This window comes from Vulpes vulpes, chromosome 13, assembly GCF_048418805.1.
Source record: "Vulpes vulpes isolate BD-2025 chromosome 13, VulVul3, whole genome shotgun sequence".
NCBI classification, from domain to species: domain Eukaryota; kingdom Metazoa; phylum Chordata; class Mammalia; order Carnivora; family Canidae; genus Vulpes; species Vulpes vulpes.
This window is the reverse complement of record NC_132792.1, coordinates 32923965-33050525: the sequence shown is the minus strand read 5'-3', so window position 1 is coordinate 33050525 and position 126561 is coordinate 32923965. Positions and strand designations below refer to the sequence as shown.

At 44.9% G+C, this 126561-nt stretch overlaps 2 protein-coding genes and 1 long non-coding RNA gene across 3 annotated transcripts; 1 reads left to right on the top strand and 2 right to left on the bottom strand.

Annotated features, from left to right (window-relative positions):
* Nucleotides 1–5069: 5069 nt before the first annotated feature.
* ODF1 (outer dense fiber of sperm tails 1) lies at nucleotides 5070–13943 on the top strand. Its single transcript, XM_025995020.1, has 2 exons — nucleotides 5070–5386; nucleotides 13511–13943. The coding sequence occupies exons 1-2, from the start codon at nucleotides 5070–5072 to the stop codon at nucleotides 13941–13943; spliced, it is 750 nt and encodes a 249-aa protein (XP_025850805.1).
* A 28396-nt stretch (nucleotides 13944–42339) lies between these two features.
* Nucleotides 42340–46159, bottom strand: LOC112917140 (uncharacterized). The gene is made up of 3 exons (XR_003234417.2): nucleotides 46026–46159; nucleotides 44751–44937; nucleotides 42340–43957 (listed from the first exon to the last, which is right to left on the bottom strand). It is a non-coding gene; the product is annotated as an uncharacterized lncRNA (long non-coding RNA).
* A 37713-nt stretch (nucleotides 46160–83872) lies between these two features.
* Nucleotides 83873–90780, bottom strand: KLF10 (KLF transcription factor 10). Its single transcript, XM_025994791.2, has 4 exons — nucleotides 90597–90780; nucleotides 87240–87473; nucleotides 86184–87096; nucleotides 83873–85473 (listed from the first exon to the last, which is right to left on the bottom strand). The coding sequence occupies exons 1-4, from the start codon at nucleotides 90765–90767 to the stop codon at nucleotides 85214–85216; spliced, it is 1578 nt and encodes a 525-aa protein (XP_025850576.1). The 5' UTR covers nucleotides 90768–90780; the 3' UTR covers nucleotides 83873–85213.
* Between the last annotated feature and the right edge of the window lie 35781 nt (nucleotides 90781–126561).

Here is a 126561-nt window from a genome sequence, read left to right as displayed (position 1 = left end):
TTGTTAAAGACCCCGTAGGACTGGTGTGGGGAGGTTGGGGGGATGAGTATGAGGAAGAGGGATAAAATTATATGAGCTAATATGGTTGGTCATAGGAGTCCTGGTCATCTTAAACCATAAGGGGACACCTCATTCCATAAAGAACCCCCAGTTCTTCCACGCTTATCTGCCTAAGGTGCTCAAGCAGAGATTCCTGCCTGAGGAGGAAACAGGTCTGGATGACTCCAGTTTCCCAAAGCTGAAGTTCTAAGGTTCTGATGTCAGTGATGTCTCTCATGCCCCAGGGACAGTGTCAATGGATGGGATTTCCTGGGTGTTTCTAGACATTTCCTTAGTGTGAATCACCACTACTGGTACATTTGCTCATATCTTCCCTAAATTCCAACTGTGGGTCATGCAAACAGCAGATTCTGGGAGCCTTCCATGCTCACTCTGCTCCTTAGCTTCTTCCCTCCCAGGTGAGAGAGAGAGAGAGAGAGAGAGAGAGAGAGAGAGAGAATTGGTTTTTATGAGTCAACATTTCTTAGCAGTATCAGGTTTTGATTTGTCAGTGGTCTAAAATGCTATGTGCACTTACTGATGGTCTTTAATAATGGTGGCTACCTTGATACAGCTAGTTCTGGATTAAGAGGAAGGGGCCTGGCTAGCATAGGACAAGGTCCACTGGAGCAACAGTTGACCTACAAGTTAAGCTTGCAGTGATCCCCATTGGGTCCATGGGGGCAAGTTGTCATATCAGTTGTGTTCTTTAGTTATAAGTAACTGACACTAAAAGAATAACTTAAAAAAATTTTTTTGAAAGAATAATGTAAGAGAAACAGGAATTTATTGGAAGAATATGAAGAGCTCACAGACTCAAAGGAAAGCTAAAGAACACTTTGAAAACAACAGAATAGGGCAGTTAACTAAAGTATTATTTCTTCAGAGTCTATTGTCAGCTCTAGCTATCACTAGTCTCCCTGTGAAAGATCAAATTCCCAGAAGAGATGGGATGAGTTGGATGGTTGGTTATATACCTGCCCCTTGACTGGGCAACTTTACTGGTAGTACCTAATGGCAGAGGGCAGGGTAGGAGGGAAGATAGTTATTTTACCAAAAGAAGGTACCCTAGATGATGTGCAGGCCAAACATTGGATATCTATTATAGGAAGACCTCCTGGATACCAAACCACAGAGGGTGGTCCTGAAACCCACTTGGATGTTAGAGGCAGAGGCTAGAAATGGGCTTAGCTACTCAGTGCAAAGCTGATCATGTGACAGACAGTACACTCTCAAAAAGTTTCATTATAAAATTGGCAATAACCTCATTGAAGACACTTAAAAATCGGGATCCCTGGGTGGCGCAGCGGTTTGGCGCCTGCCTTTGGCCCAGGGCACGATCCTGGAGACCCGGGATCGAGTCCCACGTCGGGCTCCCGGTGCGTGGAGCCTGCTTCTCCCTCTGCCTGTGTCTCTGCCTCTCTCTCTCTCTCTCTCTGTGACTGTCATAAATAAATAAAAATTAAAAAAAATAAATAAAAGACACTTAAAAATCACAAAAAGTCTAGAAAAGAGAATTTATTTTTTTTAAAGATTTTATGTACTTATTTGAGAGAGAGTATGAGTAGGGGGAGGAGTAGAGGGAGAGGGAGGAGCAGACTCCTTATTGAGCAGAGAGCCTGATGAGGGACTCAATCCCAGGACCCTGGGATCATGACCTGAGGCAAAGATAGATGCTTAACCGACTGAGCCACTCAGGTGCCCATAGAAAAGAGAATTTAAAAACTCATCTATAATTCCACTACCCAGAGATAACCACAGTTCATTTCTGAGGGGGTTCCTCCCCTTCTATGGATTCTTGTTAACATAGTCAAGAATACATTATGTATAGGATTTTGCTTTCAATGTGTAAGTACCACATATGGATCTAGTGCTTGGTAGAGGAGTATCTTTGTAGCTTAGGCCCATTAAATGGACTTGACCCATAGCTGTACACCTAGTAGAATAGGTAGAAGGACATTCTTTGGCTTATAGTTCCACCAACATTAAGGAGCAAGCACCTACTCTTTGCCCAGAGGGAAATTGCCAAGGCCTGCCTTCCATTCCAGAGGGGGTTCTATCTGGACGAGCCAGGGGGGATGGATGGGAGCCTCCACAGACATAGTCCTATGTAAGAAAGGGCCCCTACTTCTGTGTTAGAGCCCATGGAAGCTCCTTGTGTTTATGCTTTAGGGGACTGTGACTGCAGATCATTCCTGTGGGTTTCTGTAGAATCTGGTGAATTTCTACCTCTCCTTCTGACATGGATAGATCACATTCCCATCTGATCTTTAAAAGAAATACCACCTTTGTTAAGTCACTTGAAATGATGTCAAGGATATACTTTATGGTGAAGAGTAAAATCACTGTGAGGATAGGATCATGGAAGAACCTAGCTACAATAAAGCTGTAACCATCTTTGTAATGTGCCACGGATATACAGAAGTGTGTACTTAAATTCCTGAACCTGTGTATTTAAGAATCTAAAACCAAAAGCTTGCTTGTTTTAACCTTTGCTGACATTTGCTAAAGGGTTAGAATTCATCGTGATATAAGAGTTCAGAAGTCTATCACTTTGGAGCTAAAGAGATCTGTATAATTCCTGCAGTGAACTCTCAGGAAAGAGTGGGCCATATTCCTATTAACAGAGCTCACGCTTCAGAATTGGGCAGATCACTCTTAAAAGACGTAAGCATTTGTCTATAGAGGAGAATGATTCATTTCTGCTTTAACATATCCCATGTGAGTCAGTGGCCAGCCTCCCATTCTAATACCTCCTGAGAAACTTATTTTCTTTACTAAGGCACCTCATCTGCCCAGAAAGAGGCCCTCCTGGGTCACAGCTGGGGAGTGCTGGGGAATACTAGGCATGGTCTAGTCATACACAAGAGAATTCAGTGTAGGAGGCGCTCACCTCTGATTACTCCTTCTATGAGTGATCGTGAGCCCCTTCACTTCCTCCATATCTTGTTGTTCCCTGGGTTCTACCCAAGTCCTCTTCTTTTCTCAGTATATTTCTTTTCCTGAATGAGAAGAACCCTGAACCTACTCCAGGGTTCCTCAGTCAATGGCAGCCATTCTGCCAAGCCGGAAACCAAGGGGGTCATTACTGTTTCTTCCCACACTTCACCATCATTCTGTTCACAAGTTCTGTTGAATTCACTCATTTATTCACTATGTTAAGCCCCTATTACACACTAGGCATTGCATTAGGTATTGATGGTGAACAAAAATAAACAAGGTGCCTGCCTGCATAGAGCTTATAGTCTAATTGGGGAAGCAGACAAATGATGTGATAAAAGGAATATGCAGAGTTATACTTGGCCGAGGGACCAGGAAGGCTTCTCTGAGGAAGGGATATTTAAGAGGAGATCTAAAGAATGTCTCAGGAGTTGACTACTAGATCGAGGGATTGGGGTGGGAGCTCAATTTCTAAGCAGAGAGAACAGTGTGCAGACAAGTCTTGAATGAGGTGAAATGAGTAAGACTTTGAGAAAGGCCATTGTGGCTAAAAAATAATGAACTACAGGAATAATGATGGGGGAGGAGAGAGAGAGAGGGAGACAGAGGCCCTATTGTTCAGCACCTTATAAGGATTTGGGCCCTTTTTCTAAGAGGACAGAGAAGGGTGGGTGGTATTAGGTGGGGGATAACAGATTTATATATATGAAAATCACTCTGGCTGAGAGGTGGAGAATAGATAGGATGGGTCTGAGTGGATGTGAGAGGAAGGGGACACCATTGGGTTTCTTCTCGCCATCCCTACAGTCATCTAATCTAGACTTGGCTGCCCCTGCTTTTCAAAAGGCACCTCTCTTGTTGTCCCCTTTACCATGCTGGGGGATGTATACAGCTATCAGACTTACCTTTCAACTTCTCTCAGCAGAAAAGAAAATGAGTCATCCTTCATTATGCTAAAAATAAAGGTCAGCCTGCTTAGATGGCCCACAAGTCCCTTCAAAACCAGTCCTGTCTCCTTCTCCAGTGCTACATCCAACTATTTGCCCTCAAGTACCCTATGCTGTCCTCCATAAAAAGGGGACTTGAGAGCTGGGTAGCAGGTTGAAGGGACTGGCCCAAGGAATAGAAGTACCCAAACCAAGGCTGAGGTTGAGCCCATGGCCCAGCATACTGACTGATCCAGCTGGGAGCACAGAAAACTGGCCCAAGTGAGGTTTTTGGGTAGTTGGCTTTAAGCCACTTCAGACAGTTGGCTGTCCCAGTACTAAGGGGTAACACCTGAGAAGCACTTGGAGACAGGGCATCTAGAGGCTTGGATGAAAGACTGGAGGAGAAATCGCTGGGAGGTGGTGACCGACAGGAGCCTGAGTCCTGGGGAGCAGGACTCCAGGGACTGGAGCTTCAGGATAGCAGGGTGCCAGATAGCAGAGAATGGGCAGGACTCAGAGACTCAGGGCCACAAGGCCAAGGACCAGGACCAAGGCTGCCTTGAGAATGACGTGGTCAGAAGAACCACAGGAAAGCTCTGTAAAGCAAGCAAACTTTCCATATACAGATGAGGTGCCAGCATGACTCCTAGAGTATGAGGGGGTGAAGCTAAGTGTCAAGTGAAGGCTGGAGGTGCAAGGGCACAGAGAAAGGAGCCAGAGCCTCTACCATCCCCTACACTGAGATCTTAGTGGCTGTAACCAGGCGCAAGCATGCGCACGCGCGCGCACACACACACACACACACACTCAAGCCAAGGACATGGACAGTGATAGCCATGAGCCCCAGAGAGCTGGGATTGCTCGAGGGCCCCACCCCATGTCAAGGAGAATGAAATCTCAACATTAGTATGGTTCTGGGAGTACCTCTCTAACTCTAGGGAGGGTCTCTGGAGAGCACGGCTGTGCATAGTTCACATGGTAACCAGAAGACTATGACATACTTAGAGGGTGGTGAGGTCACAGAACTCAAGCTTTAAAGTAACTGAATCATGCGTGCCTCATTTATTTTTAAAAGAAACTTCTGAGAAGAGCTTAGAACAATTTTTTCCCCCCGAGTGCCATTTCCCAAAGGTACTCACAAAACAATAAGGTGTGACTGTAATGGCTGCACTGAGTTGTCTTCTGGACAGTGTTAGAAGGGACATAAAGAAGGTGGACCGAGAACTGAGGCAGTTGAGATGCATTGACGAATGCACACGGTGTCTGTGCGACCTGTACATGCACCCATACTGCTGCTGCGACCTGCACCCCTACCCCTACTGCCTGTGCTACTCGAAGAGAGCGCGCTCCTGCGGCCTGTGTGATCTCTACCCGTGCTGCCTGTGCGACGTCAAGCTCTACTGTCTGCGACCATCTCTCAGAAGTTTGGAGAGGAAAGCCATTAGAGCCATAGAAGATGAAAAGAGAGAGCTTGCCAAGTAAAAGGACTTTTTAAGATTTTTATAAGTCGGTGTATTAAACCTTGGGAGTTGAAGGCGGGGGAGGGGAGGTAACAGCTGATACTTGAACAATGATGATGACAAGGGTTCAAAAGAATGACTCTGGTGACTTAGCAAAGATGTAAGAAAAGAAGAGTAGACGGGTCCATGATGGGAATTGTGAGATTCTCAAAAGACAATATAATGATGTCGATTGGCAAGGTTGTTGTGGGTTTATAGCAGGAGTGCCAACATGATAGATAATGTGGCTTTAATGAGGGAAAGAAATAGGAGGTGTCATTAAAAAGCTATTGAAAGAAGCAAACTAAACATTTTTTCTGGTTATGAGTAAAGTGATTTGAGGATATTTGGGCTTACAGAAACGACTACAGGAGAAGCAATAACAATTGATCAAATCCTTAATGTTCGCCAGAGGCTTTAAGAGCAGGGGAGCAAATTGAACAACAGAGGCGTTCCCTCAGTTTTGTAGGAAAACCCTTCTCCCATTCCCCAACTCCAGGCAGCCTTAAAATCCACCTGGAGTAGGGCCGGTCCTGTTGACTGCCTCCTCCAGCAGTGGCAAAGGTTGTACGTATGAACTATAGAACCGAGGACTTTCAGAACAGAGTTGAGAGGGTTTTAACTGAATTGGGTAATTTTCAAAGCTACTTTTTACTATTTTGTTTGATTACATTTCCTTTTATGGCCTAGAGAAAGCTTTCTATTTCTAACTTTCCACTGTATGCCATCTAGTCTGGTATAATTGATAAAAACAATTCCTGAAAGCACTGTACTCTAGTTAAATAAATTTATTATAATAAATACACTGGGATACTAGGTAGATGTAATGCAGAATGATGAAGCATTTTATGTGTTGCTGTATTGAATGAAAGAGGCAAGAAAACCTACTTAATATGCTACTACTTTTAAAAAGATGGGGGCACAAGTGGATGATAGATCTTTTGATCCAAACATACTTGACATATAACACTGTAATTTAAGGTGTATAGTTTGTTTGATACATCTATATATTATGATGATGCCATTGAAGCAATAATTAGCACCTCTATCATGTTCCATAATTATCATCCCTTACCAAGTCTGATGATCATAATATAATATTGTTGTCTATATTCACTATACTGTGCATTAGATCTCTGGGACTTATTTACTACTCATTGCAAGTTTCTATCCTTAACATCCTTCCTTCCTATTCTCATGGTAGATTAATAGATTATAGAGGTAGGTAAGTAGGTAAGTGGATGGATGGGTGAGAGGATGGGTAGATGGGTAGGTGGGTGGGTGGATGGATGGGTGGGTGGGTGGGTGGGTAGATGTGTAGGTAGGTGAATGGGTGGATGGATGGATGGGTGGATGGGTGGGTGGGTGGATGGGAGATACAGACACTTGATAACAGTGACTGGGATATTCCACCAGAAAGGGCAATAGAGCAACTGTTGTCCAAGTCATCAGTCACCAAAGGTCAGGAACAAACCCCTCTCAATAGTTTGGAATGGGGCTATAGCCTATAAACTCATCTACACTCAATTTTAAAGTTTTTATTTTTACTCCTTAGAGGATCGAGTTACATAAGTTTTGCACACTGTGAGTCAGGGATTTTTAAATTGGTCTACAGGAAGGGTTACTTGTGAGCAGGCCTGTCTCCACCATCCCTGTGCCTCTGAATCCTTGAAAACACTTGATCCAATCCCTTCCAGCCTTTGTCTCCTGCCTGTCCCTTCTCTCCAGACTCTCCAGAAAGAGTGCCTCTCTGTTTCTCACCCTGTGGGCACCCTCCACCAGCTCTAAGAGTCCCTATTTCTTGGCATGCAGTGGACACAACCTCAAGCTTAATTCTCAGCAGTGTGGTTTATATAAGACAGAATGCTTTCTATGGGTTGTGATATTTTTCCCAACAATGCCTGGATTTTTGCTGATTTTTTTTCTGTGCCTGAGGCAGTATATAAAGTTGGTGATGTCTTTACATGAATTCTCCAGTCTCTGAACTGATAACTGAGTCCTTCTAGATATGATTTCAGGCTTACCGTCCTGTGTCTCCTTCCAGCCACTTTCTTCCCATTCATACTACCTTGTGAAACCCTCCTCTGCTCTATTTCTGACAGTCTGACGTTTGACTATCCAAAAGGGCTTAGTGTCACCTGCAAACCTAAATATTCAACTTTCCTGACCATGGATGAAAACATTAAATCCTGATCTAGCCCCAGTCTCAGAGGACTCCTACTGTTAATATTTTTTCTTCCAATGAAATGCTGCTTCTTCCTTATCTCTCACCTAGCTCCCAAGCCCTGACTAAATAGATCCAGAAATATCATGTTGATTCAATTTTTTAAGACAATCTTTGGTGTGAAAACTTGCTCAAGGCTTTGTGAGTTTAGAAATCATATTCACATGACCTTCTACCCCTTTAAATAATGCTAACAGTTTGGTTAGGTATGACATGTTCTTTCAGATGCCAGGCTGTGTTGTCCTGAGGTTCTTTGTCCCTGGTCTATAGTTGTCACAGCCCCACTGGAATTGTTTTTCTGTGTGAGAGTCAATCTGCTTTTAATCACTGGTAAGAATCCTTGGATGACATTTCTCCCCTACATTTCTTGAGCATTTCTGAGTGTATGTTTCTTGACTGATGTAAATGTGGTTTTGTTTGTTTGTTTGTTTGTAAATGTGTTTTTAGACTAGGTATAGGTCCAGTCCATTTCCATCTTTTACCTAGCAGCTGCTTCCAAAGACACCTTGGCAGTACCTTCCTTAATAGAAACTCAAGTAAATACTTCTATTTTTTTTAGCTTCTTTGAGATTCTCTTTTCCTCCTCAAACTCCCCTTTGCACCACAAGCACTAGTGGTTCCCTTGACTTCTTCCTCTTCTGGATTTAGAGGGACTGCAGTACTGGCTTCCTTTGTAAGAAGCCATGCCACTAGCCTGCCATAAGTTTGCACTGGATTCACTGTCAGCTTTGTGGGATTCTCCGTCCTCTGGACCGAAGGGGCACAAACAAAAACCATCCCTCCCCTGCCCTGCATTTAGGAGTTGATTATCTAATGAATGCAAGCACCTTTTTGGCTCTGACCCCTGCCAATGGTGGCGCTAGTCCTTGTAGACAAATACTTGGTTTGCAGCTGTGTTGTAGAGGTGCTTTGGGCTCAGGTTCACATCCTTTACTAATTAACACCTAGAAACTCAGACTGAGACTGTGCTTCCATTCATTCACCCAACTATCTATGGTTGATCTGAATCTCAGTGAGAAATTCCCCTGAAAATCTCCACATGAGGGGCACCATCTTCTGCAAACTTCAAAAACAAAAAAACAAAAAACCCCAAACCTCCTCCTTTCTTTCCTTGTTTACCCCTTCGCGCTCAGTGATTAAAGTGTTCACTGAGTCCCTCTTACTTGGTGTGGTCGATGACTGTCAGCCTCACGGGGGTCTAGCAGTACCTCCCAGGTCTCAGCCCTCGTAAAAATCTCTCCACCCATTCAAGCTCTGACCCACAGCACGGGGCATAGCACCCTCTTCCTCAGCATCCCTGTAAGCCTGGGAAGCGAGTGTGGCCCCTTGTTCCTTTCTCCTCATGATCCTTTCTGCCCACAGGTCTCAAAGCCTAGTCACCTCAGTGGGGGCAGGGGTAGGAATAGCTGCCCATCTAGGCCAAAAGCATGTATATTATTTGGTTTGACCTTATTGTTTAAGATACAGGACTTGGAGCTTGGTCACTTAGAGCCTTGGGCTCCAGGGAAGTCTGAGTAAGGTGGAGCCTGGAATAGCTTAATAAAGAGACTTACCCTTTATTGAGTGAAAATTAGGTGCCACATTCCATCTTCATTTGATCCTTGTAACATCTTGGCTTGTTTTATAGATGACGAAACAGATTTGGGAGCAATGTTTTTGACCACTAGGAGTTAGGTGAGCCAGGACTTGAAGCCACATTTGCCTGAGTCTGGAATCCATGTGCTTAACCACCTGGTCAGTGATTCTCAAAGAGTGGGCTCTGGACCAGCATCACCTGGAACTTGTTAGAAATGCATATTTTTAGCTCCTTCCTTGACCCACTGAATTGCAAACTCTGGGGGTGGGGCCCGGCCACCTGTGTTCTAACAAGCACTGCTGGGGCCTCTGATGCACCTGCATTTGCTCCTCTGCTCCTGTGAGGTGGTGTTCTTCAGTATCAAAAGTCAGAAAAGAGACAAGGCAGGAAAGGGAAGAGGGAGAAAAAAGAAGTGAAAGATGACTTGGAAAGGAGGAATGGAGTTTAGTAGGTTTTTGGAAAGGGTCTACAATTAGGAGAAAAAGCAAAGTACTCAGGGATGGCTACTGGAGGGTCTACTTCCCTTTGCTCCTGGGTAGAGATAGGCCTTTTTTGACATCTTCATTATTTTATTTAGCACCGGTTGAACCTCATTCACATCTTTGTGAAAATGGCACAAAGATATGAATTTTTGTTTCACGTTCAGGAGCTTGGTCATACATTCAGATGAACTTCAGCTTCAGCAGGGAGAAGAGGTGGCATCCCAGAGCGGCAGACATAGCGTTGGTCCACTCGCTTTCCCTCATCTTCTCTGGGAGGCTTCTGCAATGAACCAAGCTCCACCTTCACGATAACAATTAGAGGAGGCACTCTACTCTCCCTTTGCCCAGAATGTCACAGAGCCATGGAAGTTCCCTTGTGGGGTGAGAGGTACATTGCCACACAGGAGTCAAGTTGCAAGTTCAGAGTTATATCTGAGGAGTGGAATGTGGCTGCTGCAATTTCTTCTACACCCACACATCCCCACTGATAACCCCTGACCAGGAGACAAAAGGAAGAAGACACCTAACCCAGCCAAGACTTTTTAGGCAATTTCCTGAAGACTCAAATTTGGGAGACCTCTGTGCAGCTGTTCCGGGGGCAGAGGGGCCAGAGTGACAGAGCCAGAGGAAGAGGGGGCACCTAAGCAAAAACAACAACAGCAACACATGTAATTGCACTCTGAGACTTAGATTGCTAACAGGAGGAGAAGGATCTGGAAGCCGGCTTTGGCTTGTAGAACTGGATCCCAGATCCATTTCCTGTGAAGGGCAGGAGGCCTCTGGCAGAATGAGTATGGCAGTAGTAAGGGATCCTAGCTGTCCCCCTGGGGGCCCTCCGGCCCTGTTTTGTGAGGCCCAACCCCCTCTATGGCAGGGTTTGATGTTTTCATCTCCAATGGGAAGGTCTGAGCTGAACAGAAGAACTTTCATTCTCAGCCCATGTCCACACCATGGGCGGTTCTTGAGAGATCCATGCGCACCCATTCTGCTCTCTGTTCTGCTCTCAGTTTTGGCTCTTTGGGCTTCCCGGCCCTGGTGCCGGGAAGAGAGGGCACGGGGCATCTTTGTGAGCTATTCTTTCTCCATCCAGGAGGATAGAGTTTTCTCCTGTTTGATTTGTTTTGTTCTGTTCTACAGAGATAAAGATTTTTTTTTGAGTCCAGTTCTCTTTCTTTCTCCTTAGTATGGCCTGTGGGTATCCTGGCATACCCTGGGCGTGAGAGACTACTGTGCCCCATGTACCCCACGTTCCTTGGTGCTGGAGGTGAAAATGAAGCTGAATGACTGTCACAGTCCTCTGGGTGCCTTGCACAAGTTGTTTCTGTTGGCCTTGGTGTCTTCTAGGAGATGATTCCATTTAATCATTTGTAATTAGCCTCTAAGGGCCTTGCTTTGTAACATTCAGTATAAGGGCTCACACTTGTTAAACCAATCATATTAGGCACTATCAAGTGAAAAATACAGATACAAAGCAGTATGTATAGCATGAGCATGATTTCATAAGAACACACAAAAGAATCTAAATAAGTGTGTGGAAATACACATACACACAAAAGAAAATCTAACACCAAAATGTTAAGTGCTGCATAGGATTACAGGTATTTTACAAAATAGTCCGTCTTTTTCCTTATCTGTATATTTTCTAAGGTTTTCTAAGTTTTTCTACAATGAACTTGTATAACTTTTTTAAAAAATTTATTTATTTATTTATTTTCTTATTTATTTATTTATTTATTTATTTATTTATTTATTTATGATAGACATAGAGAGAGAGAGAGAGAGAGGCAGAGACACAAGAGGAGGGAGAAGCAGGCTCCATGCTGGGAGCTGACATGGGACTGGATCCTGGGACTCCAGGATCGTGCCCTGGACCAAAGGCAGGCGCTAAACCGCTGAGCCACCCAGGGATCCCCTCTGTAACTTATATAACGAAGTAAGAGTATAAACAAAATTCAGCATAAAAAGAGAGAATTAAAGAGGTATCTTAAACCAATCATCCAATTGCAAAGTTTAGATTTGTCAAACTTGAAGAGGTTCTAGAAATCACACACTCCACAACCTTCCTTTGGAGGCCAACAGATGCAAGAAGATTTGCCAAGAGTGTCTCTTAGAACACAGATTTTTTTCCTGTTAAGGCATAAAGGTTGTCTTTGTATGGATCAGCAAATAGAAAAAATATGGACCCTAAAGAAGGCCAAAGCATGCAGGGCTAATGCCAGGATGCCCAATCTGTGTGTCAAGCACTACTATAAATACTTTTCAGTCATTAATTTAAACTTCACAACAGCCCTAGATACAAGTAAGCTACTATTATTGTTCCCGTTTTACAGATAAGGAAATTGAGGCACAGAGAAGCTAAGTAACTTATCCACATGGCAGAGCCAACATTTGAACCCAAATACTCTGGCTTTGGAATCTATGCTCTTAGGCACTTGGGTTTACTACTTCTTGATACACCACAAGTGTTCAATCAGCGGAAGCTGCAACTGTTATTCTTTTACTATGAAGGATTCACACAGGACTGCAAGGCAGCTCTGTAGAATCATGGGGACCTGTGTTTGCTGCTCCAGGGGCTGCAGACAGAGGTATTTAGCAACTAGCAATGTGGGGGTGGTGAGATAGGAGGAGGAAAAAAGCCCTGATTTGTAGTGTTTTCCAATTTCTGTAGTGTAAATATCCCACCATGATAGATTGCAAGCTATAAAGAAGTTAGTGGATGGGAGGTGGTTAGTGATGAGCAAATCAGCCCTTGCACAACTGTCCCTGTCCCATAGGACAGGGATCTAGCTCACAACCCCTCCAAGCTGACTGTCCTTGCTGGTGCCAGACATCTGGAGTCTGGAGCAGCCTCTCAGCAGCAGAAAGAAGCAGGCCTTGTCATTTGTTGATGGAGCTGGCTGGGGCTGTGTGATGGCCCATTGGTGACACCAATCTGGTGGATAGCAGAGCTGGGTTCTGAGGCTGATGGACATCCTTAAAATGCAGATTTAAAATGGTATACTGGGAAAAATAAAAAATTTTTTTAAAATGCTATACTGGTTGGGATCCCCTTTTAAAAAGTCCTAACGATCTACATTTAATAGTGGTGATAATAATGATCACAATAATAATTAAGCAAGATTTATAATGTGTCAAAGGTGGCATTAAGCAAAACTCATAATCTCATCTATTCTTCCAAATCCCTATGATGTAGGTACTGTTACTATTTCCATTTTGCAGATAAGGAAACTGAGGCAAGTTTTCACAATAAGAGGAGGACCTGGGACTCAAATGCAAGAGAAAGATCTGGAAAGCCAAGCAGCTGTCTATTGTTAACAGAGGTTACGTGAGGGAGAGTGCGATTTACATGGGAGAACTCTCATTTTTTACTTTATACACTTCTGTAAAGTTTGACTTTTCAGAATGACTATCTAAAAAAAAAAAGAAAAAATAGGGCAGCCCGGAGGGCTCAGTGGTTTAGCGCCGCCTGCAGCCCAGGGTGTGATCCTGGAGACCCTGGGATCGAGTCCCACGTGGGGCTCCCGGCATGCAGCCTGCTTCCCGCTCTGCCTGTGTCTCTGCCTCTCTGTCTTTCATGAATAAATAAATAAAATATTTTTTAAAAATTTTTAAAAGAAAAAATAGAGATCTGGCGCCTGGCTGGCTCAGTCGGTAGAGCATGTGACTCTTGATCTGGGGTCGTGAGTTCAAGCCCCAAGTTGGGCCCAGCCTTTACTTCAAAAATAATAGTAATAAAACAATAGAGATCAAAATACTGCTTCTCGAGCTGTGTCTGAGATCTGAGCTTCTTCCTCCCACCCTTTCTTTTCTCTCCACTCCAGACTGAGAAGAACAACAAATAGAATTCTGGCCTCCTCTTGCTGTAGCAGTAACATTTTAGGATCAGTCAACGTGTGCGGCTTTGAGCCTGATCAAGTCAAAGTCCGGGTGAAGGACGGCAAGGTGTGCGTGTCGGCCGAGCGGGAGAACAGATACGACTGCCTCGGGTCGAAAAAGTACAGCTACATGAACATCTGCAAAGAGTTCAGCCTGCCGCCGTGCGTGGACGAGAAAGACGTGACTTACTCCTATGGGCTGGGGAGTTGCGTCAAGATTGAGTCTCCATGCTACCCCTGCACGTCTCCCTGCAACCCCTGCAACCCCTGCAGTCCTTGTAGCCCCTGCAGCCCCTGCAACCCCTGCAACCCCTGTGACCCTTGCAGCCCATGCTATCCCTGCGGGAGCCGATTTTCCTGTAGAAAGATGATTTTGTAAACCGTAGGAGCCCATGACTTAGTGGAAATCCGTACTCCAGCCAGGCAGCTCTTCCAGTGTTTCTCTCCCCCTTCCCACGGCCCGTGGTACTCAAGTCCCTAGGAAACTGAATACATAACCGCAACCCACCGCCGCTGTGTCTCAGTCTTTGGGTTCAACCGGCCGTGGGAGCGCCGCGGCTAGTGGGCATCGCTGGAACCCGCGCGACGGGAACAGAGGAGCGGGGCGGTCTGCCCGCCTCTGGGTCCTCCCGTACCAGCGACCACCAGCTCCCAGGGAAAGATGCTCCCTGGGTGGCCATCCCCAGACGCTGTTTTTCCAAACGATCCAGTGAGATGGTCTAGCTCAGACACCAAACTGGTAGAGCAGACTGGAGACTAGTTAGGGTGAGGCAAGCACTTTGCAAAGCTACCGCAGTGGGGAGCACTGGAGAGCCGAGCTCCGGCCGGGAAATGGGCACAGATCAGAGTGTGAAAGCCCAGGACTGGGGGGAAGCATGTTCAGGGATTTAGGGTCCACACACAGCTTTTCCTTTCTCAACATGCCTATGATTCCGGGAAATGGCCAGCTCTGGGGCAAGCTGGTTTGCAACCTCCTTGTGATTGATTTCAACGATCTGCTCTCATCTCAGGTCCTGAAACTTCTTGTAGCACAGAGTTTCAGTTCAAAGTTCATGAGGGAGAAAGTACAGCTTTCACAATGTACTAGCGTATCACAAAATGCTAACCTATTTCACTTGAGTGAGGATCCTCGTGGATGTGCCTGTGAGCCAAGACAGAAATAAGTGTCGAGGAAAAAGGATCTGTTGGGAGGGATCAGAACGAGACACTGGCAGGTTTCAGAGCTGACTCTTGCAAGGAACATAAAACCCTTAGGTTTGGGCAGTGAATCTTTCAGTGGTCTCAGCTACATGTGGATTAAAGCAGTGGTTCTCAGCCTTCGCTGCAGATGGGAATCCCTTGGAGGAGCTTCAAAACTATGGATGCCAAACCAAAGAGGAAAAATATTAGAAAAAAAAAAAAAAGAAAGAAAGAACGATTACTGATGCTTGGGTCCCTCTCCAGAGTTTCTAATGCCTGGGCATCAAGACTTTTCAAAGTCTCCCAAGGTAATTCAAACCTGCAGCTAAAGTTGAGAAACTCTGCATGGGATCTTAAAGCTCTCCCAGTCTTTTTTCTTTAAAAGCTTCAAGTTCAAGGTTAAAGAATATTGATGGTGATGGCAGACACAGTTTGCTTTCAATTGAGGGAAGTAATGGCCCTCTAATACAGGTGGTGAATAAAAAACGAACATCTTAAAAATTTATTAACTAGGAACTAAATATAAAGAAGTATGTTTGTGTGTACCAAATTGTAGTTACAATTACTAGTGTCTTGCCATGATTTGATTTAGAAATATTCTAGTTTCTAAGTTACGAATTTTTAAAATGATTTTGAGAAAATTTCACCCTGTGGAGTCAAATGAAATCCCACATGGGTCTTAAACTGGAATCTCCGTCCTCTGGAAGGCACCACTCCAGGGGGCTCCTGGCTGCTGTTTATTCCTTCATTCCCCCCACTCACCCACTCGCCCTTCTGTTAGTCCAGCAATCCATTCATTCATCCAATGAGTCTTTATGATTTTTATTTTTTTTAAGAGGATGGGGGAGAGTAGTATGAATTGGGTTATGAGGCCCCCTGGGAAGGGGACCTCACCTCAGCCATTGAGCCCATTTTGCTGGCAATGAGTCTGTTCCAAACTTTAGCTAAGGAGGCATCAGCCAGGCCTCTCCCCAGGGGCAGGGTCCACAGCATCTCCTGCCCAGTCTGCCCTCCCAAGCAGAGCCCAGAAGACTTTATGATTTTAAATGCCAGATACTGTGCTCTGTAGCAGGGATGGAGAGAAGAAAATATCTCTTTCACAAATGCCTCAAATTAAATTCAAGAAGGGATAGCGTGGAGGGATTGGGGAAGAAGGGAATGCCAAAGAAACTGAATTTACAAGGCCTAGGAGAAGCCAGAGGGGCCTTCCAGAGCTTGGGCATGTCCCTGGAATGCATTGTTGACATCACTGCCTTGTAGGATGCTTCAGGGGAAGCCAGAGGCCACCCTTCACTCAGAGCCTGGCCTGCAGTGGGTTAGTTGCCTGAGTAGGCTCACCACTATCCTAGGGAAAGACTTAATATAAAGGCAAATGTTTATCTATTGAGTGCCTGCTGTCAGCAAAGCACAGTGCCAGGCGCTATTACCAAGGAGCAGTACCTCTCCAAGAGCTTCTCTTGGCCAAGGCAAGACTAATACCTGGGATATAATTGTCAAGACACTTGACAGTGTGGAATCAAGAACTAAATTGTATAGTGTAGACATGAAGTGCCTTCCTTTTGTAGAGGAGGGTGTGGGAGGTGACACAGGCCAGAGGCAGAGCTTGGGTGTGGGTCTTGTCTGCTTCCTGGAGGGAAGGCAGAAAGCAGGGTTCATTCCATGAACTAATCAGGTTCCTGAGAAGGAGGAGAAAGTGGATATGAGGGAGAAGAAGAATCATTTGCTGTTCTCAAAATTGTCTTTAACTGGTCGGATGGACCCCTGGGGCTTGGACAGCTCTGCTGTGGCCTTTGGTACACTGGCAGCCCCGAATCCAACTGAATCACCCTCCTTCATCCACCAGGGCAGGAGATAGAAACGGGGGAGACTCTAGAGTGGGCAGATGTAAGACACTGGCAGTTGAAAAATGAGAGAGCCTCTGGAGCTACTCCATTGTCCAGCATGTTACAATGAATGGACCTATTAATATGCTACCTTCTAATACACGTGTTGGGTAAATATTATAGAACTAAAGTTGGAGATGAGGTAGTTATACTTCTTAGTGAACACAGGGTACATTCTGGAGCCAAAGAGCTGCTTAATAGCATTATACTTACACAGTTTCTTAGGTTACAGGATTGAGGGGAATCCATCCCCACTGACTACCATGTATTATTTGAGTGCTTTCTTTTAAAACTCAGGCAGCATTCCATAAAATGACATCAAAGATCCTCAGTTGACTGTCCTTCTGTCATACAATAACTTTATTTACAAATTGTTCGTGTCCCCAGAACTGGTGGAATAAGTCGTTTTAAATGATCTCAACTTCTCTTCCGTACACAAAGAGTCCTCCTTCTCTCTCTCTCTCCCATATAAACCCATGAGTGTCATGGAATGGAAAAGGTTGTCACACCCTGATTTAGCTTTTTGGCCAAGGACATTACACTGAAAGTTAAGATAAAATTCATACTGAAACCAGAAGAAACTGTGGGTTTGTAAGCAGAAGGAGGGAGGGAGGGTCTTGCTGGGTGACCTAGATGAATTCAAGCAAAGTTGGTAGGGTTGTTGGCATGTATCATAGCAAATTATCAACAGACTCTTGGATGAGTCACATTATTTGTCATCACGGATGGATGATCAACTCAGAAGTTACCCGCAGGGAGCAACTGCTTTCCATGCTGACCCAGAAGCACTTCTTTCCAGTCTGGAGCTGTACAGTAAGTAATTGGCTCCTGTCTCTAATATTATAAAACAAAAATTAAAGACATCACTGCTCAGGTCTCTGGATCCTGATGCAGTCTCAAAACTTGACAATTAGAGTTACATACTCTTCTCCCTAGCCACTCTCAAGTTCTGGTACCAGTATTAGTCACACAAAAGTTAATAAACTTGGCAGATGTAGCACTACACCTTGAAGGCTCATAAACCTGGCTTTTGACACGTGATAAAGCCCATGATTCCAGGGCCTTGGGTGTGCTTCAGAAAATGTGTCAGTAACAGAGTCATAGAACCAGGATGCCAGAAAAGGTGTTTGAAATCCAGCATTCACTGTTCCTGAAGCAAATGGTCCACCAGTTAGAACTTCTTCTGGTAGGTTATCTTTCTCTTTGCACAATAGAGAGCTCCCCCAGAGTAGAGAACATAACCCTGCATGGCTGGAATAACTTCTGCTCTTAGTAGAATGGTGCCAATGCCACTAAGCATTGGCATGCCTGGAATTACCAGTCTGGAAGGTTCTGGAGGAAGATACCCCTTCTCTTCAACTCAAACTTCAGTGATAACTGCATTTTCACACACTAAGGGAAATGGTCTGAAAAGAGTTTTCCCCTGGTTTGTCTATTTTTTATACCCATGAATTCATAGTAAGAAATTCAGATAGGGCATGACTGGTATCTTCTGGAGGCTTCTTCACTATCTGGCACCTGGGCTGGGATGACTCCAAGACTGGGCTTAGCTGACATGGTCATCTAGTCAGTGATTTTGGAAGAAAAAAGTCTTACAAGGGTATAGAAAATGTCATCATTATACATGTAAACAACTGCTTTTATTGAAAACAATACAGCAATATCAAAAGGTCATAATAGTCAGCATTAAAAATATTTTAACTCATGGAACATTTGAAATTAGTACTGAATTAGAAAATTATAGGAGGGGATCCCTGGGTGGCTCAGCGGTTCAGCGCCTGCCTTTGGCCCAGGGCGTGATCCTGGATTCCCAGGATCGAGTCCCCCGTCGGGCTCCAGGCATGGAGCCTGCTCCTCCCTCTGCCTGTGTCTCTGTTTCTCTGTCTCTCTGTCTATCATGAATAAATAAATAAAATCTTAAAAAAAAAAGGAAAAAGAAAATTATAGGAATATGGTCACCATGCCTGTGAAAATAACTACCATCAAACACAAATAAGTTTTGCTTGCTAGTTTTTTTCCCCATATGTTTGTGGTTATTAAAACCATTTGAATTGAAAATGGATCAAGGCTTAGTGTTGCATCTATAAATATAATGAGTATATATCCCAGATTTTCCAGGACAGCCCAGATTCCAAATGGCCATGTTCTGGTTTGGGGATGGAAGGATATGGACCATACGTGTTGCCTGTCTGTGGTCAGCGTCTCCTGACTGAGGTGTTAGCGGTTGGGACAGATCGTTACAGCAGGTAACAGCAACAGAATGAAAGGGCACAACAGCAAAGAAAGGTATTTGAGCCAAACTGGCAGCCTTTGAAGAAGCTTTCAAAGGTGGCAGGAATGCCTGAAACCAGCATGTGCCTGGGCAAAACAACTTGATGATAGATTAGGCAACTGTCTTGAAGAGGAAGTTGGTTTCCCTGAGTCAGCAGCTTACTCACCTTCCAGTATTATCAGGGTCAAATATTTTTAGCCTTCAGGGCCTGGCCATGGGCTTCTGAGGTGGATCCACCTCCTAGGAAGAGGTGGGCTCTAGAAGAGTGATAGGATCCATCTGTGGGAGCAGCCTTCATTCCTTCTTCATGTGAACCCACACAACAACACTCTCTGTACCCAGCAGGCCGAGAGAAGCAAGGCAGGATACAGAAATGGTCCACACCCAAGTCTTTGCCTTTTAATTTTCAATCCAGCGTGGAAGACACACAAGGTGGTAAGTTATAATTACACCTTATCAAGGATTCCTACTGAGAAGGAACTAAGCACTGAGAACCAAATGACAGAGCCACTAGCTGTAGGGTCACTGGGTTACTCAGGCAGGCCATTGGGTGGTAGGTCTCACACAATCACTTTCTAAGTCCTCTTGCCCTTGGTGGAAGAATGAAGAATAAGAATGACTCCTCCTGGGTTTGTGTGAGCTCTTCTGAGGAGCCCCCTCATCTTTCCAATCTCCTTTTGCTCCTTTCCCTAGTTCCTGTCTTTTAGGGACCTGTCAGAGTCCAGGCAGGAAACTGAGCTGACAGTTGGCTGGAATTTTTTTAAAAGACTTAAATAATAAGGGATGTTGAGGTTGATAGTAACTACCCACGGAGGGAAGCTGTTCTTAACCTGACCTGCAGAGGCAGGGAAGAAATGGAATCATTGGTCCAGATGACATCTGAGGCTCTGACTGGGGAGGGGGGTGGGGTGGGGGAAGGGGAGGCAGATGCAACTGCTGCTAGAAGAACTGCCCAGCAGACCTCCCTGTTCTCCCAACTTCTGGTTCCCTAAGAGCACATCCCATTGGCCAATCACGGTGGGAGACCAGAAGGTAAGGGAGGCCTGGTGATGTGGTGCAATGAGGTTAGCCACTCAGGGCTTACAACAAAACAGAGACTACCTTAACATGAAACTTTAGAGTTAATGGAAATTAACCAACACTTTTCTTTTTCTTTCCTCCTTACCTGGTTTCCTGCTTGCCCACAGGGCATCAGGCCAGGCATTGAAGAATCAGAGAGCAACAGCCAGACCTGGCTCTCCATATTATGGAGTTTATAGTCCAGGAGGGAGACAAATATGGAGCATTACAGATAAAGGGATACAGGAATGGGATAGATGAGCTCAGGGAAACAACCTTGGGGTCTAGTTTTGATTCTCCAAAGTTGGTCACATAGATCCTTGCTCCTAGAACTATGGTGTCTGAAGAGACCCCATGAAAATTCTGACTGAGAGCTGATCCTAGAAAGCCCACATGATGGACCACTCGGAATTCGGAGGCAAAATGTTTCTCAGGCCCAATAATCACTATCCCCCATGTCTTCTGTTATTCTTCCGCATTTCTACCACTTTTGCTTAAACCTACATACTCTTACTTAATATGTAACAGAAAAGAAATTCAAGAAGATGTTTTTTAACCTTGGGATGGTGGAAAACAATCAGAGCAAGATAGGTTTCCCAGGACACAGTGAAAGAAACTATCAACAAAGCAACAAGGCAACCTATTGGATGAGAGAAGATATTTGCAAATGATATATCCAATAAGGAATTAATACCCAAAATATATAAAGAGCTTATACAACTCAACACCAAACAACCCAGACAATCTCATTAAAAACTGGGCAGAGGGTCTGAATGGACATTTTTCCAAAGAAAACATACATATGTCCAACAGAGAGTGAAAAGATGCTCAACATCACTGATCATCAGGGAAATGCAAATCAAAACCACAATGAGATATCACCTCACACCTATCAGGATTGTTACTGTCAAAAAGTTAAATAAACATTGACAAGGATGTGAATTAAAGGGAATCCTTGTGCACTGTTGGTGGGAATGCTATTGGTGCAGCCACTGTGAGAAACAGTATGGAGGTTCCTCAAAAGATTAAAAACAACTACAGGGACACCTACCTGGTTCAGTTAGAGGAGTGTGCAACTCTTGATATCAGAGTTGTGGGTTTAAGCTCCATGCTGGGCATAGAAATTACTAAAACCATATAAATAAACTTAAAAAAATAAAAAATAAAAATATAATATGATTTAGCAATTCCACTTCTGGATATTTACTCAAAGAAAATGAAGACACTAGTTTGAAAAGATATGTCCACCCCTGTGTTTATTGCAGCATTATCTACAATAGCCAAGATAAGGAAGCAGCCCAAATGCCCATTGGTAGATGAATGGATAAAGAATATATGGTGCATATTTACAATGGAGTATTACTTGGCCCTAAAAAGAATGAAATCTTGCCATTTGCAACAGCATGGATGGACCTAGAGAGTATTGTGCTAAGTGAAATAAGTCAGAGAAAGGCAAAGACCATATGATTTCACTTATATGTAGACTCTAGGAAACAAATGAAGAAACAAAACAGAACAGAAACAGACTTGTAAATACAGAGAACAAACTAGTACTTTGCCAGAAGTGGGGGTGGAGGGAATGGGCAAAATAGGTGAAAGGGATTGAGAGCTACAGATTTCCCAGTTATAAAATAAGTAAGTCATGGTGATGGGAAGTACTGCATAGAGGATATAGTCGGTAGTAATGTAATAACTTGATAAGGTGACAAATGATGACTACACTTAGGGTGAACATTTCATGATGCATAAAAATGTCAACTCACCATGTTGTAACCTGAAGCTAATATGTATGTCAAATGTACTTCATTTTTTAAAAGTGTAATCATAATTACACTTCATGAGAGACAGAATGTGTATGTGAGAGAGAGAGAGAGAGAGAGAGAGAGAGGCAGAGGGAGAAGCAGGCTCCATGCAGGGAGGCCAATGTGGGACTCGATCCTGGGTCTCCAGGATCAGGCCCTGGGCCAAAGGCAGGCGCTGAACCACTGAGCGACCCAGGGATCCCCTATACATATATTTTTTAAAGTATCAAGTCACAGGGATTCCTGGGTGGCTTAGTCAATTAAGCATCCAACTCTTGATCTCAGCTCAGGTAGATCTCAGGGTCATGAGTTTAAGCCCCATGTTGGGCTTCATGCTGGGCATGGAGCCTACTTTAAAAAAAAAGAGTATCGAGTCACAAAAAGATGACAAAAAATACAGATTGTTCAATGAAGAAGCCAATTTTAAAAGGCTACATACTGTTATGATTCTTGTGATATAAGATCTGGTAAAGCCAAACTAGACAGACAGTAAGAAGAGTGATTGCCAGGGGGTTGGTAAGAGGGGATAGAGGCTTGGATAGATGAAGACAGACTTTTTAAGGTGGTGAGACTATTCTGTATTGTATTGTGACTATAGATACAGGACACTATACATTTATCAAAATGCATAGAACTTTAAAACACAAAGAGGAACTAGTACCCACAAATTAAAAAAAAAATCAATTAGGCAGTCAAGGGATACCAGGATAGAATATAGACTGTCACAAAATAATCTGTATTAAAAATGCATTAAAATGTCTTACTGAAGTAGAATGGGGGAAGAGGTGGTGACCTAAGTAGCTTTGAAAATGAGTGGAATTGTAAAACTAAAGGCAAAAAGAATTGCACAGAAAACTGTACTCTTGTTGATGAAGTTGTTTCCCATCAGGGCACAGGGTTAACATACTGTTATACCTGTATGCTGGAAATGAACAGTTAAATAAATATTGGTGGATGGTGGAAGCTAGTCTTCTCACTGTTGGAGTGGCCATTTATAAATAAGCAAGGGGGAGGAGACTAGAATGATCCCGGTGGTTGTGGACTAGAGTTGCAGGCATGGAAATGAACTCCTGTTCATATAGGATGATGTATAGATAGGTATATATACCCTGGTTTGTATGGCACACATATATTTCCTTGCTTTGTCAGCTGAGAGGACTTAGAAGCAGCAACACCCAACTAGCAATGAGCATATCTTATGCTCTGACCTTGGTTTCCAATACGATTCTCTAATAAAGAAACCAAGACACCTTGGAGAAGTAGTTGCTTTTAAGACAAGGGTAAGGAACATATAAGAGGAACCTGAAGGATCTTGTGGTGCTAGAAAGTAAGGCAGTACTCAGGGCACCTGAGTAGCTCAGTCAGTCGGGCATCTGACTTTGGCTTAGGTCATGATCTCAGGGTCCTGGGATGGAGGCCCACACTAGCTCCACATTCAGCAGGGAGTCTGCTTCTCCTCTGCCCCACACCCCTCGTGCTCCTGCACATGCACATGTACACACACTCTCTCCCTCTCTCCCTCTCTCAAATAAATAAAATCTTGGGGCACCTGGGTGGCTCAGTCTGCTAAATGTCTGCTTTTGGCTTAAGCATGGTCCTGGGGTCCTGGGATCAAGCCCCACATCAGGTTCTCTGCTCAGTGGGGAGTCTGCTTCTCCTTCTTCCCCTGCTTGTGCTCTCTCTCTCTCTCAAATAAATAAATAAAATATTTATAAAAATAAAATCTTAAAGAAAAGAAAGCAAGTACACATAAAAACAAAAAACCAAAAATATCATATTGATGGAGTATGTCAAAGGGACATGGAAGCCAGTTGAAAGAGATCCCAATGGTCAAAGCTGAAGCAATATGAAAACCAAAAATAAATAAAGTAGTATTGGATTAAACCCAAAGTATAAGGTAAATATCCACACATCTATATGGATATAAATGAATGATTAAATAATTAAATGAGGGAGAGGAGACAAATCTCTCATGCAGAAGAATTACAAATAATTTACAAAGACTCCACCCTCAAGGAGGTGGAACATAACTCCCAGCCCCTTAGGTGTGGGCTATTCTTAGTGACTTCCTTCCAAAGAGTACAGTATGGAGAAGAGGAGATGGAGAGTAACTTTGTAGTGGAGAAATCTAACAAATACAACCTTAGCCAGATGATCAAGGTCAATAACAAAAGTGATAAATCATGTTGATGATAATGTGTTCTAACGCCCATCTGGTCATGAGAAAAATCTCAGGACAGGGACATTCTAAAAAAATGCCTGGCTAGTACTCCTCAAGGTACTGTGAGGTCACTATGATGACCTGTGAAAGTCATCAAAAACAAGGAAAATCTGAGAAGCTGTCAAAGCCAACGGGAACCTAAGAAGATGAAACAACTAACTGTGAAGTGATGTCCTGGATGATATCCTAAAACAGAAAAAGGACATTAGGTAAAAACCAAGGAAATCTGGATAAAGTGTAAACTTTAATAAAAATGTATCAGTATTAGTTCATTCTTTGTAACAAATGTACCATAGTAATGTAAGATGTTATTAATAGGGGAAACTGGGTTTGGGCTATATGGAAATTCTCTGTATCAATTTCACAATTTTCCTGTAAATCTAAAACTGTTCTTACAGTGCTTTATAAAATAATACGATAAAATACAAAAATTAAAATGATAGGCAAGAATACAAACAGGCAATTTGTAGAAGAGAAATTGCAAGTAGTCAATAAATGTGGAAAAAACACCCCGACCTCTGTGGTCTTCATGGTAATGTGGATCAAAACAACAATGGCATACTTTTTTTTCACACAACAAATTAGCATAAACTATAGAGAGCAATGTGAACACAGGAACCATTGCAGAGCTGGGCATCTGAGGCTGTCGGTCAGTTGCACTCCCTGCAGGTGAATTTGAGTGATGCACTCTCATGGCCACCACTGGCATTCTCAGTTTTGTCCACAAATGTCTGTGAACTAAGCCTAATGTTTATGTTTGGACTATGCTAATGACGTCATTCATGGAGTTGTGGCACCTCTTATTTAGCAAGGAGAGTAACTAACAGGAGGAATTTAAAATTTTCCTAGGACTTGCCTGAAACTTTTTTTTTTTTTTTTTTGCTATGACAAGATCAAGGACTGTGGGAGGCAGAGGACAAAGACATATAATAATGCCAAGAAACTTGCTCGATGCCAGGCCCTGGACTGGCTGTTTGATATGTACTTGCTTCTTGTCCTCATGGTTGCCCCAGGAGATTGATGTACTGAAATATTCATGTGTGTTTCTTCCTGAATTTCAGACTCCTTGGACATCTATGTTGTTGGATCAGAAAGCAGGAGCCACCTGTATCTAACTGGCCTTTCTGGCTATTGTGTCTCAGAAGTAGAGTTGCTCCAGGGGAAAGATAGTAGGGGAAAAAGACGGGGTCCTGGGCAGTAGAAAGGGATGAGGTGAGATTCCTGAGGCTGGTAGCTTTCTAAGTAGTTAATGGACCTGGTCCTATTCTTCCAACTGTCCAGAGAATATAGCAGGGCTGCAGAGGACCTTGCGTGCTCCTTTTAAGAATGTCAGCACTGATCATCCTGAATCAAAGATGATAGGTGTTGCCTTGTTGGAACACCATGTTGGCCTATGCAATGTTAGGGGGAGGGTTAGAGTACCAGTAATGTCTGGAATTGACCTTCCACCAATTTGGCAGGGTAGAGGCTTGGAAACTAAATTTGATTTAAACAAAGTAAAAATGTGCAATGTTTCTGGCACACCCATATTTATGGAGTATGAGTCACTGCACTTTCATACTCTTTTTCCATATGGGTGGTAGAAAGTCCATTTCCAGTCATTTTGAGGGCACCCTCCTCTTAGGGTTGTAATAGGGTTACAGGCATAGAGGGTTGAAAAGTTTTTTGGCCTGCAGCCTCTGTTGCACAATTCTGCTCTTCCCCAGCCCACATCTGGCTATGGAGACATCTGAGTGGGTCACCTGTGTCCAGTGTCCTGCCATGTGATGGGCTATCCCACTGAGAGCATCTGTTCCCTCCATGTCTACTCACCAGTATTCCATGCTGCTTCTCAGTTCTCAAAACTATCATGCCAGGATCAGTTAGAGTAATGTGACAATCAAATTCCAACTTTTCAGTAACTTGTAAAATGAGTTTATTTCTTAGTCACATAAAAATCCAGGACAGGTGTTCTCTGGTTGACAGATGGCTTTCAGGAACCAGGTGCCTTTCATCTTGTGGCTCCTCTCTCCTAAAGCCTTACATGTAGTTCTCTATACCCACTCAACAGCTTATGCAAATATATGAGAGAGAAAATGGAGAAATGTGTAACTTCCTTAGCCGGGAAATGCCACAAACTGCTTCTACTTATAGTCAATTGGCAACTAGTCATGTGCCCCCATCTAGCTGTAGGGGAGTCTGGGATATGTAGTTCCTGGCTGGCTAACACTAGAATAATGGAAGGGGAATGTGAGGGAGCATGAGTCTTTGCTGTATGAGTAGCCAAGATTGTCACATCTTCCATAGTCCCACTTCTAGCTGATGACCACACCTTCTACTTCTCTGGAAAATAGAACCCTTCAGATGTTTCCTTATCTTCCTACCACCAAATCCACTGGGATATGTATCTACACTCTCTGACTTCTCTCTTGTCACTGGAGTAACAGGATGTTACACGGCCCTTTCCTTGCTGTCTACAATTCGAAGACAAAGACATAAAGCAATGTCATAGGTGCTAAGGACTCCTCAATCCTAAAGTGGAGTACTAGTCTACAGTGCAAGGCAACCCCTAACATAGCTCCTCACAATCCTCATCTCCTGGTACTCCTGCATTTGTGTAGTTGCCTCCTCTTAAGTGTGGGCTAGACCTAGTGATTCACTCCTAATAAACAGAATATTGTACAAGTGACAGGTGTCACTATGAGGTTAGGTTATTGAAAGACTAGCTTCTATTGAGCTCCCTTATTCTTCTGAGTTAATCCAGCTGCCATGTTGTGAACTGCCCTATGAAGGGGCCTACCTGGCAAAGAACTGACATCTCTGGCCAACAGTCAGTGAGGACCAGGGGCCTGCCAAGAGCCATGAAAGTGAGCTTGGAAGTGGATCCTCCCCAGTCAAGTCTTGAAATGACCGCAGCCTGAAACGACATCTTGATTGCAGCCTTGGGAGAGAGCCTAAGCCTAAGGCACCCAGCTAAGCTGTGCTTTGCTGACTCACAGTATATCAGTTTGCCAGGCCACCATAACAAAGTCCTACAGACTGGGTGGCTTAAACAACAGGCATTTATTTTCTCATAGTCTAGATGCTGGAAGTCTAAGACCAAAGTGTTGGCAGGTTTGATTTCTTCTGTCCTGGGCTTGCAGACAGCACCTTCCCTTTGTGTCCTCACATGGCCTTTCCTCTGTATGCAACAACCCCTGGTACCTATCCCACTTATTTTTTTAAACATTATTTATTTATTTTTTAAGGATTTTATTTATTCCTGAGAGACATAGAGAGAGAGAGAGAAGCAGAGACACAGGCAGAGGGAGAAGCAGGCTCCATGCAGGGAGCCCAATAGGGGACTCGATCCTGGGACTCCAGGATCACACCCTGGGCCAAAGGCAAGCGCTAAACCACTGAGCCACACAGGGATCCCCCCTTTCCCACTTCTTATAAGGATTCCAGTCATATTGGATCATGGCCCATCTCATGACCTCATTTAGTCTTAACTACCTCTTTAAAGGCACTATCTTCAAATCCAGTCACATTCTAAAGTACTGGAAAGGTTAGGGTTTCAACATATATATTTTGGAGGGACCCAGCTCAATCCTCACACAGAAACTGTGAGATAATAAATGTTTATTGATTTAAGTGCTAAAATTTGGGGTAATTTGGTACACAGCAATGGATAACAAATACAAACACCTAGGTGAGACATTCTAAGAGACTGGGGAACTGTCTTTGCTTATGACCCCCCTCCAAGCCCCCCTACAAGAAGGTTGGGGGTTCACTGGGCATGGAAGCAGATGGTAGGGAGGGTTTCCATAAAGAGAGATATGTCAGCGTGCTGAGCTGTGCACCCCCTTAGTTCCCATCACGGAAAAGAAGGAATACATCTACTTCACCTCAACTAGTGTGGGAAGTGATGGGGTTCAGAAATGCTACCCCAAAATATGGCACCTTGCCATTGTTAAGAAGAAAACCACAGGTCCAAAATGGAGTCACTTGTGCTAGGGCCACATCACCAAACCACAGCTTAATGATTAACCTAATTGCAGTCTCAACCTTTCCCAGGAATGTAATCTTAACCAGTCAGTCTGGAATTTCCTGGCAGTACCAATGAGGTGATCTACCTGATAAGAAACCCGCCTCCCATCATCTAGTACACTCTGCTAAAGGGAGATGCCCTTGCCCCAAATAATCTTTTTTGTTGTTGTTTATGGCTTCTTTGTCCCACTTCCCCTCTGCCTTAAAAAAAACCTCCCATTTAGTACAGCTCCTTGCAGTGCTTTTCTATTTGCTAGGTGGGATGTTGCCCAATTCATAAATCGTAGAATAAAGCCAATTAGATCTTCAGATTTACTCAGTTGAATTTTTTTTTGTTTTGGGTGGCTCTTTTGGTGAAAATTAGTAAAAGGAAATCTCATTTAGAATGAAGCCAGGAGGCCAGCAGGGGGAGCCCTCACACCCTAAACACTGCTCACTGTCCATCACAGACCCAACAGAAAGCCTAGTCCATGCACCTGGATACTCCTTTACTCTTCTAGCAAAAGGAAGAAAGGCTTTTCTCCTCCTCAGCAACAGCCCAGCCAATGAGACATTGTCCCATCTAAAAGCCACTGTATACCAAACTCCCAGTTTACTCAATAAATAATGGTACTAGTCAATGGACTTTTTGTTCATAGCAGCCTGTCCAGTTTCTCCTTTCCTCCAAAAAAGAGCATTCCTCACCTTTGTTTTCTGCACTTGCCAATGGTTTTGCCTTAGCTTGTCCTGGATTGCAGACCTCTGCGAGTTCCAACTAAACTCATTTTTTGCTGGTAAAATAACAGGCATGTTTATTCTTAAGGTTAACTTTTAAAAATAGCATATTGGCTATTTTAAGTGGGAGGTGTATGAGAAAACAGCAGAAGCAGAAAGTTCACTGTGACCTTCCCCTGCCCTTCTCTGAATAGGTCTGAAAGTCCTCCTGCGAGAGGTGCCCTCCCTTCACCTGGAGGAAAGGAGCATCCTAGTATCTGAAGACAATGGGACACTGTAGTGGCTGCAAAGTTTTCCCTTCTTCCCTACTCCATTCTTTGGCTGGCCTAATAATTAAATTGTCATAATCAGGTTAACAGGAGGAGAACTAACAAAAGCTTAATAACATGTATACCTTCTGTATCCATGGGAGAGATCCAGGAAAATAAAGGAAGTCTCTGACATGATAGGAGCCATTGCTTTAAGTACCATCTCAAGCTAAAGACAAAGATGTCAGGGCCGGGAATCAGTTCTGGGAGATTCCCAGGAAAAGCACAATAAACAAGGTAAGGTTGCTCTGCAGATTTAAGCTATCACCTCCTTCATTCCATAAGAGTTTCTAAACATTTAGTCATCCTTCTCTTCATCTTACAAACAGGGAGGCATCCTTACTTAATGGAGATTCCTCTTATAAATCTAAATGTCTCTTATGAAAAGGAAACATCTTAGTTTTCAAAGCTTCTTCTGTGTCTGCAGTTTCTTAAAAATAACAGCTTAAAATAATCAATATGCCAAAGAAGCATATCTTGGGGTGGCAAAATCTGCTCCCCTTCAACACCAACAAGAACCTTAATAAACAGGCCTCCCCTCAGTTCACTATGCTTACTTCATACCCCTCAATCTATCGTATTTCTACACAGCTTCATCTATACCACTCTTCAGCTATGGCATAAAAATACCCAGGTCTTCATTTCCTATGAAGGCTCCCATGTCACATAAAACTCACAGCAAGTAAACCTGTGTTTTTCTGCTGTTCATGTCTTTGTCAGTTTAATTTTTAGACCTCGCTGGTACCCTAAGACCCTCGCTGGTTTCCTCAAGGAAAACTTTTTCCTTCCGTACAAAAGCTTTGAGAGAACACTTGGAGAATCTAAAATGTGTTCCCTGGATTTGGGAGGAAGAGTGGTTAGTATCTGACCCCACTTGAGGAATTCTAAAAGAAAGCCATTCTGCTTTAAGGATCACTCTACCAGGTGGCAGATATGAGAGAGTAAGAGGCGAGCATGTGAAGAGTAGCAGACTATGCCACCCCCAATATGCCACTTTGGTATAAGGATTATTTTGAGCTAAAGGGACTTGAGAAGAAGCAGATACAAGAATAGCTCCCTGACCTCCCGCTATTTGCCTAAAAGCAGGACATTTGTAAAGCGGTTCCCCCTGCCCTCTCTACCAGGAAGGACAGAAGTTAATCACCGGAGATAACTCTAGACTCTTACAAGCACCAATGGGGTCTACCTAACAAACCTTGCTAAAGGTGACACTCATTTCCCCATATATTTGCTTTCCCTGGGAGCTCAAAGTTCTTTTCCTTTGTCTTGTCACTTCTCTAAGACTTTCTTGTTCTTTTGTCATGCTTTATAAGCCCAAGCTCTAACCACTCCTTTGAGTTACTCATGGCTGAATGCTCCTCATGCAAATGTACATGTTACTAAACTTCTATTTGTTTTCTCTTACTATTCTGGTTTTTTTTTTTTTTTCAGTCTAATTTATAGGGCCCTAGGCAAAGCACCTAAGATGGGCAGAGGAAAGATTTTTCCCCCTCTCCCACACATGTTTCCCAGGGGCCAGGTGCAGGTGGGCAGAAGGGGGCTGGACTTAGGGGGAGCCTAAAAACGAACACTGGTGAAGGATCTTTCTGCAGGTGCAAGGTGACCCAGCAAAGAGGGATGCTGCTGGAAGTTGGGGAGGGTGTGGGGAGTTGTAAGCCAGAGCCCCTTAAACTCAACTGCTTACCATGTCACCTGGGCCTCTTGTTAACATGTAGATTCTTATTCAACAGATGAGGTGAGCCTAAGTTCTCCATTTCTGAACAGGTGACACCTGTGCTGCTCGCCCACGGCCCACACTGACTTGGAAGATGATAAGCAGAAAACAGGAGGAGGGGGCGCCTGGGGCACCTGAGTGGCTCAGTGGTTGAGTGTCTTCCTTTGGCTCAGGTTGTGATCCCCAGGTCTTGGGATCAAGTCCCACATCAGGCTCCTCACAGGGAGCCCACTTCTCGCTCTGCCTATGTCTCTGCCTCTCTGTGTGTGTCTCTCATGAATACATTTTTTAAAAAAGAAAACAGGAGGAGGCACCTCTCAGTGGGTAAGAAACCTGTAGGGACAGAGAAAGAATAAGTGGTCTGTACCCTCCTGAGTCTAGCTGGTGCCATAAGCTGGGAGCAGGCCGGATGAAGTGGCCCCTGCCACTGTGAGACCTTCCCAGGCACCTCAGTTCTGACCACTCTCTCTGACTCCCAAGGCTGCCACCCCAAACCTGCCCTCCTTCTCAGGTAATATCTGTTCCTCTATCCCTGTTAGAGCCTCTCCAGGCATACACCAACACACGGCTCTTCTTCTGTAACAAAGCAAACCACACCCTTTCTCTACCCTAAACCCCTTCATCCACAGATCCTAGTAAAATTTCTCCTCAGAACATCCACATTTTCTCCATTTCCTTGGCATACATTCGCTTTAAAAAAAAACACACACATTTAAATTGGGAAATATGTATACAAAGGAAGGTAAAAAAAAAAAAGGTTTTTGTTCTTTGGATCAGTAACTAGTTTCTCTGAGGCTTCTTTTTCATACTATAGCAAAGAGACAGCCTTGCTGTGTTTTGAGAGCACTAAATAAAATAACTCTGCCAAGTATCAGAGGCACAAAGTAGGTCCTCAATAAACCACCTTAGTCCTGAAGGTGGCTGAAGGTAAGAAGCCTGCACGGCTCCAGGTAGAGCAGGGCTGGCATTGGCTGAAATGTGCCCAGGCAAGTGCAGGCACGTCGCTGGATTTCTCCCTGCCTCCCTGCCCCCACCCACTCTCATGTCATGGCCTCCATTCTCCGTGGACTGAGCTGGAGCTGAGGACTGCAAAATGGAATCAGCACGGAAAGGGTAGGAAAGAGAGGCCAGCAGACCATGTATGTATTCCACCCAGCAGCCCCCAGCAAGCTCAATAAAGCACAGTCTATCCCTCGGCTCCCAGGGGTCTGGTAATTTCTTGCTTTGCCTCATGCTAAATAATAAAAATTCAACTGAGTAAATTTTAAAGATAATAATTGGCTTTACTGAATGATTCATGAATCGGGCAGCATCCCATATAGCAAATCGAAAGAAGCTCCAAAGGGCTACATATAGGGAAAGGTTTTTAAAGGCAAGACAAGGACATGATTTAAAAAAAAAAAAAAAGGATTATTTTGGGCAAAATCACCTCTCTTTAGGGGACAAGAAGGGTTTCCTTATGAGGTGAATTCTCTTACCTGTGCTGACCAGGCAATTCCAGACTGACCAGTTAAGATTACACTCCTGGGAAGGGTTGAAAATTGCAATCAGGTTAGGTATTAAGTCCCAGTTTGGGGATGTGGGTCTAGCACAAGGGACTCCATTTTGGTCCTGCGGATTCTTTTTATCACCTCCTTATTCTGTGTATTCCATATCTTCTTCCTTCTTCACGGGCACTGAGGGCCTAGGACGGGCCAGCTGCGGGCCCAGGTGCCAGATGGCTTCAGAGACTCTGACCTAACAGGTTTCTTGTCCTCCAGAAGTTCATCAGAGGAGAGAACAAAGCAATCCGGTTTCAAATCTGGACTTCGTGGGGGAACTGCTGTGCAGCCTTGGCTGAGACACTCCCGGGGACCCTTCCCATTTCTTCATCGGCAAAATGGGGAGAGTAATACGTACCTTTCAGTGCTGTTTTGAAAATGACATGGTGCCATCTAGGTCTGAGGAATCACCTGGAAAGAAATTTTCTGTGCTGTGTTGCCTGTGGGAGAAAAAAAAAAGGAACAGCTTCATAAGGAGTGTAACTTAGTGCTCTCTAAAGATACGCAAACACGCTGGAGATGAAAAAACACAGCACACGGCGACACAGGGGCTAATCCAGAAGGCAGAAGCGCAGTTTGGGAAGTTTCTCAGTTCTCTCAGCAATGACACCCCGGCTCGCCGGGGAGGGAAGGCCTAGCCGGCCGCCAGGCGGCGGGGTCCTCTCCGGGGGACGCCACGTCAGTGTGCGTGGAAGCTGGACGGGCCTGACGGCAAAGTGCGCTCCCCGCGGAAGGCGGGGACGGAGCACGGCGAACGGTCCAGAGCTCCGCTGAGGCACGTATTGAATTTTCATCTCATTTCTAGATTTAGTTCTGAAGCCATGTGACAGCTATAATAAGAGCGACTGCAGAATGCCGAGGGAGCGAGAGGCCTGAGGAGACCGCTGTCAGGGAACACGTGGCCGTCCACGGCGAGGCCGCGGCCGCGGAGGGCCCGTTGGAGGAATCCACCGACAACGGCCCGGGAAGCGGTGGGCGCGAGACACCTTGCTTCGGGACTTTCTGATTTGACTCCCTGAGGGATTCCTTCAGAGTCACATCGACCGGGAGATTCACGCACAACATGAAAATGTATCCTGCATTCATGTCTCTCGAACGTTCTCTGTTGCACCGTCGCCTCCGCGGGGCTGGGAGCCCTGAGCACCCTGGGAGCTGCCCTCCTCCCCCACCTTCCTCAGGATAGACGGTTTCCGCTCCCCCTGGCGGCCGGCTCCGGACGCCCGGCCAGGCTGAGAGCCTGAGGAGGTCACAGGCCGTGCCGGTCAGGGTCAGTCCTCCCCACAGGGTGCCAGGCCCCGCCCCACCCCCACGCCCCGGCAGGAAGACAGGCCTGCTTGCCGGCAGCCGCAGGAGCAGGAGCGCCGCACTCGGGCCACGCCCGGGAGGCCCTGCCCCGGGGATGGCAGCAAGGCCCACGCGGGCAAGGGGAGCCCGTGTACAGGCCACTGCCGCCTCGGGGGTCTGTACTGCGAGGCCACTGGGGCCTCAGGGCTCCCGGCTGCACCGCCGGTGGGCGTGTCAGGAGAGCCGAGAGTCCTGTGTGGTGCCCTGTGCCCCGTGTACGGGGGGGGGGGGGGGGGGGGGGCCGGCGGGGTTGCTGGCGGGCCCTCCGTTATGAGGCGGCAGCTATGAGGCTGCAGCTGCTGCCGGTCCTGGTGGAGGAAGGGAGGATTAGAGAGATTGGGGGGGGGGTGCTTGCTTTCTCAGGGAAACAGCCAGTCCTCTGCGACTCTGTGGTGCGTTGGACGCCACCTCCAACTCTCAGGCTTTCCCGCCTCTTTGAGGTTCTAAGTAACTTAAATGTAAATGCCCACCTGCGGCTGTTGGCTACAGCATCAGACAGTGCAGTTCTAGGCAGTGTGAGAGGGAGACCTGTACAACCCCAGCACTGAGGAGTCACAGGATTGGATTCATGATGAACTGTGCAAGTTTTGAGGTGAAGGTAGGCAACAGACAGATGCAATCAGATGCAGGCACCCATCCACCAAACATCTTCCACCCGACCTTATGAACAGTGTTCAAATATGATTTAGTGCCTCCCTCACTGTAGTCAGACAGCGGGAGGGCTGACACTCTGCCCTGCTCATCCTATTCATTTTAGTTTCCCACACCGAACACAGTGCCTGACATGTAGTAGAATCTCAAAAATTGTTTGCCCTGAAGGAATGGGGCCGTGCTAGGCCCTTGGAGAGATGCCCAGACCAATCAGACATGGAGCCTCCCCTCAGTGATTTTATGGCCCAATCATACATACTTAACACACTAGGTGAGAAGACTCATGGAAAAGCACTGGCATTGAGCCTGGCACAAAGTAGGCTCACAATAACTGTTTCCTCTCCTGTCTTGTGTTCCCTCCAGAGCCCATCCTCCAAAGATTTCTGAATGGGGTAAAGTCAAGGTTTTAGAAGAGGCGAAGATTAATTTTGTCTGGGACACTCAATGAAGGCTTCCTGGAGGAGGAGGCATTTGATCTGGCTGATCCAGAACCGTAAGCAGCATGAACAAAGACACAGAGATGTGTGGGAGAGTAAAGACGCGTGTGGGGAAATGCAGGAAAGGTCAGTCTTGTTAGTGGAAGTATATGAAGCGAAGACGTAGAAAACAGGGTAGGAGAGTCCCTCGGTTACCAGGTTAGGTGTGAAGAACCTGGATTTCATTACCAGAGAGACCAGATAGCCCTGCACCTGGCCAGCTTCTGTCTAACCACAGCCTATGTGATAGCTCTGGGCTAGCTGTCTAACTTCCTCTGAGCCTTACTTTCTTCACTGCAAAATGAGGGTGATACTACTTACTCTTTCAAAACATGAATGAGAGTGCACTGCAAATGCACGCTACCCTGTGCTAATCTTTTTCCACTTTGGAAAAGTCTGCATCTTATCACATATAGGGTTAACCCTGCACTCACTTATATGCCATTATCATATTCTAATTAACAACTTTTCTATTTATGGATAGTTAGGTTGCTGCCAATCTTTAAGTAATTTATATCCAAGTATCTACAAGATAAATTTATAAAGTAGCATTGCTAAATCAAAGTGTATATGAAATTTAAATGTCGACAGAATTACCAAATTAGTCTCCATGAAAGCAAATCGGTTTCCACTTCAATCGGCAATATAGATAAAGGTCTGTTTCCTTACACCTTCACTAACAGCGTTACCAATTTTTTTGATCTTTGCCAATCTGAAAGGTTTAAGCTGGTATCTAATTGTAGTTTTAATTTACATTTATATTATTATGAGGGAAGTTGGGCATCTTTTCGACTTTTTAAAAGACATTTGTATTTCTTCTCTGGGAAATGTTTATAGCCTTTGTCCGTTTCTATTAAGGAAATTAGGTCTTCTGGATATGGTCACAAATGTTGTTCACAGTTTGCCATCTCTCTTTCACTACATCTATTTTTTTCCCCCTGGCAGATATATATTTTATCTTTCTATAGTCAGATTGACCATTGCTTTCCTTCATTTTTCTGGGGTTTGAATCATGCTCAGAAAGGCATCCACTCCAAGATAGTAAGAGGAATCTTGGATTTATTTAGGGGTGAGGAAAGAGGCAGGTAATTCTGCTTTTCTTTTTTCCAGACGGCAGTCACCCTAACACCATTTCTCTGGATTCCTTTAAGCAGCAAGAGCCATTCAAGAACTAGTCAAGGGGCCCTGCTTAGAAGAAGAACATGCATTGATGTAAATGTTCTAAATGTCGGTTCATCTTCCCAACAACCACGTGAGGTATGAGCATCCTTGTTTGTCAAATGAGGGGACCAAGGTTCAGAGAGTAAATCATCCATAATGGCACAGCCAGGAAGTGACAGAGCTAGGATTCAAACACAGATCTGATTACAATGTCTGTGCTCATTCCACCGTGAGAACTATGATCCAGAAGGGGAAGCACAGTGGATACACAGGGCTTTGTGGAGGGATCGGAAGATGGCTTCTCAGTCTCATCCTGTTCATTCCTTCCCCATGAGGGCCTCCTCAACGTTTCAGCCAGAGTTCCCTGCAGCCCGCAGACACGGTGTCTATCCCGGAAAAGCTGCCCCCATTCAGGAATACAGGCCAGGAATTGTCACAGGAGCAAGAAATAAACCTTTGTCATGTTCACTGAAAATGTTGCAGTTGATGTTTAGCAGCAGCTAGCATGAACCTTAGTATTACAGCTGCTCTCTCACGGTGGATCCTCGAAGGGACCCCAATTAGGGCAGTTCATTTCTGAAGCTATTCCCTTCTTTCTGCTTGGAGGCAGTGGGGGGTCCTTCTCACTTGCCCTGATTTCAAAAGCATCAGCCAACCCATCACTTCCTCTGCCTCTGTTTCCCTCTCCTTTCCCACGACCGTCTAAACCGTTCTGAGAGCTGAGCAGCTCTCTTGCAAGCTTGCAGGACTCACACTCGGGGCAAAGGCTGTGCACAATCCTTGTTTCTATTTCGGAGTGGGCTAGAGCAGAGAGCCGGAGGGAAATTCATGGTTGTGCCCCGAGGCAAACCTTGCCACACAGCCAGGGCCTGCCACGGGTTCTACAAAACTAATCGGCCACCAGTCTCTCCAAGCAGGACACAGGTTCAGTGGGGAGTGTCTTGGCCTGGTTATAATATCTAGCTTTTATTACCATTCTTTCTCTATCTTATCAATGGGGAAAAGGGCAAGGGCCTTAGGCATGTGTCCAAAGATACACGCCAGGCTCACAGCAGCTCTCTGTGGCCCAGTTCATGTGAGTTGTGCTCTGAGAGGTCTAATTTAGCAAAAGGGAGCTTTGACTGTCTTACAGATGGTGGTGGTGGTGGTAGCAAGGGCAGTGAGAAAGGTAATAATAGGGAGGGTATCAGAGAGGCAGAGATTCCAAGTGGAGGTGGTCTCTCAGTAGGAATTTTAAAATGCTTCATGGGAAAAGTTAAGGGCTGACTACCCTAGAAATCAGATTTTTTTTTCTGTTAATAATAGTGTCTCCTGCAATAATTTCTTTGACATCAGCCATAGAAACATTTTTCTAGGTATGTCTCCTCAGGCAAGGGAAACCAAAGCAAAAATAAATTATTGGGACTGCATTAAAATAGAAAGCTTTTGCACAGCAAAAGAAATCATCAACAAAACAACAAGGCCACCTACTGAATGGGAGAAGATATTTGTGAATGGCATATCCAATAAGGGGTTAGTATCCAAAATATATAAAGAACCCATACAACTCAACACTAAAAAAATAAATAATCCAATTTTAAAAATGGGCAAGGAGTTGAGTAGACACTTCTCCAAAGACATCCAGATGGCCAACAAACACACGAAAAGATGCTCAACATCACTAACCATTAGGGAAATGCAAATCAAAACCACAATGAGATATTACCTCACACCTGTTAGGATGGCTAGAATCAAAAAGATAAGATGCAACAAGTACTGGCAAGGATGTGGAGAAAGAGCAACCCTCGTGCACTGTTGGTGGGAACACAAATTGGTGTAGCCACTGTGGAAAACTGTATGGAGTTTCCTCAAAAAGTTAAAAATAGAGTTATCATATGATCCAGCAGTTCTACTACCAGGTATCTCCACAAGAAAATAAAAACACTAATTTGAAAGTACACATGCACCCCTATGTTTAATGCAGCATTATTTATAATAGCCAAGATATGGAAGCAGCCCAAGAGTCCACTGATAGGTGAATGGGTAAAGAAAAAGTGATATACATATACACTGGAATATTTCTCAACCATAAATAAAACGAGATCTTGCCATTTGCAACAACATGGATAGCTAGAGGGCATTATGCTAAATGAAGTAAGACTAAGACAAATACCGTATGATTTCACTTATATGTGGAATTTAAGAAGAAAAGCAAATGAACAAAGAGAAAAGAAGCAAAAAACCCCCAGACTTTTGTTTTTTAAAGGTTTTTATTTATTTGGTAGAGAGACCATGAGCTGGGGGCTGGCACAGGGGAAGGGAGAAGCAGATTCCCCACTGAGCATCGAGCCTGATTCTGGGCTCAATTCCAGAATGCTGGGATCATGACCTGAGTTGAAGGCAGATGCTTAACTGACTGAGCCACCCAGGAGCCCCCCCAAAACTAGGCAGAGAACAAACCGGTAGTTGCCAGAAAGGTGGGTGGGGGTGGGTGAAATAGATTAGGGGATTAAGAGTACACTTATCATGGTGAGCACTGAGTAATGTATAGAACTGTTGAATTATTATACTGTATACCTGAAGCTAATATAACACTGTATGTTAATTAAAGGGAAAAAAATAGTGTCTCTTTTGTCCTCCCAGATGTTGAAGAACATCACAATGGAGGACACGATCTACTTGGTGCTAACCACTCACTGGCCTTGTTGAATAACTATTAGAAAGTCTTTAGGCCTTGAATTCCTTGGATTTTTAAAAAGTTTTTATTTATTTATTCATGAGAGACACAGAGAGAGGCAGAGACACAGGCAGAGGGAGAAGCAGGGTCCCTGCAGGGAGCCTGACATGGGACTGGATTCCGGGGCTCCAAGATCACACCCCAGGCTGAAGTAGGCGCTAAACCACTGAACCACCCGGGCTGCCCGAATTCCTTGGATTTTAAAACTGATCATGCTCATGCCCTAAGCACTGTCCAGTGCACTGCAAGGATGGAAGGCCTCCTCCTCCTTCAGGCTACCTTGTTTTTTCCACTACAACTCAGCTTGAATACTCTCTCTTCCTGGAGAACATCTCCAAGCCCAGGACTGGTCTAAACGCCCATCTCTGTGCTTTCAGCTCTCCATACCTACTTTTAACATATCCCCATCAACTGTTCCTATCTGGCCCTCTCATCAGTTGGTAATGCCTTTAAAGCTGGGATTGCTCCTTGCCTGACTATGTCCAATTCATCCCAGTGCCTGGCAGGAAGCAAGTGTGTCTGAAAGAATTCAACCTTCTTAGCCAAAGCAGAATATTTTTCCAGCAGATGGTTTTAGAAAAACACACATTAGATTATATGAAATTGAATTTTAGGACTTTGACACTGGATGGACCTCAACCTTCAGAAGGGTGAAGTAAGGCCCGGAAGATGAAATGGTTTGCCCAGAGCAGAGCCACATGTCAGCAGCCAGGCTGCCATGTGAGCACCTTTACTGGGAGAGCAAAGCTTGTTAGTGACATCAGAAACCATCCCTGGGCTGAGGTTTGTTCGGATAAGACAACCTGAAACACACTTGTTAGCTGGTATGGTCTTTCACCCCAAAGTCTACAAAATGCTTTGGCCTTTGTATTTTCTTTTTCGTTTCTACTAGATTTTTTTTTTCTTTTTAAATTTTTACGTTGGGCAGTTGGGTGGCTCAGCGGTTAAGCTGCCTTTGGCTCAGGGTATGATCCCAGGGTCCTGGGGTTGAGTCCCACATTGGGCTTCCTGCAGGGAGCCTACTTCCCCCTCTGCTGATGTCTCTGTCTCTCCCTGGGTCTCTCATTAATAAAGAAATAAAATCTTTTAAAAAAATGTTTTTACCTTTTATTAATCCTGATTATAAAAGTTTACATGGTTATTATAGAGATTCTGGAATATGCCAAAAAGTAAGAGAGAGAAAATGAAAAATGATCTGAATTCCACCAGCCAGAGGCAGCCTGCATTATTATGGTATATTGCCACAGATCAATTTGTAGTTTGAATTTTATGTTTTTCCTTTTTTCAATTATTGTTCGATTATGAGTAAAGTCCTTAAAAATCAGGCCTTCCTTTGTAGTATTTGTGCCCTGAAACTTTTTAGTCAGCACACTTTGTACTGAGTTAATTTATAAATAAATAAATCCTTGTCAATATTGGCAAGGAGCCAATAATGAAAATAAAAAGGAAAAATGCTACAGAATCTGTTATTTGTAGTAGCTCTACTTTAATCTGTAGGAATAGATTATCTTTTCCTAATATCCAGGTGGCTTGCAATTTTTCCTTGTAATAAATGAAAACTATGTTTATTACATCATCTCACTGTGATGAAACATCTCTTTATGAAATCTCTACCTGCATTCTTCATTATTGCTTTCTGAGTCACATGTTATGTCCTTGACTTTGAAGGAAAGATTTTTAAAAGGTGAATTATTTCAAAATTTAGGATCAGCTCCAAAGATAATGCTGTTTTTCAAGTTGCCTGAAGAGGACTGATTCTGTTTCAATCAGAAAAATGTAAGATAATTTAATACACAGTGAAAAAATTTAACAGAGTGAAGTGGTGTTAAGTTTTGCCTGTAACATAAGAGACTGGCTCTTCATATTTGAGGGGAGGATTGATGTCTCTTTTTACCTACAGCTGTAAATTGCATGTTAATTGCCATTACCCAGTGTAAGGGAGAGGAGCTGCTTTTTGAACTATATTTTCCAATTGGTATAAAAGTTAAATTATTTGAGTTACAGTAGATACAGTAACTAGAAAGACTACCTGGTTCTTAGAATATGGAGACCAGCTATAGGATTTAAGTTTGTGGCCATAGAAAATACCCAAGTAACATAAAGCTATCTCCCTAATCTGCTCACAGAAGAGACTTCCATCTTAAGCCTCACAATATAAATTTTAAATATCTACAGCATCGTAAAAAATATATATTTTAGGGGCACCTGGGTGACTCAGTCAGTTGTGCAGTTAAGCATCTGGCTTCAGCTCAGGTCATGATCCTGGGTGCCTGGGATCAAACCCTGAGTCTGGCTCCCTGCTGGCGGGGGGGGGGGGGGGTCTGCTTCTCCCTCTCCCTCTGTTGCTCCCTCTGCTTATGTCCTCTCTCTGTCAAATAAATAATTACTTAAAATCTTTAAAAAATATATTTTGAACCAGGTAAAAGCTAAAATAAAATTCAAGTTTGACAGACTAAGAATGAAAGATCTATAAAAACAGACCTCTAGGGACGCCTGGATGGCTCAGCAGTTGAGTGTCTGCCTTCGGCTCAGGGCATGATCCCAAGGTCCTGGGATCAGGTCCTGCATCGAGTTCCCCGTGGGGAGCCTGCTTCTCCCTCTACCTGTCTCTGACTCTTGCTGTGTCTCTCATGAATAAATAAATAAAATCTTAAAAAAAAAAGATCTCTAAATGTTTCTGTTTTATGTTCTAAGTGCATTTGTGTTGTGGAAATTACATAGATACTAGCTTATGGGGATTATACTTGCATTTCACAAACCTATAAATGTATTTTATTATATTAATATGGTCCAACTATCAAATCCTTGCTTATTATGAAATAAACAATAAAAATAATTATAAAAAGGCAACACTACGTCTCACAACAGTTTTCAGCGTGGTGCACATTTTCCAACTTGCCTTGCATCATTTTTTTCTTTTTTAATCACTAGAGGAAACTGCTGAAAAACAGGTTTTTCTTTTTTTACAAAGCAATTTTGAGCCCGCAGGAGACTACGCCACTGCCACCGCTGAGACTCTTCAAAACAAAGACTCATGGGGGCTCCTGGGTGGCTCAGACATTAAGCATCTGCCTTCTGCTCAGGTCATGATCTCAGGGTCCTGGGATTGAGGCCCACATCGGGCTCTCTCTGCTGCTCAGGGACCCTGATTCTCCCTCTCCCTCTGCCTCCTGCTTGTGCTCTCTCTCTCTCTCTGTGTCAAAGAAACAAATAAAATCTTCAAAAACAAACAAAAAAACAGACTCGTGTTTCAGAGGAGAGCCTGCCAGTGAAGATGGGGTATGAGGCCATAACCCGGTTGAGCCTTCCATACAAATCTCTCACAGATTTCCAGGAAGGAAGACATAAGACCCACATTTACTGATGTATTACCATGTCCCAGGGCACTTTGCACACATCATTCCATCTAACGCCCCCCCACCCCACCCCGTGCAGCTCCACCAAGTAAATGCCATTATGATCCCCATTTTACAGAAAGGAAAGCTCATGTCCAAGAGAGGTCTGCTGTCTCTCCCATGAGTCAAATGGGTAGGGGGTGTCTGGGACTCAGTCCAGGGTCTGTTGTGATGTCCTTTTAACTTCTCATCCCTCATGCTGCCCCACTAGGCACGTTTTAACATGAAGAAAGAAAAAAACAGTAGAAATCAATGTAGGAAAGAGGGTGGAGGCCCCCCAAATTGGATTTCTTTCTTTCTTTTTTTTTTTTTTTTTTAGAAAAACGATTTTATTTATTTATTCATGAGAAACACAGAGAGAGGCAGAGACACAGGCAGAGGGAGAAGCAGGCTCCCTTCAAGGAACCTGATGCAGGATTCGATCCCAGGACCCCAGGATCATGACCTGAGCCGAAGGCAGATGCTCAACCACTGAGCCTCCCAGGCAACCCCTCCTGTCACCCTTTGATTTCAGGTTAAATCCTTTGCCCTCAAAGGCCTGAAGGAGGGGGGCTAGTGGTGACCTCATAGATCTCTTTGGGCCTAAAATCCTATGAAATTGATTTGAAGAAGAAAAGATAGACTAGAAAAAAGGCATGTCTCCTACTCCCCCCCAAAAAACAGATACTTTTGGCCTTGGGCTATTTAAAACCTAGCCTGAAATATTGAGGTATAGTACCTAGAGTTTTAAAAACCAACATTCTTTAAAAAAAATCATTTATAGAACAAAATTCAGCCCAGTTGAGTTGATAAAGTTCTGCAAGGACTGTCACAGATAAACCTTCAGATAACTTGGCCTTATGGTTGTCTTTGCCCCCCACCTCTACTTCAGTACGCAGAGCAGAACTGCTCGTGGATCCTCTTCATCACAGAATGGTAGCATTGGTAAAGCCTCTAAAGCCTGAAATTCCCCTCCATGATCAGAATCTCCTACCCTCCCAAATCTATCCTGCCACCTCATCCAACCATGAATTCTTCCACTCCTGCCATTTCAGCCCGCTAGAGAAAGTGAGTCACTTGTGTCCTTGGGATCCATTTCCCCTTTGTCGCATCCCTGCCATTCCTCCCACACAATCACTATGGCGTAAGGGGGTAGTGATGGGGACTAATGACTCAGGCCTGGTCAACAGATCTGTTCAACAAGTACTTACATGGTGCTTACGCTGAGTAGGCATCTTCTAAGTACTTTTTTTAAAAAAGACTCTAGGGATCCCTGGGTGGCTCAGTGGTTTAGCGCCTGCCTTTGGCCCAGGGCACGATCCTGGAGTCCCGGGATCGAGTCCCACGTCAGGCTCCTGGCATGGAGCCTGCTTCTCCCTCCTCCTGTGTCTCTGCCTCTCTCTCTATGTCTATCATAAATAAATAATCTTTTAAAAATTTTTTTAAAAATTTAAAAAAGACTCCATTTATTTGAGAAAGAGAGAGTGAGTGACAGAGCATAAGTGGGTTGAGAGGCAGTGGGAGAAGGAGACTCCCTGCTAAGCAGCGAGCCTGATGCAGGACTCGATCCCAGGACTCCAGGACTATGACCTGAGCTAAAGGCAGACACTTGTTTACTGACTGAGCCATGAAGGTGGCCCTTCTAAGTACTTTTTAAGTGTTAACTTATTTAAGCCTCATAACAACCATATCAGATAAGTACTGTTATTCCCATTCTATTAATGAGAAAACTAAGAAATTGGGAAGTTACTTGTCTAAGGTGCACAGCTAATAAGTTTTATTTTCCTCTGATTGGTATGATTGGTTCAGCATTATGACCAAATAAGAGCCCATATGATGCAATTGCTGGGGCCTCTCCCGAAGAGACTTTTGTTCTTCCCTGCACTTGAAGTGGGGTAGAGGTGAGGAGCGGCACAGCCATCTGGTGACCACAGGGAGGAAGCGTCTTTATGAATGGAGCCATCATAGGCCTAAGGGAAAGAAAGAGAGAACCTGAATCTCAATAACAAAATGGGAGCCCCTGATCAAACCATGCCTGAAGCTAGCCCTACTCACGACTTTTTCAGTTTGGTGAGCTAGGGAATTATTTTTCTGTTTAAAAATGTTTGGTTTGAGTTACCTTTCACTTGCAAAAAAACCCAAAAAACAAAAAACAAACATTCCCAGCAAGTATTGCTCAGTTCATCAACTTTGTAATTCAGCCTACCTAGCTTTTTTACTATTATAAAGTCAGCTCATGAGAAAAATGAGCATTCTTTGGTGAATATAAACACTTAAATATTATAAAGTTTTGTTTTGGCAGCATATTATACCACAGAAGTCATGATTCATACAGATCAGTACCAGCATACACACTTGTATAATTTCAGGAGCACAAGCATGCATGGCCCTGATTTTTTTTTTTTTTTAATCAAAAAGCCAATGCAGAACTAAAAATGTCCAAATGAGGGGCACCTGGGTGGCTCAGTGGTTGAGTATCTGCCTTTGGCTCAGGTCACCATCCTGGGGTACTGGGATCGAGTCCCGCAGCAGGCTTCCTGTGGGGAGCCTGCTTCTCCCTCTGCCTATGTCTCTGCCTCTCTGTCTGTGTTTCTCATGAATGAATAAATAAAATCTTTTAAAAAAATAAAAATAAAAATGTCCAAACGAGTGACACATTTACAAAAAGTCTGTACGGAGATGGCCAAAATGTTATTCGTACCTCCCTCCTGGCGTAGCTCCTATGCCTAACCCAAGCCCCTGTCAATCTGCTGAACTACTCACCAAATCTGTCTCTTGGTCCTTGTTTTTGTAGACTTTCCTGCTGCATTTCACCCTATTTGCTCTCTGCTTCTTTATTCCCTTCCTCTGGATTCTCTAAGAAGTTTCCTTCTTTGGTTTTACACTTCTCTGTTTTGTAGTCACTTCCCCCTTGTGTCTCACAAGTGTTGGCATCTCTCAGTTTCATTCCCTATGGAATAAAAACTCAGTGGTATGCAGGATTGGGCTGTAACAAAAAGCCGCCCTCTCGGCCCTTGCCCCCAGAGTAAGCCCCAACAGCAGCCCCACGAGAGCTGTGTCCCCTGGCTGGCCCGGAGCCACCGAGGCAGGCCCGGTGCACACCTGGCCCCGCTCCCTCTGCCGGGCTCTTCTCTGCCAGTCCCAGGAGGGGGGCCGTTCTCGCGTCAGAGTTGCCTCCCCAGGTTGAGCAGGGGAAGGACGAGGGCAGAAGGGAAACCAGCCCCTTTTCAGAAGGCATGAGCTGCGCACGTCACCACTTGGGCACATCCTGCTGGCCAGGACTTCCCGCGGCCACAGCAGGCTGTGGGGGAAGCTGGGACACAGCATCTGCAGCCGTGTGGCCGGCTGCGTGCAGCCCACCTGGGGACGGGGCTCCTGGCAGCGAAGAGCAGTCCCTGCAGCCTCCCTGTCCCTTGCTTCTGTCCTCCCTCCCTGGGCCCCGCGCCCCATCTCCTTGCAGCGCTCTGGCTCTGTTCTCCACACAGCGACCCCGGGCTCTAGCTGAGCCTCTGGGGCTGCCCCACACCCAGATCCACCTACACGCCCTCTCCGCCTTCCTTGATCCTCTGAAGGAGCCACCCACACTCCAAATCTGGTGTGACCTTCAACTCCCACCCCTGTGTCCTGGGGCCTTGGGCTCCCACTGCCCCGGAGCCCCCCGACAGGGCTCCTGTCCATCTCCTGTTCCTTTCCTCCGGCCACCTGAGCTGCTGGAGCAGCCGCCCTCCTCCTCCGGGCTCTCCCCTTAGCTGGCCTTCCCCAGGGCCATCCAGAAGCATCTGTAAAGTATAACTCAGACCGGTCACTCCCTGTTCAAAGCCTTCCTGGACTCTTCCGCCTATGGCTGAAAGTTGGAACTCCTTAACAGGTGGTTACAATTGACCCTTCCAGGATTTTCTCCTGGACTCCCAGAGTATTAAGCTATGGGGAGTGTATGCCTCCCCAGTGGGCCCAGATCCCTCCTGTTGCTGGCTCAGGTGGCTTCTTCCGTGGCTCCCGCCCCCCCCGCCCCCTTCCCTGCGTGCCTGGCAATCCTACCCATCCTCCAAGGTCCAGCAGCGGTGCCACCTCCTCCTGCGAATCCCAGCCCCCATCCCGGACACTCACACATCTCTGCTTTTGTAGCCCTTTGCTTCTAAACTCTTGTTTGGTCCTTGACCCAGGTGGCCTAGATCTGTCCAGATGACTCCTCCTCGAGGGACAGCCCTGAGCTTTGTCCCTTGGCCTGTCCCTGCCCTGCGTGCAGGATGGGTGGTGTTGGCGCCTTCCTCCTGCTGCCCGACTAACTCTATGACAACTTTCTTACCAAAATGCAAAACTTCCTGAGGGGAAAGGGGCCCGGGGAGCGAGCTGAGCACAGCCATTGCTGAGGTTCAGGACTCTGGTCTTGCACCCCACCCCTGTGCTGGCGCCTGGCCCTGTCAGGGTGACCTAAGAATCAGCTGCTGGGCGCTCTCTTGCCAGCTCCTGCCAGCACAGTGGTCTGCTTTCCAGAGCTGTGCAGACTGTGGACTAAATGCTTTCTGTAACCCGATCCAGAGTTAAAAATAATCCAAAGGTCTGACCCACTAAGAGCATCCTTGGATCTTCCAGGTAGGGTAATCTTTTCCTGGCAGCTCAAGTCCATGCTTTAAAATGAACCCCGCCTGGGACACCTGGGTGGCTCAGTGGTTGAGTGTCTGCCTTTGGCTCAGGGTGTGATCCCGGGGTCCTGGGATCCAATCCTGCATCAGGCTCCCAGTAGGGAGCCTGCTTCTCCCTCTGCCTGTGTCTCTGCCTCTCTCTCTGTGTCTCTCATGAATAAATAAATAAAATCTTTAAAATTAATAAAATAATAAAATAAAATAAAATAAATTGAATTTAATCCCAGTCCTCTCACCCCCTGCAGCCAGCCAGCTTCACCTCACTTTCACCTAAACTATCTGGGCCCTTTCCTCTCCCAATAGAGAGCTTCTCTCGGCCCAGGTTTGGAGAAGACTTCTGGCTTTCTCCCCTCCTTATGGGGCTGGTGGAGTGCAGTGGGTCCCACCCCTCCCTTGGCCTTGGGTGGAACTGCTGAGCTCACAGCCAGATGCACTTCTGCTGAGCAGACGCTGAGCAGAGACACTAGTCCCTGTGAGTTCTCTTGGCCGAGTGCCCCTTCTCACCCCTCAGTCCCAGCCAGCCTGCCAGAGGCCTTCAGCCAGTAGCCACAACAGGGTGAGCTGAGGACAACCACTTCACCCTCTTGTCAACCAGGAGGGACACAATCATCTGTGTTCCCCCAGCTTTCTTTCCACCCATATCAAGGCCAGGTGGAAAGTTCCAAATAGTATTTCTTTGGGAGGCTGCTGTTGGGTGGTAGCAGCCGTGTGAAACTGGATTTCTCTTCCTGCCCAGAGCAACAGCCTCATCTTCAGCTAAAGGGAAGCTTCAAGCCTTTACCATTTGGAACTTGTCTCCAGGCTGCAGATGAAACCTGCAGTTTCTGACTAAGACCAGAACAGCCAAGCGGAGGCCTGGCATTGATCCAGGTCCACGTTCTAGGCGTTCCTGCAGCCCAACAATACATCTGCTCTTCCTGTGGTCAGTGAGCTAATACATTCCACTTTTATTCATTTGAATTAGATTTTTGCTAATTGCAACAAAAAAGGACCTGGTAAATATATCTCCTAATTGGTTTTCCTGCCTCCAAGCTTGCCAACCTCCAATCTGTCCTCTAAAGGGCTTCCAGATGGATCTTTCTAAACTGCTGATCTAGATATGTCTTCCTGCCTAGAACTCTTCAATGACTCCCAGCCACTGAGGAGAACATCCAAATTCTTTAGCATCACATTCCTTAGACTCTGGCATCTGAGCCAACATTTCCAACCTCATCTCCTGCCTTTCCCATTTCTTCAATTAACATAAGCCCACTCTCTGGTGCTAGAACCATACCACACATGCTCACAGTTCTAGGGCTTGCTTAGACTTTGTCTTCTGCACGAGTGTCATTTCTCACCAAATGGACTCCCACTTGTCTTTCAGATTCCATCTCCAATGATGATGATGACTTTCTCAATACTCAAACCAAAAACAGTTGTTTCCTTAGCTTCAATTTCAAAGCACTTTATGATTCACCATTCAACAAATATTTGTTGAGCAACTCCTATGTGCCAGGTCAAGAGCTGATGAACTCAACTGACACAGTCATTGCTCTCATGGAACCTAGAGTCTAGTGAGGCTGGATTAGAGGCAGGCAGTGACTACAGACAAATTAGGGTGCTTTTGGCTCCTGTACCAGAATAGTTCATTCAAACTAGTTTAAGCAGTGAGTGCTATATTACACAGCCTAAGAAGTCAGGAGGAAGGCAAGTTGAGAGTTGGTGAAGTTAGTGGATCAGTGATGTCTGGGACTGGGGATATAAGGTAGAATAAGGGACCTACCTTATAGGACTGCTGTAGGATTAAATGAGTTTATATATTTAAAGCAATAGAATAGTTCCAGGTACATAGTCAATGGGCATTAGTTCCGAGAGTGTGAGTTATTTGTGAGCTCAAAGATGTATGAACAACCCATCAGCGAATGAGTGGATATGCAAATTGTGGTCTATTCATACAATGAAATATTATTGAGCCAAAAAAGGGAATCAAGTACTAATACATTCTACAATGGTGATAAATCTCAAACATAGTGCTAAGTGAAAAAAGCCAGGCATAGAAGGTCATATAGTGTATGGTTCTATTTATATGAAATATTCAGAATAAGTAAATCCACAGAGACAGAATGTAGATTGGTGGTTGCCAGGGGCTCAGGGAAGGGCAGAATGAGGAGAGACTACTTAAGGTAAGAGATTTCCTTTTGGGGTGATAAAAATGTTTTTGACCTAGATAGTGGAGGTGGTTGTAGAACATTGTGGCTATACTAAATGCCACCGGATTGTTCACTTTAAAATGGTTAATTTTATGTCATGTGAATTTTGTCTCAGTAAAGAAAATATATCCAAAAGGTCGTTCACTGAGACATGGTTTGAAAGAGCAAAACACTGGGTACAATTTAATATCCACCAATGTTAAATAAATTAGGGTCGATCCATACCATGGTATCTCATTTAGCCATTAAAAAGAATGAGCGAGAGCTATATGTACTAATTTGGAAAGATCTCTAAAACATACAGTAAATATGAAAAAATAAGTCCTAGAGCATTAGAGTGTGATTCTATTTATTAATTATAAAGTGATATATGTGTATTAGTTTATAAATGTATTCAAAGGTACCTAGAGACCCAACTGTTGAGAATGGTTACCTCAGGGGTGTCATAGGAGGTAAAAGGGAACTTGTACTTATTACTTTGTACACTTAAGTATTATTGGAACTTTTATAATGAGGATCTACTTAGGAAAAATAAAGTAAAAAAATGAGAAATCACTTTATCTGCATTGATTCGCATAACTGGAAAAGTGTAAGACCTACTGCTGGTGGGACAGGGGGAGAGGGTGTTCTCATTCAGTGCTGGTGGAAATGGGAAGAGTTACAGCTTCTTTGGGAAGTAGTCTGGTGGCATCTATTAAAATAAAAATACATATACATTTTGATCCAGTGACCTCATCCTTTTTTTTTTAATAACAGCTGTCTTGCTAAAATTCATGTGTAATATAATTTACCCATTTAAGGTATATAATCCTATGGTTTTTAGTATGTTCAGAGTTGCACAACCATGACCACAACCAATTTTAAAACATTTTCATCACTCCAAAAGGAACCCCAACCCTGTCCTGCATCCATTAGCAATCACTCTCAATCCTCCTCTCTTCCTACCCACCCCTAGGCAACCACCAACAACCCATTTCTGTCTCTTTGGATTTGCCTACTCTGAACATTTCACATAAATGGAGTCATTTATTACTGGCCTCTTTCACATTGTATCATGTATTCAAGGTTCATCCATGTTGCAGTAATCTCTTTCTTGGGGGTCCATTCCATAGCAATAAAAGCACCCATGCCTTGGGACATGTGTATAAGAATGTTTACAGCAGAAATTTTCACAACAGGAAAAAAGAGGGCGGGGGGGAGAGAAAGAAAGAAAAAAAACTGGAAGTGCCATGGATGCTGGTTAATTGGAAGAGACATGGAATACCACACAACTGCAGAAGAATGCAGGAGCGCCGTGACAGTTAAATTGAAGGGAATTCCTTGAGTAAGAAAAAGGAAGATATAGAAGGATGCAAAAAATATTCAAATCCAATTTTCAATACATGAACTCTTTTTTTTTTAAAGATTATTTATTTATTCATGTGAGACAGAGAGAGAGAGAGAGAGAGAGAGAGAGAGAGAGAGGCAGAGACACTGGCAGAGGGAGAAGCAGGCTCCATGCAGGGAGCCCAACATGGGACTTGATCCTGGGTCTCCGGGATCACACCCTGAGCCAAAGGCAGACACTTAACCGCTGAGCCACCCAGGCATCCTGATACATGAATTCATCTTAAAAACAGTCCTCTGTATTTAGGCCTTAGACCTGAACCTGAGAAGACCTGAACTGGCTTCAAAGACAGCAGAGATGAAGCCCTTGAGTCTGGCTCAGTCCCACTCACAAGCTTCACAGAGTCTGAAAAAGTATATGAGAAGAGCACAGAGTATATCTAAGAGAGGGCAATTCCAGGGGTTGCCTTCTGTGCCTCCCTCAGGAGGGTAAGGGGTTGCGCTCAACAGATGCCTCCTGGGCTTTTGTCTTCCACTGGCCCCCCTTCCCCCAGAAAGGTCCTGCCAGCACCTGGTTAGGTCACACATCACTCAGCAATCCTGGTGCTCTGCAAACCCTGCCGGCCAGGCCCAGCCTCCGGGGCCTGAGAGCCAACACTTGTTGACTCATCCACACTGAGTGACTCCCTCTTGTGGTGCGTGAGTCTCAGGTCATGTGGCTTCCCATTATCTGTGTCTGCATTTGCAAAATCCAGGACTTTACAGTTCATGTCCACATAGGAGCTTCCTGTGGGCAGGCCTGGCTACAGCTTCACACGGGGTGTGTGTAGATGGAGAATGAGATGGACACATAGTTGGGCACAGGGGTGAGTAGGTAGGGGTCAGGGACCATGTGGTTAAGGGAAGACCAGAAGACCAGAGAGAGAAAGGGGAACCAATAATCAAAGGAAAACACAGAGGAACCATATACACTTGCATTTATACATCTGGAAAAAATTGTGCATATGTTAAGGCATTATAAAGACATTAAATTTAAAGATTAAAATGACAAAAAGAATATATATGCTACTTGGGTGATTTTAAATGATTCAAAACAAAAAATCCCAGCTGCCTGACTGCAAGAAAGACTTAATTCTTCCCTCCTTTCATCCAGATCTTACCCCAGGGAAGGGTTTTGTGCAGAGGACTGTGAGCTCTCAAGCTACAGTTTGGCTTCGTGTGTTCCCTTAACACAGCTTCCTAGAACACATTAGCTGCTTTCCTACAAAATTTTACTGTGAATAATTGAAATTAAACATTCTCAGTCAAAATAAATCAACGCTGAGAGATACAGTGCCCTTATTTTTCCTGTTTCTCACAACATTCCTAATCCACTGAAAGCGGTCATTTAAATTAAATTGAATTTCCCTGTCTTATTGCTGAATTTTCCAGGTTCCACTAATTGACTGTTAGGTAAAGCAGCAAATGAATGACAGCAAAATCTTGAGTCAGAGACCTAAGGAAGAATTGTTCTAAGATTTCTTGATTAATTGACATAAGCCTAGGAGGTGGCAAATGCCAGGCTTGAGTGAGTGGTTCAAAAAAACCATCCATGAGTGGATAATATAATTGAAAACTCTGGATCTTTCTAACATTCTTCTCTCCATCCTGGACTTGTTACCTCATTGTCGTGGGTGAAATGTCCACATAGGAGCTTCCTGTGGTGAAATGGTGGCCTCACAAAAGATATGTTCACTCAGAACCTGTGAGTGAGACCTCATTTGGATCAAGGGTTTTGCAGATATAATTAATCTCAAGATGAGATCATGCTGAATCAGGATGGACCCTAAATTCAAAAACAAGTGTCCTTAGAAGAGAAGGGGAAGAGTTACACCAAAAAGGCACTGTGAAGACAGAGGCAGATGTCAGAGTGAGATATTCCTGAAGAGTGTCAGAGACTGCTAGCTGAGGTTAAGACACAGATTCTCACTCAGAGGCTCTGGAAGAAACAAACCCTGCTGACATCTTGGCTTCAGATTTCTGGCTTCCAAAATGACAAGAAAATAAATTTCTGATATCTTAAGTTTATGATAACTTGCTGCAGCACCTCTAGAAAACAAATACACTTATGGTCTAAATATGGTGACTGCCTCACCAAATATCACCTCCTCACACTTATGTATTCAAAGTAGAAAGAGAGTGGGGGCAAGAAAGAATTTTATTTTTGATTAGCAGAACTTTACTCCTCTTATTGTTTATTAGGAAATAAGAAAATTTTGGGACACCTGGGTGGCTCAGCGTTTCATCGTCTGCCTTCAGCTCAGGGCATGATCCTGGTCCTGGGATCGAGTCCCACATAGGTTCCTCATGAGGAGCCTGCTTCTCTCTCTGCCCTAGGTCTCTGCCTCTCTATCTCTGTGTCTCTCATGAATAAATAAATAAAATATTTTTTAAAAAGTAATAAATAAGAAAATTTGGGAGAATGAATATTTGGCAAAAAGGAGTAGCAGGAGTTTGAAAATGTGGGGGAGGGGGAATCCCTGGGTGGCTCAGCGGTTTGGCACCTGCCTTTGGCCCAGGGGGTGATCCTGGAGTCCCGGGATCGATTCCCACATCAGGCTCCCTGCATGGAGCCCGCTTCTCCCTCTGCCTGTGTCTCTGCCTCTCTCTCTCTCTCTCTGTGTGTGTGTGTGTGTGTCTCTCATGCATAGATAAATAAAATCTTAAAAAAAAAAAAAAAAAAAAAGAAAATGTGGGGGAGACCAGTGGAAAGTGGAGAGGGCATTTTTAGTTGGCAACAATGGCTACTGTCCCTTAATGAGTGGGGACCAGCTATCCTGAAAGTCGTGTGCCTTCTGTTGAGACACACTAGAGATCAATTAGGAGTTATCCCTGCAGGTTTGAACCTGGTTGCCCTGTTAACAAGACACAAGGAGGGAGGAGACAGGAGAAGTAGCAGATGGGCAGGCAACTAACAATGGCTGCCACAGATGGGAATCACTCACTGTGATTCAACGGTAGAACATTCTACAAGGCCACAGCACAGGTACTGATTGGGATGGTAGCAGGTATTCTTGGTTTTTGTTGGTGTGTGGCCAGATTCATTCATTCACCCATCCATTCATTGATTCAATGAACACAACCCAAACTGACTTAAGGAAGGAGGAGGAGGAGGAGGAGGAGGAGGAGGAGGAGGAGGAGGAGGAGGAGAAAAAGAAGGTTCAATTTTTAGTACATATAACCAAAGTCCAAAGGAAAATGGGGCATCTGCAGGGGCTCCAGTACTGTCATTAGGACTTGAACTCTCTCCATCTGTCTTTTGGTTCTGCTTTCTCTGTGTTGATTTCATTTAAACAGGCTCCTCCCACTCCCAAGTGAAATAGCCACCAGCTATTCCAGATTCACAGTCCAGTTGATCAGGAACCTCACCTCAGGAAAGAGATTCTTTTTACAAGTGTCCAGTAAAGCTCCCTACACTAAGTCAAATCGGGCCATCTGAAGCAGGTGATCATGGCTGCACCATCTCTGCGCCTGGGAGTAGATTATACCACCAGCTGACGGTTGGATTGCATGGTGGCCCATGGAGCAGAGAGAAGAGGGGATTGGGAGTGGGGTTGTGGATTCAGCCACTCCAACCACATGTACTCAGAGTGGAGAATAAGTGGTTTCTTAAGGAAACCTATCAGATGCTTTTTTAAAAATTTTAAATGAATTCAGAGCAAGTAAATATGACATATACCTGCTACACTCCCAATTTATGAAATTAATGCCATTGTATACAAGTATGAGATAGGTGTACTTGGTTCAGGGCAAATTCATCACTACTCTTGGTGGGAGGAGGGCAATTTAGAGTATAGGATAGGCCTTCTAAAGGGGGAAAGGGTCAGTAGCATCATCTAGATATATAGTAATAACTGAGTCCCACCAAGGGGAAGGGAGAACTGAGGATGCTGTAGGACACCATTCTGGAAAAATTACATTCAATTAGGATTTGTAATATTTGTCTGGTTTGATGGTTAGAGGGCATTCCAAACATCGGAAACACCAAAACGAGGTCCAAAGTCCCCTTCTATTTAACTACTATGTTTGGTCATACAAACTACACAGTTCATTTGTGGAAAATGATGTGAGGTGTGAATGTTTGGGGATTTTCGAGGTGATGCTTACATAAGGAGATTAACCCATTGCTAAATATGCATTAACCTTACCAGATGAAGAGGAGGAAGAAGAAGAAAAAGAAGCCTTACAAAGTTGGTAGTAGCCACATGGACCCGTGGGCATGTCACCAAGCAACAGCTTTAACTAGCACTGTTATTCATGGTTTCAGAGTAAAAGCCAATTGGTGACATGATTTGGTCCTGTCAATGGAAACAGTTTTCCCTGTATAGTTCTATATTATGTGAATATCTCACACCAAGATTCCAAACTTTGGCTTTTGTATACAACCAGAGTCTGACAAACATCCCTGTATTTTGTTAAGTCAGCTACAGGCACTGACCAAGAAGGCTCTCGTTGGATTCCTTCTGGGGTTAGATCCCCAACAAAATTCTGTCTTGCCTTTAAAGAGGGCCCATGTGGGACGCCTGGGTGGCTCAGCAGTTGAGCGTCTGCCTTCAGCTCAGATCATGATCCCGGGGTCCTGGGATCGAGGTCCACATCAAGCTCCCCGAAGGGTGCCTGCTTCTCTCTCAGTCTATGGCTCTTCCGCTCTCTCTGTGTCTCTCATGAATAAATACATAATTTTTTTAAAAAGAAATAAAATAATAAAGATGACCCATGTAAAACGGGTTAAGGAGTATGGAGCAATCTGGCCCAGTCTCCTACAGTGGTGTGGTGGTGGGAGTGCTGGCTGAGTTAGATCTGTGTTCTTTGGAGGGCAAGGTTCAGAACTTCGAGTTCTCTGCCTCTGGACATGCAATTCAGTGCCAAGCACATGCACTTAGTTACTGCTTATTTGGACAGTGAAAAATCAAGTGAATCTTTGACATTCTTTTTCTGTCTATGTTTCCTGAAAATTAGGGATATATAATCTCCCTGGAAATGCTCAAAGGCTTCCAGGTGTCAAAACAACACTTGAGTGGGCTGGGCAGCCAGGTGCTAGGAAAGGTGTGATACTGCAAAGCATTTCACAATATTCTACATTCTCACACTCCAGTGTTTTTCTCTGCTTTTTACTGCATATTGATTACTGAAAAGAGATATAGATTGGGCATGAAAATGTCTTAGAAAATATCACAAATGAAAGTTATGTATAAATACATTCTTCTGCTTGAATGGCAAAATTGAAATTGCAATAACTAATATACTCTCTTCCAGACACTGCTAAGCACTTTGTACGTAATATCTCATTTAATCCTTATAATATCTCAGTGAGGTACCCACCCAGTATTCCAATTTTACAGATACAGAGAATAAGGCTAAAGAGGTCAAATAACTTGCCCAAGGACACACAGTGACTGTCAATACTGGGATTTAAACCCAGGAACACTGACTTTTCACTGTTTTCCATTCTAAACCTCACCATGTATGAGGACATACATGGCATATGAGTTTTTATTAATAATACATTCATTTACAATAAGATCAGGATGGTTCCATAATGGCTACTTCCAATAAACACAGGAAATCCCTAATTTCCACATACTTTGGCTTCCAGGAAGTTGGAAGGTTGAGAACAGTGAGGGATCAAGCCAAACAGAATTCCTCAGCCAGCTCAGTGAGCACAGGAGTGTGCCTTAACATCCAGGAGAAGCTGTGACAGGACGAGCTCACCCTGGGTTTCTGGCAATAAGAAGCATCCCAGGCAGGGCAACAAGGGATGAAAAGGTGACAGCAGCATTATCTCTAGGCCTAGCCACTTGGGGGCTGTCAGACACCCTTTCCTATCTAGATCAGGGTCAGAAGTTCTGCTTCTAAAAATAGCTGGGCCAGGCCCAGCTCTGGACCACAAGGCTGCATCCAAGGTCTTCTGTCCTGGAGCTCAGGAAACAACTCGGGGGTGGCTAAAGCTCTCCCTGAGGGGTGAGCAAGGGGTCAAGAAATGGTGCCTGTGTTTCTTTAAAACTTATTCAAGTAAGTGCCCTCCCTGCCCACCACCTACCTAGTTGGGTTCAAAGTTTGGTCCTTCCTGGGACACGGGAGGTGTGGGTGGAAGAACAGAGGAGGATTGGTGTCGCTTACTGATCTTTCCGGAAGGAGTGGGCAGGCTGAGCCACAAGGTGATTGATTGACAGAGGGGCCCCAGGACTCCAGGACTCCAGGAAGGCTCTGCATCCTGTCTGATACCAGGACCAGGACCTTCTGAGACAGGATTGCAACTCTATTCTTCTTACTGGTAGAAACTCTGTATCTTTGATGATTACTGATTGTTCTAGTCCTTAGAGAAAAAAAAAATGCACTGCTAGGAAAAAGTTGTAAATTTCCCTGCAACAATTTAACAATTCTTTTTCTGCTTTCTGTGAATGGAGGTTGTAGCGGGTCACTCATGTCTCCAGGCTAACAAGAAGTACCTGTTCATTGTCCTCTCCTCCATAACGACCCCCGATTCTCCAAGGCCTGACAGCCACCTGAAGCGTGCTGTGCTCTGACAAGAAGCTGGCTTGGGCTGACCAGAGAAGGGAGCTTCCCAAGCTGCCCATGTTACCGGGTTTACTTTTTCTTGGGAGGGGGGAGGTTAAAATATACATCACAAAATTCACCATTTTAACCACTTTTGAGTGTACAATTCAGTGACCGCATACATGCACATTGTGGTGCCTCTGTCACCACCATCCATCTCCAGAACTTTCTCCTTTTCCTGAACTGTTTCAAGTTCCCATTAAATAGCTCTCTGAACTCCCTGCCCTCGCCCCTCCCCACCCACCCCTATCCCCACCCTTGGGAACCTCTGTGTTGCTTTCTGTATCTACGAATTCAGCTACCCTAGGTGCCTCATAGAAGTGGAATCATTCAGTACTTACTCTTTTGTGACTAGCTTACTTCATTTAGCATAATGGATTGAAGGTTTATCTGTGTAGCAGAATGTGTCAGAATTCCCTCTCATTTTAAGGCTACTATTCCATTTTATGAATATACCAGTTTTTACCTATCCATTCATCCATCCGCAGACATTTGGGTTGTTTCTACCTTCTGGCTATTGTGAATAATGCTGCTGTGAATGTGGATGTACGAAATCTGTTCAAGTTCTGCTTTAAATTCTTTTGGGTATATACCCAGAAGTAGATCGGGTTTACTTTTCAAAATTAAGTATTATCGACCTAGACAGCTTGTAGTGTATGCTTATCCCTGGACCTTGCACTTCCACTCCAGAAGAAGAAATAAAGCCAATATATAAATAGCAGCCTCACACAGCAAAGTGTGGCATAGGCATCTGTGATATTGTGATTTAGAATAAGAAACATATATTTGGTCTTCTGTCCTGGAGCGAGCTTCTAAAGCCTTTTTATAGCTAAGTGATATGAACTAAGGAGGCATTCTCTTTTTTGCTAGTTCTTGAAGTAGCTCCAGAGCCATAAGGGTAAAATGGATATCTTTTGTTATTTCGTTATTCATAACAAGCCCCTTTTAACAACCACACCTTATGTCAAGAAGGTGAGTTTTGTAAAGCCCTTAGTGACCTAAGGATGCCCTGATGGCCAGGGCCACCAACCTTGATTGGAGGGTTGGAAATTTCAATCCCACCCCCACCCTACTCCCCACCTCCAGGAGGAGAGGGGGCTGAAGGTTGAATTAGTCACTGATGGCCAATGTCTTAATCAACTGGTATGGAATGAAACCTCCTAAAAACCCCAAAAGGACAGGGTTGTTGAACACTCAGTGCTGCTGGGAGGGTGGCCACTTGGAGAACGTGGGAGCTCCACGCTGCTTCTCATGTACCTCAACCCATACATCTCTTCTGTCTGTTCCTAAGTTATATCTTTTAATAACAAACCAGTAGTGTAGTAAGTGAACCTGTTCTGAGTTCTGTGAGCCCCTCCAGCAAATTAATTGAACCTGAAGAGGGGGTCGTGAGAACCTGGGACTTACCAGCCAATGGGGCAGAAGCACAGGTGACAATCTGGACTTCTGACAAGTGTCTGACATGAGGGGCGGGGTGGACTCGTGGGCTGAGCCCTTCACTGGAAGGACCAGGAAGACAGTATTATCAGAACGGAGTTAAATTGTAGGACACCCAGCCGGTGTTGCTAGATGTGTGTCAGAAGCGAGGGGTATTGCAGGAGAGCACTGAGAGTGGAGGAGACGCAGGAATCTAAGAGAGGTCAGTAAGTTATGAGGAGGAAAGCAGAGGGATGAAGACTCTGCTGCCAGACTGTGAGCACCGAAGGGCAGGGACTCTCATTTCCCTTGGGCACCCAGCATTTCCTCCAGCCCTGCACACGGTGGGGCACCAGCAAGAGGTTGGATGTGTGCTTGAGGGAATGGAATGACATTTTGTGGGGACTTAAATGGGACCACTTTTATCAAGAACATGGCACGTAGGACCCTGAAGAATCCATGGGAGGAGGTGGGGAGCATTGCAAAGCTTAGGCGTGGGAGGAAGACATCCTCAGGAAAGACCCTGCCTAAGCAAAGGGGTGGAGGCAGAAAACCCAGGGCTCAGTCAGGAAGGAGGGGGCCAGCTCATTAGAGTTGTGATCTAGAAAGTCCCTAAGAGCTAGGCTTTGGAAGGAAGGTAAGAATACAGGGGTGTGGTAGGGACTGTGATTGTTCCTCAGTGAATGCAACCTTTCTCTAGTTCAGCTGGACATGTGGCCCCTGATGGGGGACCCCAATATGAATTGTGTGCTCCGCCAAATTCCTATGTTGAAGTCCTAACTCCCAGTCCCTCAGAAAGTGACGGAGAGAGGGCCTTTAAAGAGGTGATTAAATTAAAAGGAGGCCCTTAGGTTAGGTCCTCTTCCAGTCTGATTGGTGTTGTCATAACAAGAGGAAATTTGGACAGGGGTGCCAGTGACATGTAGAGAGGAAAGACCATGTGAAGACACAGCAAGAGGGCCACCATCTGCACTCCTGGGACAGAGGCCTCAGGAGAAACCGAACATGCCAACACCTAGATCTTGAACTTCCAGCCTCCAGAGGTGGGAGAAAATAAATGTCCATGGTGTAAACCCCTCAGTCTATAGTACTTTGTTATGACAGCCCTAGCCAACTAATACAAAGTCCCTGTGGTCAACAGGCAGCAGAGGGCATAGCGTGTGCAACTTCCAGATCAAGTGCTTTCAAAGCAAGGAGCTCATGCTTCCCTTCCTCTCTCCTTCTCATGGGCTGTGGACTGGTGCTGAACCACGTTTGTCCAGGGAAGGCAGCACTTGGGAGGACATCAGGCAGGGGGAGCCCAGGCCTCTGACATGATCAAGCCCCACACCAACCCTGGAGTGCTGACCAGGATGGTTCTGTGGGGAAACAAAACTCCAGCCCCTGTGGCAGCAGCCTAGCCTGTGTCCTAAATAAGGCAGCAGGCAGGCTACTCGAGTGCTAGCTGGTAACTGGGACCCGAAGAGTGAGGCCACTTGGACAGGAGAGCCTACAATGGACAGGGTCCTGACTCACAGCACGAAGGTGTCCCAGCAGGACCCAGATCATGTCGATGCATTAGCAGAAAGAGGGGAGGAGGGTGCCCTGCTTCTCAGGTCACGGCCCTCATCCTCCTTCTAAGTCTCCTTGGTTTTCTCCCTCTGCTCCCTCTAACCTTTCCCCTCCTCTAACCCCTGCTCAACCCTCCAAATATCTTTTGTTACTTTTTATTTTCTCCTGCAGTCTTCTGGCAAGAGACCCCACAGAATAGAAGGAGGGGGACCAGCAGTGCCTAGGGCCCTGCCATCCCAAGGGTATGCTGTGGGACAGGGCATGGATTCAAGAATCAGAGGACTCTTTCTCAGCTACAAGGCCTCTCAAGAAGCTCAAGTTCATCCAGTGAAGAAATAAATCTTGAGTGCTTATTCTGCATGCCCCGTGGGAGGTCCTTTGGGGTGACAGATGATGGGGTGCTATACCAAGGTATAAATAAGAGGAATTTGGCATTTCTTAAATGACTATAATATGCTAGATGCTTTATAAAAATATGCTTTCTCATTTCAGTCTTGTAACAAAACTGCATTTTCAAGATGAAATGGATAATTTCAATTTTTGAATGATTTATTGACCATAAGTTGTTCTTAACAATGATCCTATATTTTTCTATATAGATGAAGATCAGGGATGCCTGGGTCGCTCAGTGGTTGAGCGTCTGCCTTCGGCTCAGGTTGTGATCCTGGGGTCCTGGGATTGAGTTCCGCATCAGGTTCCCCACAGGGAGCCTGCTTCTTCCTCTGCCTCTGTCTCAGCCTCTCTTTCTGTGTCTCTCATGAATAAATAAATAAAATCTTTTTGAAAAATTGAAGATCAGAGTTCACAGTGAAGTATTTCCTCAAGCGAAATAATAAAAGTAGACTCGAATTAAAGAGCTAGATTTGTCGCTTGATAGCTGAGTGACCTTGACAAATTGTTATCCTCTCTCTGCCCTGATTCATACTAAATATTAACAACAGGAGAACCTAACCGTTTAGGAGTGTTGAGAGAATGAAAAGAGATATGCCACGTAAAGTGCCTATTTCAGAACCTAGCATTATACTATTCAATAAATGTCACTTTGGGGAAAAAAATCCCCAAAAGCTTAGTTCAATGGCAGAAATAAAGGAGCTGCTGCCTTAAGAATGAGAGAAAACCATATTCCTTAAAGCAGCCACATTTTACTATAGAAGCAAACTGGTGGACTCTAACATTGAGAGATGATAGTGATGGTGATGAGGATGGTATGGTGTTGAGGGTGATGATGGTGATGGTAATGAGGATGGTAATGATGATAAGGATGGTGATGAGGGTGGTGATGGTGACAAGGATGGTAATGATGATGGTGACAAGGATGGTGACAATGATGGTGATGATGATGGTCGTGGTGATGAGGGTGGTGATGGTGATGCAGATGGTAATGGTGATGAGGATGATGATGAGGATGATAGGGATCTATTTGTGGACTCTGTGTCAGGCACTGCACTAAACTCTTTACACAAATGATTGCATTTAATTAACTTATAAGCTGATCTTCACATCCTTATTTTACCAGTCAGAAAGTTGAGTTTTTCAGAAATTTAGGAAGCTTGCCTTGTAGTAAGTGGTGGAGCCTGAGGGAAGCCCAGGCATAGAACCATTCTGCATGGTTTTCCATCCTTTCCAAATCACTGCAGTTAACAGTGGTGCTATTTTTCTAATGATATAACAAAGCATCTAAACATTTCTAGAATATGGAAGCTTCACTTTTTGTTTTTTCATTCTTTTCATTTTCTTATCTAGAAACTTTTCAGAGACTGCTCCCTTCCCTTTATTAAGTATTAGAAAAACTCTGAAAAATAATTAGTCTTGAGATCTTTGGAGACCCTTGTCCCAGACACAGCAAAAATCTTATACAAATATATTCTGGACACAAGACTCAAAACCTGAATCTGTTTTCTTCCAGACTAAGATTTTTCTTTTTCTTTTTTAAAAAATTTATTTATTTAGGGGTACCTGGGTGGCTCAGTTGGTTAAGCATCTGCCTTCATCTCAGATCATGATCTCAGGTCCTGGGATTAAACCTTGCACTGGGCTCCCTGCTCAGTGGGGAGTCTGCTTCTCCCTCTCCTTCTGCCCCTCCCTACTCTCTGTCTCTGTGCCCTCTCTTCTGTCAAAAATAAATAAATAAATCTTTAAATTTTATTTATTTATTTATTTAAAAGAGAGAGAGAAAGTGCGTGTGTGCCCCAATGCTGTGAAGGGCAAAGTGAAGGAGAGAAACAGACTCCCCACTGCTCCATCTCACGGACCTGAGATCATGACCTGAACTGGGATCAAAAGTTGGATGCTTAACCGACTGAGCCACCCAGCTGCCCCAGACTAAAATTTTTCTTAATCCTGGTTATTTTCCTTTTAAAGAAGTGCTCTGCTTTTGATAACAAAAAATTTTAAAACTTGTGGCTAGGGACGGGTGGTGGTCAGGGAATAGAGTATTCACTGTGTGCATTTAATAGGCCTCCTAATCCAGATTCTGCATTAAAATGGACTTGAGGGTGAGTCAGTACCCCCCTCCTTAATTACAGTAGCTTTCTGAGTCTGAATCCAGACGTGTTTAAGATTCTAGAATGCATGAGAAGTACAAAGTTACCCAGACTCACAGCTTGCCAGAAAATCAGGATGGAAATCAAGGGGCAAGGTGTCCAGAAAATAACCCAAAAGGCACCAGCCAGGCCGGCTGCAGACAATTACAAAGCATAAGGGAATCCAGCCCAAGTGAGTCTCCAGCCAGGCAAAACATCTCAGCCGCATAGGGAGCTGAAAATGTGAGGAAGGAGGAGTCTGGCTGGCAATGGAGCTTGCCTGGAGGAAGGTGGGTAACCTGATCCAGAGAAAGTGCTTCCCCAACTTCCATTAATCAGCCTTGTTCACCAGGGTACACCCTTTTCTTTTCCTTCCAAAGCTGACCCTGTGGGTGATCCCCATGGAACAGGCAACATTCTCAAGGCTACATCTCACCTCATTCTCCCCCAATGTTTTGGGCTGGAGCAGTGTTTCTCTAAGCCTGGTGGGAAGACCACCCCCCACCTCTTCCCTACCCCAGCATAATCACATGAGATGCTTGGTCTCCCTCCCAGCCCTGCCAAGTCAGAATCTTGGGGCTGGGGCTCAGAAATGAGCCTTTTTAACAAGCTCTCTAGGGATTTAGATCCAAACTCAAGGGTAAGAATCATGAAACTATAAGTAATTTGAAAACATGAATGGTGTGCTATCCGCTGTGGTTTTCTTGGAACATGGCATAGGGTCTGGGACTGGTAAATGATCGTCAATTATTTAGCAAATGGGTGAATATTCATTCACCCCATCATTTGGGTTGGGAATTAGCTCACAGAAGAAGGGTCTCCTGGAGGGCTCAGGCCTGCCTAGACCAGGGCAGGGCCTCCTGGACTCTTGCCAGGGGCCTGGCATCTCTGCCCCTTTTGCCTTCCTTGGCCCTGCCCTATGGCTCAGCGACATCTGAGCAGCCCCAGCCCTGGCCCAGCGCCCAGCAAGGCCACCCTGCAGTCAGACACTTCTCTCTCCAATAAACTGCCAGACCAACCAAGTCAGGCTCTCAGGATTGGAATTTGACAGAACAGGAACCAACCTCAGATTTGCAGACAGCCACGCCACCCTGAGCCAAGGAATTGGTGCTGGGGTCAGCCCAAAGAGAGGCCACAGGAACTCTTGGTGGTTTAACCCCATTAAACCACACAGAGTGCCATCCAGCCTTCCCAGGAGCAAGGTTTGCCCTTCCTGGGCCAGCCCTAGTTTGTTCACACAGTACGGCAGCTCCCCCATCCTGCCCCCCCCCCCCCCCCCCCCCCCGCCCCACCACCAGAACACTGAGTTCTGAACCTTCTAAGTTGATTAAATGATCTGATGTGGTCACACTGCCTCATTTTGCAGAAAGTGCTTAGCTTTCAACACACTTTCATTGCTGTTATCTCTATGATCTCATTTTGTCCTCCAGGAAGTACAGGGGTATCTGACAGGACAAAGAGGTGGAGCGAGGGCTCAAGTTCACAGACCTACTGAGAGGCAGAGCCAGCCTGTCACTAAAGTCTGCCCCTTTGCTCGGAGCCCAGCCAGCAGACTCTGGGAGGCAGCTGGCCACATGCTTCTCTAAGTATGATCCCCATTAACCCTCACTGGGGAGTGTATTTGTAGATCTCCAGACCCTCCTCAGAACATTAAATGGGTTCAGTGCCCGTTGGAATCTGCATTTTAATACATACCTCCAACTCAAGTGAGCAGAGCAAGAGACATTTTAACATACTTTTGGAGATCTCACTGGTTTATGCGGTTTGACAAAAATGAATGATTTTATTGGTGAGAATTTGGAAGTCCTTTGAAAGAAAAATGGTGTCTGAAACCCTTAAGCTCTTGGCTTACGCTACACTGGGGGCCCCTTCCGAGTGATTGACCCGCTAATAGAAGATCAATATACCCTAAAGCCCTTAAGTACTCTTGGGTACTTTGGTAAGGCTCCCCAAGTGTTGGTTTCTTTCTTCCTTCTCTTTAATGCCAGTAACCTTTGGCTGCATATTCTTAGGCTAATTTTGAATTTTGTCCCATTTTTGCTTTTAGTTGTTGTTGTTTTTTTTTTAATCACCTTCAGTTGTCATATTTTTTCTCCCGTCTTTCAAACTCCTGAAAGCTTGACCTTTTCTTTCACACACCAAAGCCTCCCTAGTTGAAAAAGGTCTTGGGGCTCACAGTGGAGCAATCAATTTATTTCCACCTGTGCCCTGCTCATACATTGACACCCTTCCTGCAGCCAAACCTTGGGCCCAGAGCCGGCCCTGCCATCCACCTCACAAAGGCTACCCATGGCACTTATATACATATTTACTGTGTTCCCTGGGGAAGGTGCAGAATGGTGCCTCCACACAGCCCCGCAGGCCTATTCTAGGTAAGAGCCTCCTCTGGGTAAAATTGACAAGATGAGAATTAGTGAAAATGAAGGCCTGTCTCCTACGGTCTCACAGACTTCGAGACAATGGTGCATCTGAGGTTTTGAGAGAAGCCTGCTGTCAGTGGTTCCCAGTGAAGGGCTAGTGTGCTCCTAGGGGCTTATTACTAAGACGTTTCTCTTACTGTTTCTGTTTTGCTCATTTCTAGTCTCTTGAAAATCTTTGCATTACTTGTTTTCTAATTATAAAGATGTGTACTCATTTAGAAAACTTGGAAATCCCAGAAAAGGATAAAATAGAAAAAAAATAATAAAAAAACCTCACAAAGTTTCCACCACCTAGAGCCCTTCTATTAACATTCTGCTGTACATAGTCCCATTTTCACATCCATCAGATTTTGAAAAATATATTTGGGATCACACGATTTTATAACTGAAATGTTTTTCACTTGCATACCATGCTACTCTCCTTAGGTCATTACATCTTCTTCTAAAGCATGATTGATTGATTGATTGATTGATTTTAAAGATTTTATTTATTTATTCATGAGAGACATGGACTGAGAGAGAGGCAGAGACACAGGCAGAGGGAGAAGCATGCACCGGGAGCCCGACGTGGGATTCAATCCCAGGACTCCAGGATCACTCGCTGGGCCGAAGGCAGGTGATAAACCGCTGAGCCACCCAGGGATCCCCTAAAGCATGAATTTTAAAAGACTCTATAGAATGGAATTATTTGGATGTATCAAGATGTACTTACTAATCCTTAGGGGACACTGTAATGGATATTCATCATTTTTGTGGACCACTTAGTACACTTTGTATGTGAACCCTTTTCCTATGTCTTAGAGACCCTCCACCCAATGAGACAGAACCTGCCTCCCACAAGGGAAGCTGGAAATAATATTTTCCAGGCTACCTTGCTTTGAGAATGTGGCCACATATCCTAGGCAATGTCAGTGAGATTAATTTGCCCCAGAAACTGGAATATGAAGAAGGAGGAATCTCAGACCTCCAGTCGGGTAAAGGTGGAACAGGTGTGACAGCTCTCTCAGGTTCCAAAAGGTTCCAGAACCCTGGAACCCTGTCAGCTGTGGTGCTGACAGCATTCACTGCAGTATCTTTGCCCAGGGGTGTCAGGCGGGGCGTCTTCATTAGACATGCTGTAGCTTATTCTGAGGGTTATTTTTGTCCTCCTCCATGCCTGATTCCCTGGTTTTCCGGGATACACACATATATATATGTATTTAGGTTGTTTCAACATTTGCCATTTTAAATAATGTTGGGGCTGACATCCCCAGATAATTCTGTACATATCCATTTCCATAGGCTAAATTCCTAGAAGTGGAATTCCTGAATTAAAAGTGTGAATGTAATTGTATTTAAATAAAATATTTTTTAGAAATTAAAAAAAAAAGTATGAACCTTTCCCAGGCTCTTGATAAATGTTGCCAAATTATGCTCTAGAAAGCTAAGAATTTTTAATGTCCCATTTTTGCAGTTCCCTGGGGTTTTTTTTAAGAGGTGACTTTTTTTGTGATGTATATAATTTTCCCAGTTTTCACTCATTCATTCAACAAATACAAACACTGACTGTGCCAGGCACTGGGAAAGGCACTTAAAATAAATATGTACCCAGCTAAGCAGCATGAAGTTAAAAAGACTATAGCAGAGGGGTTGGGGATATCAAGTCTCAATCAACAGCGCCCTTCTTTCCGGCCGATGCTAAACCAAAGGAGAAATAGGACAAAAGAGTAAGGTGTTAAGGGTCAAAAATATCACCTGTGTTAATATTGAAAAATCTGATATATCTGCAGGCAAGCTGGCTTCCTAATTCTGAAGCCCAAATCAGGCAGGTTTGCTCACTCAGCTGCAGGAACAGAATATACCTCTCCTTGCATTCCTTATTAGAAACTAGCACCCTGGGCAGCCAGGTGGCTCAGAGGTTTAGCGCTTGCCTTTGGCCCGGGGCATGATCCTGGGGACCTGGGATCGAGTCCCACGTCAGGCTTCCTGCATCCAGCCTCCTTCTCCCTCTGCCTGTGTCTCTGCCTCTCTCTCTCTCTCTCTCTCTGTGTCTCTCATGAATGAATGAATAAAATCTTAAAAAAGAAGAAAAAAAGAAAGAAAGAAAGAAAGAAAGAAAGAAAGAAGAAAGAAAGAAAAGAAAGAAAGAAAGAAAGAAAAGAAAGAAAAGAAAGAAAGAAAGAAAGAAAGAAAGAAAGAAAGAAAGAAAGAAAAAGAAAGAAAGAAAAAAAGAAACTAGCACCCAAGGAAGAAGGAGAGCCTGGCTTCCACCTTCCACGATCACCAACCTGATGGCGCTCATCTCCTTCTAGGGAGGAGGTGGTAGAAAGGGGTCACCAGGAGCACAGGGTCCAAGGGAACACTGTCCCATAGAAGGAAGCAACTGCAACGAGGAATAAATATTTTCCCCTGACAAGAGATATAAACTAGAGGAGGGAGAGATTGCCTAGGAGGGTGGGGAAGACTGTGCAATGGCCCCAGGTGTTCTGGGACACCAGGACCTTGAAAGATTTCACCTGCAGGACAAGTGGTGCAAGCAGCTCTGTTAGCTTGTACAAGCCTGTACAGACCTTGAAACTTGTGAATCAAAGAGAAAATGTCTGATGGCAGATCAACCAGTGTTTGACACAGACAAGGGGACTGGATACGAGATGCTGTCAGCATATGACTGGTTCTGCCTCACGAAGCGTCATTCCTCTCCCAGGAAATCAGAGCTTTCTGGTCCTGGACAAGGACCCTCCCCCATATGGCAGAAACTGGTAGCTGTTCCCCAAACCAGTTTCCTAATCATCTTGGGCACAGCTGGATGATGGTTTCTTGTGTCTCTCATAATTAGATTCATCTATGTGAGGGACACCTGGGTGGCTCAGTGGTTGAGTATCTGCCTTTGGCTCAGGTCGTGATCCCGGGGTCCCAGGATCGAGTCCCACCTAGGGTTCCCTGCAGAGAGCCTGCTTCTCCCTCAGCCTGTGTCTCTGCCCCCCTCCTCTGTCTCTCACAAATTAGTAAATAAAATCTAAAAAAAAAAAAAATTCATCCATGTGACTAATTTCTGGCCAATGGAAAGTGAGCCCAAGTGGTGCAATATATCCATGAATGCCCTGTGGTGGGATGCAGTGTCTCCCCAAAATTCATGTCTACCCAGAACCTCAGATGTGACTAAAAGAAAGACTATTCTATGCCTACAGAATATTCCTGACCCCGAACATTGAGCAGGGGAGCGTCCCCATACCAAATAATTCTCCACTTCTCTGTGGACACCAATTGGGTATCCTCTACGTTAACTCAATTCTAACACTAACTACTCGGAGTTAGCACAGACTCCATGGGTTAAAGGCTTAATCACACAAGACTGATCCCACTTCAGATGCCAGTCCCAAGCCCTAGGTTGTCACCTGTACTTCTGACCAATCAGCTATAAATTGGGGGAATCTCATAATCCCCTCCTCAGATTTGAGAATTTGTTGGAACTGTTCACAGAACTCAGGGAAACACTCACTTATATTTACTGGTTTATTATAAAGGATATAATAAAGGATACAGACAAATAGCTGGATGCAGAGGTCCAGAGGGTGAAGTCCAGGAGGGTCCTGACTGCAGGACCTTCTGCCCACACGGCGTTGGAATACAGTACTCTCCCAGCACATGGAAACTCCACCAACCTGGAAACTCTCCCAACCCTGTAGCTGAGGGATTTTTAGGGAGGCTCGTCACATAGGCATTAACCCATCTCCAGCCCCTCTCCCCTCCCTGGATAGAGGTGGGGCTGAACATTCCAAGCATCTAATCATGGCTTGGTCTTTCTGGTCACCAGCTCCATTCCTAAAGCTACCCAGGAGCACACCAACAGTCATTAGAACAAAAGACACTCCCGTCACCCAGGAAACCCCTGGGGACTTAGCTCTGTCAGGAACTGGGGGTTAAAGATGGAATATTAGAACAAAAGACGTCCTCATATCTTTATCACTCAGGAGATTATGAGTGTTTGGGGAGCTCTCTGTCATGAACTAGGGGTGGAGACCAAATATATATTTCTTTTTATGTCCCAGTGACCTTATGTGGAAGGAGGATCCATGAAATCATCCTGGATTACAGGGGACCTTAAATCTAGTGACAAGTGTCCATATAAGTCAGCAAAGGAGAAGCCCCAGAGAGACACACAGGGGAGAAGGCCACGTGAGCAGAGAGTGAAGTGAAGCATAGCAAGCAAGGATTGCCAGGGATTGCAGGCAGCCAGCAGGAGCTGGGAGAGAGGCTTGAAAAATCTTCTTCCTGAGAACCTCCAGAAGGAATCAACTCTGCTGACACCTTGATTTTGGACTTCTGGTCTCCGGAACTGTGAGAGAATGAGTCTCTGTTGTTTTAAGACAGATCAGATGGTGATTTGTGACGGCAGCCCTGGGTGCTGATTCAGGCCCTAAGCCCTTCCAGGCACAGTCATCCCTGCTCAGCCCCCTCTGGCTGCCTGGCATGAAGACGATCCCTCCTGCCCTTGCTGAGGCTGTGGGGGGCACCGTCGGAGGGAGCCTGGCTTGGGGAGGGTCGGGGTGGGGGAGGGGGGGCAGAAGCCCTGTTAGCAAAACCTCTCTTCTGGATTGATTTCTTACAGGGGCCAGAGTTATCTTAACTCCCCACCCCCACCCCTGCTGCCCCATAAAGCAATAAAGTGACACTCTGGTTTGCACAGCAGCTTGTGGAGTTGATAATTCTCGTCTGTCACTGACAGACCACCTGTTAACACGACGGACGTCCTGCTGTCAGAACTGGGAAGCTGAGAAGCAAGCCCAGTCCTCCAAAACACAAAAACCAAAATTGGGACCAGGAGCCAAGTCTGCACTCAGCAGGTCCCCCCATTCTCGGGGTCTCTCCCACTCCACCCTAACCTCCAGGGTGTTCCCGGACGGGGCAGGAGTGAGTGGCCGCCAGTCTGGGCAGGACGTGTGGGCCACGGTGAGGCCCCATCCCTGCCTCTCCTGAGTGGAAGTAGCGTGTTCTGAGAGGTGTCCTTCTCCCCCTGCCACTGGAGACATGGTGCCTGCTGCGGGGAAAAGGCAGCAGCGGGCGGGGCGGGCCAGGAGGGCAGGGAGGAAGGGAGGCTCTTTTTGAGAAAAGCAAGAGAAGAAGGATGGAGCCAGGGAAGGTGGGCAGGGGCTGGAGGACCGGGGGTTGCTGGCCAGGTGCCTCCGCCCGTGCCCTGTCCACCTCCAGGCCTGTCGTGGAGTGCAGCATAAGTGGCCCTTTCCGGGGGAGCTTGGCCGCATAAACCTGATCCATGGAGGTGTGACATGGCCTGCGCCAGCCCCAGCTCTGAGCTCCTCGATGGGAGGAATATGGTCTGTTGAGCCTCTGTGCCTGGCGCCTGTAGATGATGGAGCAGTAGTAGCGGATGGTGCTGGAACAGGAGGCTAAGGTCAGATTGTGAAGATCCCCAAATGCTGGGAGTTTGAACCCCACTCTGCGGACAGTGGGGTGACTCTCAGTAATGGTTTGTAAGGTATTTCAGAACACCAACTCTGGAAGCAGTGCCTGCGAAGTAAGACCACAATAAACGTTTGTGTAGCTGAATGAAAGCAAAATTCAGTATTATTGCTCACCATGTAATGTGTTTCCATCTCTCTCCTAACACACACATGCACACATCCCACCAGTTGCTAACAGCAAGATGTCATGTGGATGGCTCATTTCCAATGGGCTCCCCAGAGAGCAGATGGATGCAAAGCTCTGCTGCCCAAGAGTGAGCCCCTGGAGACAAAGGTCACTGAGGGTAAGGATCAGAGGTGCCAGGTCTGATGTCAGAAAAAAGGCTACTTCGGCCATACAGATAACATCACATCACCCTCTGTTTGTGCTCCATGAATGTAGGACACCTTTGGTGAAGGATGCCAGCTGGTGGCCAAGTCGGCAGGCAGTTCTGCCTCCCAGCTAATGTGGAGGAAACTTCAGGCCAGTGAAATTTCCTTAGAATCCAGGTTTTTGTTATTTGTTTTCCCCTCTCTTTTTTCTCTTCCTTTTCTTGTCTGGCCTGAGAATGTTCTTGGAAGCCTGTGGTCCAAAGATGTTCTGGTGGGCCATTCATGCCAGTGATAAATCCCTCACCTCGAGTAGGTAAGTTGAGGGAGAGTCCCGGGCTATTCACTGGGGTTGAGTTGATACCAAATATGTCCAGTCCAGAGCTCTGTCTAGGGAGTGAGATAAACATTGCACCAGAAACTAGAGCTGCCCAGAGAAGGTGACAGGTCATGGACCTAGATAACAACAGGTCAGGACAGGGTTTAGCCAGGAGTTGAGGCACTTAGGACAGTCAGTGGGCATTCAGCAAAGAGAGAAAGTGGTGGGAGGACAGAGACCCCTGAGAAAACTTTATGGGAAGGATGGAGCTTGGTACAAGCTGGCAAGCAGGTGTGGCAGGAAGGGTCAGAATGGGCCAAATGGGGACAAGAGCCCCTGGAGAGAAACCTGGAACTGCTTATATTCCATCCTTTCCCGGCTCATGAGGCTTGGGCTTTGGACCCTCATCCTCCTCCCAGAGCATCTGTCCTCCTTTACTCTGACCTTCAGCGGCAGTACCCCTGCCCCTTTTTTAAGATTTATTTATGAAAGACTGAGACAGAGGCAGAGACAGAGGCAGAGGGAGAAGCAGGCTCCCTGCAGGGAGCCCAATGCGGTCTCTTTCCCAGAACCCCCGGATCATAGCCTGAGCCAAAGGCAGACACTCAACCACTGAGCCACCCAGGTGTCCCTCAGCTGTAGTCCTTTTTCCTAAATCTGGTCTGGCTCAGTTGTAATACTGGATTCCTACCCCACCCTGCATCCCCTGAGACCCTCTGGGACGGACACTCTGCCACTGTCCGGACTGTGCCTTTGGACCAAGTGTCTGCTGGCAACACCCCTCCCCTCGGCTTCCCCTGCCTCATGGCTACATCAGGGGATAAGTCCTCCGAGGCTTTTCTCCAGGCAGGACACAAAGGGAGGGGGGTTTCTGATAAGCCCTATAAGGATAGGGAATAAAGCACAGAGACAGAGGTTCAATGGCCACTAGGGACCACCTTAGGAGCAAGCGGGGGCTGGGGGACGGGGTGTGGTTTAGGAGCCATAGATGAGAAACAGTGTGAACACCTGCAAACATCACACCTCTAACTGCTGCAAACTGCCCCAGGACTCTAGGAATGCAAGAAAGGTCACATTTTATCAATCAAACTCAATCCATTCTAGCTTCCACTTGCCAAAGTGGGGGAAAAACCTGAAGTCAATCCTTTCAGGGGCCCCCTTCCTCTGCTCTGCAGAAGAAACCTCTGTGCTCTCCTATATAACATCTGTGCTAGGCATCCCTGGGTGGCGCAGCGGTTTAGCGCCTGCCTTTGGCCCAGGGCGCGATCCTGGAGACCCGGGATCGAATCCCACGTTGGGCTCCCGGTGCATGGAGCCTGCTTCTCCCTCTGCCTTTGTCTCTGCCTCTCTCTCTCTCTGTGACTATCCTAAATTAAAAAAATAAATAAATAAAAAATAACATCTGTGCTGAATGCTGGCCCATGAACTTGGCAGCTGCTCCTGGAGGGGCAGGTCCTCTGGAGGCCACCCCCTCCAGGCTCTGCCCCAGGGCTCTGGTGTTTCGGGCTTGCCTTTGCCCATGATTCATGCACCTGTCACCGTCCCAGGGCCCAAATAGCAAATAATCACTTCATGGACCTAGATGTTCTCAACTGGTAACCTGCCAACATAAAAGGTTTATTTTTATATGAATTAGATGTCAAAGTTAAAAATTTGATATAAAAATCTAGGTTTCCTAGATTTTTAGATCCAGGCACCTGGGTGGTTTAGTGGTTGAGCGTCTGCCTTTGGCTCAGGTTGTGATCTCAGGGTCCTGGGATCGAGACCCACATCCGGCTCCCCACAGGGAGCCTGCTTCTCCCTCTGCTGGTGTCTCTGTCTCTTTCTCTGTGTTCCTCAAGAATAAATAAATAAAAATCTTTAAAAAAAATATCTAGATTTCCATGGATGGTGATGATGACTGCGTAAACATCACGAACGTATCAATGCCACTGAATTGCATACACAAAATGGTTAAAATTGTAATGTTTTATGCACGTATATTTTACCACAATTTAAAAAAAATCCAGATTTCTGGCTTTTTTGAAAAATCAGACTATTCTGAAAATTGCTTTTCCTCTAGCAACCCTGGTACCTTGGCTATCTCTGCTCGTTTTCTACATGGGAATCTTGGTTTCTTTATAGGATCCACCCAACCCTTCTTATAGACATTTGGGTTTGAGACCCTGGACTCTCTTTTTCCAAAAGAATTTCAGAATTGGAGGAAAGTAGTTTTCGGAGTGGACAACTCCTACCTATACTACTCAACCTATATGTTATTCCACTTGCCCTACTTCCTCCCCAGGGAAGAGAGCCTAGACATCAGGCATCCAGGGGTCCTGTGTGCTTCTGTGGGGATCTCCAGCTGTACCAGGGGCTCAGATCTATTCCTGATTTGTTAGATGACTGTTAACATCTGTTTTTCAATAGTCAGTTGCATGGAAAGCCTGTCCTGTGAGTCTGTCTTACGGGACAGTGCAGAAGGAGGGAAGTGGAGCCCCAGGGTCTGCAGCCAAACCATAATGAGCAGGGACAGAGGGGTGGGGGGACCCAGGAGAGGAAAGCAGGCAGGGTCTCTGGTTCCCAGAGGCTGCCTTTGGGAGGCCTAAGGAGGACTCCCAGGGTTTAGAACTGAATCTTGTGTGGGTTCAATTGTGCCCCCATCACCTGCCCAATCCATAGATCTAAATCCCCAGTACCTGTGAACATGATCTTATTTGGAAATAGGGTTATTGCAGATGTAGTTAAGAAGTCATGAGGGTGGGCCCTAATCCAACACAACTGATGCCTTTATATCAGGGAGAAATTTGGACCCAGAAGCATGCACACAGGGAGAAGGCCGTGTGAAGATGAAGGCAGAGACGGGGTGCTGCTTCTACAAGCCAAGGAAGGCCGAAGACTGCCAGTGGACCGCCAGAAGCTGGGGAGAGGCACGGGACAGACTGTCCCTCGAAGCCCCCAGAAGGAACCACCCTGCCGAGACCTGAACCTCAGACATCTGGCCTCCAGAACTGTGAGGCAATCAGTTTCTGCTGCTTAAGCCACCCAGTGTGTGGTACTCTGTTACAGCAGCTCTGCTAAACTCCTACAGATTTGATCCAAGCAGCTCCAGCGTGGGCCCTTCCCCTTTCCTGCTCTGAAATGGACATTAATAGTGGACGAGACTTGTGTAGGTAAAGTAGAAAGAAATATTTCTAGACAAGAGACAAGAGAAGTGAGCGGAAATGAGCACCAACAGGATGCTTCTGCAATAGGGAGAGGCGGACTGCAGAGAACAAAGCTAACTGACGTTTCTCCAGAGCCTCCTGTGGCAGACGGGTATGCCTGCCTGGCCTTAAGACAAATGTGTTCGAGGTAAATATCAATATCAGCCCACTTCACACAGGAGAAAAATGTGGCTCGGAGAAGTGCCTGAGCCAGCAGTCTGAGTCTCGGCACAATATGCCTGAGATTGGGTGAGAAAACCATGGTTTGAACCCAGGATCACGATGTTTTCAACTTTTCAGAGGAGGGTAGAACTGGTGCCTTAAAGCTTGCTCCTCCCTTCCAGTTGGCCTGGGATCATTTGGGCGTTTAGCCTGGGGCTGGGCTGAACCTTCTAGGACCAGCCCAACCTGAAGTAGTTCCTCCCTATTATCCCCATCCCAGACATGGCCACTGGGCAGATTCAGTGTTGAGCCAGCCAAAGCAGAACAGAGGAGCCAGCACTGGGGCCAAGTTCTTGCTCCATGTCTCTCCCATGGTGACTAGTGGCGACCGCCGAGGCCACCCAGGCTGCTCGCACACTGGCCAAGAGACGCAGGGTGGTTTAAGTGCAGCCACACTTACTCTGGCTTTAAAGGATTTACTTCACAGCTGCCAAAGAAAGCCTGAACACAAAACTGAACAATCCCTAAAACATTCGGATTCAGAAAAAAAGGTTAAACACCTCTTCACCCAAGCAGCAAGCCTGGGGAGAAGAAGCTGGCCTGTAGCTCCAGCCTTAGCTCAAAATAGGGGACAAACAGGATTCAACTGTCTCACCGAACCTGAATCTTTATGATTAAAGAGCACACGTGTCACTGCAGAAACTCTATGTTTATTAAGTTCTCCCTTAGTCCAAATGCCTATAAAGTGCTCCATTAGACCCCCCCGGGCAGAGATCTCAAATAGGTCAATCTTGACTGGGACAGGATCCTTGTGGCTGGGGCTTTGAAATGTAGAATGCCATCGTTCTCATTAACACTTAAAGGTTGTGGTCACTATGTACCAGGCATTCCTCGTGCTTTATAGATGCTAATTCATTTCATCTTCGAACTTAATCCTAACTTGCCCTGCATCACGTAAGCATTAAATGGTAGAGCTTGGATTTGCAAGGCAACAAACAGTCCAGACCTCATGCTTTGGGCCATCACGATTCTCTGCCTTCTTAAAATATTTGGGTCAGGAGATAAGAATTTTACCCATTTAGCATTTGTAATATCCTCACCTCAAAACCAGGCACAAGGCAGCAGTCATCCACCCTACACTCTTTCTCTCCCCTTAGAGCTGCCACGAATAAAACGCTGGGAGAGACCTGATCCCCCTTCGCTGTTACATTCCCCCCCCACTCCCCAGAGGATTCCACCTTCCAGCCTGACTTCTGACACAGGTGGAAGGAGTAGACATTAAATACTTTGAATCTCAAAACTAAGGCATTAAGATAATGTCTTGTGCATTATCTAGAATGGTACCATTGTACTATTCAAACAGTGGTTTATAAGCTTTGCTTTGTCTCCACCAGCTCAAGGAGGGTACTGGTGGTGTGAAGGCAGAGGGCAAAGGCAGCTTGCTTTTCTCTCCAGGTAGACGTGACCAAACACCTTGCAGAAGCGTTTCCTTGTTCAGGATCCATGAACTGGGACATGACCCCCTTTAGTTATGCAAATATAAGACACCCAATGTTGTGGGGTAAGTGTAACAGGTCTTTTTTTCCCTTTAAAGTCATATCCTCAATACCTCATGATATGTTGAAATGATCCCTGGAGGGAAGTAAATAAATTCGCTGAGAACAAAGCAGCCCCACGAGACAAAAGGGCTTGAATCAATCAGTATACATTTATAAGTCAGTCAGGGTACTGCCTTGACAACCAATAATCCCCCCAGTCAAGGTGTCTTAAAATTACCGAGCTATCATTTTCACTCCCTTGTCTACACATTCCAAAGCAAAGGCTGACTAGCTGGAATTTTACTGGTCACCATAACAGAAGGAAAGACAGCTCTGGAGAGTCTAACAAGGGCAGTTACATGCTCTGCTCAATAAGTGACACATAGCGTTTCCGTTCACAGACTTGAATTGACCAGACCTGAATGCATGACCCCATCCAGCCACAAGGGAGAAGTGAAAAGCAGAGAGCCTGAAATATTTGATGAGCTCACTATCATGATCTCTACAGGGATGGGGACCCAGGCTCCCTTTCCTTTTTATTTTTATTATTTTTAAAAGAATTTATTTATCCATTCCAAAGAGAAGGGGAAGAACGAGGGGAAGCAGAGGGAGAGGGAGAAGTAGATTCCGTGCCGAGTGCCAAGCCTGACATGGGGCTTGATCTCAGGACTCTAAGATCACAACCTGTGCCAAAACTAACAGGCAGACACTCAACTGACTGTGACACCCTGGCACCACCCCAGGGTCCCTTTCTGTTTGAAGATTACTGTTATTAGAACCACACTGACAAAGAATAGAATGAATGTGACAAACGGTATTGGAAGGTGACATGGATAGGTTAGATCTCCAACCTTGCAAGGCTGACTCTAGCCTTGACTGAATTTTCCTTTTGAATGAAATTTAAATTTGGAATAAGAATATTTTATCTCTTAGAAAAAGATAAAATTGAACAAATCCAAACATGGATATCAAAAGACCATTATGATGCCTATTCCATTCACAGTATTGTTGGGAATGGGCAGAGGATTCTGAATCTGATTTATGTCTGTGGCAGAACAAAATTGTCTTTTGAGATAATTAAGAGAAAAGAAGGGATTGTCAAATTACATTATAAATAATGTGTATAAGTATGTAATGAAGGAAAACTTTGTTGAGGATAAAGATTATTCCATGACTAAGAAATACTTGAGCGTGCCACAGAAAAATATGTCTCCCTGGTGGCTACGAATGACACACTGCATGGGGCATGATGTCACTGTGTGATATGAGGTAGGGGTTTGAAGATGCTCAGCTCTCATTGGAAATTTACCAGATACTGGTGATAGGAACTTGAGATCAGTTTAGAAAATATTGCTCTCTGTGTATTAAGATGGAACAGTACAGATTGACATAGGTTGACCAATATAATGGGCTGCTTTGCGTCTCCTCAAAATTCATATGTTGAAGTCCTGTTCCCCAGTACCTCAGAATGTGATTGTACTCGTAAGGAGTGTCTTTAAAGAGTTAATAAGGTAAAATGAGGTCATTGGAGTGGTCCCTAATCCAATATGACTGGTGTTTTTAAAAGAAGACGAGATTAGGACACAGGTAGCTATAGAAGGAAGACCAGAAGATACCAGATGACGGCCATTTAAAAGCCAGAGAGAAAAAGGGAAAAAAAAAAAAAAAAAAAAAGCCAAAGAGAGAGTCCTCAGAAGAAACCAGCGCTGCTAAGACCTTGATGTCAGATTTCTGGCCTCCTACTGTGAAAATTTTTCCGAACATTTGAAATTTGACCTTCCCTCCTAAGAGGGACCACACCATCACAATTTCTAACTGACATTTGAAACTTTGAAGCCTTTTCTGTCTTCATGATTGATCTGAGTTTTGACAATGCAGTACCCACCCCTTGTATTGGGATAGCTCTCTTAGCATTTGTTTGCGTATTTTTTCAGTTTTCAAATCTAATTCTCTCTTGGGAAGCAGGTCAGATAAGCATTAGAATCCCCATCATAGCTAACGAAACAGAACCATGAAATTAAATTGCTGAGCTCATAATTATAGACAGTTCAGAGTGGATAGCAGCCTACAGGGGTTCCGTGGCCCCAGGAGCAGTTACCGGTTACAGGGCTACACTGTTTTACTTTGTCTAGGGGCAATAAACACTCAATGCTTGTATTCATCTTTTTCAGTCAGACTGTGCAAAGTAGAAGGGTACCTTTTAAAATTGACATTCAGGGCAGCCCGGATGGCTCAGCGGTTTAGCGCCGCCTTCAGCCCAGGGCCTGATCCTGGAGACCTGGGATCTAGTCTGACGTCAGGCTCCCTGCATGGAGCCTGCTTCTCCCTCTGCCTGTGTCTCTGTCTCTCTCTGTCTGTCTCTCATGAATAAATAAATAAAATCTTTAAAAAAATAAAATAAAATAAAATAGAACTGATAATCAAGGTTCAGGTAATCTTATCAGAGAATCTAATCTACCAAAGCTTACCAGTGACCATCCCTTCATCACTTTGGGTTATTCTTAACTTCTCTCTTTCTTCCCAGAATCTCATACAGAGCTTTCCAAACCTAGGCTGTGCCTCCACTGACCATTGGCTAAACTTAAAATTAAATTATCCTAAAAAAAGTTAAAGAAAGATCAGGAATCACTTTCTCATATTTGGAGGGTACTTCCACCCTTTTAGCATCCCACTGCCACACTGGTCAGTCAAGGTCAAACTGGAATAATTGGCATCCACCGGGGAAGACAGTCATGCATTTCTAAGTCCCTGTCAAGATTCAGATGCCAGCTGGTGGGGGGAAGCTTAAAACAACCTCATTTATGTGGCCCCATTTGGTTTTATTCCTTCCATTGGAACAAAAAGCCAAAGATGACAGAATTATGCTTCTTTGGAATGTGTCTGTTAAATAGGGGGAGATCCCATTACCTGGGCAGACCTGGTAAAGGTGGGGTCTGATCATTTTCTGGGAGGAAAGATGTTTTTATCACTCATGCTGACTCTGGGATTCTGACTCCTAGAGGTCTGTAAAGCATTTTTAGCCGATGCTGGATAGAGCATCTGATATTGAGCACTTTAACATGAATTAGCAAAGCTCAGACTTGGAGAATTCACAAAGAAGAACAAAATAAACTCCATAAATTGACTCCATAAAGGCAGTTAGTTCATATACTGGATGCTTCTCTGGTAACTCTGTCCAAATTCGTACTTTATAATAAAAAGACAAGTGTCCATGCTTTAGCTATGCTCAGCAAATAGCCATGACTTTATACTTTGTGCGTTCCTTCCCATTAGACTGGCCTCATTGTAATGACAATTACTGTAAATGGGTCACCCAAATAATTAGATACATATGGAAACCCTGGATATTAAAATTTGCTAATCTTCCCAGCTCTGAGTGGCCTCTCTTTTCCAAAATAGGTGGCCACCCTACAGGGGCATGCTAATCCATTTACTGCCATACATATGTTCCCAGACATGGGTGCTGTACAGTGCCAGCGAGTGTAAAATGTATTATACTTTCCAAGAGCTTTTGTATACATAGCTTTGTTTGAGCTTGCCAGTAGCTCTATGAGCTGAATAAGACAGGTGTGTTCAGCCCTGTTCTTAAAAGTGGATGCTGAGACCCAGGAGTGAGAAAGCAACTTTCCCAAGGAATAAACTAGTTATCAGTAGACCCAGAACTAGAATGTAGGCATGATGGTTAGTTCTGTGTGTCACCTTGATGGGGCTAGAGAGTGTCCAGATATTTGATCAAACATTATTCTAGTTGCGTCTGTGAGGGTGTTTCTGTGGGAGATTAACATTTGAACCAACAGACTGAGTAGAGCAGACTGCCCTCCCTAATGTGGGTTGGCCTCCTCCAATGAGTTGAAGGCCTGACTACAGCAGAAGACTAAGGAGGAATACCTGCTATCTGACTATCTTTAAGCTGGGGCATTAGCTTTTTTCCTGCCTTCAGACTGAGACTGAAACATCAGCTCTTTCTGAGTCTTGAGACCGCCCCCATTTGCACTGGAACTATAACATTAGCTCTTCTGAGTCTCCAGCTTGCCCACTACAGATCTTGGGACTTGCCAGCCTCCAACACCACATAAAACAATTCCTTATAATTAATCTCTTTATATAAATTCTATTTGCTCTCTTTCTCTGGAGAACCCTAATACACCGGGTCTTATCATTTGACCAGTGCTCTTCGCTTACACCTTCTCTAGGGCACAGCTACCTGTGCAGAAAATTCGAGGCATTTCTATTTGAGAACCAACTCTAAGCCTTTTCCCAAACTGTTAAGTTGATCAGAAAAATGCCAGAACTGGATTACCACTCACACACACACACACACACACACATGCAAAATGTGCATGCACACACAAAATCAGTGGGACATCTCTAGAAAAAAAAAAAAAAGCTTCCCTTAAGGTGTCCCTTGATTTCATTTCCCAAAAGATTTCTCTTAACTCCAAGGTTTTGCTGACTGTCCAGTGCCCTCGATGAAGGTCCTCATTTATGTCTTGCCTCATTCTGAGTGTCCCCAAAGAGAAAGGGTGGGGTGAGAGCTGAACTATTCCAGGCTGAGGAATTACTCACTGAGAGGGCTTTGGTGAGCCTTATGTATGGCCATCTTGATCAGATTTCCCTGCCCAATTAAAAATGCAATGAAGAGAACCTAAATCCCATGCAACTCTCTGAGAGCTTAGAAGGTTGTAGTGAGTGGTCCTTCTAATACTAGCAGAGATGGATAGGAATAAGAAAAAGGCAGTCTTCAGCTTTTCATTGCCTTTGTACCCTGCAGGTCATCTAACAACTCCTTAATTGTTCTCACTCCCTAACGATGCACAGAACCTCTTCTCAGTTCAGTTTTCAGTTTGACAAAATTTCATGAGCCCCTGCTATGTGTCAGGCACTGTATTAGGTGCTGGTGATAGAGCAGTGAGCAAGATTCACAGGGTCCTTTGTCTTTGTGGAATTTTACAAAGGTCAAGGGAAAAGACATTAAGCAATTTCAGCAAACTGTAATTATTAGAGCAGAAATGTCAAAGTAAAAGGAAGGGCAAGGCAACATTTCTAGCAGAAGAAATTGCATACTCAGAGCTTGGACATGGTGTGGAGAATAAGGTGGAAAGCCATGCAAGGTTGCTAGAAGCAGAACAGTGCGGGGACTTCTAGCTCTGCACAGTGCCTTAAGCAGCCACTAGCCGCCTATAGCTACTGAGCACTTGAAATGGAGTTAGTTCCAACTGAGACACAGTGAGCAAGTAATATATATTGGATTTCAAAGATTCATGCAAAAAAAGAATATATCTCATTAATAATTTTATACTGATTGTTGAAATGTAATACTTTGGATATACTGGGTCAAATAAAAATATTAAAATTAATTTAAAAATTTTTTGATGTGGCTACTAGAAAATTTCAAATTACATATATGGCTTACATTATATTGCTATTAGACAGCATTGTTCTAGATCCTGTTAAGAGACTTAGACTTGTTCCTAAGAGCATCGTGAAAGTTTTGAAATGTCTTAAATGAGGAAGTGACATGGTCAGGTTTGCATTTTCAGAAGACTGACTGGCAAGGAGGCTGGATGGAGACAGGATGAGACTAGTTTGGGATAGTTGCAGTTGGTTGTTTAAGTGAGAGAGAGTGGATTAGATGAGCAGTAACCACATGGATAGAGAAAACTTTGAAAAAGTCAAATCACTAACACCAAATAAATGGCTCATTTTGGTGAGAAATGATAGCTTGAACCTCTGTGAAATTTCCATCTTTGTCAATCAAAAATGCTTGAATAGTCAAAGTTGGAACAACTGAGTCATAAAAATAAATACTGTATAATAACTCAAAGAATGACATAAATATCCCTAATTTCATAGCGACATAAATAACTGAATACATAAGTACATGGAGGAGAAGCAACAACTCTTTCCTCCAGAATTTCAATTAATACACAATGAAGGCAATAGGAAATCACTATTAGAATATCACAGTAATAACTGCCATAAGCAAGATCTATTTAAGCATACTTGAGTGGTATGCTTAAAAGTGTAAGCGGAAACGGGTTATTCGTCTTAAAGAATCTCTCTCCGGGCAGCCCTGGTGGCTCAGCGGCTTAGCACTACCTTCAGCCTAGGGCATGATTCTGGAGACCCAGGATTGAGTCCCACGTCAGGCTCCCTGCATGGAGCCTGCTTCTCCCTCTGCCTATGTCTCTGCCTCTCTCTCTCTCTGTCTCTCATGAATGAATAAATAAAAAATCTTTTAAAAAATCTCTCTCCAAATAGTTAATAATTATAGAGAGAAATAGGTTATAGTGGAAAATTTTGGCAGATATCACTTAGCTAAGTGATCAAGGTTAGTATCACCAGAAACACAGATATCATGTATTTCTTGATATGATGCACTGAAGACATCACTCTGTGGTATCTTCCCAATTAACGCATAATCTCAATCTAGTCATCAAAAAACATCAAACGCAAATTGAGGGTCATTCTACAAAATAACCGACAAGTACAATCCAAGAGAGACAAGACAGGATGACCATCGATTGGAGAAAACTGGGTAGGACAATTTAAATGTTTGAGATCCTGGATTAGATACTCTAACAGAAAAAAAAGATGGATAGAAAAACTAGTGAAACTCAAACTAAGTTCTATGCTTTAGTTAATAGTTTTGTATCAAGATTAATTTCTTAACTTTGATAAACGTTCTATGGCTATGTAACATGTTACACAAGGGAAAGCTGGATGAAAGATAAATGGGAACTCTATTTTTGCAACTCTAAGTCTAATCATCTACAAAGAGGGACGCCTGGGTGGCTGAGTGGTTGAGAGGCTTGCCTTTGGCTCAGGTCATGATCTTGGGGTCCTGGGATGAAGTCCTGCATCAGGCTTCCCACAGGGAGCCTGCTTCTCCCTCTGCCTATGTCTCTGCCTCTCTCTGTGTCTCTCGTAAAATCTTAAAAAAAAAAAAAAAAAAATATCAAAAAAGAATGAACTATTAAAACAGCTTGAATATCAGCAATTTCTTACAGTTTGACCTTAATAGATGTCAGACAGGAAACCACCAAAAGTAGTGCTAAAGCTACACTAATACCACATTGTCATTACATGCTACAAATATTCTGGCTTGGGGGCAACTTTTGCATCAAGATCAGAGCCAGCATGAACATTCAACTCAAATATATTACTGTTAAAATGATTTGATTTACAAAATTTCTAAGGAAAAGTCTCAGATGCAACTAGGACTGGGAAGAACACAGCAATGGGTGGCACATTTCCACTGGCCATGTCAGTACAAGGGGATGAGTACTAGGTCAGCTACTTTCCTGTTCTCCCACTTCTGAGGACCTACCACCACCATGAGGAACTGAGTAAGGATGGTCCAGGTTCCCACCATAGAAGCTGCAGAACAAGGACCCTCCCCAGCAGCTATGTTGTTAGGTGGTGTTAAGTTTCCAAGAATTAAGTAGCAACAGATGCACAGATTACCCAAGATGCTGGTCTTATAACTGGTGCCAAGTGAGTACATTACATCGCCCCCTAACATGGGTGTTCAACAGTAAGTAAGCCAGACTTCAGGTCAATGGTTAAGCTGGACACTGCAAAAGATGTTCTCCCATGACAAGGGGGTTTCAGAGCCAACTAAAATAGCAATCTCCAGAAGTATACTCAATACACCAAGTAGCATTTATAGCTCCTAGGTCCCTGACAAGTGACTAGCAAACACTGCTCTTCCCAGGTGTATTACCATTCACACAGTTTAAGTACCAGTATGTTTGTTGCATTTAAGGTTTCACTTAATAGTTTGAGCTAATCTAACTTCTAGAGGTAATTTACACTCTATTTAACAGGTCAGGCTCCTTTTCATTTGCTGCAGCAGTCTCATTGCTTGTAATTATTCACTGTGGTATGCCCTTTAACTTAATGCTACTTAAAGTTTTGTGGAGAGCCAGAGCTATATTTCAACCCCAAATCATCAAAATGTACAAGAATGTTCAAAGATTGAAATGCACTGGTTTCTTAGACTGGGCAGGCTTGCAAATTATCTCAATGAATATATGGATACCAGGCCTCACTTTGTATATGCTCTAAATTGATTCATGTTAAGGACACACTCCTAACAGTTCTAAATTTGAATGAAGCTCTTAAGAGAATTTCAGACACTAAATCTTTATCTTTGGATAGTACCATAAGTGACCAATGTCACGTGTCAGTGACCAAATCACATTAGACTGAGAATGGTTCTTAACAAATGCAATCAACCAAGTAAATATACCAAAGGAAATTCTTTATTGTAAACAAGATATAAAGTACAACAAAAGAAATATTGTGCAAATTGTAAATCACAAAGACTTTTTTTTATTAAAAGAATTCTTGTTTTCCAAGGGTCCAAGTTTTGATGTCAGAAATCAATACCCAATAGAGAAAAATGTTAAATGGGAAGATATAGTGCCATTTTTCACTATATATTTTAAACAATTGACTTTTGTTTCACCACTGTGTATATCATCCACTATACAACAGAATGTAATAGAAATACTGTTAACAATAGTGAATTTTTAACAACTTCTACTCAACTAGTTCCACCTCCCTCCCCACCCACCAAAACTCTTATAAATTAACAGGATGACATCTGTCCATGTGAATGATGGTCACTAACTTTCTAATTCAATTGAGCACATATTACATCCTCATAATATAAGGGTATTTTACTAATGACATAAGCCATCATTTTCAAGGAGTTATCTGAAATTCTTGGTATCCCTTCTTTACAATATATATTTTTATCTTCAATTTTTTTTTCTAAACAAAGTGCAATGTATCTTAAGAGTCTACAGAAAACACATTGGTATACAATTTTCAACTCTACACAAGAAACTGCAGGCAGACTAAAGTTCAAAGCATAATAAAATGCCTAGATATATTCATCTGTTAAACTTTCAAAACAAAAATGTGAAAAATTATAGCTATACTTCAAAGCAATTAAATTATTGAGGATTCCAATTCTTTGGGCCCTCTTCAGCAATATACAGTTGCTTAATTCCAAATGTTATCAAGTATAAAAATGCTAGTTCTAGATATATTTAACAACTACATCCACAAAGTTGACTGGAAAGACTATGAATAGTAAACAAGGTAACTAGGAAAAGATGCCAATATTCGTAATAATACAAATCAATTTTCCATCTCCATCTCTGTACCGTAATGTTTATCTCCAGTCTCTCTACTCTTGAAACCAGTGCTTTAGAAGAATCACATTGAAAAGTTGGTCTCAAGTATAAATGGTGAAAATGAAGTAATAAATTGTGCACACAAATTCAAAATCTGTGCTACCTGTGTTGACCTCATCTGAAACCTTCAAAAAATATTTAAAGGAATAAAAGCTTTCTCATCTCTCTTATGTGATAAGAAATGAATCCTGCCACGCCGTGACCTGCCTGTGGCTGCAGCACTTCTTGTCCTCTAACCCAGGCGGAGCATTCTCCTCAGCTGTAGGGCTTCTGTTTTCAGCCCACACTAGAGGGCCACAGACTTGCAGTGGAAGCATTTTTATAACACCACTGGCTCCTGGCTGTAACCAAAGTTACTTCTCATTCTCACCTTCTGAGCGGTCACTGTTTGGGGGCAGGGGTTGGAGGTAAGGCAATGTCGTTTAACTTGCTCACTTCCATCTGCCAATTTGGTAGCTTCTTGGCTGACAGATGGCGCCGGGCATGCTTGGTCAAATGGTCACTCCTCATGAACCGTCGGTCACACATGGGACAAGCAAATTTCTTTTCACCTGTATGGGTTCGCCGATGTCTGGACAGTTCATCAGAACGGGCAAACCTCCTTTCACAGCCTTTCCAGCTACAGCTAAAAGGCTTTTCTCCTGAGACAAAGAAATTCCGATCGTTACTATGCATTTATCAAATCACTAGAAATTACATATCTAGTTATATCTAAAGATATACATTTTAAAATATCCTAAGAGGGATCCCTGGGTGGCGCAGCGGTTTGGCGCCTGCCTTTGGCCCAGGGCGCGATCCTGGAGACCCGGGATCGAATCCCACATCAGGCTCCCGGCGCATGGAGCCTGCTTCTCCCTCTGCCTGTGTCTCTGCCTCTCTCTCTTTCTCTCTGTATGACTATCATAAATAAATAAAATTAAAAATAAAAAAAATAAAAAAATAAAAATAAAAATAAAATATCCTAAGAGAATCTTTTCAAAATAAAAGCTACTAAATGAATCAACTGTTAAGTGAATATGTATGCTGCTCTATTTTCAACTTTCATTCTGTCACATTTATAGGAATCTTCCCTTTACAAAAATCCAAAAACAAAAAAGGTTTTCTGATTTCAACTATGATACAAAGGTTTTAGAAATACTTTATTAAAGTAATTACTCAGACACTCAAAGATCATCATTAAAGAAATTAAAAAACACCTTGATGAAATATTTTAGAAGAACTCGTAAGTATTATCCACTGAACTGGCTAATAAAGCAAGTTCTTCTTTAACATGCCTGGTTTATATATATGTGATCATGGCCTAAAAATATTCACCTGAATTTCTAAGACACAAATAAGAAATGGTTGGTACCTGTGTGTGTTCTCATGTGCGCCTTCAGATGAGAGCTTTTAAAGTATGTCTTGCCGCATCCTGGGTGGCTACAGATGTGACTTCTTATCCTGGAGGAGTCAATCTGAGGAGTGACTTTTGCTGTGGAAGGGGAAAACCCTGGAGCAGGGGCAATAGGAGAGAGTCTGGTGCCATTTGGGCTCACCACTGGAGGCTTTGGGTTCTGAACGACAGGCTGGGGTACGACAAACATGACAGCGCCTTTGGGCACCTGAGTGCCCATGAACACAACAGGTGGGCAGACAGCTGGTGGCTGACTGGGTGGAGTGCTAGGGACGACTGTTGTCACAACAGGGTTGTTTGCAGGGAGGGGAACCATCTGACAGATGACTGGCATAGGTGGCACTCCCCCTGTTGATACTGCAGGTGGAGAGACCAACACCGACTTCTGTTGTGGGGACCCAGGGGCTGGCTGAGGTCTACAGATGACAGTCTCTGAGGAAGGCACAGAAAAGTCATAAAGTGCGGGACTTGCTTTCTCATCAACATCTGCTGCTGTGTTTCTCTCACACTTGGATCTGTTTGGTGACACAGCTGCACAGGGTATGTTTTTTCTGGCAGCCTCAACATTTAGGTGGGTTCTTCTTCGAAAAGAATTGTCCTGATAATTGAGAATGCTGGCTGCTTTCACTGGGCAGGATCGGTGGTTACACAGCTGGGCATCGGCTGTATGACGAATCACACTTGTGGCCTGAGCCTTGGGGAGTTTGGGAGGAGGTATTGGGCTCTTTTCTTCCTCTTTGAAAGGTGCAGCAATGTGAGGCTTGGCAGTATCTGAGAATGATTTGAAGTGTCCAGTAGATGGCGCTGATGCCATCAAATTTGACACTTGAGAGGGTTCAAAGTCAGAAGGACTGTAAGGTGGAGTCAAACACTAGAAAAGAGAAATATACAGGCCATGGGCATGAGAAATTAAGTCCATTACGTAAATTACAAAAAAAAAAAAAAAAAAAAACCCAAAAACAAAACCAACAATTCTATCATCTACATTCTCATCTTAAAAACAGTAATACTTACAAATGCTGGAATCGTATGAAAATCAGGTGTACCCGGGAGTAGATTTTCTTCCTCAGACATATCGGATACTGGAGTAACAGGTCTATTTTCAATATATTTCTTAAAATCAGACTTCCAACTGCAGCTCATTGACATTAGTGCTTCTACAGCTTCAAAATCACTCTTTTCTGCAGTTTTGTTCCATGAATACACACTCTCTTTTGATCTTTCAGAAATTATTTCCATCCTTTCCTCCTTTAAAAAAAAAAAAAAAAAAACCCAAAGGTCAAATGATTATAAGCATATTTTTGTCATCTAAATAACAGAGCAACACACAACTATTTTCTTTAAAACTTTTTTCTTTATAATTCACACAACTTTCAAAGTTTCTGAAATAATTTTTCTCTCACTCATACTAATACTAATAGTAAAAATAAAATCTTCCTCATTCTTTCTTTCACACGTAGGGTTGAACACTGATATCCTTGCAAGGAAGAGAGGAGCACTTTATTACCATTAAGGAAACCAAGGCTAAAAATAACAATGCACACAAGATCCAAGAAAGCAAACCTGATTCAGAAATTTTATATTTTTTCCCAGAGTACCCACTTGCAACTGGGGTCAGACAAAACAAGAGAAGGGCTCTGCAAAAGTTCTTTTTTCAATAATACAGGTGTGGCATGAGAACTTTGAGACACCAGTTCCTGATAGGGGAAAAAAGCCCTACAACTTTCTTAAAAAGGCAGTGTAGTGGACAGAGCTCTGGCCTGTTGATAGGGGTCTGACCTTTGGAAAGGTACTTTTGCACTTTATGATAAAATCAACAGGAGAGAAATCTTCAGTGGCTCTTTAAAATTACTGCATTAGGTTATTTGAAATCTTTCATAGCTTGAAAATGTCTTCACAGCTTTCTGGTAAAGATAAATATGGGGGAAAAATCCCAAAGCTTTATCTAAACTTCAGGTTCTTCATATTTGTGTTCCTTTTCACTACATCTATTTAACACAATGGTTTGTTATGCACAACTATGACCAGTTAATGCAATACTACTAAAAAAAAGAAAAAGAAAAAGAAAAAAAAGGCCAATCATAAAATGTAATCTTCTACCCACAATTGGCAAAAACTGACCGTACTGAGTCTACAATGGTCCAATCGAACATATTTTAATTTTTAAAATAACTGTTAGAAGAATGACAACACATGCTTGGCATTTATTTGTACAACTCCAGATTCTACCAACTGTTTAGTGCTTCCTATCAAAGTTCCTTAAACTGCACTTTAAAAAATGGTACTACGTATCACCTCCATTTTCCATTACAGTGATCTCATTCTTTTGGTCTGAGTAGAGATTGTGTAAAAATACCGAAAAGCATTCTTTACGTTGCAAAGTATTATTCTCAGGGCTTGTTCTAAAGAAATGCATACACTCTTCGTGTTGAAACCCTTAGAAAAGGAGCCACTGCTCTTGCAATCTCACTAGTAACGCTATTGCGTAACCGCGCGCCCCCTCGAGCTGCAGTGGACGGCGCGGGTGGGTGTAAGAAGCCTCAGGACGCCAATGCAAAGACAAGGAGAAAAGGCAGGCAAGCAGGGAAGGGGAGTGTGAGCGGGGAAGGGCAGGAAGAGAGGCGGGGAGGGGAGGAAGGGAGCGGGGCGGGAGGCAGGAAAGGGAAGGGCGGGCGGAGGCGCGGGCGGGGAGGCAGACGAGGGGCGGGGGCGGGCGGCGGGGGAGATCCTCGCTGGCGAGGACAGACGGATGGGGCCGCCCTAACCTCAATGAGGCTCGCGGGTGAGTCACTGGGAACATTCCTCGCCGCTCGCACGTCCCCGCGCCCCTGCCCCCGCCATTGGCCAGCCTGCCCGGCGGCGCGGGCCCGGATTGGCTGCCCCGCGAAGGGCGGGGGCGCGGGGGAGGAGGGGGCGAGGCATGTGAACAAAGCGTGATCAGCCGCTGCTCCGGCCGCGCAGGAAACGTGAACTGGGAATTGCCGCGCCGTCACCTTTCACCTACTTCCTGAGCCTGCGGCCCCCGCCCTGCGCCCGCCCGGGGGAGGGGCCGCGGGCGCCGCCGCCAACCGCCCGGCAGTGCGCGCCGGAGCCCGCGGGGAGGGGCGGGGAGAGAAGGGGAGGGGAGGGGCGGGGCCGCGGGCGCCGGCCCCGGCCCCGGCCCCGGCTGCGGGAGCGCCCGCCCCTCCCCGCGCCCGCCGAGCCGCCGTTCCCTTAGGAACCGACAGCGGGGCCGGGCCTCGCTGCCGCCCCTGGCGGAGGCCGGGGCTGGGTCACCCGGGGACGAGGAGCTCCCTGGGCGCAGCCGCTCCCGGCCCACCCCGGCCTCCGCCTCGGCGGCCGGAGGAGGAGCCGGGTCCCCGCGGAAGCCCGGCCCCCGCCCTCTCCCGGCCGCAGCCCCGGGGGACCGGCCGAGCCCTCGGCGCTTCCCGCCCACGCCGCGCGCGGGACCTCAGACCACCCCGTCCTCCCCGCAGACGCCGCGCCCCCTCCCCGCGGCTTCCGGCAGCTCCATCTCCGCCCGCGGAGTCTCCACAGGTTCCCAGACGTGCAGCCCCCACAGACTCCCGCTCCAGACGCGCGGCCCCGCGGCCCGCGGCCCCCGCGTCTCGCGGCCCCGGCTCCCCCCGCCCACGTCCCCGTCCCCCCTCCCGGGGGGTCCTCCAAGGCGGTCGCCGGCTCCCGCCGGGGACCCGGGAGCCCCCGCCGACGTGTGGGGGCGCACCTCCTCGTCCCCCCCGGCGGCCCCGGGCCCACGTGCCGCTCCTCCGCGCCCACGCCGGGCGCCCCCTCCCCCGGCCCGGCCCGGCCGCGGCGGTCGGCCGCGCAGCCCCAGCGCCAGCCTCCGCCGAGACCCCCGAGAGGAGCAGCCCCTCTCCGCTCCTGTGGACACGCCGCCCCTCGAGCGCCCGTGGGCAGCGCTCCCGCCCAGGGTCGCAGTCCCGGGCCAGACGGCGGCGTCGCTCCCGGTGCCAGGTGCACGGTGGCCTCCTCGTCGTCCCCGCACTGCCCTTTTACACCTTCCCCGGTCCCCGCTGCGCTCCCCTGCAGGCATCCTCCCCCTCCCCCTCACCTGCCTCAGGTCCCCCTGCGGAGCTGCCCCTTGCCCTCCTCGTCACACCCTGAGCAAGACCCCTGCCCCTTGGTCCCTAGGTCCCGATCCGCCCGTGCTGACCCGCTCCGCGGCACACACGCCCTCCCCAGTGCCCAGTCTGCAGGCAGAAAGCCCGGTCCTCCCCCACGACTCCGCGGCAGCCCCGGTCGTCGGCGCCGCTGCTGTCCGGGGCTCGGGGCTCGGGGCTCGGGGCTGCTGCCCGGCTCGCCCCTCGGGCGCGGAGGAAGGGAAGGACAGGGCATCCCCAGGTGACCTACCGCAGCGTGCTGGAGGGAAGCGCCGAAGTTGAGCATGGCTGGCTGCCTGGCCGCCGGCGGCGAGCTGACTGCTGCTACGCTGCTTGGCTGCCGGGCCACAGACGGACGCTCGGAGACACTCGACGCCGCTCCCGCCGCCGCCGCGCGCCGCGCCGTCTGCCCCCTCCCCATTCAGGTAGCCTCTCCGCCTGCCCCGCGCCGCGGGCGGGGGAGGGGGCGGAGCCTGCGGCCGGCCAATCAGCGACAAAGGTGTGTGAGGCGCTGGCCAATGGGCTCCCGGGGCCACGCGTGATCAGCGGCTGCCCGGCAGCGTGAAGCTGTGTCAGTGGAGCGTGTACACAATCCCCGGCAGCGTGTTCCCTCGGCCCTGCCGGAGGGAACCCCGCCGCCACCTGACTCAGTGACACCCCTCGGCCCTCGCCCACCCCCCCTGCTGTCCTCCGCCCCGGCCGAGGGGGCGGTGCCGCGGGCGTGGGCCCAGCCGGAGGCCCGGCGGCGGCGCGCCCAGGCACTGCGGAGGGCCGGCCCCACGTGGGAGGTGGGGAGGGATACCCGCTCCGCCCCGTCCCCTCTGCTCCGGGCCCCTCTCGGCCCGCCGCGGGGTGGGCGGGACACCGGGCAGCCGGGCGGGGGAGGCGGTGGCTGCTAGCCCGGGGGCCCGAGCCAAGAGATTTGCATTTGGAAGCGCCGTCCTCTTAGGCGTCTGGCAAGAAAGCAGAGTCGCTGACCGACTGAGCTGCATTTCTCGAGCGTTTGCTGGGTTTTGCCTCGCTGAGCTGTGGGGAGCCCCGGGGCGGGGAGGGCAGGGCAGGGAACCCTGTCACTGAGCCGACACCTGCTCCTGCGCCCCCCGCCCACGCCCCGACCTCCGGCGCGGGTCGCCCTACCCTGCAGCAGCGCGGGCAGCAGTGCCCGCCTCTGCCCTCCCCGCCCATCCTTCCTCCAGGCTGCCGGGAGGACGGCGCGAGGACTGCGGGAAACCCTGAGAACCGGACCAATGGAGTGATGAGGGGCTGCAGACCCGGGTATTTATCCTTCTCTGACGACGCTTGGTTGCGGAATCGAGTTTTGAGCTCGATGTAAAGTTTAAATTGCAGTCTGCAAGCTGTTTCAAAGGTAGACCCCCACCCCCGCCCGGCCAAGGCCTCCAGAAACACCCTGCCTGGAAACTGCTTGTGGGGAGGGGTCTCCTAGGGTCGCCCGGAGCCCGCGCGGGCCCCCCACGGTGGTGGGGTTGCTGCGGGGAGGCCCGCCTGCTCAAAGACACACGGCGCCCTCTAAAGGGCCGCCCGCCCTCCGCTCCCCCACAGTCCCACCTCCGACCCCTGGGCGGCTCCTTGGAGAGCTGGGGCCTCCAGATTGGGAGCCCGTGACTCTGCTTTTGTTCCCAATTTTCCCTCTTTGTGCCTTTTGGTGCCGGTTCACAACAGCTGTTGGGAGAGTTGGGCAGTGATAACCCAGCTTAGCGCAAACTAGAGATTTTATCTCCTTTGGACAGACTGAACACGTGGCAGAAATCATTGCCCCTCCCTCAAGCTGTCTTACCTCCCAGTGTAACTGAAAGGCTAAGGCAAGTGACCTTTTTTCCCCCCAATCACCACAGAATGAGCAGAGAAAGGGAATTAATTATTTTAGAAATTGGCAAGTCCGTGAACATCTTCCAGTGATTCCTTCTGCTATATCTAAAGCCCAGGGTAGCCAACAACAGTAGTAATAATACAGCTGACCAGGGCTGTGGATTGAATGGCCTCCAGTCACTGCCTCTCCTGAATCAGCTGGAGGGGTGCCAGCTCAGCAGCCCAGGCAGCTCTTCCTATCTCCCCTCCACCCCATGCTTCCCCCCTCTGTCTGCAAGGGTGTCCCTTCCTGTAGGCTTCCTTCCGCCTGGGCTGTCCCATCCTGTTGATCTGAGCCTGAGGGGTTGGAGCAGCTGGCCCTGGGCACCTGCTGCAGCAGTGGAAGCTCCCCTCTGTCCCAACCAGCCGGCAAGCCTTCCTTCCTGTCAGGGAGCCGCCCCCTCCACAGGCCAGCCTTCCTTCCTGTTAGGGAGCCGCCCCCTCGGGTGGCTACAGCCAGCCAGTCCTCCAGGTCTGGACCCAGTCCCTTCTTCAGGAATGTGGGGCCTGCTGGCATGATGCCTCAGCACGCTGAGAAGCAGGGAGCATTCATGGCTTGTGGGAGTGATTCAAAACAGGAAAGAAAAGAAAAAAGGGGTAGGAGGAACAGTGTGGCGGTGGCACAATTCCTAGAGATTCAGAGAAAGATGTTCCTCAGGCCCCTCAGACTCAACATTACCAAAACTAAAATCATTCCTGCTCCTTCCTGTATGGGTCCATCATCTCCCATCTAGCCTTCACCTTCTCCCTCGAGTCCTGGATCCAGTGGTCCTCAGATCCCAACAGTTTTGCCTTGAAAATATCTCTTTTCTCACTTTTCATTTCTGTCCTTCAATTGTTATATCAGGTCAGTCTGTAGCAACTGTCCCTTGGATGAAATAATCTGCAATCCAAACTCCAACCCCACCCCAGTTGATTCATAGTGTCCAAAGTCTCCATACTGCCATTAGAGTGGTGTTTTGAAAGTCACCATCCGGGATGCCTGAGTGGCTCAGTGATTGAGCATCTGCCCCTGGCTCAGGGCGTGATCCCGGATTCCTGTGTTCGAGTCCCACATCAGGCTCCTGGCACAGAGCCTGCTTCTCCCTCTGCCTGTGTCTCTGTCTCTGTCTCTGTCTCTCTCTCTCTCTCATGAAAAATAAGCAAAATCTTAAAAAAAAAAAAAAGTCACCATCCAATCATGACACTCCCTAGTTAAAGAGGATCCTTGGCTTCTGTTGCCTAGGAGATAAGAGGCTATTCCATTCAGAGTTGTATAGTCTGGCCCCAAATACTCTCCCCATCTTTCTAAGCTCCTCTCCCACCTAGATGTACTCTTGCCCACAGCCATAACAAATGACTTGCTGTTTCTCAAACATGTGGTACAATTCCATATCTCTAAGCCATGTCCTCATTCAATAAACATTGTGTTGCTGCTCATTTATCCAGTATTTGCTGAACACCTACTATGTGTTCTAGGTATCCGGACAACTGCAAGGAACAAAACAGTCCAGTCCCTGCTCTCAAAAAGCTTAGATGGGAAGATTAAGACAAGTCTCTCCGTGTCTCTCTCTCTATATAATATATATATATATAATAAAATTACTTATGAAAGTGAAGTTAACTGCAATGCATAGAACTGCAATGGGGTGATATGATAATATGATTGTGCCTATAATTGTGGTTTGGTTTAAGAGATAAGAGAATCTTAAAAAAAAGAGAGAGAGATAAGAATCTTGCTTTGAGAAAGAGACTTTTAAGTTGAAAATCTAATGAAAGGATAGGCAGATTCAGGGATAATGTGCTTGAGTGGAGGGAACAGCTATGAAAGCTTCCTACCAGGAAGGAGCTTGCTTGGTGGTGCAGTGTGGCTGGAGGTTTAGAGAGTGCTGGGGGAAGTAGGGGGAGGGCAGGGTTCGAGAGTGAGGCAGGAGGAGCCAGACTACTAAGGAATTTATAGGCCACTGTGTGAAATACAGATTTTCTTTAAAGTGTAACAGGAGCCAAAGTGTCTTTTAAGAAATATATATTTTCATCTTTGAAGGGCTCCTTTGGCTCCCTTTGCTCTATTGCCATCTTGCTGAAGGCCTTCCTTGATAACTTCAAGATTAATCCACTGTTCTCTGTTTCCACAGCACTTTGTCCACACTCCTTGCTGAGTGCAGAGCACGTATCACATCTTATGGCAGGAAGTATTTTACAATATTGATTCCTGCCCATACTACACCCAGATCTGAGCTCCTTCAAGGTGGTGGCCATGTCATAATCTTTCTAGTCCAGTCTGTTCTATATTAGGCACTCAAGATTTTTTTTAATGGAAGAAATAAAATTGTGGGCCGTTTCTGAAGACTCCAAGGAGTTACAGAAAGAATGTGGACAAACAGCTAGGGGCAGGAGTTCTAGATCCTTCTCTACCTTACCCCTAACTTGCATCATTGTAGGACCACACATGGGAAACTGTCATCTTGGGTATGACTAAAAAAGTCCTGGGCAGTAGGAAGCAGGAGCTCAGATAGATGCTGGCCCTTCCTGCTGATGGTGCTGGCTTCTCCTTCCATCAGAACAATGAAGGAAGTGGCAGTGGGACCAACATGTAAAGATCCCTCAGTTCAGTTTAGTGAACTGGAATGAAAGCATACTGTAACTGACAGCCATATTCTTATTGCTCCTTCAAGTCAGTGGGTATCATCACCATGCATCCATTGCCCCACCATATACCAGGCACTAGCTGAACACAGGAATAACCATAAAAGGTGGAAGGAACTTCCATTATAGCAGGAGAAGTAGGTAAGTGAGGCCGCTGTGACTATAGAGTGTGGTAAATACTAGGAGAGGGGTGTGCACAGAGTGTCCTAGGAGGGCAAGGAAGGGATGAGGGAAGGCTTCCCTCAGCTGATCCCAAAGAGAGAGGAGAAGAGGGGTGGCGGTGGAGAGTAAAGAGACTGTTGGGGATTCAGGATGCTCTGAAGTGTCTAGATAACAGATTTGAGAGGTAGGATGAGGAGCTTAGGGTGTTAAGGGAAGCAGCCTCAAACACAAAGGGTCTTTGCATGACATACTAAGGACTGTGGAAGTAGAACTTTATCCTAAGGACAATGGGGACCTACCTACAGATTTAGCAAGGAGCGATGGTATAGAAAGCCCAGTTTGGCTCAGTTGTGGAGCATAGACCAGAGAGGTGGAGGTCTAACACCAGTGAGAAGGCTTTTTCAGTAATGTAGGCAACAAAGATGATGCTAGCTTAAACGAAGGCAACAGTGGCAGGCATGGAAAGAACAGAATAGAAATAGCAAGAAACAATAGAATTTGGCAATTCACTGGAAGGGGGCATGAGAGAGAGGGAGATGTGGAGGAGGATTGCCTGGTTCTGGCTTGATTCACTGGATGAAACAGGACCGTATTGCCCAACAAACAGGCCATAGGGAAGTAGAAGGTTTTGGTGGAGAGGCATAAAATGCCTAATTTGATTTGGGACATATAACGATAAAATTACTTGTGGGACTTCCAAATAGAGATGCCCAGGAGGCAGTTGGAATTTCAGTTCTGGAGCCCAGGAGAGAAAGATCTGGGCCAGAGATTAAAATCTGGGAGTAATCAGGGTATAGGTAGCCACTGAAGGCAGATGAGTAGCTGGAATCCCCTAGGAAGAGTAAACAAGAGATAAGAGAACTGAGGGTGGGTCTCTGGAGAACTACCAGGCTCAGGATGAAGGCTGAGAGGGAGTAGCCATGTGGCGAAATGTTGGCAAAGGGTGACAGCCGAGAACTTCTCTTACATGCTCAGGATTTAGGATTTCTTAGCCTACTATTACATAGAGATGAGAGGCAAGCAAGGGTTGATTCAGAAAGTGAAAGTGTCACACCGATTAGGAAAAATATGCTCTGTGACTAGTGAACATTATTTGTTATTTTCATTATACTAATTACTGTGGTTTTTAAGCTCATTAAAAATTTATTTTTTTAAGATCTTGAACTCTTAGGGGTGCCTGGTAGGCTCAGTAGATAGAGCATGCAACTCTTGATCTCAGGGCTGTGAGTTCAAGCCCCACATTGGGTATACAGCTTAATTTAAAGAAAAAAAAAATAGATAAAAAATGGTAAAATCTTGAACTCTGTGTCCAGTAGATTGTTGTTTCTAAAGATGGCCACAACAACCCCTTTCATTCTGCATAACCTTCTCCGAGGTGACTTTGCCATTCCTGCATGAAGAGGTAAAGTCTGTTTCACCAACCCCTGAATGGGGGCTGGCCCTGTGTCTTGCTTTGGCTAACAGAACCGGGGGTGGTGCTGTGTGTGGGACTTTGTGCCTAGGTCTTATTTGGAAGCCTTTGGAGTTTCCATTTTAACCCTCTTGGACAGAGGCAGAAGCTGAACTACTGAATAAGAACATTTGAATGGAGAATGGCCACTTGGAGACGAGGGCACCCCAACTGACAGCCAGGCCCAGGACTCCAAGTGCATGAGCAGGCCCACCTGGGACCCTCCAGCACCAACCAAGCAGGCCCAGCTGACACAGCCTGAAGCAGAAATGAGCTCTACTTGAATTCCTGACCCCCAGAATTGTGAATGATATATGGAACAGCAACCCCACGCAGCATTGCCTGCCTCCCCTCTAGCGGGGAGGCACTACTCCCTGCCCCCGCCCCCAGCTTCTGGCTGTAGGAGTGTTCCTGGGTTTTGGGGTGGTTTGCTGTGCCACAAGAAATAACTGAAACAGTGGGTACGTGATTGTATCAGCTCTGGAGTGGCAGCCACAGTTTTCAAAATATTCATCTTATAAAAATACTTTTAAAAAATCTGAAACAGCTGGGAGAAAGCCCCAGGAAGGAAGACTAGAAAAACTGGTGAAGTAGGAAGAGCAATTGGAATAAGAAATAACTTGGAAAAATGGGAAATATGTAGATCTGGAAGAAATATATACCACCACTCCCCCCACCTCCAAGCACTCTACTGAGCCCTTTGCAATGGAAGTAAATGTATAATAGGAAAAAGGAAGGGCGCTTACTTTGATGGAGGGCCTGCTATGTACCAGTGGCTGCCTGGCACATTAACAATATGGGGGACCTAATCTGACCTGCTCTACAAAGTTTAGGGTATATTACAGCACTTCATGTTAGAATTTTTTTTTGTACAGAATTAAAGTTTTTCCACTTCCCATTCTGCTCTTTTTTATCTCCCCAAGAGGTGTGAAGCTAGTTAAGTGGTTAAGTGGCTCTGCAAGGTTCCAAGTAGCATTAAAATATAGTTGTTAAACATTTTGACTTTTACAAAGTGAAAATAGCCTCATTGCCTTTTTTTTTTAACAAAAGTAATACACGCTGATCATAAAAAAGAAATACAAAAAGGAATAAAAGATGAAAATCTCCTATAATTCCATTATCCAGAATTAATAATATTTTGATTATTTGTTTTTTCAGACTCTTTTTCTCTCTCCTGTCCTCTCACTTCCCCCTCTCTCTATAGAATAAAATGTGCTATTTTGTAACCTGCTTTTAAAAAAAAAAAAAAGGCTACTCTATCATGGACATCTCTCTGCACATTGATAATTATCAGGGTAGAATTCTTATAGCTTAGTTAAAAGTCTGAGCTTGCCAAACTCTGGATAGTGCCAGTTACTAACTTACTTTTTCAGACATCAGAATCCTGGTAATCTTGGTTAATGTCATGGGTATGAAGGGAGGGGTGTTCCTTTTCAAACATCTTCCAGCTTCTTTCTGAATTCTAATCAAGATCATAACACATACCTGCCGAAGGGTAAGTGACCAAAGAAAGCTATGGTTAATGGTCCCTCTGTCCAGCAAGTGGTATGCATTTTTTATTGAAATCTGCTGAATGTTGAGAAGATCATCTAGAATAAAAGAATAGTTGTAAATGTTCTCCCTTGGAGTTCTTCAGCCCTCACTCCCACCAACAAGTATATAGGCCCTTTTGGCTTTAGGTGCTATGGTGCTACCAAAAAAAAAGACATAAAATAGGTGGATAACCCAAACCAACCAAAAACAGACTGGGGGATGTGATAGTTTCCAAAATCTGACATGGTCCTTTTACAGTTTAATGAAGCTGATGAGCTCCTTCTCAAATAATGTTTTTAAGCTCACAGATGAAATTCATAAGATTACAGAGAAAACCATTATATTGATACACTATCATCAAAGAACCAAAATAGAGTTGTCATTTAGCAATATAGTGCCCTTTCCTGAATACATTCAATAATAGGATCTAGTATGGGTCTAATACCCAGAGTACTGACGTCACTATGAGCATAAAGGAGATTTAGAGATACGTGACAGTTGCAGCTCAATATGGAAATATCTGTGATTTCTATTAGTTACAGAGTCACAGGTCCTGCTGATGCTGCTATGGGTTTGTTTCCTTTAGTTATGGTGCAGAAAAGGCTAAGTTCCCAGATTCCTCAGTCTACCCACAAACGCCTCGGGAATCTGGGGAACCCCAGAGTAAGTACCTCTGCTTAGCTTGCTTTTAAGAAGGAAAAATGGAACCTGGTACGTTTCACTCAAGGGAGGGACCCACTCATATCTCCACCTACTTCACACTCCATGAAGATCTGGCTGCCCCTCTTAACCCAAAGTTGCAATGCAGCAGGAGAAGGATTAAGGTAAATAACAGTAATTGCTTCTTGTCTCAGTGGCAGGTTACATCCCTGAGGAGACTGGGAGGTTTCACTGCCACTCCACGTTTGCTTAGCTCTGAAATGAGTGCTTCCTGGGTGTTTTCCTTTTGGAACTAGGGAAAATGGACTTGGGAAAGGGGAATATAAACCAAGTATGACCTTGAGTGCAGTTGCAGAGTTTGAAAATCTGTTTGCCCTGGGCTCTTCTGGTACTCTTGGACTAGTCACTTTAACCTGCCAAGCCTCAGTTTCTTCAACTATAACATGGGAAATACATAATAACTATACCAAGGAAATCAGGGGTGTAGGGAAGAGCTTAAAGAAGGCAATCTATGTGAAAAGTTTTGGTAAAGACTGAAGCAGTACTAATGTGTATAGAATCCCTTGGGGGTCTTGCAAAAGGCAGATTCTGATTCAGTGGGCCTGGGGTAGACCCCAAGATTCTGCATTTCTTTTTTTTTTTTTTTTTAATCTATTTATTCAGAGAGAGAGAGAGAGACTGAGAGGCAGAGACACAGGCAGAGGGAGAAGCGGGCTCCATGCAGGGAGCCTGACGCAGGACTCGATCCTGGCTCTCCAGGATCAGACCCCGGGCTGCAGGCGGCGCTAAACCGCTGCGCCACCGGGGATGCCCAGATTCTGCATTTCTAATCATGTCCCAGGTGATGCCTAAGGCGCCAGTCTGAAGACCACATTTTGAGTAGCAAGTCCTCTACAAATGCTCATTGTTACTATTGTCAGTGTATTATTCCACCCAACCCTCCGACACAAGGGAATGACAACTAAAGATAGGGAGGTACAGCTCATCAAGTGAGGCCAGTCTCTGATCAGCTGGACACTCTGGCCTCCTAGCTCCGCCTCCCCTTCCCTGCCTCCCACTACTATCCACTGTGAAGACTGGCCAGGGCCAAGTCAAATCACGTTTCAAACCAAGTCGCCCAAATTAACCATACATGGGAAGTAGGAGCAAAGACTGAATAGGATATTTGTACCAAAAAAGAAGCATATGCAGAAAATATTTTTTATTTGTAATGCTAAATATCTCCCGACTTCCCAGAGAATACATGTATGTTGCATCTCTTGGTTTTACAAGTCAGATCATTCCCACACAATTTTTCTAAAGTATCCCCTTTCTAGTGGCACTCACAGGTGAAGAGCTATAGATAGTTCCCTATGAGCTGTTGCTTCTACTCTGAGCTCTGCCTTTGAATGTTTAAGAATGGTCACTGTCGGAGATTATTGTGCAACTGAGAATGTAGATGATGGAACTCTGGGGCACTGCTGGAGGGAGTGCCAACTGGTACCACCACTCAGGAAGGTAATCTGGCAGTTGTTGAGATTAAGCATGCACAAGCCTTAGGATCTGTGGGAAAACTCTGCAAAATATATTCATAGGAAATTCTCCCATAGGCCCGTAAGGATGTTTATTGTGGGATTTCTTAGGGTAGCTGAATGTTGGAAGCAGTTGAGATGCTTATCACTGGAGAAAAGGAGGAGTAAAATATGGTGGATACGAACTGTTGAAAACTAAGTAACAAAAGTGTCAATCAGATGTACACAGCAACATTGATGGATCTTAAAAACCTAGCATTAAGGGAAAAAAATATAGGAAACAATGGGATTTAGAGCACAATATAATTTCTGTAAAGTTACATTGGCATAAAAATAATATACCTTTTGCAGGAATGTACATATAAAGATTATATGTACATTATATAAGCATTATTATTATATAGACATTAGAGTAGGTACTAGGGGGGCAAAGGAAAATAAAATCAGGGTTTGGAAGTAAAAAGAAAAAGTAAGAGAAGAATCTTGCATACGTTAATGAAGAACTGCTCAAAAACCGAGTTTGTTAACTAAAATTTCTTCACTTGGGGTAAAAAACAAAAAGATGAAAGTAAACAAACCCCCTAAAACTCTCTTCTACCACATGTATAAACCAGCCCTACATGACCTAACCCAAAATTAACTCCCCATTTCAGGTGCTATGTTCTTCACAGTTACCTCACAACAGATCACAATATCATAACAGCCCCTCTTTGGCATTATTTTGGCTGCAGTCAACTTCCTTTCATCGTGGCTTCTTGCAACACTCACATTCAATTGGTTCGTAACAGACAGGGGCTGGGCCCCAACGCAATATGGCCAACTTTAGCCAAAGATGTGTTAGGATAGGTCAAGTCAAGGGGTTTGCTTTCCTGAGCTCTGGGTGACACCATTGATTTGACAGAGAAACTTTGGAAGTCATTTAATTTTGCATCTTTCTTCTTCAGTACATACCACACAGCACAGTTATCCATAATTCAAGGCTGGTTTCCATCAGGGAGGGTCAGAACTTTGTCTGTGTCCACTGCCTGGAATTAATCACATAAGGGGCACCTCTCTAATAAGCTTTGATAAATGGCTTCCCTGGACCCCTAAATCAAAAAGTGGAACAATCTGGCCTCTAATTAGCCTACATATCTAATTCAAAACTATAATTGGTAGTAGTTTGTATTATGCTTTGTATTATGGTCCTAAAATACACCCCCAAATTAATATATGATAAGGAGAGTGTTGCTCAAGTTCTTATGTCCTGAGACATTAAGGTACCATCTCCATTTCCACATCCTTCAAGAAACTGTGGAATGAATGCTCCAGAAATGACTGAAAAAAACTAAAAAGAGAGTTTGAATACCGTTAAGGTGAACTCTTGGAGTCTCATGGTTTGGGAGGGAAATCTGAATCCCTTCAGACAGCAGGTGAAAGCCCCAGGGAGGGCCTGGGTATTCACCGGTGGGCCCTCGTGTCTTTCAGAAAAATGGAGGCTGCCTTCTGTACAGTCAGATCTGGGGTGCACAGGGCCAGCAGATCAAATGTTTGTCTGGTCACTGGAGAGCCTGCACTTCTGCTTTCGGAGTGGCGGGAACTGGAAGCAGCCCGGGGAACCCATCCCGGGAAGACCAGGTCACTGATAGGGCAGCAGGGGCACCTGCCAGCCTAGCGCCTGGCGGCGGCCGCCCACCCAACCTGACCGGCTCATCCTCCCGGAGGCGGGTCAGAGCCTCCCGAGCTGGGCGGCCGGGCAGGGGCGGAGGTGGAGGGCCTGCTTCCCCTTATGAACAACGTGGCCTCAAAGCCCAGCACAGCAAGGGCCTGGACTTCTGCGATGGGCTTGTCTCCTTGTACTGATTACTTTTCTCAAAAAGAGAGATTAATTTTTAAGTTTGCTTTTCCACCACCGCTCTTCTTGTGCAGGGATCCAACGCTCATTTTTACATACCCCCCAACTAAGCGGAATGAAAAGACCATCTTGCAGCTGAGGGAAGAGCAATTAAGTGGTGAAAGCTATTGGTCCAGGGCCTGGCTTCATGACCCCATTGCCACAGCAGGCTGCAGTTTTCAGCTCCAAGTCATTGCTATTTGCTAGGACTTGGGTGGTTAGCTTCTGCCGCCTGCAGCTCCAGGAGAGAATCCAAAACCTGAGCATATACAGAATATTTTAACTTAAATTTGGGTATACGGCTGCCGCTAGAGTGGCATTGGTTCTGTGCTACATTAGGCTTTGAGATTCGCCATCTGTCCAGTGTAAGTAGTTGAGGCGACTGGGTGCCTGCTGCTCTGTAGTCCCACAGCTCTCCTTTTCGAGCATTGGGCTTTAGAATTATTAGGTTATGACGACACCAGAGAAGGAATAGGATTAGGAGGGAAAGTGGAAGGATATGAAGGATTGTAGTAGAAGGTGATATAGGTCTTTTTGCAGTAGCAAAAATTAAGATCAGGATCTCAACTTTGGTTCCATGTTAGAGTCACCTGGGAGTTCTTAAAAAATCCCCAGTTCAGCTGTACTCAAGACCAATTAAATCAGCATCTCTGGGGATGAGATCTGGAGATCAGTAGTTTTAAAAGCTGTCAGGTGATTCCAGTGTGCAACCAATGTTGAGAACCATAGCTCTAGATTCAGGAGGCTTGGTTCTAATCAAGCCATTAATAGCCAGTGTGGTCTGTCAATATTTGCTTTCTCTTTAGTTTTCTTATGGATGAAATGAACGAATTGCTTCCAAATGTATTTGACCAAAAGCAACACAATTTTGACCCTCAGGGACCATTTTGTAAAATAGTTTTCTAGATTTGAAGAATACAACCAAATAGCAATTGATAGTCAAGTTGAGGTTCAAACTCTGAAGTGCCTTGAAGTATCTGATTTGAATGTTGCTATCAACTTCAGACTCACCCTACAAACTCTTTCAGCAAAAGTCTGGTGAAAGAACCCAGGTAACTTTCTAGGGGTTTCTTTAGTAAGAGGAAATGTTTTTCTCCCTCCATTTCACAAGACTTTAAAGGAAGGGCAGTGGGTCTGTTTGTCTCACATTGCTACTTAGCTGAAGAAATAGGCAACCATTGAGAAAGGTCGCTGGTGCTTGCTCACACTCCCTCCCTTTCTCTTCCCACATCTGGGGATAATTGCTGCCAGCCAAGGACATTTAATTTGAATCCACTTAAAAAGAGAATTACAGTTTGGTAACGGGCTGGGGGAAGCTTGATTGAAAATTCATACTGAAAAATAATACTAGGGATCCCTGGGTAGCTCAGTGGTTTGGCGCCTGCCTTTGGCCCAGGGCGTGATCCTGGAGTCCTGGGATCGAGTCCCATGTCGGGCTCCCTGCGTGGAGCCTGCTTCTCCCTCTGCCTGTCTCTCTCTCTGTGTCTCTCATAAGTAAATAAATAAAATATTTTAAAATAAAAAAAATGATACTAAATGACATTAAAACATGTTTTCTTAAGCTTAACAAATCTAGGTTATAATTCAAAATGTGCACTGATTCTTTTTTATGCATCTTTAAATTTTTTTAAAATTTTTAATTTTTATTCAATTAACATATAGTGTATTATTAGTTTCAGAGGTAGAGTTCAGTGCTACATCAATCTTATATAATACCCAGTGCTCATTACATCACGTGCTCTCCTTAATATATATCACCCAATTACCCCATCCCCCCACTCTTCTCCCCCTCAGTTTGTTGCACTGATTCTAAAGAATGAAGTATTAGTTACTTTTCTCAGCATGTATTTTCTGAAAAAATCATATACTATAGCAACTTTCACTTTGACTTTTAAAGCCCTTTCATAGAAGAGGTCGGGTGTGGGGGTTTTGTTTGTTGCTTTTGCAAAATATTTAAAAATTTATCAATTTTTCCTAAAGCTTCTCTTTATCTCTTGATATTTATTTTTTAATCTTAGTATTTTAAGATTTTATTTATTCATAAGAGACACAAAGAGAGAGAGAGAGAGAGACACAGGCAGAGGGAGAAGCAGGCTCCATGCATGGAGCCTGACATGGGACTCGATCCCGGGAGCCCAGGATCACGCCCTGGGCTGAAGGCTGCGCTAAACCGCTGAGCCACCCAGGCTGCCCTATCTCTTGATATTTAAATCATTTTCTTCTAAAGGGCTTATATGACATGCCTTTCTCAGAGTTCTGTTTTTCAGTTGTAGACTAGCTTAAACATGCCAATCCTTATTTACCAATGTCTTTGCTGAGATGCAAGCAATTCTCCAATTTTATTTTTGTCAACTTCATTAAATCCTGAATCTTTTGCAAGTTTGACAGTTGTACTGTATTTGCTAAATGTTTTAAATAGCAGAGATTGACTCACATATACACCTTCTTGGTAGGATAGGAGTGTTAGCTGAGAAATGTTGTACTAGGGACCAATTTTATAAGTGATTTGTTTATTAAAAAATATTTTCACTACTGAACTTCCTAACTTCAAGGAATTAAAGAATACTTGAGTAATTATGAATATACATACAAATACTTATCCCATATGTCCCCATATATACACAAGAGAGGTAAATGAACACTGTAAAGTATAGGCTATGTAACAAGTTCTTGTTTTAGTTTCTAAACTCAAAAATCTACCTCCCCTGACTCTACCACTGGCCATTTTCATAGATTACTAGAATTTATTTTGTTTTTTCCTAAATAGGCTCTACACCCAATATGGGGCTTGAATTTACACCCCTCCACTAAGATCAAGAGTTGCATGCTCTACCAAGTGAACCAGCCAGGCATTCCCTCTTTCCAGTAATTTCTCTAGCTGTCTAATAACTGTGGCCTGAGAAAGAAACTGACCAGCTAGTTTTTATGCATTGTAATAACCCTAAGAATAATCTCTAACACTTACTGAGCCAAGGCTCCCTTCCAAGCACAACCCTGTATTTTCTCATTTTCTCATGCACTGAGCTGCATACCATGTCCAGTTTGTAAAGAAGTTCACATGCATGCTCGGTTTTGGTGACTACCTGCTGAAATAACTGGGAATGTTCTGTAACAGGTCATCAGAGGTAGAAATCCTTTCTCCTTAGTCTGGTCTGAAAAGCATTTCCCTGGCTCTAGACAGAAGATAACTCTGTCCAGATATATAGCTTTCTAGCCAACACCTTCCTCACAGAATCCTAGACCTGGGCTGGACCTCCTCCAACTTCAGCTCAAAACCCTCCCAGCATCCTGCCAGATGATCTTTCCACCCCCTGATTCAATACTTCAGGGCTCAGATGCTCACCACCTCCCATAGCACTTTGTTCTTAGTTTTATTTTAAAATAATTATAATTGTTCAAAAGTTTTTCCTTGTACCAAGTGGATATCTTCCTTCCTGTAGCTCCCATCCCCACTAATCCCAGTTCTGCCATTGTGGGCTTCCTCCCCCAAACAAAATCCCTCTTTGATGGGGATGCCCTCCATATATTTGACGTTCCTTATCATCTGAACTGTGGTAAGAATCTTCCTGCTGTGTTTATACATCTTCATCACTTTTTCAGTAGGCTGTAAACTTAGCACAGAGCTTTTCCTGGCATTGGGCATCAATTAGTGAGGTGAATTAGGACCAATTAAGTAAAGGTTAAACACAGGGCAATAAATCACTTGTAAAAGTATTCCCATAATCCTCCAAAACAAAGGATGTCCCCCACCCCACACCTCAGACAACTATGTAAAAGGTCTAAAACTATTAATAGGAGTGAAGCAAAGAAAGGTCACAGGGCCTGATCCACTTCCAGGGCCTGACCCAGGCATCCTTCCTACACTGCCTACAGCTTGAGATCCTCCCAAGGGCTGTGCTTCTGAGTTAGTTTGTTTTGACAACTGACCTCTTTTTAAAGCATAGGTTCTCTAAGAGATGGCACTTGGGTTTCAGTAGCTACCACCTGGCTGACTCTGCCCTTGTAGAAATAGGAGGAGCTTGATACAGTGGAAGAAGCAGCCTCTTGGCAATTCTATTTCCCTGGACAAAGATGGGAGAGGCTGGTGGACAGCATGTAGAAGAGAAGGCCACCTTTTTGGTTTTCCTATGTTTTTGAAGTTGAAGGATGCTTCCAGGTTTGGGAGTGCAGGGCCTTTCCATGCCCTACTGTTGCCTTATCATTTGCCTGGGGGAAGAAACTGGCCCCAGAAAGCAACATGAAGGATGACTCCTTCCTCTCCTTGTGAGGGGAACCAAGGCTGGCTGAGGATATTCCTAAAGGCACATGTCTGTCCCATCTATACCCAGGTGCCCCAGCTGTGGGTGCAGGGCAGGAAGAGCAGGGATGCTGGAAGAGGACTCAGAAAGGAGCCAGAGGGGAGAACTTTGTGCACGGGTGCAGCTGCATTTGAAAAAAGACTTCAGTAAGACAGGTACTGCTCTAAAACCAGGTTCCTGACCCCACTTGTTGGATCCCAGATGGAACTCCCACAAAGGCTACTGAGCATTATTGAAGTTCTACCATAGGCATCTTTGATGCTACTTCTGGCTTTGGTAGAGAAAAGAGAAGGAAACTGAGAGGCTGGGTGTGTTGCTAGAAAGGTACATGTGACAATGACCATGTGCTACTGCACTGGACCCTAGGCTAAATCTTTATGAAGATTATCTCCCTTAGCTCCATTCAAGCTACCTGTGTCCTCTCTTTGTACAGAGGGACTGAGACACATGGAAAGAAGTTTAAAAGCAATTCATGCACACTGAATTTGCAATGATCTCTTGGATATGAAGCCAAAGGCAAGGAAAATAAACAACAAAAATAAACAAATTGGGCTTCATGGATAATTGAAAACTTTTGTGCATCAAAGGACACTGTTAACAGAGTGAAAAGGCAACCCACAGAATGGAAGAAAATATTTGCAAGTTATATATCTGATAAGGGATTGATGCCCAGAATATATAGCGAGATCCTAAATCTCAGCAACAACAAAAAACCCTGATTAAAAAATAGACAAAGTACTCAACCAAACATTTCTCTAATGAGGATCTATAAAAGGCCAGTTAGCACATGAAAAGATGCTCTATAGCACTAATCACTAGGGAAATACAAATCAAAATCACAATGAGATACCACCTCATATCCATTATGATGGCTATAATTAAAACAAAACAAAAACAGAAAGTAAGTGAAGAGGTGGAGAAATGGGAACACTTGCACACCATTGGTGGGAAAGTGAAATGCACACCACACCCACACCCAATTGCCCAGCTCCTATGGAAAACAGTATGGTGGGTCCTCAAAAAACTAAAAAGATTCACCGAATGATCTAGCAATTCCACTTCTGAGGATATACCCAAAAGAATCAAAAGTGGGATCTCTAAGAGATATTTATACACCTGTGTTCATAGCAGCATATTCATAGTAGCTAAAATGTCCACTTGTAGCAATCCAAGTGTCCATCAACAGGTGAATTGATAAGCAAAATGTTTATACACACAAAGGAATATTATTCAGTCTTAAAAAGAAAAATTCTGATACATGCTACATCATGGATGAAACTTGAAGACAAATACTGTATTCAAATATATGGATGGTATGGACTGAATATGCCCCTCCAAAGTCCATATATTAGGAAACCTACCCCCCAAGGTGATGGTATTTGGAGGTAGAATCTTTAGGAGGTGATTAGGTCATGAGGGTGGAGGCTTCATGAATGGGATTAGTGCCCTTACAAGAGAAAGGGCTATCTTACCCCTTCTACCCAGTGAGGACAGAGTGAGAAGATGGCCATCTATGAACCAAAAGCAGGTGTACACCAGACGCCTAATGCATCAGCTTCTTGGTTTTGGACTTTCCAGTCTCCAGAATTGTGAAAAATTAAATATTTGTTATTTAAGCCACTCAATCTATGGTATTTTGTTATAGCAGCCCAAACAGACTGAGACAATGAGGTACCTAGAGGAGTCAAACTCAGAGATAGAAAGTAGAATGGTGGTTGCCAGGGGCTGGGGAAAGGGAGGCATGAGGAATCATTGTTTAATGGTTGGAGAGTTTCAGTTTTGCAAGATAAAAAGAGTTCTGGAGATGGATGGTGGTGATGGCTGCACAAAAATGTGAATGTCCTTAATGCCACTGACTGTATGCTTATAAATGATTAAGATGGCTATTTTTATGTGTATTTTATCACAGTAAAAGATTGGGTTAAAAAAAAGGGAAAAAATCATACCATTAAATACATTCCAGCATATTAATAATCTAATAACTTTGGCTCAGCTCAGGATTCTGGGGTCCTGGGATTGAGTCCCGCCTCAGCCCCCCCCCCCCCTCAGGGAGCCTGCTTCTCCCTCTGCCTATGTCTCTGCCCCTCTCTCTGGGTCTTTCATGAAGAAATAAACAAAATCTTAAAAAAAAAAAAATCTAATTACATTATCTAATATTTACACATCAATAACAATTAATACATTAATAACCAATAAGTATAGATTAATGACTAATATGATCCATACTAATCTAATCTAATAGTATTAATCATCTACTGTTATATATTAATAGTTACTATGTTAATGCTAAATAATTATTAATAATCTAACACTAATACTATGATCTAATTTCTATTAAATAAATAATTTTAAGACCAAAATGAGTTATCCAGCCAGTCAGGGGGTTTGAGCCCAGGCAGGCTGCTTTCCGTGCCCTGCCTGCCTCTGGTTCCCCACCTGGCCTGGGGCCATGTGAGGGCTGTGGCCCCTCCTGGAGGCTGGGGGGCCAGCGTTCTCTAAAAGCTGGAGTTTCTAGTCCTGATTACAGGTGTAGTTCCCAAACCTGGGTGCTCATGAACTAACTGCACCTAAGGAGTTCAAATATAGATTCCTGAATTCTGTCCCTAAAGATCCTGATTTGGTAGTTCTGCGGTGGGGCCTGGGAATCATTATTTTCCAAACACTCCTCAGGTGTTTTGGATAATCAATCAAGTGTGGCAACCACTAGGCTGGATTGTCAGTGGGGCCTTTGTTATTAGCCTCACCTAATTCCAGGCACCTGCTTTTCTGGTCTTAGATTCAGTTATAAAGCTGCATAGCACACCAATTTGTATCTCCAAACTCTGAGGCTGATACTTACCATTCAGCCACCTGACAAATGTCTATTGTGTCCATTACGTGCCTGTGCTGTGCCAGGAACAGGGAACGTCAGAAGAGGCAGGGCCCCTGCTCCCGTGGAGCAGAGACATATGAGATCCCCTCTCTGCAGCCCCCAGCCTTCCATTTCCACCAGCTTTTGTTCCCTTGCATCTTTTATTTCCAAGCCTGCCGAACTTACCAGATCATACACCTCTTTCAGAGCTAGATCTGTGTCCAGTTCATTTTGAGGCTGTTATTTTTTTCTTGGCCCCACACCCACACCCAATTGCCCACCCCTGTGTAAAGGCTTACTCTCAGTAAATGTTTGTTAAATAGATTCGTTCACTCATTCAACAAATATTTACAGAGTGTCTACTGGGTGCCAGGCATGGTTGCAGGTGCCAGGGCTATGATGGGCTATGATGGGTGCCACACATAGCAGGTACCCTCTCTAGGGCTGCCCAAGTGTAGGGCTGGAAACTGGGAGTGAAAGCCTCCTTAAATCTTGTGCCCTGGGTGCCTCGCTTGCCTCCCCCTTATCCGGATCTTCCTAGATGCTGGAGACTAGCCATGAGCAAAGCAGACCGAGATAAATGGATCCAGGCGAACTCTCACTTCCCAGGCTCTTAGTGACACCATACGTGTTGCCCATCCTTAAGTCATTTTCAATTGTGTGCCACCTGCCTTCCCACCTGGACTGAAGTTGTAGTCAGCCCTGTCCTCCTCTGCTCACCCCACCTCCCCAGGCATTCTGCCCAGGACAATGTTCTCCAGAATCTTGTCCCTGACCACCTGAGCAGGACTCCCTGTGACACCAATTTCAAACGCAGCTTCCCAGTCTCACCTACTGAGTCAGGCTCTTGGAGGGTGGAACTCAGGAATCTGCATCACTGACAAGGCACTTTCCTAGGTGAGGATCTGTGCCCCCTCACCAATTGGTTCAGTCAGCAGTGCTAAAACTGACCAATAGTAGGAGAAGATGGTGGAGAAGGGAATTCTCATGGGCTTCAGTTCCTCTGGGATTCTGTTTGCAAAGGCAGGAAGGCAGGCATGAGAAGGAGGCCATTGGAGGGCTGTGTGCTGGCTTTGACTCTGACCTTGTGGAACCCTGCAGGAAGATCTCTCAGCTCCTGTCTTGCACCTTAGCTGCCCCAGTCCAGGCTCTGCCCCATCCTCCTTTGAGATTCTCGAGTTGCCTCCCTTACTTCCCCAAGGAGGAACTGCCAATAGCTTTGGAAGCTGGGTCAAAAGTTTCTTGGTGCTGGGTAGGAACAAGTTGGGGAGGTATGTGCCTAGGTGAGGATCTGAGAGCCCCAGGGCTCACAAGGCAAGTGAGAGGGTCCATAAGTCTGATCATCCCTGACTTCCAAGGCAGATACCTATCACTTTTACTTGCTTCATGTAGTACCCTGCATGGATGCCGGAGCACTTCAAGGTGTCAGATGCATGCTGTTTAATGGCCATCACCTGAATGACATAAACAATTGTGTGATTACCAGTAAACCCAGTTTGTAGGGCAGGGCGTACCTATGGCTTTCCCAATCCATTAGCCCCTTGGCAGTATCAGCATGAGATTCCTCTCGCTGTCTGTCCACACCCAGCTTCCTCAGAGAAGAGTTCAGGAGTGAATCTTGACTCTGATTTTGAAAGGGTTCAGGCAGGGAAATGGAGGACCCATCAAGTCCAGTTCAGGAGGGAATTTGGGGGTAGTGTTGACATCTGAGTCACCATCCCAAGATCCGTAAATATCAGGTTATTGATCGAGGGCTTCCCACAGCAGGCCCTCTGAGTTGAATTGATTAATAACCAATTTGCTTGTAAGGTTGAAGAAAGTGGTTTTCAAGCTTTCATGCCCATCAGGATCACCGATAGAGCTTGTTGGGACAGGCATCCAGCTGCACCTGGTATTGGGAGTGATAAGGCTTGGGGATTGGTCTCCTTAGCAACTCCCCAAGCAACTCAGCTACACACATGGATCTCAGAACCTCTCATGCTGTAAAGTAGGAACTTCTGCAGTGTTGGTTTCTTTACGAAAGCCAGCATCTTCACTACATGTATTAAATTGTTTCTTTACGAAAGCAGGGTGGGAGCTGCCCTCACCTGCTGCCTTTTCTTCAAGTGTAGTGATTTACACTCTGGCAACTTGGCTAAAATGGAACCACCTTTCCCATATGGTTCTGAGTTGGAGTTGGCTGATGGTGGCATTTGTACAGGATCTGGAAGGTGAAACCAAAGCAGTAGCCATTACTCTTGGAAGGTTGTCAGTGATAGATGTGGTGACAGCCAGATACCAAGGTGCCAGGTTCCTGCTTGTCCTTACTCTCCTCCACTCCACATCCAGCTTCTCTTATTGCTGGCTGTAGAACTGAGAGTGGCCTCAGGCACTTCCTCCGATGCTCAGTGACAGATCCACAGAGGAGGGACCCATGCAGGGCATAGTCCCCAAAAGACCTCCCACAGGCTTCTCTTTGTGGTCCCTCCATAGTGGTGCATCTACTCAGTTTGTCTGATTGGTTGCTTGGTAGCTCTAGCTCCTTTTCTGACCCTCAGGCCCTCCTGAGCCTTCACTTCTCCAGCTTCTCCTTCAGTTGAGTTAGGCAAATTCCTGTAATCAATCCTTTATACCAGAACCCACAGCTTCTGCTTCTTTGAATAAACCCTGACTGACCAGGCAAGAAACACTTGGGAATTAGCCTTCCATGTAGATCCAAAGAAGTGTGTAAATGTCCATTTAGATCCAAAGGATATTAAGATGCATAGACACCATGAAAGCAGCTAAAAGGTAATCCAATCAGTCCTGTCCACGATTTTGGGGTAATTGAAAAATATAATACCCCTAGGTTCTCTGCTGGCAAATATAGTACCTTGAGCAAGTCAGAAAAAGGTGACCTCTTTGGGCAGAGTAAAAGTTACCTTTCCCTTCCTTCTGTTTTTCCCCTTAGCCGGTTCCCTTGTGCAAGCCACAACCTGCATCATTCACTGTTTAGTGGCCCTCAGTACCTATTCTGCCCCTTAGTGCAAAGAGTTCAACCTCTAACTGCTTTCCTAGTATCATCAAGCCCAGACAGATCACAAACAACCTCACCAACATGCTAGGCTTTCTTTGTGCTATTGTATAATCTTATCTGCCCCCAATGTGAGAGCAGCCATCCTTTCCTGACTACCCATGTGAACAAGTTCTGGTAGGATCCTGCATTTCCCCTATCACAGCCCTCACTATACTTCAATGTTACTATTTATTTGATAGCTGTCTTGCCCACTTGGCAGTAAGCAAGCACCCTGAGGACAGGGTCTCTGATTTGGTCACCTTTGGATCTCCAGTGTTCAATAGAGGACCTGGCACAGAAGAGCATTCAGTGAATATTTGTGGACTGAGTTAATGAGTCAAACAGAGCTCAAGGAAAATTCTCATCTTCCTCTACTTCCTTAGGACACTAATCAAAAGTCCCAGGTTGCCATTTGTACTTCTGACCTACTGGCATAAATCAGGGGTTCCCATGACCCTCTCCTCAGGTTTGAGAATTTCTCACAGAATTCTGGGAAACACATTAACTGGTTTATTATGAAGAATATAAAGAATATAAATGAGCAGCCAAATTAAGAAAGAAATAGGGAAAAGTCTAGAAGGATTCCTAATGCTGGACCTTCTACTCTTATGCAGTTGGAGCACATTATCCTTCTAGCACTTGTAAGTATTCACCAACCCAGAAGCTCTCCAAACCCCAGAGTTGAGAGATTTTTATGAAGGCTCATCACATAGGCATGATGGACTATTAACTCATCTCCAGTCCCTCTCCCCATTCTGGAGGATGGGGGTTCCAAGCTTCTTTTTTGGGGGGGGGTTCCAAGCTTCTAATCATGGCTTGGTCTTTTTGTCACCAGCACTCATCCCAAGAGCTTACCAACAGTCACCTCATTAGAACAAAAGATACTCCTGTCACCCAGGAAACCCCTAGGGATTTAGGAGCTCTGTCAGGAACTAGAGTCAAAGACCAAATATTAGAACGAAAGATGTCCTAACATCTTTATCACTCAGGAGATTATAAGGGTGTTAGGATCTCTGTATCAGGAATCACAGAGACCAAATACATTATTTTTTATTATGTTACAAGAGGACATATCTGGTTCTAGAGCTGGGACTTTCTTATCATGCTATGTCCTCATTTGAAAGGGTCTGGAAGCAGGAACCAGATCTTTGCCCCCCTTTGAGTATGAGATTCACACGCCAAGAGACAAGCCAGTTACTGGGCACCATGATCCTCTCTAGATTGAGGCCTTCTTTGGGGTTTGGTAAATCTTGACTGATCACAGGCCATATCAGGGTTGATAAATATATGATGTAAGGCCCCTCACTTCATTTTCCAGAGCCCATGATTGCTAATCTACTATGGCCCTTGAACCTTCTTGAGACAACAAACACCCCAGATAGTTACTGCCTATGGTTCAGAGTTGCTACACTAGATAAAAGCCATTCTTCACTCTTGGGCAGTCTCCAAGAGTTGTCTTCTTGTAATCTGGGCCATCCAAGGTACTAGTCATTTTGTTTACAGGAAGGTCTTTACCAAAGAATACCAACAAGTGAAACAGAAATTGAGTCGTACATAAATGGCTTCAAGTTTATCCAACTTAAGTAACCAATAAATGAACCTCAGATAAAACATTTTTCCCCAATCAAATGGAAAAGGCAAAAAGATGGCTTTGTGAGTATAGTATGGTGTGACTTTAAGGTGGGAGTTGGATATGGACTCAAATGCCTGGGGACAAGTCTGGCCCCACTAGGGGCTGTTTCACTGCAGAGGACTCCTCTCCCGATATGTGGGTTGGTTTGTCTTGAATCTAGCACAGCTGTTAGGGGTCTCTGGACCCTGCCCATCTCCCTGCTCTGCAGTTGCCTCACATTAGCTGTTGAGCTTGGCATTGACAGCAGTTGAAAACCTCCAGTGTGCTATCAAGTGAGGCCAGGAGAAGAGGAGGAAAAACGTGGTGCAATGGAAGGAGGTGGATGGGAGGGATGCAACCACTTGTCTTCTTGTTCCAGTTCTGCCACTTAGAAACCACATGACCTGGGACAAATCAATAGTGTGAGCCTCCATTTCCTCATCAGTGAAGCAGGCCAGGGAAAGAGTAATTATTAGTTGCTTATATGTATCTCATTGGAATATTAAGACCATGATATCAAATTGGAATGGCTGATTTGAAGGTGTTCTAAATTAGAGAGGGGAAGGCTTTGTTTTGTTCACTACTTTTATAGCACACAACCTGACCCACAGCTAGTGGGGTGTTCAGGAAAATGTCTGTTGAATGAATAAATATGAACAAAAAAAAATCTTCCTCCCCTAGAGATAGAAGGAGGAATGGGATCAGGAAGGAGCACACAGGAGACTTCAAAGGTGGAGGTGATATTCTGTGCTCTATAGCTACCTGGAAGTTACATTCTTCATTAGTACTCTGTGTGCTTGCATATTAAATATTCTTTTGTATGCAAAATTAAATTCAAATGGACCAAAGACCTAAGTATGAGACCTGAAACCATAAAAATCCTTGAAGAGAGCACAGGCAGTAATTTCTCTGACATCGGATATTTTTAAGCAATATTTTTCTAGATATGCAAGGGAAACAAAAGAAAAATAAACTATCGGGACTACATCAAAATAAAAAGCTTCTGCACAGCAAAGGAAACAATCAACAAAACTAAAAGACAATCTACTAAATGGGAGAAGATATTCACAAATGACATATCTGATAAAGGGTTAGTATCCAAAATACGTAAAGAACTTACACAACTTAACACTCAAAAAACAAATAATCTGATTTAAAAGTGGGCAGAAGAAATGGACATTTCTCCAAAGAAGACATCCAGATGGCCAACAGACACATGAAAAGATGCTCAACCACACTCATCGCTAGAGAAAAACAAATAAAAAGTACAATGAGATATCACCTCACACCTGTCAGAATGGCAAAAATAAAAAACACAAGAAACAACTACTGGCGAGAATGTGGAGAAAAAGGAACTCTCATACACTGTTGGTGGGAATGCAAACTAGTGCAGCCGCTGTGGAAGACAGTATAGAGTTTTATTAAAGAATTTAAAATAAATAAATAATAAATAAAGAATTAAAAATAGATCTACCCTACAATCCAGTAATTGTACTACTGGTTATTTACCCAAGGAATACAAAAACACTAATTCAAAAGGATATATGCACTCCTGTTTATTGCAGCATTATTTATAATAGCCAAATTATGGAAGCACCCCAAGTGTCCATTGATAGATGAATGGATAAACACACACACACACACACACACAGCATGGAATATTACTCAGCCATAAAAAGAATGAAATCTCACCATTTGCAACAACATGGATGGAGCTAGAGGGTATTATGCTAAGTGAAATAAGTCAGTCAGGGAAAGACAAATACCATATGATTTCACTCATATGTGAAATTTAAGAAACAAAACAAAAGAACAGAGGAAAAAATAAAAGAGAGAGAAAGAAACCAAGAGACAGACTCTTAACTCTAGAGAACAAACTGATGGTTCCCAGACGGGAGGTGGGAGGGGGGTTGAGTTAAATAGGTGATGGAGACTAAGGATTGCACATGTGATGAGCGCTGAATAATATATGGAATTGCTGAACCACTATATTGTACACCTGAAATGAATATAACACTGTATGTTAGCTATATTGAAATTAAAATAAAAAACAAATATTCTTTTGTATGTATTCAACATCTCATTAAGCACTTAAAATACTAATGCAAAAAGAAAATAGTAGATAGAAAAAGAGCCCTGTAAAATACCTTGTCAAAAGATAATATTATTACAACTTTCGGTGCTGCTTCTGCATGAACATTAAAATGGTTCTGAGTGACCTCACTTAATTTATCAAGGTCCTATATTTGGGTCAAGTATTGTTGAAGGTAGAGGAATTCACAGAAAGAAGTTTACATCAGAAACCAAGACTTGGCAGGAACTACTTTTTAAAGAGTGTGTATGTGGACTAATATTCGTGTTTGAGTTCACTTTTGAAAGCTGGCTTTCACTCCGTGTGGGCCGCACCTGTGCCTAGTCAAGGTAAAGTGCAGGTAAGGTGTCATGTCTTTGCTTGTGCAGTGGCCTCTGCCTTGCTTAATCTTGCTAGTTCCTACACGTCATTCAAGATCTACCCAGGTGTCATCCCTTCCAGGAAGTTTCTCAGAGTCAGCAACTGGCATACTGCCACCTTAGCACATCTGTAGCAGTGGTTCTCAATCAGGGGTGATTTTGTTCTTGAGAGGACCCTTGATGATGCCTATAGGCATTTTTGATTGTCACAGCTGGGTGGGGGATGGAGATACTAGTGCGTAGAGGCACAGCTCACCCAGCCCCACAACAAAGAATTACCTGATTGAAAATGCCAATAGTACCACTCTTGAACCCTGCCTGATGGTATGAAATTTTCTCTGTGTGTCTCACCTGGACTCAAGTTCATCCTGGACATCGACCTTGTAAATTTATGCTTTCATCTCAGCACCAGCACACAGCTTGGAACAGACACACACACACAGAGACAGAGGAATAAGCAAAGTGCTTTGGGAGAACTGATTTTAGGTTGAACCAAATGAAATTGCTGACATTCTATCTTTTTGACTGGAAAAACAGCAATTTTGTATAGTGCACCCACAAATGTGGTTTAACCTTATTACTTTGGACTGAGCTGGGGTTGGTGATCAGACTTCACTGAGGAAGAGACCCAGAAAGTACTTATTTCAGATCTTGCCTCCTCTGCTGCATCAAAGCAAGGACCAAATATTTTACTTTGTATTTGTACCCAGTTTTACTTCTTTTAGTGTCCCCCCCATCCACATCATACTTCTGAGGAGAGTACCTTGTATGTAGAAGACACTATTAATTTTTTTGCTGACTAGGATTCAGGCTTTATCATTGTCATTGCACTTGAGCCCCAGGGAACCCTGAAGAGCAGTGTCCATAGGCACAGAGTAGGCAGCTTTCCTGATGGCGATACGCATGAGAAAACATTGTCCCCCAGTATCATCCCAAACCACAGCCTGTCAGAGGAGCTGAAATGGAAACTGTCAGGAACTGAAAACCCAGCAGCATGGCTGGTGGCCATCTGTATGGCCATGTGAGCCGGCGTGTCAGGCAGCCCCACACATACCCAGCCCAGGAGCCTTGGCCACTTACTCACCTCGTGCTTGGGAGCAGGTGGCAGAGGATAAACATTGCAGAGCTGGACTCAGAACTTGGCACAGTCCCACTTTGAACCACACGCAAGCCAGAAAACTCTGGAAAACTGAACTGTTTATAAGGGTCAAAATTCAGTAAGTCTGATAAAGTCTGCTCCAGGTGTCCATCTAGCCTTTTGAAAGATTTGCCCAGAAGCTCATTGTTGGCTTGCTGGATGTGGCCGATGGCGTACAGTCTGCATGCAGGGAATCCGGCAGCTCAGACACAGCCCCGCCACTCAGAGGTTTGCGGCCAAGAAGATAAGCCCAGGGTAGCCCTGTAGGCTATCCAACCCTCCGCCAGCTGGACTTACTCTGGGCCATGGTGACCTCTGCAATGACACCAGACACCAGTAGCAGGATAGCCTGGGATCCAACATGCTTCTTCTTTCCTTCTATGCAACTCCTAGAGAGTAGAGATGGCTCTCACCCTTTCAAATGCAGCAGTGACCCTGAGGACATTTCTTCGTGTGGATCTCAGTTGATGTTTGAATCCTGTCCCAACCAGACGTTATTTCAGAGCCATGGATTAAGACACTAGATTCTGGCTTAAATAAAGCAAGTTCTAGGTGTAGAGGATTGTTTTAAGTAAAAGAAGAATTCAGACCGTGATATAGCATGTCTTTAGCTGTTTTCACCTAGATATATTTTTTGTTTTAACACTGATTCATGGGAAAAGGATCTGTGAAAATTTGATAAGCTAGTGTTTATGATCTCAGATTCTTTGAAATTTATCTGTGAGACTCGGTGAGGCAATAAGGCTTCCACCATTTCCTTAGGGAAACTTTTGAAGGCCTATAAGTTTCCAGCATTTGATGTAATCTCATTGTCCTTCAGATTTAAAAACCTTTTAACAGGGGCCCCCTGGGTGGCTCAGCGGTTTAGCGCCTGCCTTCAGCCCAGGCCATGATCCTGGAGTCCTAGGATTGAGTCCTACATTGGGCTCCTTGCAGGGAGCCTGCATCTCCCTCTGTCTGTGTCTCTGCCTCTTTCTCTGTGTGTCTTTCATGAATAAATAAATAAAATCTTTAAAAAAAATAAAAAATAAAAACGTTGTAATAGTGGCAAGGGCTCTGTGGGGTCAGCCCTTCCCAAAGGTACACACTTTCTTTTTTTTTTTTTTAAGATTTATTTGAGAGAGAGTGTGTGCACACTTGCATGAGTAGGGGGAGGGGCAGAGGGAGAGAGAATCTTTTTTTTTTTTTTAAGATTTTATGTATTTATTCACGAGAGACACAGAGAAAGAGGCAGAGACACGGGCAGAGGGAGAAGCAGGCTCCCCATGGGGATCCCAAAAGCAGATGCTCAACCATTGAGTCACCCAAGCGCCCTGAGAGAGAGAATCTTAAACAGGTTTCACACCCAGCACAAAACCCAACACAGGCCTCAATCTCATGACCCTGAGATCTTAAACCTGAGCAGAAATCAATAGTCGGATGCACAACCAATTGAGCCACCCAGGTGCCCCAAAGTTACCCTCTTTTTACTTCTTTTTGTGGAGTATGCTCTTGGTAGAACTTGCCACTGCTTCTTTATGATGAGGGGAAGTTAATTTATGTAAAACTGAGTTAAAATACTAATAAGGAAGACTTCATTTTAATTTGTGTTTTTGGACAGAGAGAAATACCCTTCTTTGGTATAACCACCAACTCTGTGCTCATGTTGGTAGCTTGAAATCAGCTTTGGAGGAGTATATACACCAGGGAAATTGGAAAATGCTACAAATCAAGGTGGCTTTTTTCCCCCTGAAGAGCTGTTTTTTAAACACTTAACTAGTGGGGCAGCTGGGTGGTTCAATCGGTTAAGCATCTCTTGGTTTGGGTTCACCTGAGGTTCTCTTTCTCCCTCTCCCTCTATGTCTGCCTCTCCTCCAGCTTGCACGCTCTTTCTCTAAAATAAATTTTAAAAATAAATATGTTTACTATTATTTCACTGAATAATTGTCTCAAATATATAATTGTGGCTGTGTTCCCTAAGTCATGATTCTTTTAGTTGTTTTTTTCATTGATAAAGGCAATATATGCATGTGTGTTAGATACAGTAGAAACTTAAGAATAGATCTACAAATATTAAATATGATAGAAATTTGATATTTTTCCTCAGGTAAAGGTCGAAAAATAGACTCCCCAGATTTGATAAGCTAGCTCCCTTATCCTTAATATATTGCTTTTCTAGATCCAAGGTGGCTGTTTGAGTTCCTGCCATCATGTCTACATCCCAGCAATCCAGAGGGAAAAAGGTTAGGGTAAACTTTATTCATTCCTTTTAAGGACATGGCCCAGAATTTGCACATATCCTTTCTGCCCTCATTCTGCTAGCTAGAACTTAGTCACGTGGCCATACCTACTATACAGGAGGCTGGGAAGTACACTCTCTAAGTGGGCTCCCACATGCCCAGTTAACACTCAGGATTTCTATAATTAAAGGAAGAAGGGGAGAATGGGTATTGGTGGCCAGTTAGCAGTCTCAGTCACTTCAATGTAAAAAAGTCAAGTGATAGGAGAAGGCAGACAGTGAAAATTGGCATTCTCCCCTCTCATTCTAGCTTCTGGTCTTCTTTCCTACAGGGAGCTTCAGAAACCTCCAATGCATAGAATAGGACTTGTGTATATATTCTCTCTTGGGAGACCAGCTACCCCAAAGGACTCAGGTGTCTAAGTGACCTGGATTTTAATCCCAGTTGTACAGCTGACTAGCTGTGTAAACTTGGGCAATATACTTAACTACCGTGCTTCAGTTTCTCCATATATAAGACAGAGATAATAGTTGAACCTGCCTCTCTGGGTTCTTGTGAGGACCAAATTATTATTATATACTCGGTGTTTCAATCCATTCTTAACACATAGTAAGCACTCAAATATGAGGTGTTATTATAATGATATTTGTATTAATTTAATAACATGGATATCTATTTATTTAAAAATAACAGCTTTGATTTTATTGATTTTATTAGTCTCAACTTTATGGTCTCCTTGGCGCTTTTTTTTTTTTTTTTTAATTTTTATTTATTTATGATAGTCACACAGAGAGAGAGAGAGGCAGAGACACAGGCAGAGGGAGAAGCAGGCTCCATGCACCGGGAGCCTGACGTGGGATTCGATCCTGGGTCTCCAGGATCGCGCCCTGGGCCCAAAGGCAGGCGCCAAACCGCTGCGCCACCCAGGGATCCCTCTCCTTGGCGCTTTTGCCCAGAAGATTTATCTACTGTCATGATAGAAGAAACAGGTAGGTTCTGGAGTTAGAAGACTTGCACTTAAACCCTAAAGCCATTGGATTTGATTAGTATTTGAATCAATCATTTAAACTCTATGAGCCTGTATTTTCTAATTTTTAAAATAGGAAAAATAACACGTACCCCCCAGTGTTGCTAAGAGGATTAAGATCACATACATGGGAATAGGTCAGAACTACTGAACACTGCATATTGCTATCCCTTTTCAGAGTCAAGTCATTGTTATTCCATATCAAACCAGAGAATCATCAAGTTGGGAAGGCTTTTAGGGTCATTTGGTCCACTAGCTATGTGGTGGAGATTATAGGATAGACCTCTCCAGCATCTGCTCAGCTCACCCACAGAGGCAGCTTGCCAGCAGGTGTAAATACCCTAACAGAAGCTATTGAATTGGGTCTTTTCTGTTTCTGTCCACTGCCGCCCGTCCAGGCCAGGCCAAATGAACACTATTTCTCACTAGGCCTCCAAAATGGTCTCGCTTGTTCAGATTCTTCCCCCAATTCAACCATCCTTCACACGGCTGTCAGTCTTTTAAAAAACAAAGCAAAAGGTCTGATACTGTGTGACTCCTCCACTAGGAGCATTGATAGGACTTCCATGTTCAGCAATACAGTGAGCTAGGCTCTGGAATGGTCCTCCATGATATACATTCTCTAAAAATCCTCAAAGTATCCAAGACGTGGCAGGATAAAGAGCTGTCAGAGAAGCCCAAATCCTAGTAAAACTGGAAAGCCAGAAAGTTCCAGAGGATGGGATTCACTCTTCTGAGGAGATTTGCCATAAGTGATAAAGTTTGTAATACACTATTATCTGGAAATGATATTCAAAATAGCATCATCCAAATCAAGCCTGGGCCAGATCTGACTGTATATATGTTGGGGGCAAGAGGTGATGGTGGTTGGTGTTCCCCAAAGGGGGGAACTATATTTGTGCTTATTAACAGTGCACTCTCTTCTGCTGTTGACACTCAGACATTTCCCCAGGCCCCTGGCTTTGTGCTTCCTACCTCATGAGGCTTCTGCTCAGCCGGGGAGAGAGTTATAGCAGAAGAGAGTTACAGTTATTTGCCTTCTAAGTGTTTTTGAGTTCTCAGGTTTCTTTGCTCTTCCATATTTTCTGAGCCATTTTTCTGTTTTCAGGCAAGGTGCCCAATGCTTTATAGCTTGTGATCCCTCTCCACTTTTCAGGAAGCACAGATCTGGTCTGTAGGGCAGACCATGGCTGCCTGAGCTCACTTACCAGGAGCATGGAGCAGGATGGTAGCAGAGATATGAGACACTTAGGGAGACAACCTCTGTGTTGTGTGAAAGGCTCAGGGCTTTTAAAGTAGGAATGTTACTGTTTCAGTTTCTTGGTACCCCAGCTTCATAGGGGGTGTAGTGTGCTCCTGGACAACATGGAAGGACAAAATTCCAAGAAGGAAACAGGGAAGGTCTGGGAGACAAATGATTAGACATTAAGAGTGTGGACTTGAGGATACGGAGAGTTCGAAGACTGAATTCTGGCTCTGCCACTTGATAACAATGCGACCTTTGCCAAATCATTTAAGCTCCAATTCCTCCCTCTATAAAATAGGGAAAATGAAATACTAGGTTGAACAATATGAAATTGCTTTCTTGTAAGTCAAATGGTCAAATATTGATTTCATAGGGGCTTAACCCAATATGGTACCTCCCTCATAGTTTGCTGAGAATGAAAAGAGATGATTTATGAGGAGGGTTTTTGAGGACTATTTGAGTAGAAAATTGAGGGAAGGGCAACCCAGATGGCTCAGCGGTTTAGCGCCTGCCTTTGGCCCAGGGTGTGATCCTGGTGACCTGGGATCGAGTCCCACGTCGGGGTCCCCGCATGGAGCCTGCTTCTCCTCTGCCTGTGTCTCTGCTTCTCTCTCTCTCTCTCACTCTGTGTGTGTGTTTGTCTTATGAATAAATAAATAAAATCTTTAAATAAAAAAAAAAAGAAAATTGAGGGAAGAGGGTAAGCAAGTCAGGCAGAAGAAGTGGTAAGTGCAAAGTCTGTAATGCAGGAGCATGTTTGATAGTATTCCCACAGCAGCAAGGAAACTATTATAGCTGGAGCCTTGAGGGGTGAGGGTGGGGTGGGTAAGAGGTGGTTCAAGGAGGTGGCTCAGATGGATCACTGGCACCATGTGGGCCATTGGGTGTATGTGTGAATCCTAATGATGGAAATAAGAGCTGCTACGTATCGTGAATTATGTTCTGCACATGTATTCAGTACAAGTGCTCAATAAACAGAAGTGAAAGAAGCTGAGGTATAGATGAATGAGATAAGGAGAAGGAGCAGTAACTAAATGAAAAGGCTGGGCAGCACAAACCAGGACTTTCTGGGGAGAAGCAGCATCATGTGCTCCCAGGCACTGTAAATAAGGACCCTCAGGCCCCTGGATACAGAGAACTTTGCTTTGGGCCCAAGATAAATAGGTGTGTCATGCTGCTTGACTCATCATTCACTGGGGGCAGGCCAGGAAGCTGATCAGAAGTAATGTAAAGGCAATAAATTTAGCACAGTTAGCAGTTAAGCTCACAAGGTCTGGCTCAGCTCTACTAGTTACTAGTTATATAACATTGAGCAGATTATTTAACCACTCTGAGCCTTAGTTTCTTCTGTAAAATGGGCAGAATGATATCACCTACCTTCTATGGTTACATGAATATTAAATGAGAGAACTCAAGCAAAGTACATACTAAGCCCTCAGCAATTATTACTGTTTCCGGATCAAAAGGGATGTCGGTCAAGCACCTCCAAAGATGTTCCAAGCCCATTAACCACTACTTATTGTTAGGGACTCATGGAAGACACAAATTCTGTCAGAAGAACCCCAACAAGCACCTCTGAGGTCCAGAAAATCCTAGATAGGAAACTGAAGGCCTTAAAGCCATGCTTCAAATCAAATGTTGGGATTTGGGAAGAGAAAGAAGTGTGAGAAGTGCACAGAGAAATATATATAGATCATTTTGCAAACTGGGTTTAGATTTTTTGGACCACTAGTTAATAAAGAAGAATCAATATTTTCTGGCTCACACAGAATGCAAAGCAGAAAGAGGCTGGGTGTGCAGAAGCAGCCCCATGCCCGCCTCTCATTTAAAGCCCTCCATGCCCTGCAACAGTACTAAGTGTCCACTTACCCTATAAGGAAACTCAGGCTTAAAGAGACGGAACTGAGAAGGAAATCAGTCTGGCTGAAGCCAATATTCCTACCATAAAAGACATCATCACTGGGAAGCGGATCAGAATACTTATGGCCTGATATTTGTGTGAATAATGAAGAGATCTCAAATAGGACATCTAGGAGTTGAGGTTCTTTTAGTTGCCAGAAGCAAAAAGCAATTCGAATTAGAGCCGGCTTAAACAAACAAACAAACAAACAAACAAACAAACAAAATCATTATTATTTTTGGTGGGGAAGGATTCCAGGAAAAATTGACCAACTAAATTTCAGAAGCAACAGAAATTGGGGATCCAAGCAGCAAGAATTTATTATTTTTAGAGAACTGCCGCTTACATAACAGCGTAGGGCCTGAGGTCCCTAGCTTCAAAATTCCTTATTTCTAAGAAAGAGAACTTGATTGGCTCAGCTTGGGTTGGGGCGGGGCCTAATGTACCGACTTGACGGCAGGGGAGGGTCCTCGCCTGGGTCCCGGCTGACTCGGGAGAGGCGGGATCGCCTGGAGTGCTGCAGGCACCTAGGGAGGTCCCAGGCACCCTTGGTTTCGGATTCACAAAGGGGAACCAGCCACAGAAGAATAAACCTTAAATTTTTCTTAAAAATAATGTAATCATTTTTGAGTTTTAATAAACTTCACTATATGAACGTATTAAGTGCAATTTAGATACAGCACAGACCACGCAGGTGACATTGTCTAGGGTCCAACTGTGGATCTAGGTGGTAATTCAGGGAGTCCAGGTAATGATTGCATGGCGATTGCATGAGGTTATTGTTCTGGTAACACGACCTGGAGAGGGGGTAGAGAGGGACCCATGTCTGGGGATGCTATCCGAAATTTTACTTTCTAAATTACTAAGGTATGATGAAAGTTGCATTATAGGAATTTTAGAAAGAGGAGAAAAACTTCACCCACAACCTCACTACCCTCATTCCATCACTTCTCTTGATACTGTAGATGCCACGACAGTGTTCATACAGTTTTTTTAGCCTGCTCTTTTCATTGTTATGACCACTATGAGTGTTTCTACCACTCATAGTCTTCACAACCATGACCTTTAATAGAGACATATTAAGAACATACTTTGTGTAAGACTTGACATGAGGGGAAGTAAAATTGACAGTTTTGTCAAGAAAATAATGACCTATATTAAAAAATCCTGAAACCTGAGGCCAGCCACCAACCTACCCGATTTCTAGGGATCACTTATTCTTGTATTCTTCATAGCCATGCTCTTCCTGCCCATGGGATTATCCGGTCTGTTGCTCCAGGGTGGGAGTTCACCAAACCTAGAAAGCAAAGTTGGTATGGCAAGAATGAGGTGTTGAGTCCAAGCTAATAGTCTGGAGGTCTAGATCAGTGGTTTCAACTGAGGACAGTGCCTTCTACCAGCAGATACTCGGTTCTGCCTGGAGACATTTTGTTGCCATGACTGGGGCTGGGCGAGAGATGTTGCTGTATTCATTCTACTGGGCAGGATGCTACTAGGCATCCTACCACACACAGGACAGCCCTTGCAACTGAGAATTATCCCAGGCAAGGCATGGGTAATGCTGAGGTTGAGAAGCTCTGATCTAGATTGCACTGGGATTTCCTTCAAAGTGTTAACGGACGGGCACTCCACAAGTTCTGTGTTTTCTGCCCTTGTTGGACTTGGGAAGGATTCTGGGATTTTTGCTAAAGGTGATGGGAATGAATAATGGGATTGCCAGGTACTTGAAATTTAGCATGAGGCAGGGGGGATGCAGAGACTCTTGCAGTTTGAAGGAATCAAGTTTAACTCGTGGGTCATGAAATAAGCTCTCTAGGGCTTGCACCATGGGATGATAATATTTGCCTCATAGTGCTCTAAAGCGGTGAAATTAAGTGCTATGTCTGCAGCACTTAGCACAATGCCTCGCTTATGGTCTGTGTGTGATAAATGGTGGTCACTGTGGCGGTGACTACCATGCTAGAGCTTGGCTCTGTGATGTTTTCCATGTTCCCAGACTCTGAACTGTGACTGCATTCCATAAATTCTTATTTTAGAAAAAATGGATTTGAACTCATTTTTGTGATCTGGGCTTTAGAGACCCAGGCAATGTATGGCAGATACATGATCTACGTCTTTGGTGAGAGTTGTCTGGTTGAAATCTCTCATATAGTTTCTCTAGTGTTTTTTTTTTTTTTTCTTTTTTTCCTTTGGAATGACTGTGGTGGTGGTTCTTGTTAATTTAGAAAATACTTGCTTTCTGACATTCGTGGTTCAGCTATTTTGATCTACTGAGAATTTAAGTGGGCCAAGCTGAAATAAAGGTTATTGGGTATCTAGACAAAGTTATTTGAGTTGCCAGGGTGGTGTAAGAATATCTCATGTCCCCATCCTGAGCTAAGCATCTGGTTATCAGAAAGCAGCCATAGGGGAGTCCAGTGTGCATTGAGGGTCTGTGAGCCCTCTATTATCTACAGCTTCTTCTTCTTGTGTGTCTGAAAACATCTGAGGAGCATCGAATGCATCTTGAAACACATCTTGAACAACCTGGAATGGGCATAGTCCTGAGTCCCAGTACAGGGAGGAGTGGAAGGAGAAGGGGAGGAAGAAGGATGGAGGGATGGAGGAGAAAAAGAAGGAGGTCAGAGGGAGGAGAGTGGGAGAAGGGAGGTCTGAGAGAGGAGGGAGGCCAGAGGGAAGAGGGAGGGAAGGGGAAAGAGGAAGATAGGACACCTCTCCCCACCCTCCCTGCCCTTACCAAGGGCCAGCCCAGTGCAGGG

Coding starts and splice junctions, on each gene's coding strand:
- KLF10 (XM_025994791.2), bottom strand. CDS start 90,767: ATGGGGAGGGGGCAGACGGCGCGGCGCGCGGCGGCGGCGGGAGCGGCG. Junction 87,474..90,596: donor CTTCCCTCCAGCACGCTGCG/GTAGGTCACCTG, acceptor TTTTTTTTAAAG/GAGGAAAGGATGGAAATAAT. Junction 87,097..87,239: donor TTCATACGATTCCAGCATTT/GTAAGTATTACT, acceptor TCTCTTTTCTAG/TGTTTGACTCCACCTTACAG.
- ODF1 (XM_025995020.1), top strand. CDS start 5,070: ATGGCTGCACTGAGTTGTCTTCTGGACAGTGTTAGAAGGGACATAAAG. Junction 5,387..13,510: donor GAAAAGAGAGAGCTTGCCAA/GTAAAAGGACTT, acceptor TCTCCACTCCAG/ACTGAGAAGAACAACAAATA.